Source organism: Carassius auratus, chromosome 5 (assembly GCF_003368295.1).
Source record: "Carassius auratus strain Wakin chromosome 5, ASM336829v1, whole genome shotgun sequence".
Lineage (NCBI taxonomy): Eukaryota > Metazoa > Chordata > Actinopteri > Cypriniformes > Cyprinidae > Carassius > Carassius auratus.
This window is the reverse complement of record NC_039247.1, coordinates 29,501,722-29,645,900: the sequence shown is the minus strand read 5'-3', so window position 1 is coordinate 29,645,900 and position 144,179 is coordinate 29,501,722. Positions and strand designations below refer to the sequence as shown.

General features: G+C 39.7%; 5 protein-coding genes and 1 long non-coding RNA gene across 17 annotated transcripts; 1 reads left to right on the top strand and 5 right to left on the bottom strand.

Annotated features, from left to right (window-relative positions):
• Window positions 1-25,854: 25,854 nt before the first annotated feature.
• Window positions 25,855-29,630, bottom strand: LOC113069505 (uncharacterized). 4 transcript variants are annotated; one of them, XR_003279743.1, is made up of 6 exons: window positions 29,474-29,626; window positions 29,313-29,374; window positions 28,874-28,945; window positions 28,077-28,104; window positions 27,765-27,868; window positions 25,855-26,392 (listed from the first exon to the last, which is right to left on the bottom strand). It is a non-coding gene; the product is annotated as an uncharacterized LOC113069505 (long non-coding RNA). The 4 variants fall into 4 exon arrangements; XR_003279736.1 differs by having other exon boundaries at window positions 27,765-27,861; XR_003279741.1 differs by lacking the exon at window positions 29,313-29,374 and having other exon boundaries at window positions 27,765-27,861; window positions 29,474-29,630.
• A 31,020-nt stretch (window positions 29,631-60,650) lies between these two features.
• On the bottom strand, window positions 60,651-74,660 carry LOC113084905 (YTH domain-containing protein 1). Of its 4 annotated transcripts, none has more exons than XM_026255030.1 (17): window positions 74,431-74,660; window positions 73,625-73,726; window positions 73,135-73,427; window positions 70,957-71,332; window positions 69,132-69,248; window positions 68,315-68,368; window positions 68,040-68,134; window positions 67,845-67,953; window positions 67,613-67,730; window positions 67,441-67,525; window positions 66,150-66,319; window positions 62,927-63,006; window positions 62,511-62,547; window positions 62,378-62,417; window positions 62,011-62,076; window positions 61,760-61,924; window positions 60,651-61,595 (listed from the first exon to the last, which is right to left on the bottom strand). In XM_026255030.1, the coding sequence occupies exons 1-17, from the start codon at window positions 74,456-74,458 to the stop codon at window positions 61,374-61,376; spliced, it is 2,157 nt and encodes a 718-aa protein (XP_026110815.1). In that variant the 5' UTR covers window positions 74,459-74,660; the 3' UTR covers window positions 60,651-61,373. The 4 variants fall into 4 exon arrangements, with proteins under 4 accessions (XP_026110815.1, XP_026110814.1, XP_026110816.1 ...); XM_026255029.1 differs by having other exon boundaries at window positions 70,957-71,335; window positions 74,431-74,659; XM_026255031.1 differs by having other exon boundaries at window positions 69,132-69,221; window positions 70,957-71,335; window positions 74,431-74,658.
• Window positions 74,661-76,010: 1,350 nt separating this feature from the next.
• Window positions 76,011-104,312, bottom strand: LOC113084868 (UDP-glucuronosyltransferase 2A1-like). 2 transcript variants are annotated; one of them, XM_026255015.1, is made up of 7 exons: window positions 104,091-104,312; window positions 85,755-86,465; window positions 85,273-85,421; window positions 84,858-84,989; window positions 83,979-84,066; window positions 83,672-83,891; window positions 76,011-76,784 (listed from the first exon to the last, which is right to left on the bottom strand). In XM_026255015.1, exons 2-7 carry the CDS (start codon window positions 86,455-86,457, stop codon window positions 76,487-76,489), a joined length of 1,590 nt encoding a protein of 529 aa, XP_026110800.1. In that variant the 5' UTR covers window positions 86,458-86,465; window positions 104,091-104,312; the 3' UTR covers window positions 76,011-76,486. The 2 variants fall into 2 exon arrangements, with proteins under 2 accessions (XP_026110800.1, XP_026110796.1); XM_026255011.1 differs by lacking the exon at window positions 104,091-104,312 and having other exon boundaries at window positions 85,755-86,689.
• On the bottom strand, window positions 76,011-113,996 carry LOC113084829 (UDP-glucuronosyltransferase 2A1-like). 5 transcript variants are annotated; one of them, XM_026254980.1, is made up of 7 exons: window positions 113,069-113,996; window positions 91,671-91,819; window positions 90,464-90,595; window positions 89,597-89,684; window positions 89,299-89,518; window positions 88,649-88,957; window positions 76,011-76,475 (listed from the first exon to the last, which is right to left on the bottom strand). In XM_026254980.1, the coding sequence occupies exons 1-6, from the start codon at window positions 113,799-113,801 to the stop codon at window positions 88,660-88,662; spliced, it is 1,620 nt and encodes a 539-aa protein (XP_026110765.1). In that variant the 5' UTR covers window positions 113,802-113,996; the 3' UTR covers window positions 76,011-76,475; window positions 88,649-88,659. The 5 variants fall into 5 exon arrangements, with proteins under 5 accessions (XP_026110765.1, XP_026110764.1, XP_026110776.1 ...); XM_026254999.1 differs by lacking the exons at window positions 76,011-76,475; window positions 113,069-113,996 and adding exons at window positions 106,334-106,385; window positions 106,522-106,576 and having other exon boundaries at window positions 88,026-88,957; XM_026254979.1 differs by lacking the exon at window positions 76,011-76,475 and having other exon boundaries at window positions 87,694-88,957; window positions 113,069-113,995.
• LOC113084889 (UDP-glucuronosyltransferase 2B18-like) lies at window positions 106,650-110,782 on the bottom strand. Its single transcript, XM_026255028.1, has 2 exons — window positions 109,930-110,782; window positions 106,650-106,730 (listed from the first exon to the last, which is right to left on the bottom strand). The coding sequence occupies exons 1-2, from the start codon at window positions 110,648-110,650 to the stop codon at window positions 106,705-106,707; spliced, it is 747 nt and encodes a 248-aa protein (XP_026110813.1). The 5' UTR covers window positions 110,651-110,782; the 3' UTR covers window positions 106,650-106,704.
• A 772-nt stretch (window positions 113,997-114,768) lies between the features above and the next one.
• LOC113084813 (dnaJ homolog subfamily C member 25-like) lies at window positions 114,769-125,570 on the top strand. The gene is made up of 4 exons (XM_026254978.1): window positions 114,769-115,103; window positions 117,690-117,842; window positions 121,922-122,392; window positions 124,577-125,570. The coding sequence occupies exons 1-4, from the start codon at window positions 114,816-114,818 to the stop codon at window positions 124,697-124,699; spliced, it is 1,035 nt and encodes a 344-aa protein (XP_026110763.1). The 5' UTR covers window positions 114,769-114,815; the 3' UTR covers window positions 124,700-125,570.
• Window positions 125,571-144,179: the final 18,609 nt, after the last annotated feature.

The following is a 144,179-nucleotide window of genomic DNA, read 5'->3' as shown; positions in this document are numbered from 1 at the left end:
TTAGAGGCCTCCAAAATACTCTCCAGCCTTTGTTGAAGAGGTCACAGAAATGTTATCAATGATTTCCTCAGAGTTTTGCTATTCCAGGGGATTTTAATATTCACATAGATATAGCAGAAAACAAAACTACAAAAGAAATGATGACGGTTCTATATACCTGATTCAGCATGTGCATGGACCCACACACAAAGGTGGACACATTCTGGATCTAATCATCAGTAGGGGTATAAACATTTCATCCATTGTAATAATTAAGGACGTAGCACTATCTGATCACTTCTGTATTTTCTGTGATATATTGATCTCTGCTACCACTGAATATAGATCTGTCTCTGTCAGAAGGAGATGCATAAACGAGAACACAAGTGTATTATTTATGGAGGCTATATCTTTAACACCAAGCATTTCTGCAGACTCTGTTGATATTCTCCTTGATTCCTTTAACTCAAAAGTTAAGAATTTTGATGATATTGCTCCAATAATAGTCAGTAAGAAAACAAACAGACAGAAATCAGTTTGGAGAACAAACAGACAGAAATCAGTTTGGAGAAGATCAACAGCAGTTCAGACTATGAAAAGACAATGCAGAAAAGCTGAGCGAATGTGGCAGAAGACGAAACTTGAAATTCACTATAGCATCTATAAAGACAGCCTTCATGCTTTTAATTTGAAACTAGCCACAGCTAGACAGAATTTCTTCTCAAACCTTATAAACAGTAACTTAAACATCACTCGTACTCTTTTTGCCACTGTTGAGAGACTGGCAATCCCCCCCAAGTCAGATTCCCAGTGAAATGCTCTCAGACAGCAAATACAATGAGTTTGCTTCCTTCTTTCCTGAGAAGATTATCAATTATCAGGAAGGCAATGGGCACATCCTCAAGCAATGCAGAGACCAGACAGATTTGGCCACAATATCAAAAAGATACTATGTCTAATTTTAAGCAATTGATAGCAACATTTTGGAAGAAATAGTGCATCACCTAAAATCGTCAACCTGCTATCTAGACACACTTCCCACATCTTTTTTTCAAAAGTGTGCTTAATTGTTAAGAAGCAGATCTCTTAGAAGTGGTGAAAGCCTCATTTCTTTCTGGGACATTTCCAAATTCCCTGAAAACTGCAGTTGTTAAGCCTCTCCTGAAAAAGAGCAATCATATAACATCATTTCGAGCTATTATAGACCAATATCTAATCTTTTTCCTTTATAGACAAAATTATAGAAAAGTAGTTTTTAGTCAGCTGAACACATACTTAAACTCAAATGGATACCTGGACAATTTTCAATCTGGTTTCCAACCGCATCAAAGCACAGAGACAGCACTCATTAAGATAATAAATTATATTCGCTTAAATTCTGACTCTTGCAAAATGTCACTGCGGGTATTGCTAGATCTCAGTGCTGCGTATGACACTGTCAATCATAACATACTAGTAGAGAGACTTTAAAACTGGGTCGGGCTTTCTGGGATGGTACACAAATGGTTCAGGTCATACTTAGAAGGGAGAGGCTATTATGTGAGTCTAGGAGAGCATAAGTCTAAGTGGACGTCCATGACATGTGGAGTCCCACAAGGGTCAATTCTTGCACCAATCTTGTTTAGCCTGTATCTGCTCCCACTAATTAAAATAATGAGAAAGAACCAAATTGCCTATCACAGCTATGCTGATGATACCCAGATTACCTGAACTTATCTCCAAATGACTACAGCCCCATTGACTCCCTCTGCCAATGTATTGGTGAAAATAGTTGGATGTGCCATAACTTTCTTCAGTTAAACAAGGAAAAAACTAAAGTTATTGCATTTGGAAACAAAGATGAAGTTTTCAAGGTGAATGCATACCTTGACTCTAGTGGTCAAACAACTAAAAAATCAAGTCAGGAATCTTGGTGTGATTCTGGAGACAGACCTTAGTTTCAGTAGTCATGTCAAAGCAGTAACTAAATCAGCATACTATCATCTTAAAACCTTGCAAGAATTGGAGAAACTTGTTCATGCCTTTATCACCAGCAGGTTGGACTATTGTAATGTGCTCCTCACCGGCCTTCCCAAAAAGACCATTAGACAGCTGCAGCTCATACAGAACACTGCTGCCAGGATTCTGACTAGAACCAGAAAATCTGAGCATTTCACACCAGTCCTCAGGTCCTTACACTGGCTTCCAGTTAAATTTAGGTTTGATTGGAAAGTATCTTTACTTGTTTATAAATCACTTAATGACCTAGGACCGAAATATATTGCAGATATGTTCACTGAATATAAACCTAACAGACCACTCAGATCATTAGGATCGAGTCAGAAATACCAAGGGCCCACACAAAACAAGGGGAGTCCACCTTTAGTTACTATGCCACCCGCAGTTGGAATCAGCTTTCAGAAGAGATCAGATGTGCTAAAACATTAGTCACATTTAAATCTAGACTCAAAACCTGTTTAGCTGTGTATTTATTGAATGAGCGCTTTGCGATGTCCAAACCGACTGCACTGTATTTTACGTATTCACTGTATTTTCTGTAAAATCATTTTCTATTTTTAACGGTTTTAAATTCATTCAAGTAATTTTTTTAATAATATTCAAAGTTTTGAAATTGCTTGTTTTTATTTTTGTATTATTTTTCTTCATGATTATTTTACTTTCTTTTCTAATCCAACAAATCACAGTGCAGATGGTATAAACATTCTTATCATGTGTCTTTATGAAAAGAAACGAAAAGCCACAAATTTAATAAATCAACTAGAAATATTATGTGTATATAATACCACGTTTCGTTGTACTGTTTAATTACCTCTAACACTTTCAGCAATACTTACAGTCCATGTCCTCCAAGCCATTGTTTCTGCTACATTCTCTTTTGTAGTGGTTTCTTCTTTATTTCGGATAAATAACTGAATAACTGCACAGACCTAGGTTCCAGTTGATCATCCATGCTTGATTCAGCTAGCCTTTCAATCCTGTAGTGTGAGTCAGGCTTAAGACAGCTGGGGCCTCATTCATAAAATTAAGTTTTAACCATCCTCAATTTGTTCTAAGATCATTTCTCAAAAGTGCATAAGTGCGAGAAAATGAATGTGAGCACAAAAACATGTGCATACTAGTGATGCGCAGGTCAGGTTTTTTTCCCAACCCGAGGGTCCTGCTTTTATGTCATTATTTGGTTCGCCTCAGCACGCCCCGTAAATAAATTAACATTTCTTTACCCTTCCCAGCCCGCCCCACAAATAAAATACAATTTCTTTACCCGATCCAACCCGACCCGCAGGGTCAGCAGGTTATGAGAAAACCTGCACATTGGGGACATCATGCAAGTTAAGTTGCTATATTGGCTTTCATGTAACCTTATCAAAGAACCTAATAAAATATAAAAATAGATATTCCAAATATTTAATATAGGTTATAGGCAATTGCACTCAACATACATGGATTTTTTGTTTTGTTTTGCAAAATAAAGTGACAATTTATTTACCTTCCCCAACCTGACGAGGGTTATGAGATGACCAGACATCTTCCAGATGTAATATTTATAAATTACAAATGATCTTGAAATTGTGCACAGCTGCCTGGTATCAGACCTTCGCCTTTTAAATGCCTAATTAAAATCATTGCTATATAAAAGAGCACACCCCAATATCTAAATTTCTATGCTTGAGAATGACGAGTGATGAGTGTATGTAGTTATATTTTTTTATTACTACTTCTAGAATCAACAGAAATAATAATAGTAACAGTTATTATAAAACAATTAGGTTTCCAATAGTAAAAATAAAGTACGAATTCAAGCACGATTTGTTTCCTTACCATAATGTATTCTCTTGACAATTCTTTAAATTAAAATTATGCATTTAGCAGACGCTTTTTATCCAAAACAACTTAAAGAGCATTCAGGCTAAAATGTTTTACCAAACATGTGTTCCCTGGGAATCAAACCCACAACCTTGTGCTTGTTAACGCAATGCTCTATCACTTGAGCCACAGGAACATTTATTGTCAAATGTGTGTTGAATGTAGACTCCTATTAAGAATTTAACCATTCAACGTTAATTTATCTGAGAATATTCTTAATTAAGAAAAACTCTATTCAGTTATTGGTCCATGCATATTTCGTCATCCAAAATCCTGTTTGCGGCACAGCAAAAAGTTGTGAATCAACTCCAAGACTGACACTTAATATTTAGTCCTTCACTTTGCTAAAATTATGACTGAGATGCTTGATAACTAGCTTTTAAGCGTAGTTTTGAGCCAATAAATTTTTTTAGCAGCATCTTGAGAATAATTTTCAGCCCTGGGCCTATATTCTTGAAAATTCTTAGTTATAAGAGTTGCTCCTAGTAACAAAATTTTCTTTGAAAATTAAAGAAATCAATAATTCAGAATGTATCTTAATGTTAGTCTAAAGGTTATCTATAAAGCAGTGTACTCCAAAACAGTGACAAAATTCAGATTTAGAATATATAGGCATTAAAATCTTGCAGTTTGTAACTTCCGCCAAAATGGCTCAAGAATTTTTTGGATGTCTCTCTAGAATGCAAAGCGCCTACCCCCTGAATTATAAATAGTAGCTGAAGCACTGGCTGAGATTGGTCACTTGTTCACAGTATTTCCTGTACAGTGAATGGCTCCTATTCCATGTTGTTTTACGCGAGCTGCAGTAGCACACATACCTGGGGCCTCATTTATAAAGCTTCCGTATGTACAAAACGGGGCTGAAAACATGCGTACGCCAGTTCCTGCGCAAAAGGTGGGATTTATAAAGAAAAACTTGACATGAAAATATGCGCACCTACACGCAAACTCTGACCCATGAAAGACACATTTTGAAGACAAAGCAGTTTGGCGACACTGATGTTGAGTTGAGAAACTGACTAAAGGGAATTAACCCTTTGCAAAATGTCAAAATTAACTTTGACAAATATTTATATTTACAATATTTACAAGTTGCTCATAGGTCCTGGTTACAACAAAAATACAAATAACATAAAATCACCATTATGGGTCCTAAAGATACATACATGCATGTTTAGTTTAAAGACATAAAAGGAACTATATGCTGAAAGTACGTATATTTATTTTCTTTCACTTCCATTCTTAAATGGATGTAGGCCTATCACTCATTATGTGATTAATATGATAAGGTGTAAATGATTAAATCTGATTGCTGAAAACATAAATAGCCTACAGCAGCAACACTTAAGTGCATATTGTATGATGGATGCGGCAACCGGGACATAACAGCGGGAAATAGGCGACGGGTAACTAAGTGTACTTTTTTTTTAAGCAAACCCTTATTGATTTAAACATTCCTATTAATTTGTCATACGTCTGGGATTTCACAGCCATCCCCAAGCTCATTAATGCCTGCAGTTTTGAAAGGGATTATTCAAATGACCAATCGATACATAAAGTTTCCTTATACTGTTGGAGAACAGGCCAATATCAAAAGGAATGCAGCAATGTCCGGATTCCCAAATGTAATCGGCAATCGACTGCACTTATTGCTATAAGGGCTCCATATGTAGATGAATTCATTTATGTGAATCGCAAACATGTGCATTCAATAAATGTGCAAATTATGTACAAATTACGTAACACGATGGCCTGGTTCTACACATGAATCTTTTATTCTAGCGCACAGCAGTGTAGGGAATCGACTTAGGGCAGGTGCTGTTCGCGATGGCTGGCTTCTGGGTAAAAAAATGCTATAATTGTTTTTACATAACATTTAAAGCCTATTGTACACATAATCTGTACAAAGCGCTCAGGCGCTGGCTACTCACCCCATTCTCAAACCCTCAGAGTATAGAAAGAAGTGTGCTTTAATGATAGCCATGCTCGTGTGCGCTCCGTAGTTGAGAGAGCCATTGGCCTCCTCAAGTGTAGATGGCGTTGCCTTGATGCTTCGGGTGGTAGACTTTTATATCAACCAAAAAAAGTATGCCAGATCATCATGGTATGCGCTATTTTACATATCATTGCACTGATGAAGGGTATCCCTGTTCATCTCGACCTACCACAACACCAGCATGAAGAGCCTGACCCACACCCTCCTCCCCAACAAGAAGGACATCATCAGGGAGCAAGGCTCCGTCAGGAAGTAATGCGCGCCATTTGTGAAGAACAACAGTGCAAAGGTTCATTTAACAAGATCTTTTAATGTAGATGCAATGTCACCCTTTTTTTGTTTTGTTTAATTGAGCACACAAGCAATAAAGTTATTTACCTGGTTCCCCTGTATCCAGCACATCTGTGTCTCCCTCCCTCTCAGACACAATGCCACACACACTGGTTTGGCCAAGAATCGAGGCCATTCGGGTCTCCATTGGGGACAAATCGGAGGCGCCTTTGCCCCCACCAGTCGCACACACACTCTGTCGGTGAGAGGCAAGCTGTTTCTTTGCTCCCACCTTAAGATTGGACCACTTCTTGTTTTACATCTGGAACCTTCCTGGTTGCCGAAGCAACTGCGTTTACCACAGCAGTGATGTGTTGCCACTCTAAATATTTTTTTTATTGGTAATTCCACTGCTGTGGCCACCAAACAAAATAGCCTTCCTTTCATCCACCTCACTCATAAGAACCTCTATTTCTGCCTCTTGCTCTCCATTGCTGCCATGGTTTTGTATTTAAAATACACAAATTTCCTTGCTCCTTTTAATATGCATGGCCAATGAGGTAATTTGCATTGTCTATATATGGTTGAATGTGGGCGGATAAAGGGCGGTAAATTTTTTTTTTTTTGTGCGCAAATTATCAGGTAGACTGTGATTTATAAAGTGAAAATTGCGTGCAGGTGTGCGTACGCATAGTTTTATAAATCAGAATTTTTTTTTTTTGCGTACGCTATTTTTGGCTTTTGTGCATACATAGATTTTTAGTAAGGATCCTACGCACAGTTTTATAAATGAGGCCCCTGATCCGGACGTTGACTCAGGTCCAGAGATGCCATTGCACGGAGCGGATCATACTGTATGTGCAAGTCGGCATATATTAAAAACTTTAACAACTACACAGCCTCAGCGTGATTATTGCTTTACTAAGAGTTTCATATTGAATCTGGGGGTAATCTATTAGAATGTGGTTGTCAAAGGTGGCTTTACCGAGCTCAATGGCTCTGTTCCGAGCAGATATAAACAAAACTGTGTTGGCTATTTTAAAAAGGGGGCAACTAGTCATTATGTCCCGTCCTCTCTTGAAATCATGTCACCACATAGAATAATGCTGCGTGTTTCAAGGCACTTCAAAGGACTTTAAGGACCAAAATATTAGGAGGCTTAAGAGTTTTTTTTAGCAGTGGAGAAGATGGGCAAAACATGAAGAGGGAGAAAAATGTGTTGCACACAATACACGACAGTGAGTTAATAAAATAGCTACTACACATTAGATTGTCAAGGGTTTATGTTTGTGACTGATCTTATTAGAGACACGCTAACATCTCTGACACTGCACAGAAATGCTATAGTGCCAGTGTCTTGGGTCTGTCACAGCCTAATATAGGCAAGTGATCACACAAACAATAACCTTCAATTACCAATAACAGTCTTCAAAAGACTGTGTCATAACCTATTGTAACGATATAGATCTCCATACTCATCGGGAAGAAGGAGGCGGGAACCGGCGCACAATCAAAACATTTTAATAATCAAAAATAAATACAAAACAGCGCACCAGCCCCTCACGGACGACTGGTGCGCATAAATAAAAAGCAAACATAAAATAATGGCCCAGGCCTGGTCCTCTCTCGTCCTTCACGGTCATCGCTCCAGTTTTTTATCCTTCCATCTCCTACGTGGGACTCGATACTAGCGGTGGGGCACAGGTGCAGCTCATCTTCAATCACTACACCTGGCCTCACTCCTCGTTCCCGCACCTCTCGGCCCCGCCCCACTCGCCACATACCCCCATCGCCCCTCGCAGGCCGGGGGGTAGTCCCGAGACTGCGCTCTACCCCCCCCCCTCCCTCCGTGGGGGACCGCTTACTGCGGGAACCTGGGGGTAGGACAGACGAGGCGAGATAAAAGGAGATGGAAGGAGGAGCGACAGAGACGAGAGAGGGGAGAGAGGAAAAAATAAAAAATAAAATTCCGGTTCCCAGACGCACTGCTGCTCGGCCCTCCACCAGCTGGGTGATCTCCTCCGCGGTGCCTGGCGGTGGCACTGGACGGCCCTCGGCAGACGGCACGACACTCCTCCGGCGCCCGATGGACGGCGACGGCTCCTCCGATTTTGGGCAGCGGCAGGAGTCCCCCGTTCCCTGCCCCTCCAGACTCAATCGCGGAGGCAGCAGGCTCCGGCCCCCTGGCAAACGGCGCCGACTCCTCCGCTCCCTCACGGACGGCAGCCGCCCCTCCATATCGTGGGCGGCCGGCAGCGAGCTCGCCCGTCCCCGGCAACTCGCTCCAGCCCACCGCCTCGAGCGTCCCTGGCGGCACATACTTCGCCAGCTCGAGGGCACCGCGGATTCACCACAGCGGCGAGGGATCTTCAGCAGCGCGTCCCTCCTTCTCCCGGGCTTCGGCACCACTGTAACGATATAGATCTCCATACTCATCTGGAAGAAGGAGACGGGAACCGGCGCACAATCAAAACATTTTAATAATCAAAAATAAATACAAAACAGCGCACCAGCCCCTCACGTACGACTGGTGCGCATAAAAAAAAGCAAACATAAAATAATGGCCCAGGCCTGGTCCTCTCTCGTCCTTCACGGTCGTCGCTCCAGTTTTATATCCTTCCATCTCCTACGTGGGACTCGATACTAGCGGTGGGGCGCAGGTGCAGCTCATCTTCAATCACTACACCTGGCCTCACTCCTTGTTCCCACGCCTCTCGGGCCCGCCCCACTCGCCACACCTATCAATGGGGTCAGCCCCAGCCTGAGTTGCTCTCAGATTGGTCCTGAATTGCTCTTAAGTTAAGACACCTACATAGAAATTTTTAAGCTAAATTAGGAGCTCTCTGAGAGGATTCTTAGAATCTTAAAAAAAAAATGGGCCCTCGGGTTAGGGTTAGGTTAAACATTTCTAAGAATTTCTTAGGAATCATAGCTTAAGATTCTGAGAGCAACTCTGAGCGAGGAAAAAAAACAAAAAATTTAACTCAGTGAGGAGGAGGGGCTGACCCCATTGCAAGGACTGACACATTCTTTTGAAGTCTTTTGAAAATAGAGATTAACTAAAAATACCATAGTAAAATGTCTTGGTTACGTATGTAACCCTCGTTCCCTGAAGGAGGGAACGGAGGCGTTACGAATGGGATCTTGCCCGGGAGCCCAATCACCTTCGAGTGGTACAAAACGAGCCAATGGTACACAAAGTACCTAGCTCTGCGGAATTTGCATCACAAGCTCTGCCCCTCGCAGAGCGGGTATATAAGGAGCAACGCGAGCAACTCGCATTCAAGTTTTCGCTGAGGAGCAGTCCGTGGAGTGGAATGGCACAGCAAGCGGATTGACACTGAGCAGGTCCTTTCTGGCCCGAAGGGGCAAGTACCCGGGAGGACACGGGCTCTACACGGAGATTATAAAATCTCGAGAATGTGTTAGGTGTCGCCCAGCCCGCAGCTCTACAGATGTCTGCTAGCGAGGCGCCATGCGCCAGCGCCCAGGAGGAAGCTACGCTCCTAGTTGAGTGAGCTCTCGCCCCTAGGGGGCATGGCAGGTCTCGAGCCTGATAAGCCAGGACAATAGTATCCACTATCCAGTGGGATAACCTTGGAGACAGCCTTTCCTTTCTGCTGGCCTCCGTAACAGACAGAGCCAGGCCGGGGTCTCAAGATAACTGGAGAGTTAGCCGGACCGAATTCCAGGCACACTTCGTCAACTGAAAATGCCTGCAGGTCCCCGACCCTCTTCACCGAAGCCAAAGCCGTCAGGAGCGCAGTTTTCAAAGATAAAAACTTTAGCTCTACTGAGAGCAAGGGTTCGAAGGGAGCTCTCTGCAGTGCTGATAGAACCACTGCGAGGTCCCAAGAGGGGACTTGCTGAGGGCGAGGCGGATTCAGCCTCCTTGCTCCTGTCAGGAACCTGATGATCAGATTGTGCCTTCCAAGAGACTTACCTTCAACAGGGTGAGCCGAAATGGCAGCCACATAGACCTTGAGGGTGGAAGGAGACAGCCTTTGTTCCAACCCCTCCTGAAGAAAGGAAAGCACTGACCCAATCAGGCATTTCCAGGGGTCGTCACGCCGTGAAGAACACCAAGTGATGAAGAGGTTCCACTTCAAAGCATAGTTCTACCTGAGCGTCTCCGTAGTGTTCCCAAATCAGCTGAACCGACTGGGGGTGGAGTCTCCATTCCCCGGGGCGAGACTGCTGACGTGAGAGCTCGTCGGCTGCATGATTGAGCCTGCCCGGAATGTGAATGGCACGAAGCGACCTCAGATGCTTGTGACTCCACAGGAGGAGATGGCGAGCGAGTTGCGACATGCGGTGGGAGCGTAGACCACCCTGACGGTTGATGTACGCTACGGTTGCACTGTTGTCCGAACGGACCAGAACGTGCTTGTCCTTCAGCAGGGCCCTGAAGCGGTGCAGAGCAAGACATACTGCTAGCAACTCGAGGCAATTGACATGCCACTGAAGTCGGGGTCCTGTCCAGGAGCCTGACACAGCATGCCCATTGCACATGGCACACCAGCCCGTGGCAGAGGGACACCGGTGGACACCGGTTCTAGGGGCACGCCGGCCGCAGGCCGTGAAGCCAGTGCTGAAGCGGTCTCATATGGAGTAGCCCGAGCGGTATGACTGCCGCCGCGGACGCCATATGCCCCAGGAGCCTCTGAAACAGTTTCAGTGGAACCACTCTCTTGCCCTCGAATTTTCTCAGGCAAGAGAGTGAGTCCGGGTCGCCCGTCTCAGGAACGCCGCTTGGCCTGGCGTTTGGCAGGTTTAGGGGCAGAGACGGGTTGCGCTGCCCTTCTGCGGCCATCTCCTCGCTGCGGCCGGGGTGAGGGCTGCTGCTGTGGCCGAGCGGGAGTGGAGGAGGCCGCAGGGGGGCGCCCTCAGCGACGAGCAGGCTGAGGTTGCACCGGCGGCGGGGTGGAAGCAGCAGTGGGCCGCCGGGGCAGGATGTGTCTAATGGCCTCAGACTGCTTCTGGGCGGCAGAGAACTGCTGGGCAAAGCTCTCTACCGCGTCGCCGAAGAGGCCATCCTGGGAGACCGGGAAATGTACTCAGTGCTGTAAAAAATTAGCTCAAAGTGAGATGTACATAATTAATCATAATGGTTATTATTAACTACATTCATTTTCAGGAATGACTTGTAGCATTATAGCATTAACAGTACAATAAAATGATTTGTTCATCCACAGAGCTGACAGTGTTAATAGTTAATCGTAAACATAGATGCCAACACAAGGAAGGCATGGATAGAGAGAGAGCACTGCAGAGAGAGCGAGAGAGAGAGAGAGAGAGAGAGAGAGCGAGTGAGCGCTCACACGCAAGCTAGTGGAGAGTCATGGCAGTATTTACTCATAAACTAAATCACAACCTGTTAAGAACCATCAAAGAATCTCATCACCTTAATTAAAAGGGGTCAAAGTCTAAAAGCGCATCTAAATAGTTAACAAGTGGTTACTTGCATTGGTTCTGTAGTTGCTGTGTAAAGTGTCCCGGTGCATGTGTAATGCGTAGATTCCTGTTGAATCCTTATCATTTCATCCATGGGTTGACTGCTTCAAAGTGAATCAACAAAGTTGCTGAAAACTGCCAGAAGATTGACCTAATACACATAAAGTATTATAACTAGGCTACTACAATAGTGAAACATACAAACAATACATGCATATACTAGATGCATTTGTAACTGATTAATTATAGTCTAAATAAAGAAAATGTGTGTGTGTGGCTAGTCAGCAGTGTTAATTTTGGCAGGCATTATTGATTTAGTCTTAGTCTTTAGAAAAAAATTCTTAATAGTCTTAGTTACATTTTAGTAATTTGAGTCTTTTCATAGTTTTAGTCGACCAAAAACGTCAACTTTTAGTCATTACTTTTAGTCAATAGTTTCAGGAGGGTCTGGCAGCAGACTTGCACATGCTTTCACCGTGTCTGGTCTCTGTTTCCCCGGTGTCCACTAGTGGTCTCACTTCCCTATAGGCACCTCACCTCAGGCCCTTCATTTTCCCACAAATCCTTGTCCCTTCACCATGGTAATGGCACACCTGTTAATTGCACTCAGGTGTCTTCACTTTCATTATCATTATCCTGTCTATATAAACCGATCTGTTTTCTGTCTGTTTCATGGAGTCCTTACTTTCCGTCACCTGGTTTCCTCATTTTCCTTGTATTTCGAGTTCCTGTTTCTGTTTGTTTGTTTGTTTTTTGGACTGATTTATGGTTATGACCCCCTGCTTGTTTCATTCTGATTTTGGATTACCCAATAAACTCACACTGATCTTGGATTTATCGTCTCCTGTTCCCGATCGTTACACTTGCACTCTCAGACTTGCATTCTCAGACTTGCACTCTCAGACACTTGCACTTCCACTAGTGACATCACTTGCGGTCTTAAGTTTTTATTGCTTTTTGTTTGAATTTCCCAACATTTTATAACAGTAGCCAGGTGGCGAAGACAAGAAAAAAGAAACTAAATTACAATGTCACTTGCAATCTTTACTTGCACTCTCTGCTACCTGCGACACTTGCAATCGACACAAATCGTGCATGTTGCCAATGGAGACAAGAAGCTGTGGTGGTGTTTCAATGATAAAACCTAATTTAGTACTATAACGTACAGGGTCCTGCAAGAAAAAGACAAGACCAGCAAATCCGTGGCTAGAACACCATAATATGAACGCTTGCGCAAAGTTTCTCGCTAAACGTTTCCTTCTGTAGAAAAACATAAACACTTTACATGGCTTAATGTATTAAGATGCTATTAAAATATAAAATTAAATATACAGTTCATTATTTTAATGAATATGTATATAGTATTCTCCTCACATACCACAAAATGTGGCATAATGAACTAATATGATAAAGGCCAAACGTAATATGCTTCTCTACATTATTAAAATACATAACTAATATGTATAGGCAAGCAGGTGAGCCCAGAATAAACGCAACATGCAAAGTTTTGCGTTAAGCATTTTTCCATATAGAATAAACTGTCTACAACTCGTTTATATCACTGTCTTTGTCCATTAAGCTACATTATGTGTTTTATTTATAATGATTTTCTATAGGAAGAAAACGTTCATTGTACAATTTAACACACTGCATTCTGTACTCATCTGCTTGCCTGTACGGAGTTGATCCTTTTAATATCACTTAATGCATTTCATAATGCACGTTCATATTTGCTGGTCTGTATATAGGTTCAACAACAAGACATATAAGCTAGGCTTACTGAATTGTCTTTATCATCTTAGTCTGTTATTAGGCCACACTAAGTGTTTTGCTGTATGGGAGGACAAAGTTTGCACATTGTGTACATAGCCATCTGCTTGCCTTGTAGTACATTAAATAATAGGCTAACTATATATCGAATTTGGTCTTTTAATTGAACTTAATGTATCTTAATACATTATGCCATATTAAGTTTTTGTTTTTTGTACAGGAGGAAAACGCTTAAAAAAAGACTTTGTGCATTGCGTTCATATTCTGCTTTTCTGTAGCCACGGATTTGCCGGTCTTGTCTTTTTATTGCAGGACCCTGTACATTATAGTAGTAGGCCTACTAATTTAGTTTTAATCGATTACTCACCATAACAGAATCTTGTCTCCATTGGCAACATGCATGATTTGTGTCAATTGCAAGTCACAGCCACAGTGGACCCCCCAGAGTCGAGTCAGGTCCCAGTGGACTGTCCAGAGTTGAGAAACAGGTCAGTGATGGGGTTTTAACAGGGAAACGTGAAAAGTGGGGTGTATCCGGTATTGAGCAGGTAATAGGAGGCGGTAACTAACTGGGTTTGTCGCTCCACTGGAAAAGGTCCTATATACTTAGGGCTTCGTTTTTTGCAGGGTTGTCTTAATCGGATGTCCCGAGTTGAGAGCCAAACCAGTTGTCCAGGTTGGTATGTGGGATTTTGCCTTCGGTGAGTATCGGCAAATCATTGGTGATGATTTACGGCCTGCTGGAGGTGGTGGTGTGTCTTGTTCCATACCCTCTCACTGTTCTGGAACCAGGTGTTAACTTCAAGGACCTCAGATGGCTCACCGGACCAGGGGAACAGAGGAAGTTGATAGCCTAAAACACATTGGAAAGGGGTCAGGTTGGTGGATGACTGTCAGAGTGAATTATGTCCATATTCTGCCCAGATTTAGTAATGGTTCCAGAGGTTTTGGTTTGATGGCAAAAGGTTTGAAGGAAGCAACTAACATCTTGAATTTTGTGTTCTGTCTGCCCATTGGTTTGGGGGTGATAGCCGGAAGTGAGACTTGCCATACCCTTGAGATAAACTGGGGTCCTCGATCCGACACGATATCCTCCGGAATTCCAAAGTTCCGAAACCCGCGCTCAAATAGGAGCTCTGTGGTCTCTAAGGCTGTGGGCAAAGCTCTCAAAGGAATTAATTAGCAGGCTTTAGAAAATCTGTCTATGGCTACTAGAATACAAGTTTTACCATCAGAAATGGGGAGGTCCGTGAAGAAATCTTCCCCGATGTGGGACCAAGGGCGATGTGGAACCAGCAAGGGGATTTATTTCCCAGTGGGTAGTTGTCGCAGGACTTTTGTCATGGCACAAAGGGCTCACCCCCGGATGAATTCCTGGACGTCCTCTTGCATTCTTGGCCACCAGTATTTGCACTGTAATGTAATGAAGTAATGGAGTATGCATGGAAGATGAGGGGTCTACGATGGTCTTCGTATACATACACCTTCGAAGGTGGGCATGCAGTTGGGATGGACTGGTGTTTTGCTTGTTCGCGGAGCATTTCATCTAGGTCCCACTGGATGGGATTAACAAATAACCTGGTGGGTAAGATGGGTTCTTGGTTCCTCAGGGATCTCCTCAAGGGCGTGGAGGTGGGGCAGAGTATCAGCTCTTGTATTCTTGGATCCTGGATGGTAAGGTATCTGGAAATGGATACAGTAAAGAATAAGGCCCGCCTGGCCTGGCAAGGATTGAGTCTTTTGGCCTCCTTCAGATTGTTGTCTGGCCCCATCCAATCAGTTTCTCCACTCTTCAAGTGCAAGCTTTACCACAAGGAGTTCTCTGTTGCCAATATCATAGTTTCTCTCTGCTGGAGACAATTTATTGGAAAAATAGGCACATGGCATAGGTTTGGCTGCATTCTCTGAATACTGAGACAAGATGGCGCCGACATCAGTTGTGGAGGCATCCACTTCCACGATGAACTTCTTTTCAGGGTCTGGGTGTTGAAGTAATGGAGCTGTTGTAAAAGCGGAGGGTCAAATGAGGGTCTTTTTTGTTCGTTCGGAAGTAAATTAAAAATAATAATAGTAATTAAAAAAAAAAACAGTCAGGTCCTGTCACATGTGGGGCCCCTAGGCTGCATCCTAGGCAAGCCTGTGTGTTAATCCATGCCTGGCGGTCATCACCCTTGCATGAAAGCCATGTCACAACATGATTAAAAAGATTTTTATTTATTTATTTAAAACTTCAACAAGTCTATATACAGCAGAAGCGTATGCTAATGTCAGTGGTAGGCTACTAGATGTTCTGCTTCAGTGACAGCTATTTTGAATGTATACGCTGCCATTTCAAAACATGACCCCATGTAACGTGATGCAGAAACACTGAAATATTTAAAATAAGACCATTAACCCTGTGATTTCATTACAAAAAAGAAGAAAATTGTTGTCCATACATGTTTGAAGGTGGATGTGTACTGCAGTGAAGGGCTACTCTGAACGTGTGTGCGCATAAGGTGAACTGAGCCTCGCTGGTGACATCATTGCCACTGAAGATGTTGTGTGTTATTTGAACGCATCCACTCTCCACCGAAGTAAATGGGAAGAACTTGTGTATCATATAAACGCAAGATCTGCATTACACACAATTGTAAATGTTAAAGTCTAGGGGTGTCCCCGAATAAGGAATTTCATAGTCGAATCGGAATTTTCGAATCATGCCGATATTCGACTGATAGTCGAATCATATATTTAGGGGTGGCGCAAAATACATTAACGAGAGTCAAATCAGACATTCAGTTAAACTGAAAAAATTCACAGCATTTTAGTATAATGGTCTTCTCATTATAATAGTATGTATATAACAGTCCCAGTCATAGTTATTCATATTCTGCATTGTAGTTTGATCTGCTCGCGCTGTGAGCTGAAGAGATATCACCGTAGTACTACAATGAAGCGCTTGACTTAAAACCAGATGCATCTTATAACAAGTAAATAATATATCCACGATATATATTAAAATCACAGCATATTCAGATTGGTGAGAATGTTTTAGTTTGTAATCTAGTAAGATGCTGTGCTGTTTCAATGCACTGCAGAGTTTTCATAATGCAAAAAAAGAATGTAGATTTTGGTCAAGTTACACCGCTACTTGCCGGAAAAGTAGCTAGATACTGGAAAAGCTACTGAAAACTGAAGTTAAGGTAGTAGCTTCACTGCTTGTAGCTAGCTAATGCTCAACACTGAGGGCTGTGTCCTGCAGAGTTTAGCTCTAACTTGCCTCACCAAAAAGTTATGTCAGAAACTGATGATGAAGGAGAAGTTCAGAGAAGCATTGCTCACAATGGACTGTCTGACAAAATGATATAATAACTTAGTCCTAATTTAAAAAGGCCTAAACCTTAGATTGCTTTATTTTAAGCCACTTTTATTAAAGGTAATCTAAACGTTGCCTAATTTACGTGAATGAATAAAAATAACATAAAAATAATTTATTATATACATATTTAATTTGTTACATTTTAAATTCACTGCTTAAAGCATATGACTGTGCCCAGACTGCAAAACTGACAAAATCTTGCATCTTTTATTTTATTTTGGTGATAAGTTTAAAACTGTGTGGACTGGAGTATTTTATTAAGTATTCTTTTTACTGTGTTTTTCAGTTTACTGCTCAGTTAGGGTTTGCAAAAAAAAAAAAAAAAAAATTAATGGAAAAAAACATCTTGACAGACATGTTTACTTGTGGTTTTCACCTTCTGGAACAAAAGCAACAGAAGATACAGCATGCAATAGGCGTGGTTGGATGTGGTTGCTTATGTTACAGCTTGCAGTTTCTACTTACTGAAGGCTTCTTGTTTGCCTACAGGATGAAGCAGGCTTATTACCAATTGTCAAAAAGTAAATTACAAAACTGATGAGAAAAAGGGTTAGAGGTAAAAAAAAGAAAGAAAAAGAATTAACACTCAGTAATTCTGATGAAGTTATTTCTGTTAATTCGGATTTAAAAAACAAAACAAAACAACAAACCTTGATACACATATCTTGGTTTACACACTGTGTGCCATTATATCAGTGGCTGCATTATGCATCTGAACCGAAAGTAAAGTAAAATGAGCGCATATTGAAAAGAAAGAAAAAAAACACTCACATGCGCTCTCCCGTGGACACTTCAAGAAACAAGAATTTGCAACAAAAATTGCTTAGTGACAAACTGAATTTAAATATTTAGAACAGCAAAACAGTCATATTAGGTACAGTACCCACATAGGAGAAGATATTCTCGCAATGTTTGTGACATGAACAGAACATTCCCTCATGGTCCTCTGTTGGTCATATAATAATAGGGTTGCCACATTTTTATACACAAAAATAAAGAACATCTGTCACAGCAGGAGACACAATGACAACAGGGCTGATGGAGTGCTAGTTGTTATATAAAGCATGATATAAAACAACTCAACAGACTTCTCTAGTTGTCAAAACTCAGCGGCTGTAACTTAGAGGGGAGGAGTAGGATGAGAAATTGCGAAGTAAAAGCGATGTGACATACAGCCAAGTATGGTGACCCATACTCAGAATTTGTGCTCTGCATTAAACCAATCCAAAGTGCACACACACAGCAGTGACACACACATACCATGAACACACACCCGGAGCAGTAGGCATCATTTATGCTGCGGCAACCCCCAATGCTGTCTCAGCCCCCAATGAGGGTATAATAATAATTATAATAATAAAAAGATTGACTAATAGGTTAAGGTTGTTAAACTAAATGTATTGCATTTCATTGCATTTTGTAACTTATTGTATTCCACTGTACACTCCAGAGATAAGGGCAAAAGGGCAAAGCAGCAAGTTAAGGTGAATGTCACATATAATTAATAGTGTATTTGATCAATCACAAGTTACCTATAAATAAGTAAGCAATCAAGGTATTCAGAAAGGTATTCAGCAGAGGGTTTCAACACCATAAAATTAATTAATGTGCCGCCAATTATACACAATTTAATTACACAGCAAGCACCCAAATGCACAAAAAAACATGTGGGGGAGATTCACAAAGAGTAGACTGCAGCTGGAGTCAGTGCTTCAAGAACCACTACGCATAGACGTATGCAAGACATGGGTTTCAGCTATCGCATTCTTTGTGTCAAGCCATACTTGAACAATAGACAGTGTCAGAAGCGGCTTGCTTCAAAAAGGACTGGACTGCTGCTGAGTGGTCCACAGTTATGTTACTCTGATGAAAGTAAATTTTGCATTTCCTTTGTATATCAGGGCCCCAGAGTCTGGAGGAAGAGAGGAGAGGCACACAATCCACATTGCTTAAGGTCCAGCGTAAAGTTTCCACGGTCAGTGATGGTTTGCGGTGCCATGTCTTATGCTGGTGTTGGCCCACTGTGTTTTCTGAGGTCCAAGGTCAACACAGTCATATATCAGGAAGTTTTAGAGCACTTCATGCTTCCTGCTGGTGACCAACTTTATGGAGATGCAGATTTCATTTTCCAACAGGACTTGGCCCCTGCACACAGTGCCAAAGCTACCAGTACCTGGTGTAAGGACCATGGTCTCCCTGTTCTTAATTGACCAGCAAACTTGCCTGACCTTAACCCCATAGAAAATCTATGGGGTACTGGGAGAGGAAGATGTAATATGCCAAACCCAAGAATTCAGAAGAGCTGAAGGCCATTATCAGAGCAACCTGGGCTTTCATAACACCTGAGCAGTGTTACAGACTGATCGACTCCATGCCACGAAGCATTGCTGCAGTAATTCATGCAAAAGGAGCCCCAACTAAGTATTGAGTGCTATACATGCTCATACTTTTCATTTTTATACTTTTTAGTTGACCAAGATTTCTAAAAATCCTTTCTTTGTATTGATCTTAAGTTATATTCAAATTTTCTGAGATACTGATTTTGTGATTTTCCTTAGTTGTCAGCTAGAATCATCATAATTAAAAGAAATAAACATTTGAAATATATCAGTCTGTGTGTAATGAATGAATATAATATACAAGTTTCACTTGTATGGAATTAGTGAAATAAATCAACTTTTGTATGCTCACGACCCTCCCGAGGGTTTGTTTTTGGTTAGAAACAAAAAAATGTATGAATACATTTGACTCCTTACTCATGCATGACTCATACTGTGCAATAACGAGTGATTTGCAGCTGTCGCACTTTTCGTAATGTCATTATAGCATTTTATTTAAAAAATGGAGCACTTCCTTGTGCTAAGTAGGCCTGCCCTCTACTAAAGATTTTTTTCTAGTCAAATGTTATATTAAATTGATTAATATAATAATATATTAACCACCATGCTCAAGATCTGTCACAGTCTTCAGCTGGTGTGCCCAGGACACTGTCTTTTTTTGAGTGTTGTGTTTGTTTGGTGCCATGTGCGCTCTCCTGTCTTTTTCTGACCCCGCCCATCTTGCGGCGGTGGCCACTCAGAAGGCTCTAGAGGCGGCGGTCACTCACGATTCCCCCGAGGCAGCAGTGTCTGCTCAGAAAGCTCCAGAGGTGGCAGTGTCTGTTCATGATTCCCCCCAAGGTGGCGGTGTCCGCTCAAAAGTCCCCAGAGGGGGCGGTGTCCGCTCACGATTCCCCAGAGGTGGCAGTGGCTGCTCAGAAAGCTCCAGAGACGGTGTTGTCCGGTCATCATTCTCTTGCTCGGGGGGAGCAGTGTCTGCTCACAATTCCCCTGAGGCGGCGGAATTTGCTCACAAGTCTCCTTAGGCGGTGGCGCCAGCTAACGAACCTCCCAAGGCAGTGGCGTCCGCTCACGACTCTCCCGGGGCTGCAGCATCCGCTCACAACCCTCCCGGGGTGGCTGCATCTGCTCACGACCCTCCCAGGGCAGAGGTGAGCATTAATCACAACAACATCTGGTTTGTTAGCAGATAGATGAGAGAAGATTTCAGAGTCACTGTTCAGATCCTGGAACATGGATGAGTTACACAATAATGTGTAAATATTCTTACTAAAGATGGTAAATAGTTCGCTATGTCTTTCACTATCAAGTCCACTATTCTGTCATGGCATGCTAAGTACATTCCTTTATAAGCATGAGAGCCGTTCAGAATGTGTGGCAGTGTTTCTGTGATCTGTTCTGAAGTGTGATGCAGACAGTCAGGAACATGTTATTTTTACTGTGAAAATAACAATGTCCTCGCTGAGTGCAGTATTCTGAGAAACAGAGTGATCAGCCGAGGAAAGACAAGCATATTAAAATCTGACATGATTGCAAGGTTGTAAAACACTCATATGTCACGCCGTCTTTACCACTTGCTTTGTTATTTGGAAGGTTATTTAACACAGTTTCTACCTCTTTATATGTAAAATGCGTTGTTTCAGGAAAAATAGTTGGCTTCGGTGGTGCCATGTTCAAATACCAGGGTGGGAGAGGAAGCCACAGTGCTGTGACAAAAGCCTCAAAGTACCGGGAAAGTGAATTATGAAAGTGTCAAGGGAAAAGACATTTTAATTATTTATTAATAAACTTGCCATTTTCACAGGGACGTGTCTTTAATAGAAATGCACCTTTTCTTAATTTTACACTTTTCTAGTATAAATATGTCGCTTTCAGTGTTGGGGAGTAACTAATTACATGTAACAGCATTACGGAATTTAATTACTAAATAGATGTAACTGTAATCAGTTACAGTTACTAAGAACAAAAGAGTAATTCAATTTCAGTTACTTATGAAAATTGTAAAGATTACAAAGGGGATTACATTTGAATATTTCACACATCCACATACAGATTGAATTGATATCTTTCCCAAATTGCACCAACTATTCTGAGACATCTGGCCCTATAATTTCCGCGATCCAGAACATAGTCTGGTTCGTAGAATCCAGTCATAAAAACGGGATTGCTATTGCCTAACTGAAAATGACACATTTTAAGCAAATAAATAAAAAGTAGGTCAGTACACTTGAATCAAAGCATGATATGGACTAGTGTCTGTGAATATTAAGCCGCAAAATACAATATGAGTCCTGCACGTTCTACGTGTCTGTGGAAAACAGGCGTGGACCGGACAATATTATTATTGTATAATTGGCTGCCGAATGTACTAAAGCGATTATTTCAGAATCCGCCATTCGATAATTAAATCACTAATAAATCATGGTTGCAGAGGTGTAGTATGGTGTGGTAAAAAATAGGTGTGTAAACTATAAATTCTGGGTGACCACATCGTGGTCACGGAGAAGTGGGCCACTGCCTACCAGTGTATGTGTATTGTGATGACATCTCTATAGGCTATCATTTGATATTACTACCAAGGGTATCACTGGTTGTTCCCTCATATAGGTCACACAATCACTATTCAATTACTTAATTTATCTAAATTCTTGTTAAAGAGACATAAGAAGGAATAATATGGTTGAAAAGTTTACTAAATGACAAAACAGAGAATTTTTTAAGAGAGATAGATATTAAGAGATATATATCTCAACGAGACAACTTCTAAATTATCTAATCTAACAGAGTGTGTTAAAAATATAAAAGATTGGATGACCAATAATTTCGTCCAATTAAATTTGGATAAGACGGAGATATTAATTATTGGCCAAAAAACACTACATAGAATCGTGTAGATTACAATCTGCAACTACATGGATGTACTGTTACTTCCCCTACAGTCAAAAATCTGGTTGTTATATTAAACAGCAACTTGTCTTTTGAAAATCATATTTCCCATGTTACAAAAACTGCATTCTTCCATCTTAGAAACATTGCCAAGCTACGAAACATGTTATCTGTTTCTGATGCAGAAAAGATAGTTCATGCATTAATGACCTCTAGACTGGATTATTGTAATGCACTTCTAGGTGGTTGTCCTGCTTCTTCGATAAACAAGCTACAGGTAGTCCAAAATCCAGCAGCTAGAGTCCTTACCAGGTCAAGAAAATATGATCATATTACCCCAATTTTACAGTCTCTGCACTGGCTACTTGTTAAGTTACATTTCAGTTACAAATGATCATTACTTACCTACAAGGCCCTAAATGGTTTACCTCCTGCATACCTAACTAGCCTTCTACCACGTTACAATCTATCACACTCCCCAAGGTCACTAAACACTGGACTTTTGGTCGTTTCTAGGGTTAGCAAAGTCCACTAAAGATGGCAGAGCTTTTTCACATTTGGCTCCCACACTCTGGAATAGCCCTCCTGATAATGTTCGGGGTTCAGACACACTCTCTCTGTTTAAATCTAGATTAAAAATGCATCTCTTTCACCAAGCATTCGAATAATGCACCTTAAATTGGGAGTGTAGTTGCATCTGATCAAATGTGCATTCTTATTATTTAGCTTGGGTTAAACTAATTAATTTTACTTTGTTGGATCAGCAGCTATGCTAATGATGTGTTTATTTGTTTCTCTGTTTCTGCTGGGATTTACATCCCGTAGTAACTAGGATTTACACAAGATCCAGTCTGAATCCAGAACACCTGAGAAGAGATGATGCTTACCATCAGAGGACCTCAGATGATGCTAACCCTGAATCAGTTGATTTGTAAAGATTTGGGCCCGGTTCCCCAAAATGTCCTTATCGCTAAGTAGTTCTTAACCTATTCCTTAACCTCTCTCTTAAACTTATGGCACGGTTTCCTGACACGTTCTTACGCAAAGTATATCTTCTGTAAGTCATACTTTCGTAAGGTTGGTCTGGACCATTTGTAAGCTCTCTCTTAGCGTTGTTTGAGCTCAAGACGCTACTGTATAGCAGTCTTTATAAACCAGTGCTGCAAAGTACAAGTCAAACTATGTTATGTTGACAATGTTGTGGCTCAACAATGATTTTATGTTATTTTTTAAGACTCATAATAAATTATGTTCGCAATGGATACAGGCCTATTTATAAAGTTGACTTTATGTGGTATCAGAACTAATATGGTGGTAATTAACCTAGGCTTTTTCGTAATGTAATTAAAGCGAATTGGAAATAAATTTTTTGATAATAAAAATCTGGCAAACAATTTGGCTCTAAATGGCTAAGATCTATAAATGGGTAAGCATGGTTGTGTCCAGTAAGCGACCATAGCAGCGATCCAACGTGTCCTTGTATTGAATCAAAGACGGAGCCGGACGCGGAGCCATTTAGTCCATGTCATTTTTTTTATTTGGCAAAACTTAAGCCCTTCTGACATTTTGCCTGACGTGGCTATATTGAAAAAAAATTCGCCTCCCAAGACAACTCATTATGGAGCTACTGGACCTTCTCAGACCTGCGCTTATGCCAGGCTAACGTGGCGGAATTTTGTTTTAAGCCCTGAAGCCCAACGCTACGATTTTTTTTTTTTTTTTGCTACAGAGAGATTCATCGAGGTCGTGGGAGAGGGCTACGGCCTAATCAAGACCTTGGTGTAGAGGTGCATCCATATTGTCACCAATGCCCTTCTGCGCCATGCCGGGGATTACATCCTGGTGGATGGCACACTCATCCCTATCGCCAGTCCATCAGTGATTGATCAGGCGTAGGCTACTCATCGAGAAAGGGAGACGCAGCCATAAACGTGCAGGTTATAGTGGACCACAGGGGTGTGATCTCCGACCTGGTGGCAACGTCCAGCAAAACTTCAACTTCCTCTGACGAGAGGCTTGGTGCCCTTTTTTACGTTGCTTCCCCACCATATTCTGTATCTAACTCTCAGCGCTCTTGTTACGTCGGATGTAAGAGGCAGCGTGCTAAGAAGCTTCCTAAGGGACACTTTGGGGAAAACACTTAGGAACATAAACAACTTTGGTAAGATATATCTTTCGAGGTCTTCTTAGTGCTATGAGTGAGTGTTATCGGGAAACCGGGCCCTGTATTGTAAAAAGCGCTATACAAATAAACTTGAATTGAATTGAATTGAAAGATTGAGAGGGAGGCTTATATCCAGGGGTTTCAATGCAATGCACTTGTACTTAATGATTAGGGATTTGGGATTACTTTCATAGTCAATCCCACCCAGCAAAAACTCGTTGAAAAGACGTCATTGGCAGACGTCTAAACAACGTTAAAATTTAGTTGAAAAGTGAAAGGTGAAAAGACGTCTTTTTCAGGTCGTCGAAAAGACGTCTATAAATAGACGTCCAAATTACGTTTAAATGTGGTTGAAAAGTGAAAGGTGAAAAGACGTCTTTTCCAGACCTAATTACAACCGTGAATTATTTTTCATATTCCTAATTAGTGAAAATAAGCCAATTCACAGTATATTGACACATTTATTGACACATTACATCTTTCATGTAAATTCTTGATCACATCTTAAGACTTCTTTGATTAAACAGACCGTAAAAACAGTAATATTGTGAAATATAACTACAGAAATAATTGTTTTCTATGTGGATGCATTGTCAAATGTTATTTATGCCTGTAAACTGAATTTATAACACAATTACTCCAGTCTTCAGTTACATGATCTTCAGAAATCATTATAATATACTGATTTGCTGCTCAAGAAACATTTCTGATTATTATAAATGTTTAAAACAGTTGTGCTGCCCAATATTTTGTGGAAACCATTACATTTGTCAGTATTTTTTAATAGACCTTGCAAAAGAGTAGTATTCATTTAGATTTAAAAGTCTTTACTATAAACTTATCAAATTAATCCATCTTTCTGTATTAATATAATTTTTCAAGACAATAAACTATGACCAATTATAACCACATTAGAACAATCAAAAATTTAAATTCTGTCATTATTTCCTTACCCTCATGTTGCAGCAAACTAGAGCTGAAGATCTTTGCCCGTCGGGTTCGGTCGGGTTCGGGCTTAATTTCTACACGGCTCGGGCTTGCGCTCGGGCTTGCGCTCCGGTTTGCGAGGTAAACGCGCGGTCATGTGATGTTTCTATTAGCGCGAGAAAGATGCGAAAATGAATGCTGAGCAGGTGTAACGGAGGCTTGCCTCTGGTGATTATGTTTTGGTTGCACCAGCAACTAAAGCAAAGTCTGAGGTGTGGAAAAGTTTTGACCATGCTTATAATGAGAATAATGAGTGAATAATGACGCACCATCAGTGAGTGCAGGAACACGCTGAAGACATCTACAGTGGATTCAATCATTTTCCTCCACAAAAACATGTAGACCTAGCCTAATCTCTGTGAGTAAAGGTTTTTCAAATGATAACTAAATATTCATTGAGTCGTAAATGCATAATGTTGACAGAATATTTACGCTAATGTTGGCATTATTCTTGCATTAAATAAAGCAAATCCGGCAGAGCCTTTATCTTAATTTCGTTATTGCCAAATACCCATCTTAATTAAAAATTTATCTTAATTTAATTTTTTTAAATGACTCATTTTTATTGGTGCGTTGGTCTATTTATAGGTTAAATGAGCCTATGTCTAGAATGCTGAGATGTTACGATGTGACACAGGACTTATTTTATTTCTTTATTCCAACTTCCAAGTGGTCTAGTCTATGTTAGTTATGAGTAAATTATGTTAAAACATGAATAAATTGCTCATTGTTGGCAAAAGGCAAAAGAGCTATGTGCGTGCGCACATTTGAATAATGTCGGGCTGTAAACGGGTTCGGGCTTTAAAAAAGCTGTCAATCAAAATGTACTTGTCGGGCTCGGGCCGAAACCTGTCGGGCTCGGGTCCTGTCGGGCCTAACTTTTAAGGCCCGATTACAGCTCTACAGCAAACCATGTTGCAGAACACAAATTCAGAAATTATGAATCCCCAATGGATTTTCACAAAAGCACCAAAAAGCGCCAGCTCTCATGCCAATGCAATACTGATGCATCATGGTGCTTGTGTGAATGCGTTATTTTAAATACTTTTTTTTTCAGATTTTATTAGTTTAATAAGTTCTGCATTTATGTTTCAAAGATGAACAAAAGTCTGGCTTGGAACAACATGAAGGTGAGTGAGGAAAATCTTTGGTTTAACTAACACGTTTGGTAAATGGGGTTCCCACAGGGGCACCAGTCTCCACCTGATCTCTGTTCTTCTGCTTCTTCTTCTGCTCCTTCCTCCATCCCAATTCTGGATTAATGAGCCACGGCAGATGTTTCCACTTTGAATGCTTTAGCCTCGCTGTTCTTTCTCTAGCATCTAAAGTGAGAAAGAAAACAGTAACTAAAATGTAAATGAATAATACAAAAACAATGGTTGTCCAAAATGTACAAATTAAAGTGTACTCGTTCTTCATGAGGGATTATTAACTAATCAGTATGTCAGGGGTTGTCAAATCTGGCCCTTAAGGTGAGACTTAGGTCTCTGCAGAGTAAAAGTGGGCGTTTATGACTTAGTTTGTGATTTCAAACTGCTGGGTGTTTCTAAATCATGCAATCAAAATGATCCCCCTTACCTAAACCCCACCCTAAACCTAACGTCACTATGACGTCAGCCAATCAGGTATCATGGTCTAAAAACACCCTGATCTGGTAACTCCCATTACTTTCCTGCAGAGACCTATGCTTGGATTAAGGTCCACTGTCATGCAGAGTTTACGTCTCAATCAGCTTCACAGTTTGCCCAGTTGTGAATATATTGTGTACACAAATGTAGGTACTGGTAAGCACTGTGGCTGACTATACACTGGTGACTATTTCTGTCCTCATTGTACAACATCACTACTGACATTAATGCACAACAGTAAAACTGATATCTTTCTTTGGTAACACTTTAGAATAAGGTTCCATTAGTTAATGTTAGTTTATGTATTAATTAACATGAACAAACAATGAATAATACATTTATTACTGTATTTATTCATCTTCGTTAATGTTAGTTAATGAAAATACAGTTATTCATTGTTAGTTCATGGTAATTCACAGTGCATTAACTAATGTTAACAAGCACAACTTTTGATTTAAATAATGCATTAGTAAATGTTGAAATTAACATGAACTAAGACTTATAAATGCTGTAGAAGGATTGTTCTTGCTTAGTTCATGTTTATGAAAGTAGTTAACTAACATTAACTAATGGAACCTTATTCTAAAGTGTTACCCTTTCTTTTAATGCTATTTACAGCACATTAAGATAAATAATTTATTACATGTATGTGCAAGATTTAATGCATAAATTAATTGGAAATGTTTACTAGATTAGACATTAACTGTCTAGTGATATGTTTATTCTGAAATATATTATTGGTTTGTATTTTAAAATCTATTACGTGTAATCTTATAGCGAATTATCAGTGCACCGTAAAAAGAAAATTCTGATTGAGGCAGCCATTCACCACTGACCACTGAGTAACGGACCTTAGTGATTCAGCCCCAGAGTTTACGTCCACACCTGATCACACTCACCCGTTTGTGACTTATAGTTAGTAAAACTGAAGACCTTGATTAATGTGTTCAGGTGCACTGCACTAGGTTGGTGTAAAAATCTGCATGTAAGTGGACCTTGAGAGACAATGTTGAGATCTCCTGCAATATGTTCTGAACATGAACTATAAAGAGACAGAGTGACTTACAACACTGGTGACCAGTCCTGGGCTGGAGGACCACCGTTCTGCAGAGTTTCTGCTGATCCTTGATCAGCTGCTCAGGTCTGCTTAACTGGGGTTGGAGCTAAACTCTGAAAAAAGAGAAGACAACCAATATTATAATGTTAAAAATTAAACTACGTTAAATAAATTGATCCATAAATATGCACAACATCTGAAAATGCACAAAGATGAGAAGAAAGAACTTTCAACACTGAAAAATAAGAAGCAATATTAAATCACACATGCATTTTCTTTTCTTCTTATTATTCCTCTTGCAATAAGTTTATTCACAATTACCTTGTGGTTTATCAATGATTTTCAGTCTCTGAAATAGAAAAGATCTATCAATGATGAACTATTATTTACCCCGTTTGTATCTGCGAGGTGTTCATTACACATTTTACCAGTGTGTTAAGATCAGTAATTATGACTGTCGAATGTCTGACTTGACTCAGTGTATTCTGCCCCCAAACATATGATTAGACTATCAGTCGGCAAGATTCAAAAATTCTGATTCGACAGTGAAAAACCTTAGTCAAGGACACCCCTAGTAATTTCAAATATTACTATTTTACTGTATTTTAATCAAATAAATGCAGCAGTGGTGAGCATAAAATATTTATTTTAAATACATTTTTAAATATTTTCTATTTCTCTTCCACCTTTATTTGATCCTCTAACTTTAACACTCACTATTCTAATTCTATTCTTTAAAAATAAAATCGAACTACCTTTCTAATCTTTTTGTATTCTATTTTCTTTTCATTTATTATGCAATTGTGTGTGTATGTGTGTGTGTATGTGAGTTTAAAGACCTCTAACTAGCTTGTTCTACTCTTTTTTTTTTTACTCTATCTGTTTTCTCTTTATTTATTATATTATTTAAAATCCCATGCTATGTGTACCGTGTTAAGCTAACTGAGACTTGTTATAGCACTTATATATCATTGCTCTTTTTCTTGTTTTTGATTGCTTCCACTGTCTTCATCTGTAAGTCGCAAGCGTCTGCTAAATGAATAAATGTAAATGTAAATACATTATAAACCTGACCCTTAAACGTTTGAATAATAGTGTATGTTTGAGGTATTACTTACTAGTTATATGTTTCATAATGTCTAAAAATGTTCTTCAGCTGGATACAGGCACGGCCATCAGCATGGAAGAATCTAGAACATAAACATTGTCATTCTGTCAATCTGTCTAAGCCAACAATATTTATTATACAATGCCATGTTTATTATAAATAAACTATAGCAGAGGTGAAATGCAGAAAATAATTAATTTACAGATTAACGTTATACAAAAAAAATAAAAGAATAATAACAGAATTTAAAGTTTTAGGTTTACTAACCGATTAATACTCTTACAGTGTGGACATCAAAATAACTAACAGGCAAACAAACAGACACACACACACACACACACACACACATATATTATGAAAATATTATATAAACACACACATATATAGGAAAATTACAGATTCATGCTGATGTAGGCGAAATATATTGTGAAAAATGCACATAAAGTTACCTCTTGTAGTTAGCATTACAGTTGAGATGCTAACGGACTTTTTCTGAAGACACTGACCATTTCTATAAAGCACATTTTCAACGAAAGCGTGTCATTTACATGAAAGAAAGTTTCAGGGACACTTTTATGTAACATTTGTGTAATTTAGGGATTAAACTTACCTGAAATTAGTGAAAACAACCATGAGAGACAGCGTCTGTTCAGCTGCTTGACGGTTGAGCTGAGCCCCGTTTCCATGGTGACTCCAGTACAGCGCGTGACCATCAAGTGTTTTCAAAATATATTTAAATATATTTAACAGTGCTTCAGACATGAAGACTAATATATTTCTTCACTAATTTATGTCAATGGCTTTGTGGTGCGAAATAAAAGTTTTTTTCTGCTAAATTTGGACTAAACGCCCATTTACATCTATTTTTGGGCTAAATTAAAAAAAAAGACGTTAAATGTCGCTTTTTGGGCTTAATTTGGACCAAATCCAACGGACCAAACGAAGACCAATTTTCAACGTCGCTTTTTGGGCTTAATTTGGACCAAATCCGACGGACCAAACGAAGACCAATTTTCAACGTCGCTTTTTGGGCTTAATTTGGACCAAATCCGACGGACCAAATGAAGACCAATTTTCAACTTAGCTTTTTGGTCTAAAAGATGGCCATGACGGGCCGACTTGATTTAGACCAGAAAACGACGTCCAAATGACGTCTGGTGCTGGGTGGGATTAATCTGTTGAATATTTTCTCAATGAATCGGTTAGTTGTTTGGTCTAAAATATGTCAGAAAAATGTGGATCAGTGTTTCCCCAAAAGCCCAGGAATGGTCCTCAAATGTCTCGTTTTGTAGGATATCAACTACACACTAACCACAACTAAAGTGTAGCTACAAGTGTGGTCATGCTTTATTTCAAATCTGAGGATGATATCTAAAAAATTATGCATTTTATAATCGTAAGACCATATCATGGGAGGCTTTGGAGAAGCTTTAGAAAAAGCTGATAAGATGCTTTCATATATTTTATAAATGACACAGACTGCAATGACACAGATAGCGTCATTGCAGAAGGACATCCTTTTGGTCACGTGGTTCATGTGAGATGACTGACAGCTTTATAAATGAATGATATCGCACTGATGTCATAGCTGATGCGAATCAATAAGAGGAGAGTAATTGCTAGCTCTTTTAGCTGTCTGAGCTCTTCAGATCGCATAAATCAGTGCAAAATTAATAGAAATGTTATTCTGTATGACAAAATATTTTACAAACATGTCATAAAACGCCTCTAGGTTACAAATGTAACCCTAGTTCCTCGAAGGAATGAGACGCTGTGTTGAACGCTTTGGGAAACGGCTTTGGCAAGATCAACTCTGAATATCGTGTGCAATCTTTCCAATGGAAGGGCGTGACTTCACGGGCGGGGTAATGTAGTGTCCAAGAATCTATAAAGGCACGTGCCACGCAGCTGACTTCAGCTTCGAGTAGGGAAGCAAGCGCCGGTAGGGGTGCCGGGAGGATGGTTATGCGATGCAGCGTCTCGTACCTTCGAGGAACTAGGGTTACATTAGTAACCTAAAGGCGTTCCCCTTCAGGAACTCAAGCTGCGTTGAACGCTTTGGGGAATGATGTGCCAAAGCTGCCAGACTTCCAAGCCCCTGCCTAGTGTGTATCCGAAGAGCACAACTAAGGCAAGAGGACAGAAGAGCCAGGAGCAGCTTGCATATCGAGATTGTAGAATCTGGCAAATGTAGAGGGCGTGGACCATCCCGCAGCGTTGCAGATTTCCAAGATGGACACACCTGCTAAGAAGGCCTTAGAGGCAGCCATACCCCGAGTGGAGTGAGCCTTGGCTCCCAAAGGAAGGGGAAGACCAGAGGACTCATAGGAGATGTTGATAGCCTCGACTGTCCAACATCTTAGGGTCTGCTTAGAGGCAGGAAAACCTTTTGAGGGGGACCGTAGCAAACAAGCAATTGGTCTGATTTTCTCCACAGGGCAGCTCTGTGGACGTATGCGTCCAGTGCTCGAACTGGACACATACAGTTTAGCTCCCAGAGGAGCTGGATGAACAAGAGAGAAACAGAGGAGACATTGCGATATCTCTTGAGTTGCAAAGAGGTCCAAAAACTCTCCATATCTACTTCACCACCTCGGGGTGAAGCCCCTCAGGCCTCGGCCCCTGTCTCGAAAGCATGTCTGCCCCCACAGTCAATCTCCCAGGATGTACACTGCTGCGAATGAGAGGAGTTTGTCCTGGGACCACAGAAGGATCTGGTGTGCCAGCTTGTACAAGGGACATGAATGCAGATCTCTCTGGGGACTGATATAAGAGATCGCCAATGTGCTGTCGGGGCACAACAACACATGGTGACCTCTCAGGTCTGGGAGGAAATATTTCAATGCTCGATGCACAGCTAGCATCTCTAGACAACTGGTATGCCATGTCAGATGGCGACCGCTCCACAGACCACGGGAACGTGTCTGTCTAGCGTTACACGGCGACCAAGAGCTCCCAGCACCGGGCCCTGATTCAAAAACCAAGGTTTCTTCCATATGTCTAAAGCACGAAGGCATTGCCGCGTGACTTTGATAGTTCGTAATGGATTCCCCCTCAGGGAAAATCCTTTGGTCTTGAGCCACCACTGTAGGGGTCTCATGTGCAGGAGACCAAAAGGTATCATGTTGGATGCAGCTGCCATAAGCCCTTACAGTCTCTGAAACTGCTTGACAGTGAATGACTGGCCTTCTCTGACTCTCTTGGCTGAGGTAAGGATTGACTCAATCCAAGGAGGAGACAGACGTGCCTGCATTGTAGTCGCATCCCACACTACGCCCCCACACTAGGTGGTTCTCTGAACTTCAGAAAGTACACTCTTCTTGGCGTTCTGTCTCAAACCCAGCTCCCCCATATGTGCAAGAACAACATCTCAATGTCGAACCACCATCTTCTCTGATTGAGCTAAAATCAACCAATCGTCGATATCGTTCAGAATGCAGATGCCCTGCATCTACACATTTCGTGAACGTGCGGGATGAGAGTGCAAGGCCAAGAACTAAAGCTCGGAGTTCTGAACCCAGGAATCGGGCAGATCTGATGGGTAAGGTAGGAGATAAGGACGTGCCATTCCCTCCAGCAGATCGATCTGTGAACCCAACGAATGCTGGCGCCGCTCCGCCTTGGCGGCACGCTGGCGAAGGCTCACTTCTCGAAGAGAGCCCACTGGGATCTAAGCGTACATGAAATCATACGCAGCGCGCTTTGATCCTGGGCAGATCACGCACAGACTGTGTTTATCCCCGCCTCTAATATTTAGCATTGTTGAGCAGGGAGGAACACACAATCTGAACCGCGATCTGGATTCACCCTTCAGATGCCTAGTCTTAGCTTTGCTCTTTGACATTCTATAGCTACTTAAAGGAGCTAATAGTGCCAAACGACAATAAATAAGACTGACAAGACAGAATGACATGCACACACAGAGCGCTCGCTGAAAGACAAGAAGCTGAAGTCAGCTGCGTGGCACGTGCCTTTATAGCTTCCTGGTCGCTACGTCACCCCGCCCGTGACGTCACGCCCTTCCATTGGACAGATTACACACGATAAAAAGCGTTCCTGAAGAGGAATTATTATTTCCGAACATGCGCATTATGCAACATATGGGTTCTGAACAGGGGGGCAGGGTTTCATATTTTATTGAAGCATCCCTGGGCAACGCCATTGGCTAGCGGACCCCCACCTGCTGTTAGCATTCCATTGACTCCCATTCATTTTTGTGCCACATCTGAGGCATTTAAAGACTCCATTTGTCCATTCATTATTTGTAAAGAAACACGAAAATGTATAAAAGGACCCATTACCTTGTATCTTATGTTGTGGCCCCTTAGAAGCAGTTTTTGTAAAAATAGGCTAACGATTGCATCATAACCTGCGACTCTATGTCGCACAGTAGAGAGATTATCGTATGGACTGGAGGAGAAGCTCGCAGGCAATCTTTTACTGTCTGTAAGGCTATCGGGGGAACGTGGAGGCATGAAGTCAAGGGAGAAGCCCATAGAGAGTCCATAAAAGCAACAATTTCTCTTGTCACAGCTATAAGAAGACTTACAATTGTCAGACAGGTTGCTCACTTGACATCTACATCATCAAGCTCAGTTTGAGTCTGCGCAGTACACTCGACCCCCAGGAAGTGCGTGCTTCTAATTGACTTCACTTGTCTCTGTTGAATCCAATGGGGTCGCTGTGACCATTTCTTTTACTGTCTATGATTCTGAATCGACATGTGAGGTCAGAGTTTTTTATTCTTCCTGTCAGTCCCATAGAGACGGAAAGAGAAAAGATTAGTTCATTTTGCTGAACAAGACTCAAAGATCTGAGTCAGTAAAATGATCCGATCTTCCCACTTCTAATGGCAACACCGCAAGCAATTGGTCAACACTGACAGTTGCATTGACCAATATTAGTTGGTTAGTGCTGGCGAAAAAGATGAGTCTTTAGATGTTTCTTGAAAATGAGTAAAGACTCCCTAGGCCTCCGTGTAGAACCGCCACTGGAGGTATATGGCTTGGGAACCAACAACTGTTCCATGATTTCACCCCTTTGCAGATCCATTCTATACAACGGTTTATTCTTTATCATGAAATGTGGATAAGCGAGTTCACTCACCCCATCTATTAATTGGCCTTCAACAGATATGTATAGAACTACTTCACTACTGTACTTAAGTACTAAAAGGCGGTATCTGTACTTTACTAGAGTATTATTTTTTTCTCCTACTTCCACTTTTACTTCAGTACATATTTTCGCTGAGTTTAATACTTTTACTCCGATATTTTTTTATGTGCTGCATCGTTACTCGTTACAATTATAAAAATGTTACGAATCATTCCATTGTGTTTTCCATCATTCCAAACTCACATTACCACTGCCAGAACTGTAGATGAACAGTTGTGATGTGCCAGCATGAAGCATGAAGATTAAGAAGACTGCGCGTGCTGTCTGAACTGCTTTGAAGAGACAGATGAACACCGAGCCGAGCCAGATGGTGACTCGTTCACGAGTCAAGAACCGGTTGCATCGGTTTTCGGATCACCAGTAGTTCTTTCTGACTGTTCAATTCAATAAACAAGTTGAAAAAAACAGTTGACCGGTTCTTTTGCGCTCGACGTAATGGCGTCATTGGCGTTGACTGCAAGCCTTCGGTTTACCCGCGCTCATAACATTAGCACATAATCAGTTCAGAACCAATCACCAAAAGAATCAGTTCGGTTCAGACGCTGTGTGTGTCGGTTTGATTCACGCTGAATCACACATGTGCATTATCATCAGCTCCTCGGTTCTCGAATCGGACACGTCTGACAGAAACGGTTTCTGACTCGTGAGCGAGTCATTATCTGGCTCGGCTCGGTGTTCATCTTCAGTTCTCTCTTCACAGCAGTTCAGTCAGTGTACTGTTTGAGAAAATGAATTACTCCGGGATATTGGTTAGTTTTAACTCAGAGGGAGTGTCAGCCATATTAAACAAGTTAACAGCTTAAGTCATTTGTAGATTAATGCGTATTGGAGACGCGAACCGTTTAAAACGAATCAGTTCGATTTGTTGAACTGTTTCAAAAAGATCCGGTTACATCGAATGATTTGTTCGCGAACCAGATATCACAAACTGCTTTGTTTTGAACTGTCTTACAACAGACATGGAAGAGAAGACAATATTTTTGCTATTTTTGGACCAAAATGTATATTCGATGCTTCAAAAAATTCTAACTGACCCTCTGATGTCACATGGACTACTTTGATGATGTTTTTCTCTGGGATAGTTCACCCAAAAATCAAAATGACGTCATTAATAACTTACCCACATGTCGTTCCAAACCCGTAAGACCTCCGTTTATCTTATGAACACAGTTTAAGATATTTTAGATTTAGTCCGAGAGCTCTCAGTCCCTCCATTGAAGCTGTATGTACTGTATACTGTCCATGTCCAGAAAGGTAAGAAAAACATCATCAAAGTAGTCCCTGTGACATCAGAGGGTTAGTTAGAATTTTTTGAAGCATCAAAGATACATTTTAGTCCAAAAATAGCAAAAACTACGCCTTTATTTATCATTGTCTTCTCTTCCGTGTCTGTTGTTCGTTATCTGGCTCAGCTTGGTGTTCATCTTCAGTTCTCTCTTCACATCAGTTCAGTCAGTGTACTGTTTGAGTAAATGAATTACGCACTGCTCGTCCCGATCTGGTATGGTATTGTATGGGCTGGACCTCTCTGTCACTTGAACTCCGTGCTGGTACGCCAAGCCCATAATCCAACAGTAATTTGCTGTCATGCCGTAAATCAGTGTCGCAAATATTCAGTGCTTACCTGAATATTACAGTCATTTGTGGATTAATGCTTATTGTAGACGCGAACCGTTTCAAATGATTCAGTTCGATTTTGTGAACTGGTTCAAAAAGATCCGTTTACATCGAATGATTCGTTCGCGAACCGGATATAGCAAACTGCTTTGTTTTGAACTCTCTCACAACAGAAATGGAAGAGAAGACAATGATGAATAAAGTCGTAGTTTTTGATGCATTTGTATTTTTGATGCTTCAAAAAAATCTAACTGACCCTCTGATGTCACATGGACTACTTTGATGATGTTTTTCTTACCTTTCTGGACATGGACAGTAGACCGTACACACAGCTTCAATGGAGGGACTGAGAGCTATCGGACTAAATCTAAAATATCTTTAACTGTTTTACGAAGATAAACGGAGGTCTCACGGGTTTGGAACAAAATGAGGGTAATTAATTAGATGACATAATTTAGATTTTTGGGTGAACTATCCCTTTAAGGCCTCTACACTTTGTGGTCCTTGTTGAGTCACATATTTTTTTGCATCTGTAGGGAGGCCCCTTATGCGTCGATCAGCCACTACTCTTTCTGTAGCAGGTGGTCAATCTCCTTCCTCCAGCCAGCTTCTCAACATACAGGTTAACATAGTCACTTGGGCCCAGACTTGAAGTGTTGCATGGTATTCCCACTAATGGACGTGCTGGGCCTTGGCACGAAGGTGGAGCCCATACTGGGCAAGGACTGCTCTCGTGACCACTTCATAGTTGGATGCTTAAACACTGAGGTCACGGCAGGCCTTCTGTGCTTCTCCAGTTAGCTTAGTAAATATCAGGTTTTCCCAGTCTTCCCTAGGCCATCTTGGGCAGTCTTTTCAATAGAGATCCAGGTAGGTTTCAACAATCTTCTCTAGACATTTTGGTAAAATAATCTTGGGGTCTCCTACAGTGAGCCTCAGTCCTTCGGCAGAGTTTGGTGACTGCTGCATTCAGTGCGGTTTGTGCCTGCAGAATGGCGGTTAGGATCTCCTCCATTCTCTTGTCTGAAATCTTATACATGGCTCAAATCATGCCTGCAGGCTACTCACGTCCTCCACTAGGCCTTTGTCCTCCAGAGTGTGGTTTACTTTGGGATAGTTCAATGCTTGGGCTGTGGAACCTTCTACGCTTAGTGATTGCTCACTTCCCTTCCCCGTGTCCTATTGTGACTCCTTTGTTCCCTTTTGTGTGATTGCTGATTGTGCCCCACAGCCTGCAGCTGAGGCTCACTATCAGAAGAGGAACTGTGCACACCTGTTTCGGAGAAGCTATTCCTGGTCCTGAACATCACAGGGTGGCACTGATGGTGCTCTCCCTGGTGCTTAATGTGACATGCTTCCTTGCAGTCTCCACACTTATTACTGTTATAAAGTAATACAAATCTTCCTGTCCTTTTATAAGCATATAAGCATGTTTTCAGTTCAGTACAATTAACACGGTTTAATGTTGCAGTAATAAGTTAAAGGCTATGGTGCAGGTTAAACACTACTTTCGATTAATGGGTACGTAAAGCAGTCAAGATATGTATATAAAGTTAGAAATGTCTCCAAAATGGTGTTAAAGTCCAGTTTTTGTAGTTTTTGGTTAGTAACGGTTATTTTTTACGCAATTCGGCGATGACGTCACATGAGGTAGACGTGCTGGAAGGTAGCCCCAGCCTTGCAGCTCAGCAGCTACTAGAACTAGTTCTAGCACTCAGTGACTATGGCGTCTAACTGGGATGAGGAAGAGGTGGAAAGACCCACAGTTAACATTTATGATGGCCCACAGCCATATAATTTCGAACCGTTTAGACGTGACAGGGCGAATGAGGAAATACCGAGAGCCGATGGCAATCAAAGACAAATAAATGCATGGTCAGAGGAGAATGACTGGAGAGTTGGTGAAGTGTCCTGGTGAGTTGCTACCATTTAGAAACGCAGCAATGACCGCTGGAGCTAGTAGTCTGTGAACAGCAGTGCATACAATAACAACTTTTTTTTTTACTGTCAGTGAATAGCACCGAATAAAAGTCAACGTTTTCTTTATATCTAGTGACAGTGATTAGCTATGGGCTAGCTTGACAGTCCCACCTGTGAACCCCTACTGTTAATTTCTAAGCTTTTACCACCTCCTCCGGTGAAAATGTTGTTTGCAAACGTAGCCGACGCCGACGGCTGGTCATGTCTTCAGTGTGATTATTGTTGATAGTGCCAACTAGTTTTCCTCGTGATTAATTGTCATTGACACCGTCAGGCTTACCGGTAGAGGGAGTGAGTAGTATGCGTCTGTGTCGCTGTGTTTGGCAGGTGTCTGTGTGGGCGGTGTCGTCCCATGGAAACTGTGGTGGAGAGCTTGTGTTGTTGGGAGGTGAGAGCGTTTTGGTCGCTGGTCGAGGACCTCACCCCGCGGCCAGCAGATGTAACGTGCCTAACGCAGCATCCTGGATTTGAGGCATGCTGCCTGAATCCGTTTGTGCTACACATAGCATACTCACACTTCAGGCAGGATCATGGTCCCCTTCAAGCCAGCACGCACGAGTATGTTCATGGTTTGTTTACTTTACCAATCTTTTTACACTGAGTCTTTTGAACAACAGCTATAGGTGACAGGAGATGTGTTGCATACACAATAAACATGCATAAGAGACAGGCTTAAAATTACGTTTCCAACCTACTTACAGTTTTAAACTTAAGAATCTTTCCTACTTATCCCTAGGCAATACCGGTACACTGCGTACAGGCAGGCTATACGCTGGGCTTATGGAGTTTTAGGCAGGAGTATAAGGAAGCCTCTACCCTCTTGTGTGGTTTCAACCATCAGACAAAAATTTCAAAGTGGTGACCAGACCTATCAGGGCTTTCAATGGCCTCGTTTGGATGAAAATTAATAAAAATAATTGCTTATTCTGTTGTGATCCCCCAATTGCTCTTAAAATGTTATAAAGCACACAAAACACATGAATTTTAATAAGAAAACACAGTTTATTGGCATTGCTTTTAACGGTTACTGAACATTTACTGAACAAGGACGAAGATTACTGACCTGAAACGTTTGCACAGTTTCTTTTGTTTCTCTCACACACACACACACGCAAAAGCACATCAAGCAGACACACAGTGAGCCCAGACAACACCGCACACAGAGGTTGACAAGGCACAGGTAAAATGATTGGTAAATTATTTTGAATTACATACAACAAATTTCATGCAAATAACAGGCAGAGGAGCAGACATGCGGCATGCAGGACCCCTTGAATGGGGTACAGCGACAATTATTGCCACTTACAAAGATGGAAAAAACACATCACAAACCAACAGACTAAAGCCAGCCTGGTACATACATTGTAAATTATCTGGCAAGACAGTCAGAGCTATCAGATTGTAATTAGATATTCTGATTTTCTAACCAGATGGCCTGCTGCGCAAACAAAACCGTACCTGCTTGATCTTAACAAAAGTTCCTTCCTGCTGCACGATGCTACTATCTGACCTCTCACAACAGGCCGGACAGATGGCAAAAAGGCCCATCAGCTCCTCTTGGCAAACAATGAATTTGTCAGTGCCACTACAACAACAAAAAATTAGGGAGGGAGGGAGGTGTCATTCAAACTACCAAAGCTACAGTACACAATAAAATGAGCATTCAAAATGGTCTATGTTGGTTTTAAATTATCTCACTTGTGGTGGGGGTCACACGCGTAAGGTGGCTCCTCATCAAACAAGTCCTCCTCATGCATCGGCTCTTCGGGCACCCACGATAAGTCACTAACGACAGAGGCATTATCATCATCTTCATCATCTGTCTGTTCAGGACTAGCGAGGGGAGTGGAGGTTTGTGGGCTGAAAGACGTCTGTGTACCCACGCTGACCATCTTGGGCTTCAGGTTAACCTGCACAGCTGTGGAGAGGCAGTAAACATACCCAAACATGTGACAATCATAGCAAATCTAAGCGGCTATGTTTTGGTGTAGGCTATGTATTAATTTAATCAATGTGTATGGAAATGTACTGCTTGCATAGATACTGGCAATGATTTAGACAGAATATCTACCACTTAAAATACCCAAGACTTACCGCGAGACCATCGGGGGGGGGCTTCAAATAACACTGTGTCACAGCGTCAGAAGTGGAGGAGGACAAGGGCTGATCGCCAGTATCGACACTCTCCACAGTGTCTACACTGTCCACGGTCTCCTGCTGTGAGGTATCTGTCATCATCTTGCCAAAACAAATATAATAAGTGGTTATAAATGTCTAGAGTACATGTGGTGCATAAACTCTATGAGGTAACGTTAGTGAATTTACTGAGAGGTAGCTAAACTTTGAAGTGAAAAGTGGATAAACTGTTTCTGATATTTCAGAGGTGGGTAAACTGTGTTTACTTGCGTTTAGCCTCCACTACACGGTCACGGTCAAATATATGTGAAAGAGAACCGTAGCAGTCTAACACAAAACGCAAACACACTATTGTGAAAGCCCATTGCCGATGACGATTCCCGATGTCCATATTATGGACATTTACTTCAGGGCAATTTTGTTTTGGCTCATATTCGTGAATCACGAAATATGCTCTTCTAATGTCAGAATGATCATGCTTGTAGTGGAGGCTGTGTCAAAGGGAACACGGTATGCAAAATACAAACAGAGCTAGCTAAAACGCAGCTTGTAAACATTAACGTTAGCATGATGCTTACCGTGGCAATATATCGCTTGCGGCAGACGGTGTCTCTCGACCTCGGGACAGGACAAGCAGAGAGGTTTGCATTCACAGACGGCACGGCGGTAGGAATTAACTTAGCCATCCTCATACTTTTTAAAAAAAGTGCGACCATCTTGGCATCCCCTGAGTGGTAATCCTCCTCCTTGAAATGCGCGCTGCATATTCTCGAGTAGGCGGTGACAGAGCTAGCTGAAAAATCTGCCCGCCTAATCTTGACAAATTGCACCCAGCTTCGGAAGATCCCTTTGTCCTTGGGGAAACAATGGACCCTATGTCCAGTTTTGCTGGAGTTCTTGCACCCGCCACAAACACAGTAATAAACCATGTTGTCTATTTATTCTCTACTCTTTCTCTAAGCTATCTGTTATGCTATGCTATCTCTGACTATATATTTATGCTATGCTATGCTATCTATCTATGTATCTATCTATTTATCTATCAATCTATCTCTTTCACTAGCTACTAACGTTACTCTCACTACTCGTCTCACTCTCTCAATGGTATTAAGGCGGGTGTCTCGGATCGTGTACCGACAGTACCTACTAAAACACTTGACGGCAAGGCGGCACAACTTACGGCATATTTGTGTAACGTTAGTTGTATTGTGTTTAACATTTAACAGCGGGTCTAGTTGGATGCTTTTAAATGTAGCTTAACGCTATGCATTACTATGTGTTTACGTGGTTGCCAATCCAAAATAATAAAGGATTTGCGAGTCGTTACATGAAAATACATGATCACTTTCCTCCATACTTTGCGATTCATTGCTGGTATTAGGCTTAATTTACTTAACTTGCCGTGTTTTGGTCTGAGGTCAGTAGTATTGTCAAAGGCCGTTTGTGTAGTTTTTTATTTATTTATTAAAAGCTGCTAATCGAACTGGCGTCATTCTACCAACTCACCTGTCAGTTAAATAAAATAACTGCTCTGGAGCCCTTTGTCAATTTAATCAGACCGAGTAAGCTTCTTTTTGCTCTAAAAACCTTTTATCTGCACTGTTTGTTCACTTCACTGATTTACACTCGATCTGCCCTGTGCCGCTTTATTTAACTTGATTTTTAATTTTATTATGTCTTTTTTACATTCCCTTATTGTATAGTTGTGTCTACATTTTATATCTGACCTAGATTTTTAGGAATTTAGAATTATCATTTGCGCATGTTCGTTTTCTAAAGAGTCTACTACGCATGCGTAGAACGGATCGTGCAGGTGGACGGATCGTGTACCGACAGGTACCGATAGTGTAGGAAAACAGTGACGTTTTCTTCTACGTAATTACGCGCATGCGTAGAACGGATCGTGCAGGTGGATCGGATCGTGTACCGACAGCGGGCTTTCGTTTGTCGTCCAAAAGCGAGTACCTCATGTGACGTCATGCAATGCATTGTGGGAGAAACAAGATTCATTGCTAACCTGTAGCTAACCGCTAAGATATCACCTACTTTTCCTTCCTTATTATATTTCCTTATTATTCCTTTTTTGTAATACCCTACAACATCAAATACAATGGATAACTGTTTAAATGTTTATTACGAACTAGAAAATTGCCAGAAAAGAAAAAAAAAAAAAAAACCTGCAACATAGCCTTTAATGCATTATATACATTATACGGTCACAGTGCAAAAGCTTTAATGATCATCACAAGGTTTTATTGATTGATTGGTTGGTTGGATGTTTTTATTAAAGGTGAAATCAACAGCCAGACATTTGCTGACATTTTCACCTTTATTTATTTATTTATTTTTTAAATCTTTCAGGTTGAGGACAGTTTTGGAGCCCTCCTTTCAGGGAATTTTCTTTTTTATGATAAAGGTGACATTGTCTGGAATGGAGACACACAGGCAAAGAATGGCAGACAGACAATTCAAGTGAGTATTATACACTTTCTATTATCAATTAAACATTAGCTTTCAATCAGAGAAGCAAACTCCAGGGGTGAAAAGGGTTGAGAAAATGACGCAACATTACTGCTATAACCAGTAGATGGCTGCAGAGGATCACTTGTGTGCTCAGTTTCCCATCTCTAATATAGTTATTTTCATGTCTTGCTTTTAGATTGGAAAATTAATATTCTAACAGTTTTAAACACTTTTATTTTATTGAGGTATAGCAAGTGTTGGACAAGTCTCATGTAACAAAGAAAACATTACAAACAAGAAGCCTAGACCCCAGCAGCCTGTAATTATTTAACTCCAAGTAGTTTAAAAATAAGAAACAAATTAAATCATTTCATTATTATTGCTAATGCTAAAGTAAATAATGCATTAAAGACACATTTCAGACACATTAGGACAATGTGTGTGAATGTGCTGTAAAAGAAGCTGCCACAGAGTACAGATGAATGGTTTGCGTAGATTGCGTTAGATCTTGTTATTATTTGCTGCAAGGGTTTGCAGATGGAATATTTTTTCATTGTTGTTGTTGTTTAAAATTTCATTAATCTACTCCATTTCCTTTTTGGTCATTCTGAATTTTAAAACAACTATAAATAAATTTTAAACCTTCTCCAAAGCCATTTGTCCAATTCTGCATTCATGAAACTTTGCATGGAATCATCTCTGAAGCCTCATAAAAATGTCAAAAGAATTTTAAATTGTTGAATTGTTCTGAAGATTTAAAGCCAATTCAACTGACAATATCTGGATTCTGCATTGATTACTCATAAAATGTGGCCTGATCTCAACAATTAGAACCAAACACAATATAAAAGTTGAACTTTTCAAAATTGCATAGAAGACATGATCATTAACAGGGCAGGCTGAACACAGTACAGTAAGTGAACTTGGTGTTATCATTTTTCCAAAATTTAGCTATTTTCTGTTGATGAGATTGGATGTGTGGGTTGCACAGGTGCCTACAACCTGTTCAACCCTAACCTCATGACAACCTTTCTAAAAAAGTTATCAAAATATATTTTAAATTGAGCTGTTTTGGTCATGTTTAGTCACACATGACATGGAATCCCAGTGCCTGTCGCAGAACATGATTGTGAGAACACAATAGGTGGCATTATTTAATACCCAAGGAAATTCGGTTTTTTAAAAAATATATGATGTTTATTTTTATTGTTTCCTGATAGATATGTGTTCCCATGATTCAGTCTGTGTTGGACCGAGCCGATGGAGCTAAAGGTACGAGTTCCCTGTGAGACTGAGGACTATGTAATGGCCAACAACGAACCCAACTGGAATGTTCCTGTGAAAACCTGGGACTGTAAGACCTCTGATGTCATTCAAGTTTACTGAAGCATTGTGGGAGTAACATTTAGTTACACTTCAGCTGATATGGGTTCTTGAGGTTACAAACCACTCTACACTCTACAAACCACTGTAGATTCTATACAAACGCTACTACAAATTAGAAAGTAAGTTTTCTGGAGCATTGCATTCTGGTAGGGGATTCCTTGGCAAATTGGTCCCAGGCTAGAGTCCAGACAGAGAGTGATCCAACACCATCTCCTGTGACCAGGGAAGAAGGAGAAACTTCACTGTAGTAGGAATACCAGGGCCCTCTCCTGGTAGAAAGCTGAGCTCAGACCCATGGGGCCCAGTCGAGCTCAACCCAAGCAAACAACATGGGGCCACACCTCCTTGTGAACTTCATACCTGCAAACTGGTCACTTTTCTGCGAAAATCGCCATTTTGAATGGGAAAATGTCATCCACGTGAATCGTGTAGATCCGAAGAGTTTTTTTTTGACGGGGGAGGGGGGTCTTCTGCGGTCTTCCCTACTGCGGACTTCTTCACAAACATCTTTGGTTATACAGCACGTGAGTCATTTGGCCAATCACAGTCAAGATAACAGCAGCGTCTTCTTTGAAAAGCCCCTGGCTGCAGCTTTTCCCACAGATGAATTCGCGCCTATTCATGCCTACTTCTAGAACCTACTGCATGCGAGTCATTTGGCCAATCACAGTCAAGATAGCGGCAGCTTTCCTGCAGATGAATTCATGCTTTGGACACTGACATTAGTTTTGAGGTAAGTGCTGTTATCTGCTAACAATATAATTGTTTTCTCTAACGTTGTTGTTAGTTAACATGTTTAACATTAACGTTATAATGGAAGTGTCTCCTAGTCAGCTAGTAAGATCAGCAAATTGTGTTGTTAGCTTACAATGTTAGTTCAATGTCAACTGTGAAGGATTTTGGCAAGGCTAAGTTATCTCCTCCACTGCATTACTGTTACTTTTCATCATTATTTTCATCAACAACATTTTACACCTTTATAATGACAGCATTTTTATAACCGTTTTGGTCACATTTGGTCGGGGAAAATTCTTTTTTTATTAATATGCACGAGGGAGAGAGAGCAAGACGGTGAAGGTGAGTGCACGGCCAGGGCTCTCTCTCTCTTTTGTAACTGGTCTTTTAAATTTTTTCTGTATGAAAAAATAACATCATATCATAAATGATAAGAAACCCAGCAACAATGATTATCAGTTTCTCCTCCATTTTATATATCAATCTTATTTTGCATGTTAAATAATGGTGCTGGCAGATAATGACTGAATAGGATATATAAAATGTATTTTCTTCTGTCACATTTTTCAGTCCTTCTGAGTTTGCAGGTATGGAAATTGCTATTTGTTTCATAATGAGTGGCAGCTGGAGAGGAGGACCCATGGATGTGGATAATTTAAGGCAGGGTTCCCACGGGTCCTTGAAATCCTTGAAAGTTTGTGAATCTGAAAAAAAAAAAAATTCAAGGCCCTGTAAGTTTTTGAAAATAAAAATACATACATACAGGTTCTTGAAAATTCTTGAATTGATTTTTTGCAATAAGTCTTCTGGGAAGTAAAAAAATCAATATTATTCCCACTGGTCCGCTAATGTGTTATTTCACCAACAATTCGTGATCTATGCCTATACTTTTATGCATTGTGTTAAGTGTTTCCCACGTAAGGGACTTTGTGTTATACATTGCCATGACACGCACAAAAAACTACTATGATGGTACCACAAAGTTTCACAGACACACCGTGAAATTAATGTTGAATTTCTTTGCTTATTCAGATAATGTAGACCCATGAGGCAAGAAAAACTTAAAAGCAAATTCATATATTTTAAAACTTATGGTTACATGAGCCTATCTCTTTTCAATAAAATCTATGCAAAAAAGGGTTGCCAACCGTTCCGTATAACCTAATATGGAATTGTTCCATATACAAGGCATCAGAGAAGCGTTCTGTATGAAAGCTATATGGAATTCAGTTTGTCCTGTATTCACAGGCATATGCCGTATGGCCATCTAGACCAGTCAAATAACAAATTAATAATTCTTTTTGCACAAATCATTGATTTGAATTGCGAATGTAAACTCTCAAGGAAGGCTTTAACACCTTGCACAATCCTCTGCTCTCTGGTCGCTCCCTCTTCACAGCAAGTGGGGTGAATGCAGAGAACATGGTTATTGATCATAAGCACAAGATCCAGCTAGGAAAGACAAATGCAATCTGCAGGGAAGACGTCTTTGAGTATTGTAAGTTAATGTTGTTAAATAGAGATTTTTTTTTTTTAATTGTAACTTCTAGCACGTCATTCTTTTCTTCGTCTTCACTGACTGAGTCTGTTTGAAGTGTGCATCTGAAAGAATTGATAAGAGCGATCTTCCTCAGTCTATCATGGCGACTACTAGCAAGCGTTTAGACAATGTGTGCATCTGTGTCTGCGTTATTTAACACCTGATGACACACATGATCTTTGCGTCATTTGTTTGGGTGAAGAGCACACACGCGATGTCTTTGAGGATGCAATCTGCGTGCATTGTGAGTGTTTTTTCAATGAAAAAAGCTCAGCTCTCGTTCATCTCTCTTTCCAAAAAAAGGCAGCCATCTGCTTCCCGCGGTTCAGAACCCGCCGCTGCTGAGGCACGGAGGAGAATGAGCTCTTGAGAAGTTCAAGTGGATATGTCTGAATGGTTTAGAGAAGGACTTTCCCTTTTGTGCTCGTAATGGTGGCGGACGAGAGAGAGCCTCGGGAGGATGATGTTATATATTTAAGTCTAGTCAAGTCACCTTCATTTATTTAGCGCTTTAAACAAAATACATTGCGTCTTAGGAGCTGAACAACATTAATTAGGAAAACAGAGTGTCAATAATGCAAAATGACAGTTAAAGGCAGTTCATCATTGAATTCAGTGATGTTGTTTCAGTTCAGTTGAAATAGTGCCTGTGCAATCATTTGCAATCAAAGTCAACGATATCGCTGTAAATGAAGTGACCCCAACTAAGCAAGCCAGAGCTCACAGCAGCAAGGAACCGAAACTCCATTGATGACAGAATGGGGGATCTGTATCTGGGGCTCTAGTTGTCCTGGTCTCCGCTGTCTTTCAGGGCTGTAGAGGTCCTTTCTGGGTGCTGATCCACCATCTGGTCTGGATATATACTGGATCCGGGTGACTGTAGTGACCCTCTGATCTGGATACAGACTGGATCTGGTGGCTACGGTGACCTCGGAATAAGAGAGAAACGGACAAATATTAACATAGATGCCATTCTTCTAATGTTGTAGCAAGTACATTGTGTGTTATGGGAAGTGTTCCCGGTTCCGGTTTACCCAATTAATGCAGCCTAAAATGGATTTTGATATATTAGAAGCATATTAGTGTGTTATGTGTAAACCAGGTTAAAGAGATGGGTCTTTAATCTAGATTTAAACTGCAGGATTGTGTCTGCCTCCCGAACAATTTTAGGTAGAGTTTAGGCGCCAAAAAGGAAAAGGATCTGCTTCCCGCAGTTAATTTTGATATTTTAAGTATTATAAAATTGCCTGAGTTTTGAGAATGCAGCAGACGTGGAGGATTATAATGTAATAAGCGCTCATTCAAATCCTGAGGTGCTAAACCATTCAGGGCTTTATAAGTAATAAGCAATATTTTAAAATCTATACATTGTTTGATAGGGAGCCAGTGCAGTGTTGACAGGACCGGGCTAATATGTTCATACTTCCTGGTTCTAGTAAGAAGTCTTGCTGCTGCATTTTGGACTAACTGTAGTTTGTTTACGAAGCGTGCAGAGCAACCACCCAATAAAGCATTACAATAATCTAACCTTGAGGTCATAAATGCATGGATTAACATTTCTGCAGTTGGCATTGAGAGCATATGTCATAATTTAAATATATTTTTGAAATGGAAAAATGCAGTTTTACAAATGCTAGAAACGTGGCTTTCTAAGGAAAGATTGAATAAGAATGAGAATGAGCTTTATTGCCAGGTATGTTTACACATACTGTACGAGGAATTTGTTTTCGTGACAGAAGCTCCGCAGTACAACAGAATGACAGCGACAGAACATAAAACACATAATAAAAGAATAAAAAATACAAATAAGTAGATAGTGAATGACAATATACAAATGACAATTGTAGGCAGGTATATTACAAAATGCAGTTATGTATGTACATATATATATTATGTGCAAAATTTAAGTGTATACTAAGTATGCGTGTTAGATAAATAAAGTGTATGTGTATATAAATATAAAGTGTAGTGTGTTCGCCGTTATTATCAGCTGTTCATAAGATGGATTGCCTGAGGGAAGAAACTGGTCCTGTGTCTGGTCGTTCTAGTGCTCAGTGCTCTGTAGCGTCGACCAGATGGCAACAGTTCAAAGAGGGAGTGTGCTGGATGTGAGGGGTCCAAAGTGATTTTGACAGCCCTTTTTCTCACTCTGGATAAGTACAGTTCTTGAATAGATGGGAGAGTTGAACCGATGATTCGCTCAGCAGTCCGGACTACCCTCTGTAGTCTTCTGAGGTCAGATTTAGAAGCTGAGCTGAACCAGACAGTTACTAAAGTGCAGAGGATGGATTCAATGATTGTGGAGTAGAACTGTTTCAGCAGCTCCTGTGGCAGGTTAAACTTCCTCAGCTGGCGGAGGAAGTACAACCTTTGCTGGGCCTTTTTCCACAATGGAGTCAATGTGAATGTCCCACTTCAGGTCCTGAGAGATGGTGGTTCCCAGGAACCTGAATGACTCCACTGCAGTCACAGTGCTGTTCATGATGGTGAGTGGGGGGAGTGCAGGGGGGTTTCTCCTGAAGTCCACGATCATCTCCACTGTTTTGAGGGTGTTAAGCTCCAGGTTGTTGAGAGTGCACCAGGCAGCCAGCTCTTTTACCTCCTGTCTGTAAGCAGACTCGTCACCGTCCTGAATGAGGCCGATGAGTGTGGTGTCGTCTGCAAACTTCAGGAGTTTGACAGAGGGGTCCTTAGATGTGCAATCGTTGGTGTACAGGGAGAAGAGCAGTGGGGAGAGAACACAGCCCTGGGGAGCTCCGGTGCTGATTGTACGGGTGCTGGATGTGTATTTTCCCAGCCTCACTAGCTGCTGCCTGTCTGTCAGGAAGCTGTTGATCCACTGACAGACGGAGGTGGGCACGGAGAGCTGATTTAGTTTGGGCAGGTGTGTTTTGGCAGGCCGCGAAGAAATATAGACCTGAGTATCATCAGCATAACAGTGAAAGCTAACACCATGTTTCCTGATCATATCTCCCAAGGGTAACATTTAAAGCGTGAAGAGTAACAGCGAACTACGAACTGATGGCGGTCATATATGTACGATTTAAACCATGCTAATGCACTTCCATTAATGCCAACAAAGTGTTCAAGTCTATGCAAAAGAATGTTGTGGTCCATAGTGTTGAACACAACACTAAGATCCAACAGCACTAATAGAGAGATACAACCACAATCAGATGATAAGAGTAGGTAATTTGTAAGTCTAAGGAGAGCAACCTAACTATGATACGGTCTAAATCCTGACTGGAAATCCTCACAGATACCATTTTTCTCTAAGAAGGAATATAATTGTGAGGATACTATCTTTTCTAGTATCTTGGACAGAAAAGGGAGATTTGAGATCGTTCTACAACGAGTTCTTTGGGGTCAAGTTGTGGTTTTTTGATGAGAGGCTTAATATCAGCCAGTTTGAAGGTTTTGGGGACATTTCCTAATGACAATGACGAATTAATAATAGTCAGAAGAGGATCTATGACTTCTGGAAGCATCTCTTTTAGGAGCTTAGATGGAATAGGGTCTAACATACATGTTGTTGGTTTAGATGATTTAACAAGATTATACAATTCTTCCTCTCCTATAGTAGAGAAAGATTGGAACTGTTCCTCAGGGGATCTATAGTGCACTGTCTGATATGATACTGTAGCGGATGACTGAATGGTTAAAATTTTATCCTTAATAGTATCGATTTTAGAAGTAAAATTTAACACTTTCTGATACTGATGTTAGTGCTCTGCTGGGTCTTTACCCAGGAAAAGCAGGAGATACAGTATTTGAGGATGGTGAAGAAGCTGAGGCTGAGCCTTCTCAATCCTCCTGCCCTGCGTATAGAGCTGTTGGAGGTTATGGATCGCGCCAAGCAAAGTTAAACTTTGCGCTAACAAGGTGACGACATGAGGCCGCCATGATGAGCGTCATCTTTCTGACCACAGCTCTCCAGCTCAGGTGAGCCTTCCATTTCTGCCTGATCTCCATACAGAGATCGAAAAGAAATGAAAGAGGCCATTTTCTTCTTGCATCCATCAGATTCTTGGCATTAGAGTTGTGCAGACATTGAGGCAATGCGCGAAGGCGGCTATGAAAGGAAGAGCTTTCTTTCTGCAGGGGAGACATCCTCTATTAATCTCCCTCCCTGCCATCTAAGCCCCTTCAAGAAATACATCTCACTTAAATGGCAAAGCATACGCAGCAGCAGTTCATGCTGTGGCTTTATTACACACGATGTTGGTGCTTCAAGCATATCAGACTGATCTGCTAAGAAACCTGGATAGAGGCGAGGGCCTTTCTCCAGATCAGGTAGCCGAGCTGCGCCATACCACAGATCTCTCTCCATGTTACCAAGCAGGCCACCCCCGCCATGGGTATGACAAGAAAAGATGGTGGCGCGTCCACACATAGCGGCTTCTCTCTGTCCCGACAGAACGGTGTTTTCGTGTTTTATGTCTTGTGCGTCAAGTGGGGCTTAACACTTCGCTGTGAAACTGGCTGTTGGACTTTCTGACTGGAAGACCTCAGGCAGTACGGGCCGGCAGCAACACATCCAGCCAGGATGTGTGCTGAGCACCCTACTGTTCACTCTGCTTACCCATGACTGCACACCGTCACACAGCTCCAACCTCTTCATTAAGTTTGCGGATGACACGACTGTGGTGGGTCTCATTAGCAACAAGGATGAGACAAACTACAGGAGCGAGGTGAGCCGCCTGTCCGGGTGGTGCAGTGACAACAATCTCTCTCTGAACGTGGAGAAGACGAAGGAGATTGTTGTAGACTTCAGGAGAGCACACACTCAGCACGTTCCTCTGACCATCAATGGTGCGACTGTGGAGAGAGTGAGCAGCACCAAGTTCCTGTGTGTGCACATCACAGAGGACCTCTCCTGGACTGAAAACACAGCAGCACTGGCCAAGAAATCAAATCAGCGTCTCTACTTCCTCCGCAAACTGAGGAGAGCCAGAGCCCCACCCCCCATCATGTACACCTTCTACAGAGGGACCATCGAGAGCATCCTGACGAGCTGCATCACTGTGTGGTATGGCACCTGCAACGCGTCCTGCCGAAAGACTCTGCTGCGCATAAAGAGAGCAGCTGAGAAGATCATTGGTGTCTCTCTCCCCTCCCTCCAGGACATCTATGGAACCCGTCTCACCCGCAAAGCCTTCTACATCGCAGGTGATCCCACCCACCCATCACACAGCTTCTTCAGTCTGCTGCCATCAGGGAGGAGACTGCAGAGTCTCCAGGCCAGGACCAGCAGACTGAAGGACAGCTTCATCCACCAGGCTGTCAGGAAGCTGAACTCGCTCCCAAACTTGCCCCCCCCTCCCCTCTTCTGCCCCAAGCACCATTGAACTATGACCCCCCCACTAATATACGATGACATGCACCAGTCACTTTGTGCAGCTTTGTTCTGCTCACTACCTCATTCTCCATGGAACTGACGTCATTCCACTACCTCATCAGTCAGTTTAATAATATAACCGCTCTTGAGCCCTTTGCCACTTTAATCAGACTTAATAAGCTTTTGTTTTTGCACTAAATAATCTTTTATCTGCACTGTTGTTCACTTCATTGATTTGCACTCTATCTGCCTTTTGCCTTGCGCTGCTTTATTTAACTTTATTTTTAACTTTATTATGTCTTTTTTTAACATTCCCTTATTGTATAGTTGTATCTACATTTTATATTTTGATCTAGTTTTTTAGGCTTTAATGTTAAAGTTATCTGTGTGAACCGGGGGTCTGAGATTAACGCAATTTCGATTCTCTGTATGTATGTACTGTACATGTGGAAGAATTTACAATAAAGCAGACTTGAACTTGAACTTGACTATGGTGGCCTTGGTGATAGCAGAGAGACATCTGTGGATGAACCTGGCAGACATTGGGAAGAAAAAACTGCTTTTTTCTCGATGCTCGGGTTTCGCCTTCTGAACTTTTAGGTTTGTATTGAGACGGTGATTGAGAATTTCAGGGAGACGAAGGCACGCTCCACTGCTTTCAGATCCTTCATTCCACTAAGGTCCAGGTCTGAGCCCAAACAACATAGGGGTTCTGGCCTGTCTCGATCTGAGGATCAAAGATGGGCAAAGAAGGCTAGTGTCGTGACTTGCCTTCTCCCCCAACTGTGGGAAGGGGTAAGAGTAATCGTGGGTTACAAGGAAGTAAGCAGAACCTAAGGGATGTGATCCAGATGAGGCAGCGTTCTTGTCTGAATCAGGGCGATACATAGGTATCTACTCGTTCCCATTGGGGATTTTTTAACTTCTGCTTTTATCCTCCTCTTCCTAATTCCCCTGTAACCACCAGTTCTCCACCTGATCGAGGTTAGGTGGAAACCTCTCCTATGCTGGACCTATAATGTTTTTGGCAGGTTCTATATTCATAGCAACCACCCTACTGTTGGTCCGGACTAAAAGTATGTAATCCTTTCTGTATATACTTATGTGTATTAAATTGCGGGTGGTTATGTGTCTACTCATAAACTCTGTGAGTTTCCTTTGCAGTGCTCAGTTACAGTGTTTACTAAACACTTGTCAACACCATCCATCCAGCTTCAGAAGTCTTATGTATGCTGCCTCAGGTGATGCTCCCCTCGCCACAGGTTTGTAAAATTTGAGCTTGCCTGTCCCGTGCGGTTCAGCACCTCTGCGATGCTTTGGAACCTTTAGGTACACACGCGAAGCTCTGTGTACTTTCTGAAAACCACATGGTGGTTAGTGTGCACGTGAACACTATGTGCACCTTCTAAAATCCACATAATCCAAGTGGTAAGTGTGCACACAAGACTTTGCGCACTTTCTGAAATCCTGTATGGTAAGGGTTACACGCTCTGCCTCGTTCCCTTTCTTGAGATGATTAGACATTGGTTCCTTGGGCTCCATTCAGCCAGTGTGTATTTGTTTATACACTTCAAGCATCAATTCCCTCAACATGAGGAGCTATTTGGGCGATTCTCATGGTAGTTTAGCAGCGCTCCCCTTTTCCAAGAAGGGTCGCCTATGAGTGCGCTACTCTGAATTCGGAGTTCTCCTCTCATTGGAGATGCACCATTCCATCTATAAGCTGCTCTATCAGAGTGCCATGAGAGCCTCTCCTTAGAACAGTATTGAAAATCCATGCTATGGTAAGTGTGCATGTGAAGTCTTTGCGCACTTTCCCAAATCCACACTGTGGTAATTTTGCACACTAGTATTCTGCGTTCTTTCTAAAATCCTATATGGTGAAGGTGTTATGCAGTTGCTTCGTGGCCTTTCTTGAGTTGGTAAAAGCCCCATTCATCTTGGGTGCCACTCGACCTATGTATCCTGGGATACCTATCTAAACAGGGTGTTGCTACTAGGGATCTGTTGAGACAGCTCCTTCAGCAAGCTTATGTGAAAGCAAGCAGTAGCCCCTGTGTGACAGGCAAGACTTAGTATACAATACTAGGTTCTTAGCCGTATTCCTTTAAAGGAATCTTTCCTGATTCCAAGCCTTCAGCTCTACCCCGGACAGAGGCCCTAACAATTAAGTTGGGTATGTAGCTTAGGCCTTTGGCCGTAAGGGGTTGTAGCAAAGTTCGTGGGATGGAAGGACAAAGGGGACGGAGGAACTGCTGACAGGTTTATTACAAACAAAAAGTACTAAAAGGTTACAAACACCCAAATGGTGACTCTTATTTTGACACGTCAACACTACAGAGGGTGAACTCCCATCCCAGGAGATACTAGCGGAGGTTGAGGACGGCCCATCTGATGGCAAGGCACTCTTTCTCGATGGTGCAATAGCGGCTGTCTTATCAATTTGGGGATGCACCTGCCCATGCCCCAAGAGCAAGCCCAGATACCTTACTTCCACACGGCCAATCGCACACTTCTTTGGGTTGGCCGTGAGCCCCGCTCCCCTTAGCGTCCCCGCAACACCAACCGGCCAGCCCAGACCTACCCGCCGCCCCAGTGGCAGGGAGTGGATTGGGGAATTGGCACAGAGAGAGCAGAGACACGGAAGCACTGTCCCCTCAGGCAGCCCCAAACCCCGCCCCCCTGGGCGGGGCCCTGGGACTCGCGAAATGGCCTTGGTCCGACCCGCCCCGAGAGGGACAGGGCGAGAGAGAGAAGGGGGAGAGAGAGAAGGAGAGAGAGAGTTAGTAGGTGGGGGTTTGCCGACCCCTGGGCACGCCACCATGTGGTCCTCCTCCAGGTGGATGGCCGAGTCCAGTGACCCACTTGGCTGAGTCCAGCGGTGGCACCGGACCCACTCGGCCGTCTTTTTGGGAAGCCGAGCGATGAACTGCTCCAGCACCACCAGGTCGACGACATGCTCCATGTCGCTTCCTCTCGGCTAGTAGCCAATTGCGGCAGGAGTCCCAGAGCTGTTGGGTCATCGCGAAGGGTCGACTGGGTTCGCCCAAGTCCAGGGACCGGAACCGCTGGCGGTGTTGTTCTCAAATAGCTCCAGGAAGGCCTCCGGATCGTCCTGGGGCCCCATCTTGTGCAGTGGTAGATGCATGGGCGCGACGGGTGGCCCGGCACAAACCTCCCGATCGATCCAGCTCTGGAACCTCTCATGGTAAAAACGCCTCTCCTGATCAGTCCTCAGGTCCAACAGGGCCTGGTGTTGTTCGCGGTGAAGGACCACGAGGGAGGCGATGATATCCGCAAGCAGCGTGGCGGCCGGACTTTGCATGGCAGCGGCAACGGTCCTACTTCCTCCCGGGTTTCGGAACCAGTGTAGCAAAGTTCGGGTCAGCAGTCCGTCTTTCTCTTGCTTGCTTCCGACTCTCCTGGCGTTTTATACTCTCTCCACGCCAATTACTAGAACAAGAAACAGGTGATGATAATTTTTGCCCAAACCACTCACTTACCGCTCGTCTCCTGATTCTCTCTCCCGCTGCAGACTTCGCTAAACCACGCCCCCCCTGCCACAGGGGTACTGTCACAGACAGCCGTCTAAACGTCCCAGGGGCAACTCCCATGGAAATGGGAGAGTGGGCGTGGGTATACTGTTCCCCATAACGGCCCCTAGAGGATGCAGTTCAAAGTTCCCTTGAAAGGGGACGTCTCAGGTTACGAATTTAACCATTGTTTCCTGAGTAGGAAATGAGACACTGTGTCCTCCAGCTCCCTGCCATGCTTGGGACGCAAGCTTCAGATGAAGAAGTGAATGACGTGTTCACAGTGTTTGGAATAACGCCATTTAAAGTGAACAGCGTTAGATAACGACGTTATTTTTCAATAATGGGGTAATCTAACTAATTACTTTTCCCGTCGTTACAATGCAGTTAACATTACTGGACATTAAATGTGGTGCGTTACTATGCACTGATTTTATAAACTATTTAATCTGAACGCACCCCTGGCTCACACAGCTAGTGAGGAGGTGGGTTAATTGATAACGAGATTAAAAGCAGAGTCATGTGTTTCATGGTAGCCAATCAGAGCCATTTTTACACAGATGCTGGCACAGGTGCCAGTGGCGCCAAACACACATACACACACACGCGCGCGCAACAGCTAAACAGACATTCGCAGCAGCAGCAGAGATGGAGAGTGAGGAGCAATCTGATGAAAAGTTGGCATTTTCAAGGTGGAGATATAAGCACTACTTCAAATTCATTGTGGTCAAAGGCAAGAACGTGCATGTAATGTGTAGCCTACATGTAATGTGTGACACACGCATCGACAAAGCTAGTTGCCAAAAACACTTTTCTTACAAAGATAATACTTGAAGTGTAGGATAAAAGTCTTGCTGTCTGTTGACGTGCAATAAATATCGAAAGTTATCTACGAACACCTGTCTGTTCTACTCATTTCAACTGACTTGTTAAAACTGCTAAAAAATTCTTTGACATATAGCAACTATATATTTTTTTTTACAATAACGCAGATAGTTACTTTCCCTGGTAACGAGTTACTTTTATTATAGAGTAATTCAGTTACTAACTCAGTTACTTTTTGGAACAAGTAGTGAGTAACTATAATTAATTACTTTTTTAAAGTAACATTCCCAACAGTGTTCATTTCTGAGAATCTTTTATAAACTTTTATACATACTTAACTGTAGACATGGAAATGACACATTATGTGGTACTGAACAAATATTTTGAGCATCCCTTTTTCTGTCCCTTATTTTCAGTGCTTTAAGTGGCCCAAAAGAGGTGCCGGTCCTCTATTATAGCCTATTGGGAGGTGGATATGTGTTGGGGGTGTCTGTGGTCTTGGGTGACGGGATGGGGGGGGGGTTATGTGTTGGGGGTGTGACGGGATGGGGGGCTTATGATATTAGACTTCGTAGTCTATAATAAAAGATAATGAATTTCAAACCTTAACTAAACACATTTTTATTCAAAGATCAACTGTCTGTCATTACTCTTCAGTCTTTTTTTACAATGACTGTTGTAACAGTGGGTAAATCAGACCTTTCTGTAACGCTAACGTTAATAAGCTTAAACAAAAATAACGAAATAATTGTTTAGCGGAGTATTTTTTGTACACAGTGCCGCGAACTGTCAATCACAGTATTTTTCACACAATTCACCTATCTGTATACCGCTGTTTTCATTGTCATAAAAACGGGCTGATGACTTCCTTTTTTTGCTTAGCCCTAACATCTAGTTAACAAAGCTAAACAGCGTTGCCCTTTGTGTAATAAGTTACAGAAAGTGTTAAATGCACCAACTTAAATAATAAAATAAACTTACTGGTTGTGGTCCATAAACAACGCCTTCTCCAGACAATGAGGGAACTGCTCCACCTTCAAGAATAATCTTTGTCCGAATCCGGCATTAAACTGATTAAGATTGAGGAAGCTGTCCTCAGCAAAGTGTGCTTCACATAGTTTTACATGTGGATTATCATTTTCGGGAACCGAGTTAAACATAAATTGTAACTATTGATCTCTAAGTACAGCGTGCCTAGGAAGCCCAAACAAAGATGATTGGACTCCGAGATGAAAATAACAGCATTTCGACGACATGGCAACAAACACAAACGCAACTCTTCCTCTTCTCCGTCGGAGCGCAACAAGGCCACGCCCCCTTTTTTGTGAATTCATGTGGGCGGAGGTTAGTCAAAAAACTGTTTTAGTGACATCATTACTGCAGGAACTAGAGGGATGTAGTCCAAACGGGTCGTTCGTTGTAGGCGAATTCTGTTAAATAAAATATCTCGCTTGGCATTGAACTTTGAGCTTTAGAATTTTACAGATATTATTTATACTCTAACAACAACATTACACACTAACTAAAGTTTAAAACATGGGATCACGAAAAATGGGACCTTTAAAGAATTTGCCACTGATGATTCAAATGTGAGTTTTAAGCAGGGTAGAGTAGCACTTGTTGTTTGTAGTTTCTCGATCACAAATGCAGAGATGGTTTTATGTTTACACAGTGCGATACACAATGCAACACATAAAAAGACATTATAAGTCATTATAATCAGTAATTATGTCCCCACTCAATGCTACAAATGTAATGGGTTTTAATGGGTTTTATTGGTTTAGTCTCGTCACGCCGGGACATGGCATCACATTATGTTAAGTGACTTAACATGTCCGCCACACGCTTGAGGTATTTGGCCAATCACAAAGCACTGGATAGGTGGCCATTCAGAGGACACCTTGCTTTTCAGAATGATCAGCTTTGTAAAAATCAATGCGTTTCAGAAAGGCGGGGCATAGTTTTTTTTTTTACCTTAAACATCATAAACACATTACACCAAATACACAACATAATGTTCCTTTTAGCAATGTCATGAGACCCCGTCAAGGTAACATAATGTAAACCATGCTCTCACTTGAAATGTGTCCCCACATCAAGTCTTTGAATTTAAAGGTATTGGACGGGAAAGTCATCAAAAGATCCTTGAATTTGAAGTTAACAAAAGTGTGTGAACCCTGTTGAGGGTGACTGGACGGTGTGTTCCAATCAGGGCTGCTGCTGGCCAAATGGGTGCCCTAAGCAGGATTGTATTGTTGTGCCCCCATTCCTCAAATATGATGATGGAAAAAAAACACCTACTATATAGGGGTGAAAATAGAACTTTAATCAAATAAAAAAGTAAATGAATAAATTATATTATTTACAAATTACAATTGTAGCTCTCGACATTTACATCATTATTGACTCATTGTTTTTTTATATAATGCATTCTAAGTCATTTTAAAGGCCATTGATGGCTTAAGTCTGTTTTTATAGCAACAACAACAACTACAAATATTACAGGATATAAAAGTGAAAAAAAGTGAAAGTGATGTGACATTCAGCCAAGTATGGTGACCCATACTCAGAATTCGTGCTCTGCATTTAACCCATACGAAGTGCGCGCACACACAGAGCAGTGAACACACACATTCACACACACACACACACACACGCCCGGAGCATTGGGCAGCCATTTTTGCTGCGGCACCCAGGGAGCAGTTGGGGGTTCGGGGCCTTGCTCAAGGGCACCTAAGTCGTGGTATTGAAGGTGGAGAGAGAACTGTACATGCACTCCCCCCACCTACAATTCCTGACGCCCCGAGACTCGAAATCACAACCTTTCGATTGCCAGTCTGACTCTCTAACCATTAGGTCACGACTTATTTGAAGTAACAAAACCATGGTTAATTTGCAGTTACCATGGCTACAAGAACGATGATTTGCGGTGTTATTGTTAAAACCATGGGTAATCTTCATAAGGGAACCTTAAAAAAAAAAAAAAAAAAACTTTCACAGGAATGTGCCTGAAAGTGATAAACAGGCCTTGTTTTTACCTAAATTATTTATAATTCATTTTAATATTTATTAAAAAAGTATAAGGTGTGCGTTGTAGCTGACACCTGAATGAACACATTACAATTGTTTTATGACTGCAAGTCTTTCTCCTCAAATGCTATTGAGCTTCAAATTTGCATTTGAGCCCATGCGAAAAAGTTGTATAACTTACATATGATTTAGTTTATTTGAATAAATATCAAACATTCAATTCAATTGTGCATTATAGCTGACATCTATTTGAACAATTACAGTAGTTTATGACTGTAAGTCATTCTCCTCAAATGCTACTGACGTTAGAAAAGTGTATACCAATATCGCATGTAGCTTTAGAGACGGTCCCTAAATTTGAGACTCTTGAAAGTCCAATGTCAAGCCAACTTTATTGGGATTTATTGTTTTTTTGGCAGAGTGTCTGAAGGCATGTATATCAGTTTGAAATAGGTGTATTGTCCTCTTTGGGCATTGCTTTTTCAAGTGGAGGATCTCAACTACCTTCACAAGTGAGGGTAGGTCGAAGCATGAGGTTCATAGGCAAATTGATGCAGTGAAAGCAGTAATGTAGTAATTGAATCAGACTGTCATCGTTCAGAATTGTTGTAGTAAAGATGATTAATATACTGAAGGTACAGAATCGGGTCATGTGCCATTCAGTCTTTGACAGAGAAGATCTGTTGGAGAAGTAGAGAAGTCTTCCTGACCAAACCTTTTCATGTGAGGGTAGTAACTGGCACAGAAGCTTAATTTACCTGTCATTCTCATTCTCAGGATTTCCTTTGATAACTAATTGACCCTGTGGTCAACTGTCAGCACATCCTTCCTGTGTCCCTGCAACTGGTCCTGAGAATACACATGGAATTAATTTCTTAGAGAGAATAACTTTTTATTATATTGCACTCAAGACATCCTGTTTTATCATTCTTTTTCATTTGAATCATATAGACCTTATGTGTCAGAGAAACAAGTGTACAGTCATCTTTAGAATTCTGTCTTTGAAGTTCAGTTTCTGTGGTAGGTCTATAGCTTTGTTGTTGAAGAGTAATTAGCTTGTAAGTGGATTTACTTACTGTAAATTTAACAAAAGTTATCATGAGGAATATTATGTTCCAAGAAGTTGTCAAAAAATGTCGGTAGAAATTTTTATAATGACCAGTTCATTCATAAATTTGTAAGTGCCAAACTGTTTCAAATGATAATGTTGTGAAAAAGTCATCAGGCATTGCTTGTTCACGGACTTAATTTGTGTATTGAGGTAAGGGTACAATTCCAGTAGCCATCCTGAAAACCAAAGCCAAAGCCTTGAATTTGATTCAGGAGGCTAGTTTGGTTCAGACCAAGAGGGCTATGACGTGGACCCCTTTTTTCTAATTAAATTCCCAACATACAATGTTCTGGATCATCTGTGAATGTTTAGATGTGCAGGAGAGCATTGCAGTAATCCAGCTGGGCAGCACAGAGGTTGTGAACATCGAAAAGAGTAGGGGACCAAGTACTGAGCCTTGATGCACACCGTTGATAAACTGATGTATTTCAAACAGTGTCAGTGTGTGGTGCAGAGAGCTGATAGCTAAAAGTCACCACTTTTTCAGTGGAATAGATTGCAAAGTCATCTGGGGCCTCATTTATAAAACATGCATATGCACAGATTTGATCAGACATAGTAAAGTGCTTAGTGCTACATCAGGGTCTAAGCAGTCTTCACTTTTTACATGCTTTTCCTTGTGGCACACAAGTCAGAGTGCTGCAGATATATGGAATCAGTTAAATTTGTTTATAAAAATAACCCATAATTTGCTGTACAGGTATTATATTAGGCTTAAACTTTTCCCATTTCATTGTAAATTTGCTTCTTCGTATAAACAAAAATTGAAAATATTATAGATTCAGCAGTGCCACTTCTAAATACAAATAAAATGGGTTCTGAAAGGAAACCTTGAGGGCGATTCCCTTTGCTGAATGCTTTATGTATTATTGGGAGATAGTAAAAAAAAAAAGAAAAAAGACAAAAATAAAAAAAACAGGCAATTCATTTACATTTATTTTTTGTTTTGTACAAAATGTATCCACATAGTATCCAACAGATACTCCAACAGCAAGTGGTCAATTTACAAACCTTCATGACATTTATCCTTTCACTGGACAAGAAGCAAGTGTGAGGATATTTACCCACTTCCCAATCAAAACACTAGAAAACAATCCAGTCTTCAGACAAAGCTAAAGAAACATACTTGATACAACGGTCATAATTTAGCAGTGCATTGGAATACTGGCACCTATGACCTTATTTAAATGTACAACAGAAATCACAAAGACAAGTGCAGTTAGCATACACCTAAAAACTGCAAAAGCCAAGTAAAGAACTGGCTCACAATCCAAAAGTGAGGGGATAAAAAAAAAAAAAAAACGTATTCAGGGAAAGGCAGCTCTTTCTAAACAATGCTGGACCAGCTACAGAACCAATGATTAAAAATGAAAAAAAAAAAAAGGGTAAAAAAGCTTTTTGGTTTTCACAGTTAAATTTTTATGCACTGCATGCATGATGCTAACAATAGCAGGAAATTGGAAAAACATTTCTAATTTATTTTTTAAAATGCCCAGAAAGATGTAGTTCAACTTTGTGATGAATTTAATCTGTATATATATAAAATAAAAAAGAACTGTATAAATGAAATCTAACAATATTTACAAAATGAAAATGGGAAAAATAAACAAGGGAAAAAAACAGTTTTAAAACAACTTTTCCCTATCTCCGGTATCTACCCCTCTCCTTCTCCCTCTCACGGTCTCGAATCCGCTCTCTTTCACGGTCCCGTTCTCTCCCACGCTCTCGTTCTCTGTCACGACGCCCATCCCGTGGCCGCTCGCGCTCTCTCTGTCGGTCACGCTCACGTGGTCGGCTCCTACGTCCACTCACCACCGCCTGCGTTCGTCTCAGGAAATCATCCACGCGCATGTCATAGTCATGCTACCAAACAAAAGGTTTAAAGTCCAAATGAGTAATCCAAAAAAAACAAAAAACAAATCCACATCTCAGTTTATGAATGGTATCTGCAGCAGTTTCTGGAACAGATCTTTCAGCTGATTAACGCTACGGTAGTATTTAAACCATTTTAAATAACTAAACATTACCAAACTGGAGGCGAAGGAGCGAACGACCCTCTTTTCTCTGAAGCGGGCATCATGGGGCATGGGATGGTGTCCGGAGTAAGGAGGGTGGGCCTGGGGTGGAGGAGGATGGTGATGATGCTGGTAGTATGGGTGCTGGGGAGGATGCTCCATTCCAGGGTAAGGCGCCTCAGATCAAAACATAGTCAGGATTGAAACACATGGACAATGAGAACAAAAGGTACAGAAAACTGTCAGAATACGTTCAATCTTACCATTCCTTGCCATGGAGGTGGAGGCCCAATGTTGTGGTGAAATTCTCTCATATAGTCATTGTAGGACTAGAAATAAGAAAATAAGTGTTAATAATGTTTATAAAGTGCATTTAGGATTTGATTTCCTATATAACTGAACGTTAATTAGCAACTACAATAAAACAAACTGGAAAATCGAGTCAAAATATAATTAAAGTATGTCTGGTTTGCTTTTAAATGCATTTTCCTACATTACTGTGCACAATCCCACATGGTGTTGCTAAGTATTTTCAATGAAAAGTAGATAGAGCCTGCTTGGAAAGTCGCTAAAGGATGCCATTCTCCAATTAGCATATCCATCAAATCATTACATCCTATTTGTACTTACTCCGTTGAGAAATACATCTCTCCTCACTCCAGTGAAGCGCCTGTGAAAAGAAAACTGATTATAATACGTTAAGTTCTAATGCAACTCCCATTTACAAATGGAGGATAAAAGCGGGAAAGACAACAATACCAACCTGTCCACAGGTGGATTGCGGGGGTCTTGCATAAAACCTAAACCGACGGCAAAAACGAGACAGATTTCACCAATTACAGAAAAGCACAGCACAAACAATAAAACCAAAACTCCCAAATAAACAATCTCATTAAAAAACACATACACATGCTACAACCTTCTTGGCCAGAAAGCGAACATTTAGAAACTCAAAATCAGGGAGCAGTTCAGCTTTCGTACTTACTATGCAGAAATACAACTGCCACCTAAGGTACCATCCTTAAAACACAAATCACTTGTCTCGATTAAGAGCCATAACAAGGGGAGAAAAAAGCTTTTTGTGGCACATAACTGTGGCTTTATTTAAAAAAAAAAAAAAAAGACCACTGAAGAGCGAGACAAAAGAAATGGAAAGATCTACGTGCAGCAGATATTGACCTGGTCTCTGGGGGAATTCTGGCGTGTAATCAATCCTGGGCCGCTTCCGGTTGTGCATGTCATATTCCTCTGGACGACGCCTACGTAAACCAGGTAAATTAATGTGAAAGATGGCACTGATTTAAAAAACAAAACAAAAAAACAGACAGACATGCACCATACAGACAACAACATGACCTTCAGTTGTCAGTGTGTGGGTACAGGATTACAATCAGATTCTTACTCACTGTACAATCTCATATTTTTGTTAATAGTAAAGTACTTTATACCATTAATTGGTGAGCAACTAAATGAATGATTAAACTGCATGACACCAAGTAAAACATTCACACAAACCTAATGTACAATCTTTCTTTGCATATTAAGATCTTATTGTTCTGTATAAAATAATGGTTTGGGTTCCATACAAGCAATATGTAATCTACTGACAGCGTGTGACGTTATGCTTATTTGGGCCTGGACAAAATTGATGATCATCTAACAACTGACTAGTTGGTTAAGTTGGCTAGTTAAATTAAATATGATTTATAAAGCCATAAGAGTGTCCAATTTTTCCAAATCATAAGCATATAAAGCAGATAACTTTTGCATGGAAGGTCATCAAAAAAAAAGACAGTAAAAATTATTATTTGTGGTAATTAACACAAAATCACAAATGCTGTACTGAACCAGAACATTCCTTTCAGTACTTAAGCCACATTAATATGGTTCTTTTAATGATCAATCCTCAGCAGAGCTCTACAGTTTGAGCATTTCACTGTGTTCAAATGTGGAAACCTATCTGGACACCCATGAAATTGAAATCTTCTTGTGAATTCTGATACCATGTGAATGCATCTACCCTAATTAGGAAATTGTTTCACACTGCTGTTCGTTGTCTTCCATTCAAGTCGACAGAGAGATGACAAAATATTGTGAAAGTTTAAGGGCACATTCTGGTTTGCATGATGTTATTTGTTCAGGGTCTGGTAACCTCGGTTCTGCATTTTTAAGATGACCCGTCAAGTTCATTAAAATGTGTTTCCAGACTCTGAGGTTGACCAACATATTCCTGAATTTCAAGAAAGTCTGACTAATAATATGTTTGTATGCTTCATTATTATATGCGTTATTTTAAGCGTTATTATAACGATTTAAAATTTATAAAAATGTTACCAATATATGTGACCCTGGACCACAAAACCAGTCATAAGGGTTAAAGATGTATACATCATCTCAAAGCTGAATAAATAATCTTTCCATTGATGTATGGTTTGTTAGGAGGACAATATTTGACCGAGATGCAAAAAAAATCTAAATAATGAGAAAATCACCTTTAAAGTTGTCCAAATGAAGTTCTTAGCAATGCATATTACTGATCAAAAATTAAGATTTTTATATATTTACAGTAGGAAATGTACAAAATATATTGAGGGAACATGATCTTTACTTAATATCCTAATGATTTTTGGCTTAAAAGAAAAATAAATGTTGACCCATACAATGTATTGCTGAGTATTGCGACAAATATAGCAGAGATTTTAGACTGCTTTTGTGCTCCAGGGTCACACATTTTTGGATAAGTTGTTAAAACAGCAGTCATTGCTTCTAATATTTTGAACTGCCTATTGCGTGACGAAGACATGAGATGAGTTTGATGATAAAACCTTTTCAAATGCCAGATGTGTTAGCATTAATGTAAAAAAAAACCTGAGCTGCACCCAAATGTTACCGTAGAGCCCTGCTCAGAATTGTATGAAGTTTTTTTGCCTAGCGTTTGCTGTGTCCTGAAGCCAAAAAACCCACATGCCTTCAACTGTGCCATGAGTCTTTTTCTAGAAAGATATTCCTAAACTCAAACATATGCTCAATAGGTGGGTGCCCTTAATGAAAATGTCAATATAACATATGGTAAGAAACCCAATGTGTCAACAAAAAAAAATCTGGTTGAGAGTGTGACATACCGCATTCTTGTAGTTTTGGGACTGCTAACGTTGGCAAATACTTTAAAGAGTAAAAGTTCATTTAAAAGTCCGTCTTATGCTTTAACACATTTTAAATGGGAGGGCTTGGTAAAGCAGAAGAAGGGGGAGTGATAAGGAGTGGTGCAGTCCATTGCAAAGCAAACCAAAAAGACCAAGAGAAGATCCAGACATTTGGAAATAACCCTTCTCTTGGGGTACTCAGTCCATGGAGGGCTCAGAGAAACACAGAAGAAGGGAAGGGTGGAGGCATCATTTTACACCATCTTTAGTCCAGAGGAGGGAAACCAAACCGCCTACCTACCACCAGCTGGAACATCCCATCGTTTGAGAGGAGGGGGCTTTTTGTAACAAAGAGGGTGGGGGGAAGGGGAGGGACGTGTAACGCATCCAAACTGGAGTCCATCAGTTGGGGCTGGGGCCAGACAATGCAAACCAACCGACTTCCTCATAATGTTTGTCTGGAGAAAGTAAGGATGCGTTTAAGTCCTTTATTTTCTCATTTTGGGCCTTTTTTGAGCACTTTGGTATGGAACAGAGTTCATGTAAAGCAGTGCTCTATAGGGACAGTCCCTGGTGTGATGCGAGTCCATAAGCACTGAAGAACATGCTCTTTTTTTCCCTTCCTCCCTGTCTCTCCCTCTCTGTTTTCATTCTTTCCTTCACCGTTTGACGCTACACCCCGCACACTTCAACTATCTATATTCGTAAGCACACACTGGAGCTGGAAAGGAACCCAGCAAAAAAAGTTCCAAAATACGCTCCTCTTGAACGCTTTCTGTTTTAACCAACGACTGCTTTCTGCCCCTCAAATCGATGTGCCATCTTCCGTTTAATTATTAAGGCTCCTTTTAAAAGAGTCCCAAATTTGACTGGCTCTATCCCCCATGGACACTCCTGCAAGAAAAGGCTTTGGGAACAAATTTAAACAGTCGTATCTACAGAAAAAAACAAACCTCAGTGCTAAAACTACAAAGTTAACTAGAGGCTTAAGTTGTTATCAGGTCAATCATTACTCCATTTCAACTCCCATTAACCATAAAATTAACAATGGCACGGATAATTTATGCTGTGATTTCCCAACAAAAGCCGTGCCCGGTCCGGTCTGCTCTGGTCGGCTTCGTTCGTGGCTCTCCTCTGACCTTCGCTCAAGTGACGATGAAGACGAAGTTGGAAAAATAACAAAAAACACACACTTGCTCCCTTCGCATCAGGTGACAGGGACACAAGTGCGCACTATCAGTCCAAAGAACATTTCTAACCTTCCCATGTCCCGAGGGACGGGCTCTCTGTGGGGCAGTCGGCCCCGAGATCGAGGCTCTGAGTGCATCCTCCTCTTGTGGCGCATTTTGTGAATGACTTGATACAAATCGATGCTCTCATCAGGTGGAAAGAGCATGCACAGCTGTGTCCCGCAGTCTAGTTCGATCTCCTGTAGCCGGCCGTTTGCAGAGGTCCAAGAGATCATGTGAGACAGTGAAAAGAAAGAAAATTCATTAAGAATTTGTTAACCAAATCATCTGACTGCTTGTCTATGAGGCTAAAGTGGGCAAGTCTACAGGAACCCAAAATTAACTATGTGCATTATTTTATTTTTCAAAAAAAAAAAAAAAAAATGAATTACATAATTTTTTTTGGCTGATATTAGGAGTCCATCCTACTTTTTCAATATCTCCCCTGCAACCAAAGGGCTGGTGAAAGCTGGAGAATGTTCGTAGATTATAATCAGTATAAGGGTGTACTCACACTAGGCACAGTGGCCTTGAATCGAACCCCGCCCCGCGATTATTATTTTCACAAACCACATTTCCTGTTCTTCAATAAGGTAAGTACCATAGCCATTATAAACCTAAATATACTTGATTTAATTAAATTTATTGAAAAGTGTAGAGTAGTAGTAGTAATAGAATATTGTTTGAGATCATAATGATGACAGTAGTGCACACAAAATCTGTTCCGTGCTCCGGTTCGGTTAGCACTCACACTGCATGGGTACCGCCCCTGAGCCCAACCGAAACGTGCTCTGGCCAACTTCTTCCAACCGGACCAGGGCTTGCTAAAAGAGGCGCTCCAGAGCGCGGCACTGAGCGCTGACACTAGTCAAATGCACCTGGCTTTGGGGTCAAACACACTCAGTCATGGTTCAAAACGCCTAGTGTGAGTACACCCTATGAGAGCACTTTGGGCCAGTTAACAGACCTGTAACTTGCCTTGTTGTTGTGGTGCACCAGCAGCAAATTTGAAGCAGATACTCAATTTTTAACAGTGATTGGCCAATACCATTTATTTATAAAGATCCGCTTACCACATTTTTACAGAATTGACCCATTTTCTACATTGAGTATTCCAGCAAACCAGTGTATGAATGTATTAACTGACAGCTGTCAGAGTTATGTCACATTTGTTTATCAAAATGGAATGCATTTTCATTATTTTTGAGCCCTGAACAAACCTGGATTCATTGTATGCAACATCCACATTTTACAATATAATCCCTGATGAAAAACAAAGTAAAATCAGTTACGGAAGCAGTTTCACATTAAAATGACTGACCTGTCCATCCCGTCCAATCTTCACAGGCTTGTGCTCATTCCATGGGTTGGAGAGGTGAGCTGTTTTTGTGAAAGGTAATTCCCGCCTTCAAGCAGAAAGAAGAACCTCAATAGCTAATAATTGTAAACTACAAAAAAAGAAGAGACAACACTGCTTTCGCTCAGGTTTTCACCTGCAAATCCAGTCAATTTTGAAGACTCCTCCAAGCATCTTGGCGTTCATGCCTGCGGGTAGAACCCAGTGGATGGGAGAACCTCCATGATGAGATTCAGACGAGAGCCGCGCAAAACCTGAAACACACCAACACACATCCTTATGTGCACCGACATGAAGCCACACTAAACCAGTTTGCATTTGCAAATCATAGATCATAGCAAATATAAACCAGCGTTTGTAAGCCATACCTTGAAACTTTCCACTCTCCCTAACTGAAAAGATCAGCATAACACTTCTAGCAGAGCGAAAAGCCGCGTTGAGTTTTTTCTCGTTGACGGGCAAAGTGGACCAAACACCCTGTGAAGAGATCACACACAGCACGTTAACTGAGTAAAGCTTCAATTTAACTAAAAAAAGCCTCTTTAAACTGTAAAGTGGCACACCTTTGCTTTAGCCAGGGAAACATTTTCATGATTGTTGCTCTTAATTAGAAAAAACCTGGCTTCTCTCAGGATATACTTCAGCTTGCTGGTTTGATCTTTAAAAAGACAAAAATGAAAATAGTCACAATTGCAGCACCAGAAGTCAGTATGGCTGCAAAGGCAGAATTGATAGCATTGATAATGAAAACAATTCTTAACCAATTTCAATAAGTTACTGAGATTGCAATGCAATTAAATGCGCAAACATCCTCTGAACATTAGTGTGATTCTCTTACCTTTCCTCACAGCTCTGACAGAAGAGGACAGTTTTTCATGTTTCTTTTCAGACCCTAAAAGTCAGAGATACACTACACTTTAACATTAAAAAAATACAGATTGAAAAATGTGCCGCTGCGGCATGATTTTGACTGGTCCTACAGAACATGAAACAGCCCAACACTGTACAACTGGCTTTAACAAAGATTACGCCGCAAGATTAACATAATGGTATAAGATTAGAGAAACAAAATGTAGTTGTTGGAAATTTACACTATTTCAGGTTGCCATCAGGTGTGTATAAATGCATTTATGATTGAGCTATCTGTAATCTGACCTGCTCTGCCAAGGATCAGCCAATCAACACGTACGGTCCATTTTATCATAATTTTGTCCTTGTATCACCATTACAACAATACTTATGTATCTTTTTTCTTCTTTTTCACTGCTCTAAAAAACAGATCATTGATCAAACTATCACACAGCTCTCTGCAAATCTCAATCTTTTAACCGCAGTCTCAACTGATCAACTCTCTCTCCTATGGAATAATTTCCCTCAATTCATGGCCATTTAATTCATTCTAAGTAGCCGTGTAATAAGCAGGAAAACATACAGTCAAGTTGGTAATTTTCTTTAACCAGCTGACTATACATTAGCCCTTGCATAATTTTCATTTTATAATGAACCATTTAGTTTTTTTAACTGAAAGCCACCAAGGCAGAGGCAAGTCAGCTTACACTGCCAAATCAACTCAAATGACTTAAACCTAATCTGAATTGGTTTTGGTGACATTTACTTAAAAGTTTTATTAGTATTGTTAAGGGGTCATTTAATACCTGTATAGGATTCTGAAGCTGAACTTCCACTTCTACCAAAAACGATTGGTGATATCCCTCTAGCGTGCTTCTTGGCTTTGCTTTCCTCATCTGAACAGTAAATTGGAGAACACGTCCCTTATGTCAGAATATCAAGGATTATTTGAGATTTCTTGGGATCCAATTTCTAGCCAAACAATTTTTTCTGTCCTTTGATGAACACAGCCAGGTAGCGACCCGTAGTGAAAACTTCTAACAACATGAGATCAACTAGTCACAGATAATTCAGCGGTAAGGCGAGTTGCATAGTTCTTATGGAAATGTAATAAAACATTTTTTATGGTCTTTAATCTGCAGGTCTGCTCCAAATCCCAGCGAACTGCCAACCTACTCAAATACATGAAGGCTTGTAGGCTTCACAGAGGCTCTACTGATGTGAAGGTGTCTGCACAAAAGTTGATAAATGAAATCCCAAAATGCTTTCCAACAAACTCTCTAATCTTATAGACTGTAATAGTTGGGTTCCAGAAGATAAATCTAATATGTATTTTCTCCATAAGGAAATTGACTTTAACAAACTATTTTTAGTTCAGAGGCTGCTCATTGATGGTACATGCTTTTGTTGAAGCCATCCATTCACACAATTTCAACTGATTTAAGTGTTCAACAGCTGAATTCATGTTAGAAAACTACATTACCCATGATGCTGTTCAGAAAATGTGCAGCAAAGGAGCTTGTAGGGAAAGCCTAGCTACTCCCCAACACTCTAAAGCTGTTAAATACACAGTTTTTGCTTCAAACAGAAGTTTGTAATGTTGTGATCCTCCTCATATCTGGATGGACAATCTTTCAACAAGAGGTCACCGTACTATAAAACCTTCTGTACGGGTCAGAACTCAAGACCTCCTGATTACTCTAAAATCATCTTTTATTGAAACTATATACAAGTTTTTAAACCAGTATTGCCCAGTGTTTTCAGAGTACATCACATCAGTATAAATCTATTATTTTACTGTTACCCAGTCATAGCAGTGCATCCACTTCAAAATGAACCTTTTCAAAGGGAGAGTCAAAAACAGGATAGAAAGTAGCCCATCACTTCTAAATGATGTTCAACGTAAAAACCTTGCTTACATAATATGTAGACTTCAGAAAACATAATTTAAAAAAAAATGCAGTTCACATTCCTTTTGGCAATTTGTATTTTTTAGATCCACATGGAAAAAACAAAAAATCCTCCCGGAATCAGGGCCACTGATGCACTCTTTAGGAAGATCGTGTTTGCATGTTTTAGGCTGCAGCCGTAACACTCATTTCCAAGTAGTTTCCATTTTCTGAGGTTGCTATGACACCCTCTAACCACACAAATGCTCCTAGAACAATCGACTCACATATTTAAAGGTGCAATCAGTAGGATTTAGGAAGTTAGTTCAGATCTACATGCACCAGACATGAATTGAATTTAAAGTATTTTGTTAATCTTTAAAAAAGTTATTCACCATCAAAGTTTTACAGTTTTGGGGAAAATGGTCTCTTTACATAAATTTAATGTATTATACAATTGCTCAGCCACCCGTGAGAATATCCTGTTTTTGGCTATGATGTCAAGCCAACACAGATTTAAATAAATCACTTTTATGATTCTTTTGTTTTGCTTTCATCATTTTAAATCTTGAAAGCAGGCAGAAAAACAGCTATATATATCTGTGTAGACAGCAGACAGTGAGGCAGCTCACTAGGGTTTGGAACAGAGTATTTGGCAGCTTACTAGATAACATCAACAACATGAGCATGAAGATTATGATTGTGAAAATGTTTGCAAACGGTGATCTTCAGCAGCTCATACCTGACGCCTCTGAGCCGGAGGCTGAATGCACAGACTCTCCCTCTGAGAAGGACACAGACTCAGACTGGGAATCACTGGCCTCGCTGCGAGTATCGTAATCGTTCTGTTCATTTCCTTCCCGTGGGTCCTCCTCCTCCAGTTCATACTCCTCCTCTTCTTCGTCCCCTTCCTCCTCCTCTTCCTCTTCTTCCTCCTCCTCCTCTTCTGCTTCCTTCTCCTCCCCTTCCTCCTGCATGGCTCCTTCCTCCTCCACATCCGAGCAGTTGCCCTCAGAGGAAGCCACAGAGCTGCCCGTCGCGTATTCTTCTGAATGAGCCTCTTCCTCTCTGGAGGAGCGACTTACTCTGCCTGTACTGTCCTCACTTGTCCTCCGCATCTTCTGAAAACAAGCGTTTGTATTACACCATGCTTTCTATGCAACACAGATGCTGAATTGTTTTTACTATTTCAAATATATATGTTTGAACTGAAATTGCTGTAAGAATTAAACGATGCAAATACAAATCTGAGTGTGTAAAGTGAGTGTCATGGTGAACAGATGGTGTGTAGCGATAGAGCGAGTGTTTAAGCACGTGTCAGTCTACAACAGAACAGGTATAATCTCAACCCATCAGTCACTCAACAACACTAGACTCAGTCACACTCCATTTAAAAGCTCACCAGAGACGGGTGTCATAATACTAGTTAAAACAGTGATAACAGTTTATACGCAATTCATAAGCAAATGCTTAAAAAGATCTGCTTTACTAAACAGTCAAATGTTAAAGAGGAAAAAAAAACACACAGATACTGAGGATGAGCCAACTGTTTACAGCTGATGAGCAAAGCGTCTCACATCAAAAGGAGGTGAAAAAAAATTATTCAGACAGTAAAATCAGCAATATCTAATTATAACAGATTAAAATGAAAGCAATTTAATACATTACATTTTAATAATTGTAGGTACCCATGAAATCTATTTGTTTTATTCATACAGTGCAGACTATTACATTTGATCACTTCATTCAATTTCTGACACTACAGTTAGACCTTTCTGAGAAAAATGAAAAACAAAACAAAAAAACCCTACGGTATTTATGACTGAGCCTGGGTTTTCCCAAGGTTTTTCTTCATAGCCCCTTTCACACTGCATGGTGATCTCGGGAGATTGCCGGAAAATTGCCGGACTGTCTTCTATATGAACGCAAACACATCCTGGGATTGATTCCAGGATCGATCTGGTAACATTGCCCGGTTCAGCCCCAGAAATGCCGTAAAACGTTATCGTGTGACTCTTTTACCGGGTGTTTTGAAGGCAGATCAATGTTTGTGAAGAAAAAATGTGCAAACTAATGTAGCAGAGATAGTTATCCGCACTGAAGCTCTGAGAACGTTCGCCAGCTGAAGTGATAGTTAACATGCCAAGCGTTTTCGACTCGTACATTACACGTCACATCCTGATGACACATGTCATTACAGGATCTTTACGGGTTGTGTGTGAAAACACGCACATATTCCAGGAAATCACTGACAGTGTGAATGAACCAAAATCTAACTATCCAGGAACAACTGCCGGGACACATTACCTGTGTACTATCCAGAATCTCAGTGTGAAACGGGGCTCATTTCTGTCTGGAATTTTGGCTCCTTGCCACTGACGCCTTTGGCTAACGTAGTTAGAGACACATGACTGAATGCACAGAAACTATTGGACGAGAGCTGAACCAGATGATGACATCACTGAATCATCAATTAACTGGATTCCATTATTATTGTCTTCTTGCACCATTGACAAACGATTTTCCTGTTTGACACGATCAGTATTGTATAAAGTGCTATACAAATAAAGAGGGGGAAAAAATAGAGTAAAAATCACATCATTTCTTAAAAAAAAAAGACATAATTTAATGCTTTGCATAATATGCCATCACTTTGTTTGTGTTCAGCAACGAAAAAGACATATTTTGAACAAGCAATGGCAGAAACTGAATCTGTGGCGTAACGTTAATCCACACAAGAAGAATGCTGATAAACGGCAATAACACTTTCTTTCTCATGCTTTTTTGCTTGTATACTTGATGGCTACCACCTTATTACTTTTCTGAGTCAATTAATGTATACTTTTATTTTCCTGTTTTAAAAATAAATTCATTTAAGACCAACAGAAACTCCATCTACGCTACGGCTGTCGTCTCTTACCTCTGTCAGCTCGGGCAGCAGGGGTTTAATCCGTCTCTGGGAGTCTCTGCTGCGGGACAGCCCCTTTTCACCATATCCTTTAGGTAAATCAGCCCGGGGCGCACCTCCTCTTCCAGCATGGTTCTTTCGGTCTTCATAGAGCTCTTCTGGTGCATGTCTTCCTCTGAGATTGCTAGTCTTTTTCGACCCAGAAGAAGGGGCAGCTCTCTTTAATGGCTGTCTGGTAGTGTGTCCCGATGCTCTGAGCCGCTTTGCCTCCTGGCTGTCTCTTCGTTCGTGCTTCCTTTTAGACCCTGGGGCATGAGGTAAATGATCGTTTAGTGTGGAAATAAGTCTCACAGAGACACACACATTTTACTATCAGACGGCCGGTTTTCAGTTTACTCTGTAAATGTCCTGCAGGAACCTATACACCATTTTCTTTATAAAAATCTGATCTAGCAATGCTTTTTTTGTGTGTGGGGTTTTTTCCACATCAACACACAGGTACCTTTTTTCTCATTAACATCATGTTCGCTCTCGGGGTTGTAGAGCTCATCGTCCTGGTCAGGAGCATCGGTCAAAATGTCTTCCAGCACATTCAGTTCCCCATCTGAAAAAAATCAACGTATGGTGTTAAATTATTATAAAAACACTGCATGTCAGTTTAAGTATATTGTCATGTAGAAGTCACCCACTCAACATCAAAACACAACGCCATGTAACAGTATACAATATACAGTAATAGGTTCATCAATACATGCATTGAACATCAAAAATTCATATATAAAAAAATACAGCAAGAGATAAAGTATTTACAAAAGTGATGTTTATTATTAAGCTGTTCCCGTGAGCACAATCACGTAAATAGTCTAAACGCTGTAATTCTTCATTAGTAGAAATTCGTCCATTTTTTTACATTTTGAGCTATTTAATTACATAATGTGCTGCACATAACATATAAACATAACATGCCTATGTTTGATGGCTAACATCCTCAAATTAAATCGAAAAGATCACGTACAAATCTAATAAACACACAACGACGTTTCTTTCCAAAAAACATTCGATATAAACAAAGTCCTCCGTGATAACACGAGTTAGCATCGTGCTAAGCTAATGATCGCTGTTGTGTTTCCTCAACAGACTCTTTTCTAGCCATAATGGCTGAAGTTATGAATATAAAAAACGGGATTTACCTTAAAACATAACCAATGAACAAAAGCAAATACTGTATTAAATTAATGGCAATAAAAAGCCTATTTTTTAAACGAATCTTTGTCTAGTAACGTTACAGACACAAATACCATCGCATACCTTTCTCATCTCTCCTGTCGGCAGACATCTTCAGTCCCCGTGGATTAAACACACTTTAAAGGCCCTCCTCTCTCTCTAGACTCGTTCTTGATAATTCAATAAATTCCCAGTTGTTTAAGACACTATCCCACAGCACTAAATGTTTTGTTGCTGGAGTGTGTGTGCCTCTGGTCTAAAATGGCGGATGTCTTTCTCCCGCATCGCAGTGAACGAGGGTTGCCAAATCTGCAGAGCTGAACTACGCCTTTGTTACGCGCGCGGACAACGCTGCTGGGTCATAGTCTATGGTCATTCCTCGCATTCGGTCCATTTCAGTCCCCATGTGGTATTTAGTGTGGTATATTTTCTGTAAAAATGGGCTAACACTTGTTTCTAAATGCTCATCTTACAAAGTCACTGCCCCACTACCATAGAACACAATAAATATGTACTAAAATATATCAAATAAAATAAATAAATGTAATAATAAATATAATGTATTAATATATTTAATAATATATTAAAGCATATGCTTCCACAAAAACACTGAAATTAAACAAAAAAGCACGTAGGTGCAAAATTTCACACACTGGATGAGAAGCAGTTTTATAAATGTAAGCCTACCAAATCCTTGTTGTTATACTACATAAAGTCTGTAAGATTGCAGCCTACATTTTACGCCGGATCATTGATTTTCAGAATAGATATCATGGTTCTCCCACGATTCTGAAAACAAAACATAAGACAAAAAATAAAGGATATATAGGTTAATTCACTTAGGTCTCCAACAATTTTGTTTTGTTTAATTTGTTGTTATAAATTAGTCTAAATTTTTATGAGCCTATTGAAAATATATAAATAAATCAAATCAAAACCTTTTATTGTTTTTTAAGCCTTGTTTAACCAGACCATTCAGTCTTAGACTTTAGCAGCCAAAGATATATATATATATATATATATATATATATATATATATATATATATATATATATATATATATATATATATATATATATATATATATATATATATGTATGTTATGTTTTTTATGTATATATGTATATATGGTTTTTTTCATATTTTTTTGGAACCTGGGATAATTATTTTCAGGATTCTTTAATGAATAAAAAGTTTAAAAGTATTTATTTAAAACCATTTATTTCAAATTGAAACCTAACAATATAGGTTTTTACTGTGACTTTTCATTTTTTTTACACATTTACATTTTTACACATCCATTCTGAATAAAGGATTCTCATTAAAAAAATCACTGCCCCCAAACTTTCGAACAGTAGTGTATATTGTTGAAAAAGGTTTCTATTTTGAATAAATGCTGTTCTTTGGGGGACTGATCTTTGTTCCCTGGTGGGTTGTCAACCACTGCATGCTTTAACAATGTGCTTTATTTTGTCTCTACTCAAATGCTTAAGAAAGCTGCACACATTATACAGCCCTACATCTTGAAAGAATAATGTCTGCTTATTTGCCAAAAAAAAAAATTTATCATAATATTGCCTAATGTGATAATCTACGGAAATATCTATAAACACTTTACTATCAGATACATTTTATTTTGACCAAATAAGAATCTTTTCAAATTATACAGGCACATATGTGTCAGCTTTAATGCACTTCTCAATATAAAAAAAAGTTTTAATGACAAAAATGATTAAAAATCATTCAGTGTTCACTGCTACTCCCTGAGCACAGGATATCTGTTGATGCACTTATTTGCAGCACCCTTCAATGTCATCAAACTCAGATGACAAGTTGTGCACATTAGAGGAGTTTAAAGTTTGATTTACGTCTGTAAGCAAATATAACTTGCCATACTTCCTTTAATATGTATAATACATTCACTTATTTATATTATATTAATTATTAAATTTACTTACTCTAACCTGTCAAATTCAAAAGCCCCAAACTAAATGATAAATTCCTGTAGCAATGTTTAATATGAAAATAAACACAGTTTGGTTACACTGATTGTGTCCTTTTTTCTTATTTAATCCATGATAGTTGTACTGTCGAGACTGGACTGGAATTGGGATCTGCTCTGTGATAACCTACATTGCATTCACTCTTTTTTACGCTTTTGTGCTTTGGCATCAGGACGAGTCTTTCTGAAACATTTACGGAAAAGGCAACGGCATGTTTTAATGAAGAGGAATGTGATCAGTGCAACGATTGAGAGTAAGAAGGCCACTACATCCAGGCAGTGGTACTGATACCAGCTCAGATCATGAGCCTGAACTCGTAGATGTTTAGCTCCTTTATGCCGCATCACAAATTCGATCCAGTAAACTGCCCGGTCCAGAGGCTTCATCGGCTGATCATGGTGGATTCTGGACAGTCTCATGATGCTCTCCTTGTACCTTATTAGAGAAGAAAAAGAAGCCCTGCTTAACACAAGATTTGTGATGCTTTTGAAATGCACAAACGTTTCTAAATATAGAGTGTGACAATCCATGCTTTAAACTAGAGATTTGTACCATAGCATCAGGAATTATGTGAATACTGTGGCCATTGTAATCAAATAGCCAAAAAGAAAACATTTATATACTCTAATGTACAGTGCTCAAATAAATTAAGGGAACACTTAATTGGATCTCGAAATAAATTTTTCAGTTGAAAATCTTGACTTTTATACATGTACAGTGTGTATAGAAAAGAATCAGCCCCTTTAATATGATCACATTTTTGCTTTGCAGCCTGAAAAAAATTTTTTTTTGTTTTGTTTTATCCAACTGTATTTACTCAATGCTACTTATAACATCCAAGTGAAAGACATGACACTTACATGTCAGAAAAAAATAGGATTAGCATCTCCTAAAAATGACTTACAAACTCAATCAGGTTTAGCTGATCACCTTCTCAATGGCACACAAAGCCATTTAGCCTTTCAGCTGTGCTCATTTTGATCAGCTCAGCATGAAAAGAGCTTTCCTGGAGAATTTCAGCTCTTGGTAGAGCAACTGAATCAAACAATCAACTATTGGTGACAAAGCACTGTCAAAAGATGTCTGGTATAAAGTTGTGGAAAGGAGATGGCTACCAAAACAATTCCAGCAGGGACTGGAGCTCTTCTCAGGATAGAAGGAGAAATGGATGAGGTAAAATACCAACAAATTCTTGAGGAAAATCTGCTGCCCTCTGCCAGAGCGCTGTCAACATGACAATGACCCAAAGCCCACAGAAAAACTGATACACAGTGTTTGAAGGAGATGTCCTTTCATGGCCTCGTCAGAGTCCAGACTTGAACCTCCCTGAAAATCTCTGGAATGACTAGAAGTCTGCAGTCCACAAACACTCACCATCAGACTGAACTGAACTTGATGGCAGAAGGTTTGGAAACCATAGCCACTTTGAATGGCCAAGGACTGCGCAAGAGGCCATATGACTGACAGATGAAGCAACCAATCACGTTTCATTTTGTGACACGTCATGTTTAGGGGCATGGAGATGTCCTCACAATAACAGACCGTGTTTAAAACTCTTGGACATATTTTAAAGCTGCAGTAGGGAACTTTTGGCGCTCTAGCGGTAAATAAACAGAACTGCTTGCGTCTTGCAGAAGAACATCGTAGCCGGAACTACTTCTCTCTGTTTATGTCTATGAAGAATCACAAAGGTACTCAGTATTAGTGCTGTTACTCTTCACGGTTTACATTTTACCCTTGCTAAATATCAGGAAACCGAGTGTAAGCTTTCACTGTTATGCTGATAATATCAGCTCTTTATTACTTTGCAGCCTGGTGAAACCTACCAATTTGAAACAGAATGCAGTCTATATAAAAAAACTGGATGATGAGTAATTTCTTACTGCTAAATTTGGAAAAAATAGTTGTTATTTATAGGACCTAAAAACTCATGTACTCATGCATGTAATAACCTATAACACTGTCTAAGACTCGATGGCTGCTCTATCAGTTATTTGTCATCAGTTAGGAACCTAGGTGTGCTATTTGATAGCAATCTTTCCTTAGAAAGCCACAATCCTTGCATTTGTAAAAATGCACTTTTCCATCTAAAAAATTGATCTAAATTATGACCTATGCTCTCAATGTCAAATGCAGAAATGTTAATCGATGCATTTATGACCTCAAGGTTAGATTATTGTAATGCTTTATTGAGTGGTTGTTCTGCACACTTAGTAAACAAACTACAGCTAGTCCAAAATGCAGCAGCAAGAGTTCTTACTAGAACCAGGAAGTATGACCATATTAGCCCGGTCCTGTCAACTATGCACTGGCTCCCTATCAAACATCGTATAGATTGTACAATCTTGCTTAATATTTATAAAGCCCTAAATGGTTTAGCACCTCAGTATCTGAACAAGCTATTACATTATAGTTCTCCATGTTCACTGCTTTCTTAAAACTCAGGCAATTTGATAATAACAAAAATATCAAAATCAACTGCGGGCGGCAGATTATTTTCCTGTTTAGCGCTTAAACTCTGGAATAACCTACCTAACATTGTTCGGGAGGCAGACACACTCTTGCAGTTTAAATCTAGATTAAACCCACATCTCTTTGACCTGGCTTACAAATAGCACACTAATATGCTTTTAATATCCAAATCCGTTAAATGATTTTTAGGCTGCATTAATTAGGTAAACAGGAACCGGGAACTCCCTGTACTGAGCTGGATGATGACATGACTGAATTCAGTGTTGAACTGCCTTTAACCGAAAAATGAGTGTTTACTACTGTAATTTTTTATTATTGACACTATTACTAAACAATGCTGTACAGTTGCTTTGACACAATCTGTATTGTTAAAAGTGCTATATAAATAAAGGTGACGACTCGTCATGTTGGTGTTATTTTTTTCACTTGGATGCTGTAAGTTGCACTGAGTAAATACAGCTGGATAAAACAAAAACTATATCCACCTTAATTTCAGGCTGTAAAGCAACACAATGTGATTCTATTAAAGGGGGTGACTATTTTCTATACCCACTTTGTGTAAGTCATTGTGAACAAAATAATGTGACAACATTTGTTCACTGGAAACCAAAATCATGGATTCAAAATCAAACCAAAAATTACAGAAATTGTTAAAATAACTAGTCAAATGCAAATGCAAAAGTTTACAGAGCTATATTTTTATTCTCAATACTTTGCATTTTAAAATCAACTTCTAAATGTCAGTTTAGTAGGAACATGAGTTCGTCAACAGCATCATTGACTTTGACATCCAGAAACTGCCTACTGGAGGAATTCATTGCCCACTGCACTAATGTTATCTGACAGTGGCTCTGTGGGTATCATCCCAGTACCTAACAGCAGGGAAGTTAATGTAAGCTAGCACGTGGAGGTCTTGTGACCCTCCAGGGACATTCCTCTCATATGTGCTCAGTATGAACCTCCTCTCATCCGTGAAGTGAATGTGGCTCCAACGGTGGACCTGCCAATTCTGGTGTTCTCTGGCAAATGCCAATCGAGATGCACAGTGCTGTGTTGTGAGCATGTCTCAATACATGGAGTCTCTTTCTAAGAGTTTATTCAGAAACATACAATCCCTGCCGGACCGAGACTGGAAGTCACAACCTTTGGAGTCCCTCTCCCTGTCACGGGGTGCGTACTGGACAGAGGACTCAGATGCAGAGTTAGAAAAGGAGAATCTTTATTCTCACCACAAAACACAAAATAACATAAACAATAACGAAAAGCTCTGGCGCACACAGATCTCCGAGCTGGCCAGCACACTGCGGACCACTCGCACTGCCGGATCTCCGAGTTACAGATCCTTTGACACAAGAACAGAAGGTGAGACTGATACTGAGAAACAGTGCAAAACATGGGCAAAGACAAAACAATCTACTCACAACCACAGACAGAAAAGCAGAGACATATAAAGGGAGTGGGGGAATGAGCGACAGGTGAGGAGAATAAGCTCGTGATCTGCACAACCCCGCCATGATTAGCGCCGATTGCCCAGACCACGAGCTACTGAACAGACAGGACAACACAGACCACAGGGGAAGCTGAGACGGCACCCTGCACCGTGACAGTACCCCCCACCTCAGGGATGCCTCCTGGCGTCCCCGGAAGGACTCACCATGACGCTGATGAAATTGATCAATGAGAGCGCGATCCAGAATATCGCGAGCCGGAACCCAGCATCTCTCCTCCGGACCATAACCCTCCCAGTCTACCAGATATTGATGACCTCTACCCCTACGCCGAACATCAATGAGCCGCCGTACAGTATAGGCAGGCGACCCCTCGATGAGCCTAGGAGGCGGAGGGGCAGAGGTCAGGGGCTGAAGGGGGGAGTGAAAGGCAGGTTTAATCTTAGAAACGTGGAAAACCGGGTGGATCCTTCTAAACTGAGGGGGTAATTTGAGCCGAACTGACACCGGACTAAGCACCTTGGCTATGATAAACGGTCCAACAAATTTGGGTCCCAGTTTACGTGAGGGCAGTCTGAAGTTAATGTCCTTAGTAGACAACCAGACTCTCTGACCACACACGTAAAGTGGGGGCTTAGTACGGCGACGGTCCGCCGATACCTTGTTCCTCTCGCCAGTCCGAGTGAGGGCTTCTCTGGCGATCCTCCAAGTACGGAGGCATCTCTGAATAAACGCATGCACGGAGGGAACAATGGCATCGGATTCTTGAGAGGGGAATAGAGGTGGCTGGTAGCCTAAACAGCACTGGAAGGGAGACAAACCCCTAGATGAGACCGGGAGGGAGTTATGCGCATACTCTACCATGGTCAACCTGGAACTCCAAGATGACGGTTCAGCCGACGCCACACAGCGCAGGACTCTCTCCAAATCTTGGTTTGAACGCTCGGCCTGACCATTAGTCTGTGGGTGATAACCGGAAGATAGGCTTGCAGTCGCCCCCAGCTGTCGACAGAACTCTGTCCAAAACTTAGACACAAACTGGGGACCTCTGTCAGAAACCACGTTCACCGGGAGGCCATGATTACGGAAAACATGATCTAAGACCGTAGTCGCTGTCTCCCTCGCTGACAGCAATTTGGGGAGGGGAATAAAATGGACCGCCTTTGAGAACCTGTCCACCACAGTGAGAACCACCGTCTTGCCCCTAGATGGAGGCAAGCCAGTCACAAAGTCCATCGCTATGTGTGACCAGGGCCGCGAAGGGACCGACAACGGCTGAAGTAGCCCTGCAGGGGGTCGATTGGATCCCTTACCCGAAGCGCAAATTGGACAGGCCGACACAAACCGTCGAGCATCCTGAGCCACGGACGGCCACCAAAACCGCTGCTTGATTAACCTACAAGTACGAGTCGCTCCAGTTTGGCAAGCTAGACTAGAAGAGTGGCCCCACTGAAGTACGCTAGTTCGGACTGACTCAGGTACAAAGAGCAGACCCTCTGGGCATCCAGTGGGAACAGAAGCATGGCGTTGTGCCGCGCGGACCTTGGACTCCACCCCCCAGGTGACCGCAGCCACAACCCGTTTGGGATGCAAAATGGCCACCGGGAGGGTGGGACTAGCCTCAGCCTCAAAAACCCGCGACAGCGCATCAGGTTTACCATTCTTAGAGCCACTGGAGCGGTGGGCGAGTGAATGAGGTGAAATCTAATCTCCTCAGCATGATTACCCGACAAAGTTAATGTGACAAACTGAGTGGTGTGAGTGATATTAGTGAGATGGGTGCCACAAAGTGTCCTGGCAGAAATAGGTTCGGCCAGTGCAACAGCCGAAATCCCCAGACGAGCTGCCAGTCTGGAATCCATGAAGTCGCCCTCCGCTCCAGAGTCAATCAATGCTGAAACCTGGAAAACAGCTCCCCCAAACTGTACTGAAGCTTGGAACTCTGAACGGCCACAAGGTGGCAGTTGAGTTGTAGTGACGCTCACCATGCTCCTCTCCCTTGCGTGAAAAGCGTCGCCCTGCCACAGGGCACGCCGCTACCACGTGACCCACCTCACCGCAGTACAGACAGAGCTGATTATCCAGGCGACTGCGTCGCTCTCCTATAGTCAGCCGTGCTCTCACAATCTGCATGGGCTCCTCCTCCGGGAGGATGCGGCGTTGAGACATCGTGTCACAAGCTGCAGCATAAGGAACCCCAGTGACGTGTTCATGGGGACTCCCCTCTCTACGGTGCCGAGAACGGAGTGTAATCCGGTCATCGACCCGAATGGCGAGATCGATAAGCCCATCCAAGCCAGGGGGCAGCTCTAGTGAATAGATCTCGTCCTTCACCTGCTCAGCCAGGCCGTGGAGGAAGAGATCCCAGAGAGCCTTCTCATTCCAGCCGCAGGATGTGGCGAGCGTACGGAACTGAATAGAGTAACCGGACAACGACTGCTCTCTCCTGAAGCAGCGACAATGCTCGTGCTGCCTCAATACCCTGTGCCGAGCGGTCAAACACCTTGCGCAGCTCCCTCGAGAATGCCTCAAGTGACGCAAAACAGTCATGTTTGCTGTCCCACATAGCCGTTACCCACTCTCTCGCTTGACCAACCAGGAGAGTGATGACGAACGCCACCCGGGATTGCTCCGTGGGGAAACAGGAAGGCTGGAGAGTAAAAGTCAGCGAACACTGGGACAGAAATGATTGACATGAGTCGGGCTCACCCGAGTATGGAGCAGGTGGATTGAGTCGCGGTTCCGCGTGGCGAGGAGCAGGTGGGACAGACGGGGCATCCGGAACAGACGGGGCCGCTGAGGGGTTGGCCTGCAGCTGGTCAAGCCGTTCGGCTAGCCGGTTGAGCTGGAGAGTGGTGTCCGAGTAGGCGCGACGAGAAGCTGCAATTTCCTCCTGCTGTCGACCCAGAAGAGAGCCCTGCTGCTGAAGAGCTCGGCACAGCTCCGTTGGTGAACAGACAGGACAACACAGACCACAGGGGAAGCTGAGACGGCACCCTGCACCGTGACACGCCCTCAGTCCCTCTCTCTAACCATTAGGCCACGACTTCCCAAAGACCTCCTCTGAGCCGGAAATCCAACTCCACCCACCTTCCACATCCCTAAACCTACCCGCCTCCACCACTTAACCTTCCCATCTCCACCCCCTGGATGGATCTTGTGTACTGCAGTGAGGGACTATTGTATTTTTTTTGAGCAGTGCGTAAATTTATTTTAATAATTTATAAAAAAAATTCTCTACCAAAATCCAAAAGTAATACCCAACTATTTTCCTTCCTATAGACCCCTCACTGAAAAACACCACTTTAGGAGAACTGAGTTTATTTCTGCAGTTTACCTTTTATTAATTGGAGAACTAAACTATACATTTTTCAGAATTATGAAATGTATGATTTAACTCACGATGGATTATTTATGACAGTCTTGAGAGCATCTACCAGGTCTTTGGACTGCATTGAGTCGATATCAAGAACAACAGCAGCTCCTTTGGTTTTCATGTGCATTAGGTTATCGGGCTGGTCACCCCACAGTGGCAAGCCCACCATTGGGACACCATGATAAATAGCCTCATACAGTCCATTTGTCCCACCGTGGGTTATGAAGGCCTTTGTTTTTGGATGACCTATGAGATAAAATGAAGTCTGAATCTATCCGACATCAATTAATGTTCTTTATGTATAATAAGCAAACATGACAACACTTTCCTTACCAAGCAAATCATTCTGTGGGATCCAGTCATAGAGTTTTGTGTTGGGGGCGAGAGTTTCTGGTGTTTTCCCATTATAACGCCAAACAACCTGTGCAAATACACATATGCAGAATTTATTAACAGCTACTTTAGAGCACTGAGCATATGAACACTGCAACAGGTTTATAGAAAAGTTTGGTTTTGTAAAACCTGTATTTATTTTTCCTATTGAGAAATATATTTTCAATGAAAATATGTAACACCAAACCTTTCAATACATACTTACATACCTGGGTCTTACTGATCAACAAATACATAGAGCACATCAAATATGGTAAACAGACAAGCTCAAACATAATTGCATGATGTGTGAAAAACAGTGTGGTTTCTTCTCGTGTGTCACGTAAGTACGCTTGAGCTGCCATTGACCATATTTGATGTGCTCTATGTATTTACATTGGTCAATGTTTATACATGTCTCTTTAAAACACTTAGATTAAGCTGCTTGATTTGTATGGATTACTTTTGTGATGTCTTTATGAACTTTTGGAAGAAAATGCAGGAGAAGAAATCAGATGTTTTGTAGAAAATATCATCATGTGTTTTAAAGATGAAAAACATAAATTGAATGGGTTTGGAAGGACATTAGGGGGAGTAATTGATGAGATTTTTTTGACTATTTTCAATAGTTTTGGGTCAACTATTTGTAATTCATGATGATTGATTAGTAGTGCATTATTACCTCATAAAATAGATCATCAAATATATTAAGTACATGTTTTTTTTTAATTTCGGATTGAAATTTCTAAAGTAAAAATGGATGGAAAAATATTTCCAAAATTAAGGCAGCTAAAAAGTCAGTGATTACTGTTCTTTTACTATAAAAGGGCAGTTAAACACCTTTTGTGGGATTTTACCAAGAGCAGAAGCAATAGTGTTTGCTCTTTCCAATGTCAGGTTGCCCAACATGGAACCCAGTGAGAAGACAACGATGCCATGATCTCCTGAGCTCTGAACAAACTCCTCCAGGTCCTAAAAGACAAACCAACTGAAATTATTTTCCATTAGAAACGTAATGTAAAAGTTTACAAAATGGAAGTGACACTATACAAATCCAGTTATATCTTTTGAGGTCAATGGAGCCAAATCAGATCCCTCTCCATTCATATACATGTGGGATTAAATTACGATGTAACTTGTTCCATTCGAGTAAGTATTCCTTTCATGAAGGATGCATGCTTTGATGCAAAAACATGTAAAATGCATCAAGAATATTCAAGAAAAGCATACATTTCAAAATAATATATGGCATTACTTTTGACAGAGGCTTGGCTGGTTTGCAGTGTAGTCCTCCAACAAATTTAAAATTCGGCAGTAGTGGACGTGGATACTCGAAATCCCAGTAAGTTCTAATCAACCAGATGTCGGCTTTTCCAGCGGTCTCACACATTGTTGTGGGTTTGCCTGTGACAAACGCAAATATAGTGCAACTATACTTTAATGTACAGTGGGTCAAGCGCTCAAACATTTAGCTTTCTTCTGCTTTATCTACAGTGTTCTGATCCTGATCTCTTTACCTACAGAATATATAACAATATAAAGATATTCCAGGTAGACAAACACTAAAGGGGTGTCATGACACAAAAAGTGTAAAAACCCAGAGCTCTTGGTGCACATACTGGAAATATTATTTATTTAAAAAAAAAAAAAAACTTTGCTCAAGTTTTCACTGTAGTAATTACTAAGATATTCTGAATTATGACAACAGCTCATGCATTAAAGCCTAGTAATAATTACCCAATATTTCAGTGTAGAGTTTATCTATAGTAAACTTCATGCTCAATGGAAATATAATCGTATGTATGACATAGAGGAGCATGTTTTCAACTCTCTCTGTGAAGCTCATATGATCGGTGAGGTGATCTTGCAAAGCGACCGCAGGAACGTAGGATGGCGGCGCAGGCATCTGACCACAAAGCCGCTCTGCGATGTACGCGAACGTTCCGCGCGTCGACAGGACGTGTGGGATATTCAGCTTCTGTGCCATCAAGTCAGGGAATAGCATCATCGGATCAGATAAAAGCACATCATAATGAGATTCCCGAAGCGTGTGTAAAAGATCCTCATGAAACATGCCCTTGGATATATCCGTAAGGAACGCCATAAAGTTGGAAAAAACTCTCCAGACCAGGAAGTCTCCCTTGTATTTGGTGGCTGTGTCATTTGTCCCGAGATGAATCATATCTCTCAACACAGAATCAGCCTGTTCTTTCTCCATGTTGACTTTATACACGATAAAATCGAACCGCTCCTTCCGTGTGTGCGGTACAGTAGGTGATGAAGAACTGACCAGAACAGTCACACTGTGGTTACGATCGACCAGCGCGTCAATGATCGCACGCATGTTGTGCCAGTGACTGTACTCGCCTGGCAACACCAAAACCTTGCCAGCTTCTACTCCACACAGCAGTACAAGCACAAATAAAGTCCCAGAAATCATGGTCAAATGTTTCTGCTTCTGAAAGGGCATCTGGGAAACGAGGATCAGAGTGTATAGTCTATGTGCACAACAGGATTTGGGCAAAGGTCACGTTGCATTATTGCTTTGTCCCCAATCCACCTTTCTAACTACACCTCACGACGCTTCGCACCAGAGTAATAACTTGTCAAACTGACTGTAAATCACTTGCATTTCATCTCCTTGTTCATAGCGGGTTGCAGATCATAGTTAAAGGTGCATATACTGCCACCTACTATACCGGAGTGAGTGTGTAAAATCATTCGCATTCATTCATCTCGGCTGTGGCTAGAAGGGACACAGCGGCCGCACGAGACGTAATATCTCCCTGGATTCACAGGAAGAAAGCGAAAAAATAAAATAGAATAAAAAAAAATTCAAAGGGATGTTGTCTCTAGACCACATATTCTACCTTTATGGAATATCTGTATTGATAGTTTTATGGCATATAATTTGGAAATCACCTCATAAATAATTAAAAACAAATAAAGTAAAAAAAAAAAAGTAAAATACATTTATTTCACACTCATTTATAAATATGACCACAGTAACTATTTCCTTGTAAACAGATTTCATTGTCATATTTTTGAGGTCTACGTACAGAAAGTTTTTTGTTTTGGAGTTGTTCTTATTCACTCAGTTTTTAGTTAGACTACTGCTGGTTTGTTAGAGATCATGTCCAGCTTTCAACTTTATTTGGAATATACATATATACATACATACATAATAAATATACTTACGACAGTCAATCCATAAGGAATATTATTTGATTTTTTTGTTTTTTTGTTGGCAAAGTTTGGTTAAATGCAAGTAAGTTGATTATAAAGCATTATTTTAACCTTTGAAGTCAGAAGCTAAACAATACTTATATTAAATAACAGAAGCTAAACCTATTTATAATCTGATAAACAAGAAAGCTGTTAAGTGCAAGCATTTCCATGTTTTTATTTAGTAGGCCTATATACATGTGGAACAAGTATGAAGGTAAAATAGTAGCAAAACCAGAGAGCTTGGTGATTTGAATGTGAGAACTCGTCATATTAATATTGGTATTTGTAAGTTGAAATTTAAACTCAGCTCTGATGTGTAAAGCTGAATCTTCTGATTTACACACACAGACACTTATCGAAACACCCGTGTTTTGAATTCAAATTCGAAGTTGCAGATTAATAGTTACAAATGTGTAAAATGATAGGCAAAATGACAGACACAAATGTGTACAACATATTTACTTTTGCACTTTACTTCAGTTTCACTCTACAACCACAAGTCAGCTTGTATAGCCTCTCAGAACTGGCAGGACAGCTTCAAAATCTAAGGCTTTGACATATTCCTGTAGCAAAACACACTTGTGCACTTGTACATGCAGGTGTGAGAGTACAGATCTGGGGGGCAAATTAAGCCATCTTATTGGTCGATGACCAAAATTCAGTTTCACGGTATGACTAATTTTATTTCACAGTAACTATATATTTCATGATATAGTTATGTATATATGTAGCCTAGTTATTCGACAAAATCGACAAAGCAAACTCAAAATACATTAGAAATGAAAACCTTGTTTGATTTTTATTTACTTTGGCAAATTATTTTAATAAAAACACACTCAACTTTTAGATCAACTGCCCCCAACTGACTGATATTAAATGCAACTTGTTAAACTTTAAATAAGGTGTGTCTGAATATGAATTTTTAAATCTCATGTTATTCCTTATAAACAGCTATCTGAAGCAAAACTGCTCTGAAATGCAGCATATTTTGTGAGAAAAACTGACATGCATTAGAACAAAAGTACTACTTTCAGGATCAGAATCAATCAATTAGTATTGAACAGTTATTGGATTTCATTCAGCAAATAATGCAGAATGTTTTATGTCACTCTTAACTATGGGCTTTTACTACACACATGTATTGCACTCACCTGTCACCCTTTTTACACAGAACACAGAGAATAGATGGACCATTCATTTTTGTCATAGTTCAATAGTAGTAAAAACATGACGGCAGAAAGAAAAGGGTTTCCTGCACTATATTTAACCTGAGGCACTTTTAATTTATTTTACATGAACATTCACATGTATTTCAAGTTTGGAATGTAGACTAAATGCACACTGGCCATCATACACACGTGACAACACACATACCACAGTCAACTGATGGCAATGCTGGAAACCTACTTTGCATTCACTCTTTTTTACGCTTTTGTGCTTTGGCATCAGGACGAGTCTTTCTGAAACATTTACGGAAAAGGCAACGGCATGTTTTAATGAAGAGGAATGTGATCAGTGCAACGATTGAGAGTAAGAAGGCCACTACATCCAGGCAGTGGTACTGATACCAGCTCAGATCATGAGCCTGAACTCGTAGATGTTTAGCTCCTTTATGCCGCATCACAAATTCGATCCAGTAAACTGCCCGGTCCAGAGGCTTCATCGGCTGATCATGGTGGATTCTGGACAGTCTCATGATGCTCTCCTTGTACCTTATTAGAGAAGAAAAAGAAGCGCTGCTTAACACAAGACAAGCTCTAGAAAAGCATAAACGTTTCTAAATATAGAATGAGACAAGCCATGCTTGTGCATTTGTATGTACTGTTCTGTATGTATTATTTTCTTTGAGCTGAAATTATAATTGTAGTGTAAATTTTTGTTCAAAATCCAATGTAAATGTAGAAATTACAAACATTTTACAAGCTGTCCCTATCCTTTTAAGTAAAACAAACAAACAAAAGCGTTATTTCTTAACTAAGGAAACTAACTGGAAATGGCCTTTAGTAATACATTATTTCAAAGGTAATTTCAAATTTATAAAGGACTAACTCACGATGGATTATTTATGACAGTCTTGAGAGCATCCACCAGGTCTTTGGACTGCATTGAGTTGATATCAAGAAAAACAGCAGCTCCTTTGGTTTTCATGTGCATTAGGTTATCAGGCTGGTCAGCAAACAGTGGCAAGCCCACCATTGGGACACCATGATAAATAGCCTCATACAGTCCATTTGTCCCACCGTGGGTTATGAAGGCCTTTGTTTTTGGATGACCTATCAGATAAAATGAAGTCTGAATCTATCTGACATCAATTAATGTATAATAAGCGCACATGACAACACTTTCCTTACCAAGCAAATCATTCTGTGGGATCCAGTCATAGAGTTTTGTGTTGGGGGCGAGAGTTTCTGGTGTTTTCCCATTATAACGCCAAACAACCTGTGCAAATACACATATACATATAGATTTAGGGCACTGAGCATAATAACACTTAAGCAGCAAGTTTATTGAAAACTCTGGTTATGTAAAAAAAAAAAGTGTATTTATTTTTCCTACATATCACCTAAAGAACTCTGGGATTATTGAGAGAGTACATCATTGCTTTGGATGATAGCAGATTAATTGAGGCTTCAATTCACATATAAACACATACATAGAGCGAATCAATAATGATAAACAGAGAAGCTCAAATGTGCTTGCTTAATGCGCAAGAACCAGCAAGGTTTGCTCTCACTGCCGTTGCCCATATTTAAAGAGTACTGTATGTGCATTGATCGATTTTTATATGTGAATAAATACCTAAATTAAATCTATTCATTATGTAAAGCAATTGTGTCTCTTCAGAAGACTTGGATTAAATTGCTTGATTCATATGGATTACTGTTATGATGTCTTCTTTGAGGAAGACTTCTTTGATTGGATTTTGAATGGAGGGACAGAAATCTCACATTTCATTAAACATCTTCATTTGTGTTTCGAAGATGAACGAAAGTGTTATGGACTTGAAACAACATGATGATGAGTAATTTATGAGAGCATTTTCATTTTTGGTTGAACTATCCATAATTGACAGTGAGAACTTTATTGCCTCATTAAAGACATGAAATATACAGTCTTGTACCTTTTGGTTTTTAGCACAGAAATCCCTACAGACAAAATTACAGGAAAAAATATTTTCCTGCCAGCTGTTTTATTACTATAAAAAGGAAATTACACACCTTTTGTGGGATTTGACCTAGAGCAGAAGCAATAACGTTTGCTCTTTCCAATGTCAAGTTGCCGATCATGGAACCCAGTGAGAAGACAACGATGCCATGATCTCCTGAGCTCTGCACAAACTCCTCCAGGTCCTAAGAGACAAACAAATGAGCACATCCAGTCACACAAAAACTGAAAGCATTACAATTACAAAATTTAGCAATGAAAATTTCACTTCAATTATTGCCCTGACATATTTATTCCCTATATCCATCTTTTCTAATGGTTTAAAACTGAACCAATTGTTCCATCAGAAATGCCATTTCAAAGTTTGCCACATGCAGTTTACATAATGAGACTGACACTGTAAATCCACAGCATCTTTTAAAGTCAACAGATTGTGGAATTGCAAATTTAAGAATCTTCTTAAGATCTGCTGATTCTACATTTTGACATAACATCACATGAAAAACTAAGGGGATACTGGTGGAAACTGTGGCTCAGTGGTAGAGCATTGTGTTAGCAGCGAAAAAGGATGTGGGTTTGATTCCCAGGGAACACATATACTGTTTAAAAAAATATATAGTTTGAATGCACTGTAAGTCACTTTGGATAAAAGTGTCTGGTAAATGCATAAAGGTGAACTACATTGTATTGGGCAATCAAGATGAACATGATCAACATCAGTTTAAAGATTGAACATAGTTTCTAGTGAGTGGGGTTTACCAGTCTCTTTTCTTTCTGTCAAACTATGTGTGAATATTTACAAGAGTTGCTTAAACTTGTTTTTTAGTCTAGGCATGCTAAGTGCTAACAAGACTTTAGACCAATTGATGTAAATTGGGTCTGTTTGAGCTCTCAGTTTGGGGTACATTCTCACCTCTATTTAACCCCTGGGTGTAAGACCAATATGGACAAGGAATGCCCTCTGAATAGCTAAAATACAGTGCATTTCTGCTATAGTCAGACTCGATGACAGCAGTGCCACACAGCATGTTCTCAATAAAGAATCATGCTGAAGATTTAGCAGAATTTCCTTGTCTTTGCTTCTGATTTTCCAATAGGAGCTAAATGAGATCCCGCTCCCTACATCCACGGGCATGAAGTTGTTACTTGATCTATTCAAGCAAGGATTGATGCAATGTTTAAAGCAAAAAAAGGAAAAGGCATCAAGAATATTTCAGAAGAGCAGATATTTCAAAATAGATGGCAAAGCAAAGTCATTACCTTTGACAGAGGCTTGGCTGGTTTGCAGTGTAGTCCTCCAACAAATTTAAAATTCGGCAGTAGTGGACGTGGATACTCGAAATCCCAGTAAGTTCTAATCAACCAGATGTCTGCTTTTCCCATGGTCTCACACATTGTTGTGGGTTTGCCTGTATAACATAAGGAAAAGTTATGCTACTTGTTGATTTACCGCCAGTCAACTAATCAGATATTTTGCTTTCTTTAGCTTAATTTCCAGCATCCTTCTTAAACCCTCAAGAAAACTGAAAATAAAAGTTTTTTTTTTTTCAAATCCAATTGATAAAATAGGCTTAGGCTTACATGGCTTAAATCTAAGCAAACACTGCATTTTCATTTTATAGAAAAGAGCAAGTCTGACATTTTAAAAGCCATCATTGCAAATACTCATAATTTTAATAGTATGCCAAGTACTAATGTCCTGAATAAATTATTTTTTAACTAATCAGTTGGAGGGATAATTCAATGACTCACTCATAAAGACAGCCACTGTCATTACCTACTTGTGTATCTGTGTAACCTACAGAAAGAGTCGCTAAAAGCTCCCTTCACAAATGCTTGTAATGCACAATAACAAATAAATGAAATGATACAAATGATGCAAAAACCATAAAAGCCATTTCCCTTTCAGTCGGTCACTCTCGATGTCATGTTGGTGACTGACGAAATTGGGATATCGATATAATTTTCTTTGAGTGTAAACTAAACGAGCCAATGGACATTGGCATGCAATTATTGCATCCAGCTGCCACTGATCACAACGTGAGTATAATAAGACAGCAGGAGTAATGCAGAACAGCTTTTCGCTTCAAAGCAAAACGTTAGTATCGTTCTGCTCAACTGTGTCTGCTGTGAACTATGGGTTCAGCACGCTCTCGGAAGCTCCATGTGTTGGAGGGAAGCGAGATGGCGCTTCAGCGGTGGTCATTCCTGAGTCGAGTGGCGCACTCCAGGCTGCACTACCCCCCTGTCGTGTTGCAAGCAGCCAATTTCCCTGTGCGCCTCAGCACTAAAAGAGCATTTCCTAAAGAGCAAATTTCTCTAAAAGGACGGCGGTGCAGCTAAGGGGTATTTGGTGATTCCCCCAGTGGAGCGGGCAGTAGCAACGCAATTGTATCCCAAGTCTGCCTCCTGCTGGCTGGGAGACCCGGTGCTTCATTCGTCTGGTCTAACCGGCAGTACCAATATCGCTTGTAAGAAAGCTGGTTCCACCTTAAAGGATGGGGAAGGATGGGGCTTCCAGGCGGAATGGGTACGTTTTCCCATTGTTATCCAATCTCACCTAATGAGGCAGTGTTTTGAAAATGGTGAGTGGAACTTCTTGTTCTGAGCCCCTGCCAACACCTAATAGGGGTGCAGGCGCCTCGCACAGGGCACTAGAAGGGGCAGCAACCATGGCGCTTTGGTAGGGATTCCAATTTTGTCGGTCACCGATGGGGCGTCAAGAGTGACTGACTGAAACTGAATGTCCCGGTTACATATGGTAACCCTTGATCCCTGAATGAGGGAACGGAGATGGTTGCCATGGTTGCAGTACCTCCGCTGAGCTGCCGGGTCCCCGGCTCGGCTCCTCAGCGAAAAGCTTGTATGCAATGCACCTCCTGCCTTATTAGACTCACGCTGTGATCAGCGGCAGCTGGATGCAATAATTGTATGCCAAAGTGCATTGGCTTGTTTAGTTTACTCTCAAAGTAGATTAGTCTATCGAAACGATATCCCAATTCCGTCAGTCACCGACGGGACGTCTCCGTTCCCTCCTTCAGGGAAGGAGGGTTATCATGTGTAACCAAGACGTTTCCACCACTGAAAAAAAACAACAAAAAACAAGGTACTTCCAACTTTTTATCTCACATCTCTTAAGGCATTTTTCTTTTCTTGCAATTTTATGTCGCAATTCTGAGAAAAGTCAGAACAGCAAGAAGTAAACTTGCAAGTGCGTATTTTTTTTTTAAAAGTCCGAATTGTGAGATATAAAGTCTCAATCACCTTTTTTATTTTTAATTAAGTGGCAGAATGGGCTTTGAAAAAAAAAAAAGAGCCACTGGACAGTAACAGCACTCTTAGAACACCGGTAATGCAATCAAATAGATGGACTATTGTAAAATAATAAATATTATTTGTTAAAAATGTTTCTTATGTTTTCACTGTAATACTTACTAAGATATTTTACAGACCGGAATACTTTTAAATTATGAATGTAGCAAGATCATGCTATTAACGCCTATATGTTTGCAAAATACTTTCACACATTCTGTAACTTATATTTATTGAAAATTATTTAAACCATCAACTTCATATGCCGCAAGTGCAAACAGCATCTGGAAAGATACAAAGATTACTGAACAATTAAAACATAAAAGTGTTACCCCATATTTCAGTGTAAATCTGATCAAAGGTGAACTTCATGTTCAGTCGAAATATAGATGTATGTATGATGTAGTGGAGCATGTTTTCAACTCTCTCTGTGAAGCTCATATGATCGGTGAGGTGATCTTGCAAAGCGGCTGCAGGAACGTAGGATGGCGGCGCAGGCATCTGACCACAAAGCCGCTCAAAAGTATACGAAAATGTTGCACGCAGCGACAGGACGTGTGGGATATTCAGCTTCTGTGCCATCAAGTCAGTGCATGGCATCATTGGATCAGAAAACAGCACATCATAATGAGATTCCTGAAGCGTGTGTAAAAGATCCTCATTGTGAAACATGCCGCTGCATATGTCAGTAGCCAGCAACATGAAGTTTGACATCACTCGCCAGATGTTGACCACGGTCTCGTATTTACTGGCTGTGTCATTCATCCAGAGGTGAATGAAGTCAATCCACACAGCATTGGCCTCTTCTTTCTTCGTGTTGACTCTAAACACATTGAAATCGAACCGCTCCTTCCGTGTGTGCGGTACAGTAGGTGATGAAGAACTGACCAGAACAGTCACACTGTGGTTACGATCGACCAGCGCGTCAATGATCGCACGCATGTTGTGCCAGTGACTGTACTCGCCTGGCAACACCAAAACCTTGCCAGCTTCTACTCCACACAGCAGTACAAGCACAAATAAAGTCCCAGAAATCATGGTCAAATATATCTGCTTCTGGATAAGTGCAGTGCCATCTGGGGAATGAGGATCCAAGTGTATAGGTTATGTGCACAACAGGATTTGGGCAAAGGTCACATTGCATTATAGAGGGTAGGTGCACTTTGTCCTGAATGCATAAAGCCATTTTCCCAAAAGATAAATACTGTTGACTTAAACTTTCACTTAATTGAAGCTTTCACCTTTCAATTGCTTTATTTTGTATAACTGTATGCTGTAACTCAAAGGATGTAAAAGAATGTGAAAATGTTTAGAACAACACTGTTATAACGGCTATATTTAATAAACCTCCCATTTGCCTTAGAAAATTTTAGTCCAATTCTGAACATTAACTATGGTACTATTAATAGGTCAGATAACAAGTCCAATCAATGAAATACGTTTATATTTATGGTACAGTATTGTTCAAAATAATAGCAGTACAATGTGACTAACCAGAATAATCAAGGTTTTTAGTATATTTTTTATTGCTACGTGGCAAACAAGTAACCAGTAGGTTCAGTAGATTCTCAGAAAACAAACAAGACCCAGCATTCATGATATGCACGCTCTTAAGGCTGTGCAATTGGGCAATTAGTTGAAAGGGGTGTGTTCAAAAAAATAGCAGTGTCTACCTTTGACTGTACAAACTCAAAACTATTTTGTACAAACATTTTTTTTTTCTGGGATTTAGCAATCCTGTGAATCACTAAACTAATATTTAGTTGTATGACCACAGTTTTTTAAAACTGCTTGACATCTGTGTGGCATGGAGTCAACCAACTTGTGGCACCTCTCAGCTGTTATTCCACTCCATGATTCTTTAACAACATTCCACAATTCATTCACATTTCTTGGTTTTGCTTCAGAAACAGCATTTTTGATATCACCCCACAAGTTCTCAATTGGATTAAGGTCTGGAGATTGGGCTGGCCACTCCATAACATTAATTTTGTTGGTTTGGAACCAAGACTTTGCCCGTTTACTAGTGTGTTTTGGGTCATTGTCTTGTTGAAACAACCATTTCAAGGGCATGTCCTCTTCAGCATAGGGCAACATGACCTCTTCAAGTATTTTAACATATGCAAACTGATCCATGATCCCTGGTATGCGATAAATAGGCCCAACACCATAGTAGGAGAAACATGCCCATATCATGATGCTTGCACCTCCATGCTTCACTGTCTTCACTGTGTACTGTGGCTTGAATTCAGAGTTTGGGGGTCGTCTCACAAACTGCCTGTGGCCCTTGGACCCAAAAAGAACAATTTTACTCTCATCAGTCCACAAAATGTTCCTCCATTTCTCTTTAGGCCAGTTGATGTGTTCTTTGGCAAATTGTAACCTCTTCTGCACATGCCTTTTTTTTAACAGAGGGACTTTGCGGGGGATTCTTGAAAATAGATTAGCTTCACACAGACGTCTTCTAACTGTCACAGTACTTACAGGTAACTCCAGACTGTCTTTGATCATCCTGGAGGTGATCATTGGCTGAGCCTTTGCCATTCTGGTTATTCTTCTATCCATTTTGATGGTTGTCTTCCGTTTTCTTCCACGTCTCTCTGGTTTTGCTCTCCATTTTAAGGCATTGGAGATCATTTTAGCTGAACAGCCTATCATTTTTTGCACCTCTTTATAGGTTTTCCCCTCTCTAATCAACTTTTTAATCAAAGTACGCTGTTCTTCTGAACAATGTCTTGAACGACCCATTTTCCTCAGCTTTCAAATGCATGTTCAACAAGTGTTGGCTTCATCCTTAAATAGGGGCCACCTGATTCACACCTGTTTCTTCACAAAATTGATGACCTCAGTGATTGAATGCCACACTGCTATTTTTTTGAACACATCCCTTTCAACTAATTCAACTAATTGCCCAATTGCACAGCCTTAAGAGCGTGCATATCATGAATGCTGGGTCTCATTTGTTTTCTGAGAATCTACTGAACCTACTGGTAACTTGTTTGCCACGTAGCAATAAAAAAATATACGAAAAACCTTGATTATTCTGGTTAGTCACATTGTACTGCTATTATTTTGAACAATACTGTATATATTATGGTCAACAACTTCAAAATTTTTATTGTCGTCCAGATACTCGCTTAAGTCAGCCTTCTAGTTCATCACAAACTCTCCCACAGGAAACATGCTTTCAAACAGATTAAAGGATCTGTTCGCCACCGAATTTCAGATTCACACAGATTCGGTTTCATGATCCTGAGCTCACAATTCACCATATCGACCACTATAAGCAGCTGGATTAGAGGTGACTTTTCAATTTCAATTCAATCAAGGTCAGTCTTCCCTATATGAAGGACTGTGACATCAGAAAGATCAATCATCTTTATCACATCTGGATATACTTCACTCCATTCATCTGACTGTGTTTACATAAGCCATTATTATGTTATTATCACTGGAGCATTCTTGTTGTTTGGCTAAACTGTTTTAGTGCTGTTGATCAAAGATTTGTGTATTATTAACATACTTGTTGCTCAGGCTTTTGGTTATTGCCAATAGCCTGCAGTTAAGGAGACACGAATCGCCTATCTTCAAGTAAGCTAACATTTTGGAGGGATAATAAATTGAGCATCATTGTGCCATACCATCTCATGGACTTTTTGTCAAAAATTTTGTCTTGTGTACATGAGTTTTCTGTTAATACCCTCACCAGTCACCTTACAGTATTTAATTGAAATGTGCTACCTTTGCTAGGAAAGAGACAGAATATGAAGCTACTCCAAATGAATATCAGTATCAAGGCATGTCACCTCTTTTAACCATTTAAGGAGCTGAATTCCCTGATCGATCATCACACTACGTCATTGTGTTGTGGGTTTAAAACCTCACTAAGGTTTGCTTCTGGACAGCTCAGAATCTGAACCCTTCAAAGAAAAGCATACCGCCAAAAGAATGTACAGGACCTCTACAATAATCTTGATCAAAGAGGGATCCTGACTGAAATGTAGTTTAATTGATGAATGGAGCTCAAGCATAGTTCAGGCAGACACAGCGTGACAGCCAGCATCAGATGATTGTAATCCCTCTGTAACTGTCAAAGGCATGTTTCTAAGAGAAGGCATGTTTAAAAATTCTCATAAATTTGAGTTCATTTATTGTTTAAAAGTAGATAATGTGCTCCCTTAAAATGTTTAATATCATGGGTTCTTTAAGAAAGAGTTGGTAGGTGCGTTCGATCGCAGTCTGACTTGAAGCAGTGCATGCCGGTAAGAAATGTTGTCTGACTTGAGACCAGGGGGCCAGGGTTTCATATTTTATTGAAGCACCCCTGGGCGCCGCCATCGGCTAGCGGACCCCCACCTGCTGTTAGCATTCCATTGACTCCCATTCATTTTTGTGTCACTTTGACAGCAAATAACTTTACATCTGAGGCGTTTAAGGACTCCATTTGTCCATTCATTATTTCTAAAGAACCACAAAATTTTATAAAAGGCTCCATTACCTTGTATCTTACATTATGGCCCCGTAGAAGCAGTTTTTGTATAAAATCGGCTAACGATTGCATCATAACCTGCGAATCTCTGTCGCACAGTAGAGAAATTACCGTATGGACAGGAGGAGAAGCTCGCAGGCAATCTTTTACTGTCTATGAGGCTATTGGGGGGACGTGGAGGAGGACCTTCTCTGCAAGATTCTGTGGTTGATTCAGATTTCTCTTGGCACAGCAATTAGAAGACTTACAATTGTCAGACAGGTTGCTCACGTGACATCTACATCATCAAGCTCAGTTGGAGTTTGCATTTAATTCACTTCATATGTGAGACAGTATGCAAACACCATGTGAGTGTCACTAACGGGAGCCGAAAGTTACCGGCTTGACGTGTTTTCAACTTCTCCCCCGACTGCAAGCGGCTACTCTCGTTGATCACCACCTACAGTCGTGCTTCAAGTCGAACGCAAGCCGGACACTTTCTGCTCTTGTTAGTGACACTCACTTGGTGTTTGCATAATTTGTCACAAATGAAGTACATTAAATGCAGCATTTGTAAAATACACAGACGTTTTAGAAACTTTTTAATGAGCAACAGAAACTGTTTTTACATACTTCTTATATTTTGGTTATAAGCAGCGCCATATTTTCAAGAACAAAGTTAAACATAGACATATACTATTTAAATACTAATACATTAGGGCATATATGCTTTTATCAGTGTTGATAAATGGGACTCAATACAACAGTGTGACTACATTTAAAAGCGTTTACCATTCTAAAAACTCAGATTTGTTGCCATTATTGGAACTGAAAAGGTTAGTCTAACCCAAAACACACGTGATCATTTTCATGTGCTGAATCTGGCCAATCGTGAAACAGCTGTGTCGTCATCAGCACTCCTGCAGCCACTCTGGAGAATCTGCGGCGGCTGAGTCAGACGGCTGCTCTCGAATTGCTCTCGCGGTACTTTGATGCCACACGTGACAGACATGTCTCAAGTCTGACAAAATTTCTACCCGGCATGCACTGCTTCAAGTCAGATAGCTATCGGTTTGCGCAATGCTGCATCAAATCGAACGCACCTACTGATCGCCATCTGTAGCAGAGCTTCAAGTCGAATGCACCCAATATTGAAGCGTAACAGGTCATATGACAAGGCTGAGTTGAACGCGGGACCTCTGTATTATGGGTTGAAGAAACATGGATTCAGAGAATCAAGAGGTATGTCAGAAGATGGGGGCTATTTCAGAGCCATTCAAGTTAAAGCTTACCACAATGACGGGAAAAGATTTCATTGTTCAGAGTGAAAGAGTTAAAGAACTCCCAATACTGACACCGACCTCTGTCATCAGAGCCCTTGAATCAGACTTTAGAGATATAAATACAAAGGGAAAAGAGCATATCACAAGATGATATACAGTTCATGCAACTTATGAATGAGAACATTCACAAGAACTCAGAGGGACACCTTGAGATGCCCCTCCCCTTTAAGACATGCCCACAGTTACCTGAAAATAAGCAGTAGGTTCTGGTGCGATTGAAGCTTCTGAAAGGAAAATTTGAGAAAGACCCAAAATTCAAGGATGACTATGTAAAGTTTATGGAAGGTGTCTTCAAGGATGGTGATGCGGAGAGAGCTGAACACTAACCTAAAGAAGGAAATGTTTGGTATATTCCTCACCAGGGAGTATATATTAGAGTTGTGTTTGATTGCTCTGCCAAATATGATGGCACCGCATTAAATGATTACTTGTTAACTGGGCCTGATCTCACTAACGGGCTAACAGGGGTACTCTGCAGATTTCACAAATATCTAATAACAATTATCTGTGATGTAGAAAGGATGTTTCACAGGTTCCATGTAAGCCAGGAAGACAGAGATTACTAAAGGTTCCTGTGGTGGAAAAATGGCGATACAAACACAGAGCCAAAGGAGTATTGCATGAAAGTCCATCTTTTTCGGAGCAGCATCCTCTCCTGGCTGCGCAAATTATGGACTGAAGTATCTTGGATGTCAAAACAAAAGAGAACATCCAGCTGCATCCAGTTTCATTAAAAGTTATTTTTATGTTGATGATGGGCTCAATAGTGTGGAAAATGTGGACTCAGCTATCAAACTAGTACAAGAGGCCCGAAATGTGTGTTCAAAAGGGAAATTGCGTTTACACAAGTTCATCTCAAATTACAAAAAGGTCATTTGGAGTCTATACCTGTCAGTGAGTGAGCCTGCGATGTTCAAGATGTGGAGCTTGTTTCTGATGAACTCCCAATCCAGATGGTGTTGGGAGTTAAATGAAGTGTAAATAGTGACACCTTTTCCTTTAAAGTAGCCCTGGATGAGAAACCAGCAACGCGGCGAGGAATCCTCTCAACCATCGCATCTGTGTTTGATCCATTAGGCTTCCTGGTTCCCTTCCTCTTATTAAGAAAGAAAGTACTACATGAGATGTGCCAAAGGGGCATTGAATGGGATGACCCACTCCCCACAGAGTTGATGCCACAATGGACTAGCTGGATAAATTAATTGAAGAATCTGCACAATCTCCAGATTGCAAGATGTTTTGTTCCTGACTATCTAGGGACTGTTCAGAGGATCGAACTCCATCACTTTTCAGATGTGAGTGGCTATGGCTATGGTCAATGCTCATATACCCGAGTGTACTGATCTAAAACTAAAAAGTGCACTGCTCCTTAGTTATTGGCAAGGCAAGGGTTGCACCCACAAAGGTCGTGACCTTACCCAGACTTGAGTTAACTGCTGCTGTGATCTCTTCACCAGTCAATAGCATGTTAAAGGAGGAGATGGAGCTCAAAATTGTTCAAGAATATTTTTGGACCAGTTCAAAGGTAGTCTGATGCTACATTAATAACAAAGCCCGTAGGTTTCACATTTTCGTAGCAAAAAGAGTCCAAAGAATCAGAGAAACGACTGACCCTGAACAGTGGCATTATATAGACCCTTCCAGCGGCCTTAAGGTGTCAGAATTGATGAGTTTTAAGTTTTTCTGGGAAAGAGAAAATATCACATCAGATCCCCGCTCCAGAGCTACTGATTGGTGATCCTGAAATCAGGGCAGTGCAAGTGCTACTAACAAAGGTAGCAAATTATGATTTTGTTTTGGTGGTTTAATCGGTTTTTGAAATGGCACACTGCATTGAATGTTGTTGCTCAAATTCAGCAGTTAGTGATACACAAGGCAGTTAAACCCAAAAATGTAGAAGACATGAGAAATGCCAGCATCAGGCTTGTAAAATTGGCACAAAGGGATGTCTTCAAAGATGAGATGCAAAAATTTAAACAAGGCAAATTTCCAAATAGTCATCCTTTGTTCCAATATGACCCAGTACTGCAGATGGTGTTTGCAGGGTGGGAGGGCGATTAAAGAAAGCTTTCTTACCTCTATACACGAAGCACCCAGCAGTCCTTCAAGAGATACTCACCATGAATCTTCTGTCCTTCTTCCTCCACCTGGGAAATTTGTGCCGGAGGATCTGTATGCAAGGAAAGGGTGGCGCAGAGTACAATATCTGACACACCAATTTTGGAGTAGATGGAGGAAGGAATATCCGGCAAACATCACTCTTAGACAATGGTGGCACTCTCCAAGATGAAATGTAGATTGGAGATATTGTCATTGTCAAGGAGGAAGAGCTTCCCCGCAATGACTGGAGACTTGGACTAGTGCTTGATGTTTGTGAAGATGAAGAGGCATTATTTGCATTATTTATGTGCATCAGTTATGTTTAAATATTCTCATCAATTTGAGTTAATTTATTGTTTAAAAGTAGAGAATGTTCTCCCTTAAAATGTTTAATGCCATGGGTTCTTTAAAGAGATAAGTTAATATTGAAGCGTAACCGGTCATATGACCAGGTTGAGTTGAACAAGCATTGCATACCCTCATCGGTCTCATACCCTCTCGCTCACAAGAGCTTATCAATGCAGGCATCTGTTGTTGAAGTCTCACTATTTTGCTGTTGTTGTTCTGTTTCTGCTGTAAAAAAACGACCAGGGATAGTGTTGTCACCTGTGGAACATCTGATTACTGCAAAAATAATTCAGTGCGCATATGCGACCTTTCGCATACAAAGTACCTATGGTTACAAAAAACGGGTGGTGCATGCATAATACACGTATACTATTTTTATGATGCAATTCGCGTCATGTGCACTGTACACTGTCCCTCACATATGCATTAAAAGTGAAGTATACTTTGGGCTTTTAGTCTGCAAAGACATGCACTTACCCTTCTCCATCCCCAGCTCCTCCTTATACAGGCATGATCACTTAGCGTAGGGGCGGCGAACAAGGGTCCCTGAAAGTCGCAGCCTTGCAGAGTTTTGCTTCAACCCTAATCAAACACACCTGAACAAACTAATCAATGACTGAAGAGTTATTAGAAAGCAACAGGCAGGTGAGTTTTAAGTAGGGTTGGAGCTGAACTCTACAGGGCTGCGGCTCTCAAGGACCGGAGTTCGGCACCCCTGACTTAGCGTCTTGCCAACGGTAATCATCTATCAGGAATCGTTGCTTAATCTTTTAAGCTTCAGGGGTTTCAAACCTCAGTTGTGGATAGCTCAGAATTTGAACCTTTCTGACCAAAGCCTGCCACTAAAATAATGTTCAGGACCTCTACTATAATCTTAATCAAACTGAGTAGTCTTGATTGAATTGACTCTTCATGTACCATGCTGGTTGCGTCCAGTGTAGACATGTTAGACAGCTGCTCAGGCAATCAAATCAAGGGCAAGTACTAACTGTTGTAGAATAACGAATATTATTTCTTTAAAAAAAAATTTAGCTTATATTTTAACTTATTATTTAGAGACTCTCTATGTGTAAATGTGCATATTTTTGTGTCAGTAGATGGCGGGAAGTGATGCAAATTGTTTCTTCTTTTTTTTATGTACTGTCCTTTTTTTAAATAAACTAAAAGAGAAACTTTTTTGAATTATGAAAGCAGCAAGAACATGTTATGTTATTAAAGCATATTGTCACTATTGCACAACATTTAAGTAATTAACTGCTGTCTTCCACATACTGTATATCTTATATTCATTGACGAATGGATTTAACCATCAGTTTTGTATGCCAAATAGACAACTCCTTCCGACAATTAAAGCACATGCATAAAAGTTGGCCAAAACAAACAAACAAAAATTACCTCTTATTTCAGTGTAAAGCCAGTCATAAGTGTACTTCATGTTCAGTCGAAATATAGATGTATGTATGATGTAGAGGAGCATGTTTTCAACTCTCTCTGTGAAGCTCATATGATCGGTGAGGTGATCTTGCAAAGCGGCTGCAGGAACGTAGGATGGCGGCGTAGGCATCTGACCACAAAGCCGCTCAAAAGTATACGCAAATGTTGCACGCAGCGACAGGACGTGTGGGATATTCAGCTTCTGTGCCATCAAGTCAGTGCATGGCATCATTGGATCAGAAAACAGCACATCATAATGAGATTCCTGAAGCATGTGTAAAAGATCCTCATTGTGAAACATGCCCTTGCATATGTCAGTAGCCAGCAGCATGAAGTTTGACATCACTCGCCAGATGTTGACCACGGTCTCGTATTTACTGGCTGTGTCATTCATCCAGAGGTGAATGAAGTCAATCCACACAGCATTGGCCTCTTCTTTCTTCGTGTTGACTCTAAACACATTGAAATCGAACCGCTCCTTCCGTGTGTGCGGTACAGTAGGTGATGAAGAACTGACCAGAACAGTCACACTGTGGTTACGATCGACCAGCGCGTCAATGATCGCACGCATGTTGTGCCAGTGACTGTACTCGCCTGGCAACACCAAAACCTTGCCAGCTTCTACTCCACACAGCAGTACAAGCACAAATAAAGTCCCAGAAATCATGGTCAAATGTTTCTGCTTCTGAAAGTGCAGCCTGGTCTGGGAAACGAGGATCTAAAGGAATAAGTTATGTGCACAACAGGATTTGGGCAAAGTTCGTGTTGCATTATAGAGGGTAGGTGCACTTTGTCCTGAATCATTAAAGCTATTTTGTCAAAAGATAATGAATACTGTTGACTTAAACTTTCATTCAACTCAAGCTTGCAGTTGACAGTCTAATCTCTTTTATTCGTTTTGCCTTTGTTGTTCTGACTATGTAGAGGGACATGCAAATGTTACCATTAACAAAACTTTTTCTTTAGAAAACATAAATAGAAAACCTTATTTAGATTGTTATTGTTTCTCGTGTGGATGTCTGTAAAAAGATAAAATAAATAATTACATTGCACCCCACTGATAAAACTATGGATTCGAATGACGATCTATTCACAGTGAAGAAGTGAGTTCTGTGATCATACGAACACCTGCTCACAATTTAGTCGCATGAGTGTCTTCTGTCATTTAAATGGCACATGCTTGGAATAATCCTACAAATAAATTCAGATTTAATAATATCCTATTTATTATTTGATATTTAAATCTCCTGTTTAAAAATAGGATAACAGACACGCTATATATGAAATGGACTTCTTCTCTGTAGCATTTTATCTTTCAAAATGATGGATGCCATTAAAATTATGGAAATCTGTAGAAATAAGTTACTGCAACCTCTTATTTACATAAGATAAAACAAAGCTGCTTAGTTTATATATTTTATGTATATAATTTTATATAAAACATATTTTAAAAATCATTGCCATAGAGACCCATTTTTAATGTGAGAGAAACACTCTCTTCAGCAAGTGGTTAAAGATCACCATTATCCAAAACAAGCTGTCACATAGCATGTCTAAGTAATAATTCATTACATAATGAATAATGAAAATGAAAAATATAACTGCAAGCATCAGTTATAACAGTCCAACTATAATGTTTCGATAGAGCATTATAAGGATTGGAGTGCAGTAGGCTGTCTATTTAAGTTTGAAAAAGAAAATACTGATCTAAAACTACCCAAAAGTAACAAATATGCTGACAGGACAGGGCAGGGCAGGGAAGGGAAGGGAAGGGCAGGACAAATCTGGGAGCACCGAGGTGAGACACAACAGGAACCAACAGGACACCAGGGCTGGGTTCCAATTCATCATGTGTGCCCTTCCCTCGCTAACCCTGTATCCTGTTTAATCGGTTGTATGTCATTGATTACATTGCATGAGAGCCCAGTACTAGCTGAAACTTTGCAATGGGCTGAACTGGACCATCCTAAGTCCTTGATCACGCGGAATCTGCAATGATGAATTTATGTATTATTTCCATCATTTCAATTATTCAATTTGTTGGATGCAGCATTCTAATCACAATTAAACGCAATTTGCAATGATATCATTATCGTGTTGCACTGTAGTCTACTGAGCAGCCCGCAGTGTATACTCACTACATCAGTCAAAATTGAGGGGTCGAGGGTCCCTTGTCTACGTCACAAAGTGAAAATGGCAGTGGGGATTTCCCTGAGGGAATGTGCTTAGGGAAGTTTGCTAGTGTGTGTCTAAAAGTGAAGTGGATCACAGCCCAGTATATTCGACAACAAATCTACAATATAGAACATTTTCTCTCTCTTCATTTGGCTTGCACACGTTTTATCAAGGGTTGCCACAGTGGAGTGATCCGCACAACTGATTTTGCACATGCTTTATGCCCAATTGCCCTTCCTGGATAACAAAGAAAATTTAAATCCATCGCACTCCAAAATTGTTTAGACTAACAAAGATGACTTCGATTCACGATTCACTATTTTGGGGGCATCAAGATCATTTTGGGGAGACTCAAACAATGCAGAGGTCAGAAGATAAATCTTAAAGCTGAGCGGCAAGTTTTGTCGAAGAAAATGTTTCTGAACAGTTTGACTATTATACATTTTTTATTGGTTTACAGTGCTAAATATATGCATGCACACACACACACACACACACACACACACACACACACACGTATTTTTGTGTGAGCAAAGGACATTAGTTTGTGTAAATCTAAGTTGCTTTTGACTCAAATGTTGAAATGTGCATCGAGGTCTGAAACTGAATATATAATGAATATTAAACAAAAAAAATTACTACAATTTATACAAAAATACAGTGCTGCAAATTGATCCTGATGCTGCAGCACAAAAAGGGCCTATTTTTTTCTTGGCATTGGTGCATGTACATTCAACACTCACCATACATGCGCACTCAGAACGACCAAGAAGCGACGCAACCAGCCAGCCTTTACTGAAAATGAGATTGACATCAAGCTATGTAACATCAACATTCAACAGCAATTATCAGAAAAGGCACTTAATGCAGAAAAGGCTAAACAAGATCAACTTAACCTAGGCATACTGTCACTCTTACTAGTTCTACTTACTTATATTGCTGTTTTTTGAGCCTCATCCAGGGCGAATTCTTAGATCGTGTCAGTGAAGTCAAGGCTGCGCAGCATGCTTTCAACTTAATGCTTTATTTTGTATCGTTGTCATACAATCCTCAACAATGGTGACAATCAAAAAAAAGAAAAAATACAGCATGCTGGGAGCCATGAACATGTTTTCTATGCTGGCATGAAAATGGTGATGTCTGTGAGTGTATAAAGAACACAAAACATGTTTTAAACAAAAAGTTAAAAAGGACAATATTTATACACTCTTAAACATCAGTATATTTATTTACAATATACATATTATAGCCCAATGACTGCATTAAAGTAGTTTAAGTTATTCAACTGATATATATATATATATATATATATATATATATATATATATATATATATATCAGTTGAATAACTTAAACTACTTTAATGCAGTCACTGGGCTTTTATTAAAACATACATGTTGATCATGTTGAACTTCTGTAGACATGTGACAGAAATAAAGTCAATCTGGTTAGTAATATTGTAATTAGGGATATGCCGGTATCAAATTTTCCTGTTGCTGTTAATTGATAATGCTTTTTTCACGGTATACGGGATTATCACAGTATTGGATTTTTTTTTTTTTTAAGTGGTCATAATACAGTATAACAGGTTAAATAACTTTTTTCTTATAACAAAAATAACTAAACATTTAAAACAATAAAGCAATACAGACTAATATATTAAAGTCAAATGTTTTACATATTAAAGTGCAAAAGAACTATAAAAAACAAAAGTTATCACTTTACAATAAGACCTCATTAAGTAAAGCTGGCAATGCTGTTTAATCAGATCTTTAGAGATTTAAAGTCTTGTAACTGTGGCTGAAGAAAGTTGTAGTCTGTGTTCTTATTTCTTTTTCTTTCAGTGCTTGTTCACAGCAGGTGTTTGAATGACTGAGAGAATATTACAGGAACATCATACTAACCTTTAAATAACATTCTACTAACATTAAAGATCCTGGATCTTTTATGTTCTTGGAATGTTACAAATCAATGTTTCTAGAACGTTATATTTTAAATCAAAATTCACTGCATGGTTAAAATATGCTACGTGTATATATTAAAAGAGTGTTTTTAGGGAAAGAAAAGAAGAAAAGTTGCTTTTATTATTTAATTTAGGTAACAGAACTAATGCAGTCGCTAATGCAGTGTTTACAAACATTAGGCTATAATAAACACTGTAAACATAGCTAGGCTATTAGTTCCCTGCACTCCACAACACATCCTTTCAATTAACAGTATTTAGAAAAGAACAAGGATTAAAAATATAAGAAGCTATAGCAATATAAACGACAAGCCAAAACAAATTCATTTATGCTAAAACAAAACTAAAACCAATGTTGGGTCTCACGTTTGACACAAAATCAAATTTTCCATATCCGCAATGTATTTGAATGCCAAATTATTATTTATTATGTAATTTACTCATATTCCAACATCCACGTAAAACTAACATCACGGCAGTACGGTGATAACACCTAACAGATTTTACTACATATTTAAACTGAGCAGTGTGTGTCTCTCTCTCTGTGTGTGTGTGTTTCTTCATGTTTGACTGACTGTAGTTTATTATGATATTAAACAGGCTGCGTTGTCAAGCAATGCTTAACTGTGAGTGCGTATGCACCGCTGGTGCAATCACTTGATTTTTTAATGACTCCTTTTAGTTAAGATAATCCAAATTGTAAAAGTTTTGCCTTTATTTGTGTATATTCAAAATAAAAACGAATCTTTGTTTTTTGTAATTTCATTCTAAGAATTATTTTGAGGTTAATATATTGAAGGAAAACTGTTCAGCTTCCACAAAATTCTTGTCTGTTTTCATCTGGGCCGATTTCAGCAATGGGCCTAATGCTGCAGCATCAATATCACCCACTTTAATACATACATTGACAGGCAGGAAGGACAGCCTATCGTAGCTCTCGGACCGAGGGATATGATTGGACATTTTATCCTCCTACACCTTCGTAGATGATATAAATATGCCACACATCATGTTCTCATGCAGTGACAAATATATCGCAGAGCAAAGAGGACACTGACTACATGTCGACAGACAAGACAGAGCAGCTTACTTCTGGTATAAAACAAAGTCTCAGCTTCCAAATTTTGACTTTTTTTAAGAGATTCAAATAAATCCCATTTTGTGGCTCTTTAATGTGTGGAGACATCGTTGTACTAGCACCTCAGTTCAAGCGTGATGTGACCCGATCATCTCTTCCTCTTTACTAGTTATAGCATGAAATAAACATGAATGAACATCAGAAGGAATCTTTTTTTAAACTGCGAAAAGACGTCAAAATACACTGTTTTTCAGGATCAAGTTCACCGGCATTAATCTACTCTTGTTTGTGTTGTTTGTCGGACAAAATAGCAGATTGGGCGTTAGCACTGTCACACTGTTCCTTGTGTTGAGGCTCAAAGCTCAGGATGATTGCATTATGATTGTGCAGCACAGAAGTAAAAATAGTTTATCGTTTGACATGCGTTGGATGTTTGGTTTCATACCCATTAAACTCTGCACATTTTTTTAAGTCTAAATCAACTTAGGTATACAAATAACTTAAAAAGTTGACCTAAAGGTCTCTGACCAAGTGCAAATAACTCTGAACATCATTCCTTATATAGCACTAGTTTTGGAGATAATATAGAACATTTAAATCCATTAAATCCAAAACTGTTTATACTACAAAGTTGCTGATTCACTATTTTTTGGACATCAAGATCTTTTTGAGGAGACTCAACCCTTACGAAAATTAACCATGGTTTTACTACAAATAAAACCAAAAAACCATGGTTACTGTAGTTAAACCATGGTAACCACAAATTAACCATGGTTTTGCTATATTAACCATAGTTTAACCATGGTATTTGTAGTAAATCTGTGGTTTTACAAATGGCAGTCAATACGCCAAAAAACCATGGGTTACTACAGTTTTACTATAATAAAACCATGGTTATTTTTCGTAAGGGAAATCAATGCAGAGGTCAGAAGTTTAATCCTAAAGCTCAACAGAAAGTCAAGAACATTTTGACAATTATAAGTTACAATGGTTATTTGAATTACAGCTAAGTTGACAAACGTTGAAATGTGCATTGAGATCTGAAACTGAATATAGAACGAATATTAAATGTTAAAATTGATCACAATTTGTACAAGAATACAGTGCTGTTGCAACTTTCGAGTTGATTGCTGATCATTCCCTACCACAGTTAACAGCAATGGATAAAAGCATGCACCAGACTTCACCGACTTGATAAAATATAGCTAAACTAGAACTCAATCAATTTGTCCGCAGTTTACAGATGTACAGGAGAGAAAAGCAACATTTGAACCCATTGCATCCGGCGAGGATCTTACCTAATACTTCACTGTAGTAATTATCCAAAGTCATCGAGGCCATCCGAAACGCAAATGAATAAACGACATACACAATCATATTTTTCACTCTTTCCATGAAGCTCATGTGATCGGTCATCTCCGTCGGAGGAACCGGTACATAAGAGGGCGGTGAGGGCATCTGTCCACACATCCTCTCCATTGAAAACCCCAAAGAAATGCGAAGGGAAAGCACGACAGGCAGGTCCAGAATCTCTGCCAGCAAGTCACTGCACATGTTCATGGGATCGTATAAAAGCACATCAAACTTTAAAGCCGTCAAGCGACTGATAAGCGTTTCGTTACGCAGCATGCAGTCGCACATAGTCCGGTGCATTTCGCGTACTTTCCCCAGCAGATCGATGATCTGGAGACCGATTTGGACCTTACTTGGTGCGGGATACTGCAACCAGATATCAAGAAGCTGTTCGCTCAGACCGTGCACCTCGTGCGCCTTCAGAGGCACGTCAAACACCAGATACTGAAACCTCTCCTGCTGTGTGAAGTTTATTGTTGGCGAGGCTGAGTTGACCAGAACCGTCACTCTGTGATTGCGGTTCAACAGTTCGTCCACAATGTTGCGCATGTTGGACCAGTGGCTGTATTCTCCCGGCAGCACGAGCACATGTCCACCGTGCGTAAAGCTCAAGTCACCGAGTAGGAAGATTACAAAAAGTGTAAAGGACTTTCCCAAACATTGCATTTTAGAAGCACTCGTGAAGACGCAGCAGACAATATATGATATAAGCGGTTTCGACAAGATACCAAGGATCTGGGCGTACCCGTTCAGGAAAGTTTCTGTGTGAAAGGTGGAGACAGAGCCAAGTATAGGTCTCTGCAGGAAAGTAATGGGAGTTACAAGATCAAGGTGTTTTTACACCTTGATACCTGATTGGTTGATGTAATAGTGACGTTAGGTTTAGGGGTGGGGTTGGGTAAGGGGGATCATTTAGAGTGCATGATTGAGAAACACCCAGCAGTTTGAAAACACCCACATGGTGATAAACGCCCACTTTTGCTCTGCAGAGACCTGACAGAGCAGGACTTTGGAGTTACGTCACATCAACGAGTAAAGAATCCGGAAACATACGCTCGTTATTAATATAAGAGTGATTCTGTAATTGCGTTTACATTTGGTGTTCGAGGTCATTATTTTTTTTCTGCTTTTTTCAAATGCTTATATTTGTAAATATTTTTAAACTGTTACTCATTCTTATGAATTACAAGATGCTACAGTCCATAATAGTATATATATACTTTTACAACTCTGTTAATAAGGTAGAGTAACAATGCTGACAATGCGGTAACAAAAATGACGGTCCATCGGACAATTCTGTCAGTTCTGTCACTTTATAATTCTGTTACTTGGTTAAAGGGTCAACTCTGTTTATGAACTATTTTAACACTCACACAAAAAAAGTTGTTTAAAAAAAAACATTATTGATTTATTTTTGCATATTTCAACATAATTTTTTTTTTAAACTGGATATTGTATATATAATTTTTTTTTTTTTTCAGGTATGAATAGGTGAAATTATCTCAGTTTCAGGTGATGGAATGTAAAGAATGTTTGTCTTATAAAACAAGAAGTATTTTTCCCGTTATGACTTCTACATATTGACTAATTTGTCCATAACAGAGTTGACAAAAAATATCATAAAGTCATCTGTTTTTTTTTTTTTTTTTTTTTTAAATTTTTTATTAAAAGTAAAACAAGAAGTAGTAACTTGTGTTTGGCAAGCACTTAATTATTAAAATGTAAATATGTTTTCAACAGAGTACTCATGCATAATGTAAGTTTACTATGCTACATTTCACAAGTTGTGTACACTTAAGTAGTGTGATTAATGGTGAAATGTAGTTTAAATGCCCGTAATAACTTGCATAACAAATCTTAAAAACTGAGAATGTTATCTAATTTTTAGGATCTACTGCTCCAGTGCACTTGAATGTGAAAGTACTGCATGGTAAAGTTCACGTTATCAGTGGTTTTATGTTTCTTGTATTATTTGAAGCTATTCTGAATGATGTGTTATAACATCCAGTGACCTATCCAGGACCTTCTAGCTCGTGTTTTTCAGCTTGTTTAATGGTCAGAACTGTAGAAATAAAAATAACGTTGGAAGTTCTTGCCAGAGTTTTACTGGTGACCCTGAATTAGCTTGTTCGTGTTTAAGACCAGTTGTAAAGCCATTGTATTATATTGCTTGTGTTTTTATGTGCAAACACATCATCTAATAAACGTTTAAACATTGTTTTCTTCATGGCAGGTTCATATTCTTTATAACTATGTGAGTATTTCCTGAAAATCAATAAAAGTGTCCAAGAAATGGCCTGAGCTATTTTAACCAATCAGAAAACACTTGAAGATGCATGGGTTTGCTGACATAACAAGTGCAAGGATCAGAGGTGTGTTTTTCTTTATTAGTGCACTTTAATAAGGGCATGTGATCACTAAATGTCAACGTGTAATTCATTGAATGTATTTGATCTAAGGTGAAAGGTGAAAATGTTCAACAGCCTTTCATGTGTCAATGAGATATGTGTAAATATGTTAATTCACTTTGAACTGCTTATCAATTTTCCATCTATTTGGATTGCAGTTACAACATAAAGTACAATTATACAAACAATTACATTTATTTAGTTATTTGAACACGGTTACAATATGGCTAGCCCTGGAAAAGTTATATATTTTGTTACTTCAAATGTATGAGATTAAAAAAAGGGTTTATTGATGATAAATATTTAAACAGTTTTGTGTGTGTGTGCGTGTATTTAAAATGCATTTAGTTTATTAGTACTACTACAGAAATCTTACCCGTTACATTCCTGTGACAAATATGCGTATATTAAGTTTATTAGTTTATGTAAAACCGTTTGCTTCAAACTGATGGAAAGTGTATATGCAATTCAAATACACCAATGTTAATTTAGGCCTAAATGTGCTCACCATAGACGAAATAAAACAGTGTTCATTTGAGTTAAAAGATGTGCAACTACTAATTCATCTGTTTATGTATAACAGATATATATTTAAAAAAAGACATTCATGATCTACTGCCTCTAATACAGAACAAGGTCTTTTTCACTGCAATGAATGAATTGTGAATGCACTTACCCATGACTTGTGTATAAAAGTGATCCCACTTTGATTTAGCCACTAGATAAAACAGGATATCCTGTGTGCCATAAAAGAGGAAGTTTTTCAGTCTCTGCAAGAAATTCATTTCATCTGTATTCTCAGAGACGACGGCAGGGACGTAGGATGGCGGTGCCGGCAGCTGGCCGCAGAGCCTCTCTACAGTGTTACCGAATGAAAACCTGAGACTGAAGATTAACGGGACGTTCAGCTTCCGTGCCAGCAGCTCCCCGCACATGAAAAGGGGGTCTGCAAGTAAGACGTCAAACTTCTCTTTTCTCCACTTCTCCAGCAGGTCTTTTCTGGCAAAGAGTTCATTGCACACGACCTGGTTCTGTTCTGTGCCTATGTCAAGCATCTCCTTGATCTTCATTGAAGCCCTGATGATGTTGTCATTGGGTAGATCGTGAGTCCAGTATTTCAGCATCCTCTCCATATTCTCCAGGATGTCCTGCTTTGTGTGAGGCACCTGTAAAATCTCCACATTGTAACCCGCAGATGGGGTGGTGTTGACAGACGGTGTAGCTGAGTGGGTCACCACTGTGATATTGTGTCCTCTTGCGATCAGTGCGTTCAGGATGACTTTCAAATTGAGCCAGTGGCTGAATTCAGAAGGCCAGACGATGACCTTACCTCCCGACACACACTGTGGGTTCAGGTTCAGGTTCAGCAGAACTAACAGGAAAAAACCAACGCTTCCTCTGGGACCCATGACTGAAGTGAATAACAAGCTGAACAAGCATGTGAAGGAGGAGGAGCTACTGCTGCCCGGACACGCACAAGTTACGCAATCAAATAACAGGGCAAGGTCTTTGTCAGTCTCGATGTATTAGTTTCAGTGGAATAGAAAGTATAGACTGTTTGCATGCAAAACCACCACTAGCTTCACCCCTTTACCTAAATAAATTACTTCAGACTTATGTGCCTCTAGAAGCTTGTGTTCTGCAAGTGAACGTCGCTTGATTGTGCCTCCCAAAGAAGCACAAAGTCACTTTTACAGACTTTTCAGTTAAATGTTCCCTTCTGGTGGAATGACCTCCCCAACTCAATCCGAGCAGCTGAGTTCTTACATATCTTCAAACACATCTCTTCCATCTTTATTTGACCCTCTAACTTTAGCACTTACAATTCTAATTCTATTCTTAAAAAAAAAAAAAGAATTTTCATTTATTATACAATTACAAAAAAAAGACCTCTAACACTAACTTGCTCTATTATTTTTCTATTCTATCTGTTTTCTTTTTATTTATTTAAAAGCCCTTGCTACGTGTACTGTGTTAACCTAACTGAGACTTGTTATAGCACTTATATTGCTCTTTTTGTTGTTTTTGATTGCTTCCACTGTCCTCATTTGTAAGTCACTTTGGAAGCATCTGCTAAATGAATAAATGTATATGTATTGACTGACAGACTGATGAGTAACTGACTAATTGTAAGGGATAATGTATAATGTTGTAATTCAACAATAAACTTAAACTATGAATATAAACTTTTTTGTGTATATAAAATTTTGCCAGCAATGTAAACACATTAACAATAAGACCTTTGTTAGTTTTATTTTCGTAATATACAACAATATGCTAAAACGTAAAAACGTAGTTAAATGTTGCCAATTCCATCCAAAAGTTTTGGACCGTTTCAAAACCACGTGATTTTGAAGCTTGTTCAACACGTGTACGTCTCACGTTGCGTCATCAGAGCGCGAGCGTAGCGTCAGAACGCTGACATGGCCGCGTCCATTGAGACGAGACTGACTTTATGCATCGGTCTTGTCTTTATTTCGGGCTTTTCTTCGGTCTCCGCGCTCATTGAGGGACTGTATTGCGGGACTCAGAGTTGTTATGACGTGCTGGGGGTTTCGCGGGACGCCAGTAAAGCGGAGATCGGCCGCGCGTACCGCCAGCTGGCCCGCAGATATCACCCGGACAGATACCAGCCCGGAGAGAGCCACGACACCCGAGAAACCGCGCAGCAGAAGTTCCTGCTCGTCGCGACCGCTTACGAGACACTCAAGGTAACCCTGAAAACAAGCGCCCGCTTCCATGCCGCCCTTGTCAGGAGATTTTAGAATTTGCACTATGAAGGAAAACGGTTTCATACAGGTAACTTAGTGTATAAACTTAAACTTCAAATAAAAGCTTGCGTGAGGTGGATTTAATATAGTTTCAGTTCAGTCAGAAATGCATTAATGGTATGCTGATGTTATTATGGCAACCTACTGATTGTTATAATAATGTGTGCTTAGAAATATAATAATCTGTTATTACAACAAACCTCACCAATCTAGTGAGCAGTTACAATGCTTTTGTCCATTGTTATATCATGTTCAAGTTCTCATCAGTTCTCTAATGAAGTGTTGCTTCACTTTATTTAAGTATTAAAATATAGCAAAAAAAAAAAAAAAAAAGATGCTTTCAAATATTTTATCCACATTTACATTTATTCATTAAGCAGACGCTTTTATCCAAAGTGACTTTCAAGTGAGGACAGGGGAAGCAATCAAAACCAACAAAAAGAGCAATATAAGTGCTATAACAAGTCTCAGTTAGCTTAACACAGTACACGTAGCAAGGGCTTTTAAATAATATAATAAATAAAAAGTATGCAATGTTGTGGTTAAGCGAACAGTTTGCTTTGTACTTTCAGTTTAACAGCATTAATTAAAGAGGCTAACCTCTATCATCCAACTGCATCATGTCCATGCATTTTCGACACTTATGTTATATTATTGCTCTGTTTATGCATTAAATAAACATCCTGAATGTGTTTTTCTGTAGTATTTACTTCAGCTGCTTAGGTGCCAATGGTATAACCCATTTAGGATTGGCCAAAATGACAATTTTAAATCATAAAAAGCATATCTCACTTACATTTACTGAAAATATAGAAACGTTAGCGATTCTGATTTGAGTAAACACTATCATTAATCACTGAAGTGTGGTTCAACCATTTTTCACTTGGCACTGTCCCAATAGTTTGAAAAGTAAAAGGTCAAAAGTCAACTTGAACCCATTTCTCTGTTCAAGTTAAACTTATTTTTCTCATTCTTGTAAGGTTCTGCATGTCTGTACATAACTCTTCCCAGGACTTGCTGACTAAATACATGATGCTGCACAGACCCTGCTGCTGTTTTGCTATGACTTTTATCTTTATCTGTTTACACCTGGTATTAAGGAACGGAGTCTAAAACACATTAGACCACTTCCAAAGGTGGTTGAAACCGCATTCACTAAAGACTGCCTACTCTCCGCTGACTGATTAATCGAATGCGATTGTCACGCACATTTTGTCAGTAAAGCTAGTTCTGTAATCAGCAGTAAATCATCACGTGCTTTCAAATGGATCAGCATTTACTACACAGAGGCGTATTTCAGTAACAAGTTATACAAAAAAATGACAGACAATTTAATTGCGTGAATATGAAATAGTTTGTGATAATGACAGCTGTTTTTTCGTAGCTTCTCAGTGAACTACGGCTCTGTGTAGTAAATGCTGCTCCATCTGAAAGCATGTGAAAACGCCACATTTAATAACATTTTTACTCCAAACTCACTTCATAACATGCACAGAATAAGGTATGCAACATTTTTCATAGTATTCTGAGCAGTGATAAAGGCATTGCATTATAAATATACTTTATTTTAATGATAATTATAATAATATTAACTCACATAAACAATACATTGTCATAGTTGTGTGTTTATTAGTCTTATTGAATCAATGAAAGCAGTTAAAGGGTTAGTTCATCCAGCTACAGCTATAGGCATTTCCTGGGTTTCTTCTGTGAGGCATATTTGGAGTTTCAGCGCAAGAGCGCCCTCTGGCTTTTAGATGGAGATTTACTACTGATCACAGAACTGTGCTTCACTGAAAGATACGCATGACAAACACAGCTTCTGTGGAAACACGATCTTTCGATTTATGGTGCAGCCCTAATTACCATGTTAATTTCCTATACATTAACTGAGAATTTGTTTAAATGTTAAATAAATTTTAAAGTGACCCATTAAAAATAAATGTTTTTCTTTTTAGTGGTTTAGTTTTGCATGTAGACAGTTTTGTTAATGAAAACTATGACGAAAAATGTTAGTCAACAAGGTTTTTTCCACTGACGAAAACAAGACGATACTAAGGTCATTAAACAATAACCGAACGACTAAATGAACATGCAGTATCATTGACGAAAAAAGACAAGACTAAAAATAGTTTTTTTCCACAATATTAAATGGTAAGATCATAAAATTCCCACATACACTGGCTCATACACCCTCCCGTCAAAACAAATCACGATAAGTGGACAGAAGAGACGAAATTAAAACACCAGGTGTGAACGGTAAATGTGTCTCCCACATCTACTTGTGATCTACTTGAACAAAAAGCATCATAATACCAGGTGTAAACATGGCCTAAATGTCTTTCATAGAGTTGTCTGACTGACCAAATGTAAAGTCTTCAAGCTTTTACAGTAAAATTACTGTCAAGCGTTTGTCATCAAACTAGCATCAACTAGCATCAAAGATGAATTGTGCTTTCCATTGCAATTTTGAGACATGGTAAATGGTTATAACAGCTTAATAGACTCCCATATTGCAACTTTCAGGATGAAGAATTACGTAAGGACTACGACTACATGCTGGACCACCCAGAGAAATACTACAGCCACTACTACACCTACTACAGAAGAAGACTTGCTCCCAAAGTAGACGTTAGGATAGTGATTCTCGTAACTATTTGTGCAGTCTCACTGTTTCAGGTGAGTACACCCCTCATCACAAAATGTTCTGGTCATTTACTGCCATCTGTTGCCATTGCCTTGAAAAAGCTGACATACTGATGATAGTTTTTCTTAATCCTTATATTCATTTCTAAATCTGTTTTGGAATCAGAGACTGTAAATCTCAGAGAACCCAATTTGGTGTGTTTCATCTATGGACCCTCGTGACAAAAAGGCGTTATTATGCCGTTACATATATTCAGTGGCATAAAATGGTCTTTAAAATGACAGTAATATAGCTTATCACAATTATTTTTGGGGCACTATATAGCACAACAAAAAGTTGTTATTGTGACGGGTCTACATGTGTATAGTGTTTTAGTCGAAGACATTTTCTTATGGAATTAAACCAGTGCAGAAAGATTCTATTTAGTCTCATGATCACAAATGACCAAAAATACTTAAACATTTAAAAATAAGTCCAGAAATGTTATGTTAGCCTTTTCAAATTTTAACAAAAGTGCAAAAAATGCTCACCTTAAAGGAATAGATAATCCAAAAACAAAAATTCTGTCATTTACTTTACTCTTGTTGTGCTTGTGTCAGAGGCGTTGAGAGAGAGAGAGAGAGAGAGAGAGAGAGCTGTGCCATCAGAAGTTCGAAATGGTTTATCGTCACGTGATTCATGTAGACTTCAGATCCAGTTCCAGGAAGTTCATAGCGGGCAATTTTAATAAATTGATTTAGAGAGACAGCACTGATATAATTGGTAATTAGTAGCATTTGGTTACAATATTTATAAAATAAATCAACATGTATATGAAGGTTTATTCAGTGTTAATGTTGATGTGGTCCTACTATCGTTTCCTGACTTGTTAACATATTTTAGCCTAAAGTTACCTTTGCTTTGTTGTCTTGAAATATGTATTTTTTTAATATTCTTAAAACATGTATGTTAGTCAGGTGCAGTCACATGTTAATGTTCATTGTGTTTTCACTGATCTGATGCTAAGTGAGGGCCTAGTTAATTTTAGACACAATGTTCAGTGTGTTATCTTAGAAAATTTATTCCAAATAAGTGAAGATTAAGATTCAATTAAGTGAAAATTAATCTTGTTTAATGATTAAAATTATTTTGCACCCCTCAATTATTAAGAAATTCAAGACTTATCTCCTGATCTCTTCATAACGCAAGTTGTTTTCTCGTGATCACGACTTAATTTTTTTTGATGTAACACAAGTTGTTCTCTTAGTTATATATGGTGCCAACAGGTTTCAGTAAAGAACTGAATATAGCTGATGGGTTTTATATCCACCTCACTGTTTGGGACAGAATAAGGTCCTTCTTTATAATTGCCATGATTTGTGCGGTATTGTTCATTACTGGCATTTATTTAACTCATGCATGTTAAATATATAAATCAATATGATTATTTTGTGTATCTGTTATCGTTAAGTTCTTGCTAGATGCACGACTCATCATAGTTTAACTACAGCAATGGTGTTCTGTGTGATAAACTAACTGCTTATTAAAGGTTGGCATCACTGTATAGTGTCTTTGAACTAGGTCTTTGTTAGTTAATAAGATGGAATTATGTTGTGTTTATTCTGGATGCGTTTCAGTGACGCATTTTTAATGTGCATATTTGTCCTTAATTTTAATCTTTATTGTTAATCATTACATCTATATCGATTAGAAATGTGACTTATATATGTAAAAATGTGTATAATTCAGGGATGTTATACGGTGTTGTAATCTTTAGTATTTTCTACATTTCTATGTAGGAAAAACACGCACACACTCTCTTCTTAAACAGCATCCCAAGCTTGTAATGCACCGAACATCCTACATGACTAAAAATTATTTATAAAAAAGATTGAGAAAAATAAAGCGAGTTGAATCCAAGCAGCTGTAAAAGATTTTAGTTCTCTGAAACCTTCTGAAGGCGCTCATAGTATATTCAAATTTAAAACAAGTTAAAACATTTTTTTTTAGACATATCATAATTTAAGGGTGACTTTTGATTTATAATAAACTGAAAAGCATGCTGTCCTTGTTTCGTCTCCACCAAGGTTTGCTAAGTTGCATGCAGAGGAGAAAGAAAAAAGAGCCATCAAGTTTTATTCAGTTCACATTTATTTGTATTGCAAATTGTGAATGTAATCTTTTTATTATGCAAATTGTTTCAAAGCAGCTTTACAGAAAATGAATGTTTCTACATTACAAAGAAGAGTTCTGCTATGTTAAATGTTCTAAGATTAGGCTACACAAATCATGCAGTTAACGTCATATTCAGCAGAAAAAACACATTAAAACAGTGATTACATGATGTGATCATGATGTTTACAATTTGGCAGTTTTGTATGTTTATGCAGAGTTCTCTCGGGGGTTGGCGTCATCTGAAGACTTCATAAGTGGCTGGATCTAGTCAGCGGGAGCAATCTAAATATGCTTGGGAATTTGCTCTTTTTCACAAAGACACTAAGAACAGGCAAAGATTAGCAAAACCCAGTGAGCTGAGACTCATTGTGAGGGTGATGTCTCATTACAGGGAGGCTTCAGTTGGTTCTACATCTGAAAGAAAGATAGATAGAGAAGGAAACCAGGAGAAATGGTAAAGTGATGATCCATAAAATGTGTTTTGTTTATTCCACGTTTTTATTTTCAAGGTAATAGTTAGATTATTGTGAATATTTTGAATGACAGTTTGCGCATATTTACCAAAGGTGCCATTATTAGTAGAGGATGTGTTAAATCTTTCAAACTCAATTTGTGGCTGCACTCCCCCACCCCCTATATACATATGAGCCTGTCCTCCAACAAAAAACGACCATATAGGTCATTTGTGCAAGCATTTGTTACGACCTATATTACGTTTTAAAGCTAAGATAATGACAGTATCGCGTTGCGTCTGTCGTCATGAATTGACGTATAACGTCATTTCCAATCAAAACGCACGTTTATTTAAATGCAATGTATGGGCGTTTTACACCGATCTCACAGTATTTCGTACATATTTTACTACTGTAGGTGGCTTATTCGTTCGAATGACCACACCTAACCCCACCCCTAAACCTAACCCTTACATAAATTATGATTTATTGAGCATATACATTTTCGTGAACGTCGGTCCCCATGGGATCGAACCCATGATAGCATGATTACATATCAAGGTATAATGCAATAATCTACTAACTGAGCTACACGAAACACAAACCAGAGGGTAAATAAAAGAGTACAAAACACTAATATGAAAACGACCTTTTGCTGATAGGGGCGCAATTGTAGTATATGCTCTGAGTCGTATTTCAGGGATTTGGACAAACAACCTATACAAGCTTATTGGTTGCAGGACAGGTTGATACATATATATGCAAATTAATTTCCTGCCAGCAGGAGGCGCTTTAAGAGCGGGAGAGAGTTTTCTCCAGTAATGTCTGTAAAGCAGTGATATGCTTACAAACGCTGCCTTATCAAGCATTACATGCAAGATCAAATTAAAATGAAATCGAGAATTTTCTAAATACAGTCGGTTTCCTTCTGAAATAGTTATTTAAAAACACCCGATTTTTTTAATTTTGAAACGTGCAGTGCTCATGTTTATTCAAAGAAGTCAAAGCCTTCTTGGAAAATCTATTTGAGGTGGTCAGTTTTGATATTGTGGCGACCCGCCACAAATAAATCAATGTGTGGGGAACCTGGTATTATTCGTTTGCAGTTTGGAAGTAGTAAAACGAAATCATAAATGATAATGGAGAGAGACACAGAAAGAAAGATTGTTCTGTAGAAATGTATACATTCACCTCTTAAAACATGTCACTGTCCTATAGAATTTAAAAAAAAATGTGTATTATGTTTTAAGTCAATTAAGACAAAAACAAATAAATTGAAACATTTTCAGATTATAGAAAATGACAGCAAAATCCCCAAAACTGTAACAAGCTCATCTTCAGCTTGATCAGTGCAACAAGAGGTCTGGTGTCCGTCATAGGCTGCTGACAGCTGCAACAAGCAATGTCTTTTGTATGGCATGTCCTTTTTTAGAATATGGCACATAGAATAATTTATTAGAGTCAGAACTATGCATTTAAGAAACAGATGTATTTATTTGTTGCAGTATTACAGCTGGTGGAGTAGCTACACAGAAGCCATCAACTACCTGATGACCGTTCCCAAATACCGCATCCAGGCTACTGAACTGGCCAAGCAGCAAGGTCTGCTGAATAAAACCAAAGAGAAGGGCAAGAACCGGCGCTCCAAAGAGGAGATCCGTGAGGAGGAGGAGCAGATCATCAGAGACATCATCAAGAACAAGATCGACATCAAGGGTGGCTATCAGAAGCCCAATGTATCTGATATTCTGCTTTGTAAAATCATTCTGTTCCCTTACCATCTGTGCACCTATGTGGCGTGGAACTGCTCGTGGTTTTACCGTTTCACCATTCGCCGGGAGGAGTATGGGGATGAGGAGAGACTTTACATTATCCGCAGGTACATGAAGATGTCCCAGGCTCAGTTTGATAGTCTGGACAGCAGCCTGATAGAGACTTTCCTGAAGCAGCAGCTCTGGATCAAAGAGAACTATGAGGTTTGAAAAGATTTCTTTCCAATTTATTATTATTTTTTTTGCAAAGTTGATCTACTTCCACATAAGAGAACAGTGATGTTTTTTGTAGGCCAACCCAGAAGTTATCATCCCCCTGGTTCCTTTGACAAAAGCTTAATGGGGTTTTCCATTTCCTTTTGGATTATCGCTGAAAATAAGCCCAGTGACCAACAAAGATTTATGATTCCTACACATTTAGTTCATCATGATAAACTTCACAAATGAAAACAACCTTTGTTGATGTTGAAGCATATGTACAATCTGCAGAAGTAAAAAGCTTAATGTAGGCTATAAACAAACTACACCATGGTTGCATTACTTTTCAGCATTTAAGCTTATAAACAGTGAGATCGTGAACATGGACTAGTGAATAGATTCATTTTTTTTCATGCTTGATCTGATGATGTTTAATGTCCACCACAACCTCAAAAGGTTTTTAGTGCAACTGCAAAATAGCAATCACAATTTTGTGAAAGTGAAAATATATTTTGGCTTATAGAAGGCCAAATATAGAAGGCACTTAACCACAGCCTATTCAAAAAACCCTTTGACTTCAGGGCGATGGAACCGGAAGTGCTAAAATACAAACTTTTTGCTGGGTTTTGGACTACAAAACTACATCACCCCTGCAGCAATCTATTACAGTAATTGCTATACAGTCAAAATATTTGTTTTAAGTTATTTTCTTGAGTTCTGAAAGAAGTCTAAATAAGTTCAAAAACCTTTGAACTGTTAAAGGGATACTCCACCCTTCCTCGCAAGGGGATTCTAAACCCGTAAAAGCTTTGTTCGTCTTCAGAAAACAATTTAAGATATTTTAAGATACTGCCAAGTAAATATACTGTCAAGGTCCAGAAAAGTATGAAAATGTTTTTGTTTTTTTTCAAAATTCACCATAGAATTTTCAAAATCCTTGTCACCAATGTCAATTGTCAAGCTCACTGGAGATACAGCAGTCAGTGAAGAAATAAGAACAAGAAACTAATTACAATCAATAGTACAAAAACTACAATGAGAAATACATTGTGTAAATGAACTGTGTAAGTTATCTATCTATCTATCTAGACGCATAATCATTAGCTTTATTTATATTCTTATTCTAGTTACAAAAGTGATTTAGTCGGTGAGAGATTTTTATGAACGGCAGACAGTACAAATATTGGACAGCTTCCCCTTTTAGACCAAAGTCCGGATCCAATACACTGTTACATCTGCGCTTTCCCTCACAACTGTTTACATTCCATTAAGACCTAAATGACTGTTTATGAGGATCCTTGCATTTGGACGCATATTAGTGTGTATGCAATGGTTCAAAGCCAATAAAGCAGCAAAAATACTCACGAGCTCTATTAGCAGCTGATGCGTGGCTTCTGCACTCCTCTCACACCGAAACTGGGACAATGCGCGCATATAGCTCTGTTGTTTGATTCAACGGCCTAAAATCAGTTGTTTTAAACTGCAGTGCTTAAAAACGCATGCAAACATTGTTTTCATGAGCGCGGGCATGCTGTTATTCACACGTTTGTCTGCGTCCCCATGTAATGTACGTAAGACTGCCGTCATTCAGATAATGAAAACTTATTGCCGTAAATAATGTATTTTACTGCACCATGGAATAAACAATAGAGCAAAATATAAATCAATAGACTTAATTTCGTCCATCTGATTTATATCATCATATCGCCCAGCCCTACTTGACAGTGTAGCTTATTTGGCAGTATCTTAAAATAACTTAAATTGTGTTGTGAAGACGAACAAAGCTTTTATGCGTTTGGAACGACATGGGGATAATGTGATTTAATGACAACATTGTAATTTTGGGGTGGAGTATCCCTTTAATGCATTTCGTTTAGTTTTATGTCTGTTTTTTTCATGAGTTGATTTCATGTCTGTTTTTCCCATAATGGTGCAAAAACAACAACAACAAATATATATATATATATATATATACACACACACACACACACACACATTTGACTTAAGATCGTGTAATTTCCAAATTATGGAGAATCAGATTCACCCAGAACTTTTTCATATTAAGAAAAAACTTTCCTTAAGTCAATCTGTGATTTCCTTATTTTTATTATATTATTTTATATTTCTTATATTTTTAATAAGCATGTGGTGTCAGTATGTTTGTGTGATCATACTGTGTGTTTATGAAAGGCCTACAGAGAGGAGCAGGAGGAGGAGATGAAGATGAAGATGGCCACAGACCCACGCTGGAAACGCTACAGGCGCTGGATGAAGAGCGAGGGGCCTGGACGCATCACCTTTGCTGATGATTGACCTCACATGCACAGAGCGCCGTCTCAGATGCACGTCCAGCCTGAACAACCTGAGCTCAAGCTCTGTGCTCCCTTGTTTACAAAAGACTGAAACATGTGCACGTCATCCACAAGGACACCTTTTCTTATAGACTATAAAGGCTTTTTGATTGTACCTGTGGAGGATCATTCGATTTTTCTGCCATTGTACAGGATGAAGAGACTGTTGGAATCATTACAAAAAATACTAAATATAATACATTGTGTTGTACCAGGAGGAATATGATCACAGCCTATAGAAAACCCTGCGTTACCAAAAAGAAATGCCTCATTTCAAACATTGAAAGGATTTTGTGTCTCTCTTTCTTTCTACATATCTGCCATCAATGTAACGTCATCTGACGCTGTGCTCGTGCCCCGAAGGTGTTTTTTCTTTTTCTCTCTTTCCATTATTTTCCCCAAATATTAAGTCACATCTATTTTTTTCAGTTGCATACATTTGTGGTACCTTTTGTGGTACTTCAATAAAGCTTTATAGTTTAAGGTTGACTAGCAAACTTTGTTACCTTGTAGGGATTCCTGCTCATGAGCATCCTGGGGATGTCCATCATCTCACTTTAAAACAGACATAACAGCTTGTCCCGCTGTAGATTCATATTTCATCAGTAATTTATTATATTGTTATGTGTGCGTAACCAAAGGTGCACATAAAAGGTCTATCCCCAAAGACTTTTCATTAGAATGTGTTTTGTGTTTGACTATGTGCCTTGTATGAATGCTTGTAACTTCTTCATTTTCAGTGGAATTTCAAAATCGGTTTTCCCTCGCCTGTAAGGATTCATTGCCTGAAGTCTGTATTGAAGAGACCATGTTATTAAAAGTATATTCTATATAAAAAGTAGTAGATTTTTTTTTTTTTAAGTATGTCCTGGTCATTCTTTTCCCATGCAATAATTTTATTCATGCAATCTAACAAAAACCAGGCTGAAGTGAGAACAGAGACATCAGTGATTGTTTGCATAGCATCTTATTTTATCATCCCCAAATGAGTGACTCGAATCGTCTTGGTTATGTAACCCTGGACCCCTGAGTAGGAAACAAAATGCTGCCTCAGTAGTTAACACTATCCATTTGATAAGTACGATGTGTCACCATTTCTGGGTCCCTAAAGCACACAACAAATGGTGTTTATAATAACTGAGGTGTACTATGTGATCCTTACTTTTCTCTCTATAGAAAAATCTTCGTTGGCAGTGCAAAAGTTTTTTATAGCATTAAAACATTCTTTAGATTATTAAAATGTTCTTCACACTAAGAAGTAATTGCTCTGTTAAGAACTGTTAAAAGATTCTTTGAGGACCTCCCAAAAAATAGTTCTGTGGCATCACTCTGAAAACTGCCTTTTGGAGCCTTTATTTTTAATGGTGTAGATGCGTTCATTAAACTAGAAGCTTCACACTCCTGCTTTTAATTACTCCATTGGCCCCAGTTCATTCCAGTGCAATGCCACAATTTTGTCGTAAGTTAAATTCAGTGTCGCCTTGATTTTTTTCAGTAGCTGATCTTGTACTGAACCTGAAATGTTCCCATACGCTGAATTGCTAATGTACAGTTAAGATTTAAAAAACTGACATTGAACTGCTGCATTAAGATTTAAAAAAAATGTAATTATATAAACAATTTGTGTGTCACTGTGAGTGAAAACGGTTCAGAATTAAAGCTAGAAAACCCTGCTTAGTCTGCTGTGGCTTGTGTTTTCTGTGGTGACAGCAGGCTGTGGATGCTATTATTAGAACTTTTGAATCTGAAACATTACATTTTGATCTAAATTTCTGTAAAGGTTGTATCCAGAACACAAGCAATTCTGAGGGGTGGGCAGTGTTGGTTTTTGATTTTCTGTGCACCCGGATCACCGCTTGAGGCCACTATTATAACTGAATTAAGAGTCAAAATCTCAATGGGCCACTGAGCATATGAGCTGAACACATTTTGGATAATACATAGATATTTTATAACAGATTTTAGGGAATTTTCAGATCACATTAGTCTCAGCCTTGGGCGGCGTGGACAATCTACAGTCTGTTCAATGGCCATCTGATGGACGTCGCACTTAATTCTGTGCATGTTCTTGTTAATCTATAAACCAGTTTCATGTACTTAATGTTTTAAGAATCCAGAAGTTAATTTCCTAAAATTAATCTGCGGTTTCTGGTTTTCCCAATATGAGAATGCACCGTGTTCAGTGGATACAGAATATGAATTATGATTGGATTTGAACTCTACAAGTGCATTTTGAATTCCTAAAAAATAATGTGCATGTGCAGCTGGTGTAATCATGGAGCAGGAAAGATCCAAACATATACTGTGCTATGTTTAAATGTATATTTGTTGTGCCAATCATGTTTCCTTCTCAAAATAATTAATTTAAGCTCTAGGAAAATGAAGCTCAGCCATATGCTTTGTGTGTGCTGTTACTAAAGTATGTTTGTGTCTGTCAGATGTAAGATGTGAGATTATGGTTGATGGTTGAGTGTTTTGCAGTTTGTTGGGAGGATTGAAGGATGGAGCATGTGTGTAATCAGGATTAAAGCCCCTCTCGCTTCTTCTGTAATTCAGGTCAGTATACCAGCACAAACACATCAGTAAAATCTTTGAATGTTTGCTTTTTTAAGTGTGGAACAAGGTTAAACATGACAGATATATTTTAGCACATAGACAAAAATAACAGGCAGGATATTGAAGTTTGCCCACAATAAAAGAGCAATGCTAGAAAAATGGTGTACTGCGTCAGAAGCCACGGCGTTTGAGGGATTCCAAGAATGGAGTCCCCACAGTTATTTGGGAAGAATTTAGGAACCGCTGTCTTTAAATACAATCAATTATTAATGGTGGCAATAGTTAGAGTTTGCAGGCTTCAAAGGACTTTCTCATTAATAATGTAATATTGGAGTGCCTGATTATTATGGAATTATGGAGATAAAACTCTGAATTATAAGTTCCAACAATTCCAGCTGCCTCACAAAAGCAAAATTTAAGGACAATAGGGAAACAGGAAAGTCTCTGAGGAAAAACGTGCATGCGCTCTGTATATCAGGGGTTTTCAACTGGTCCTTGAGGTTCACTGTCCTGCTGAATGTAGCTCCAACCCAACCCTGTGTTTGACTGGGGCTGGAGCTAAACTCTACAGAAAAGTAGACCTCGAGGGCCAGAGTTGAAAAGCCCTGCCTCTTGATTGTCATGTGGAAAAAATTGATTCGGAATCAGAAAGCAAGATGACAGAAGACAGAATTATTATTCACCTCTGGTTTGCACTGTAACGTGTAAAGTTCATCAAACATTTTTCTTTTTCCCCTGCAGATTTTCTGTAAGAAGCATTACAAACACTATTATCACCAGTTCTTCTTGCCTGTTGTCCACTATTTCTTTACTCTATAGTCACGTTTGACCATGAGAGATTCTGTTTATGTCTTGGTCACATCGCGGCACTCCACACACTATAGGAAACGAAACCGTTAAATCTATGATTTTTTATTGTTATGTTTGTGATCTCTCACATTTTGAAAATCTTATAGTGTGGTTCAGCCTTAAGTGCCACGAAAAACTTGCAATTAGTGCCCATATAGCCACATGGTACTTGTGACAAGTGGGGCGGGGCCGAGAGCCATGGGAACGGAGTGAGGCCGGTGGAGTGATTGGAAATGAGCGACACCTGATTGACCCACCGGTCTCGAGTCCCACGGAGTAGATGGAGGGGTATAAAACAGGAGCTACGACAGTGAAGAACGAGAGAGAACCAGGCCTGTTCCTTCACGACTCTCGGCCCCGCCCCACTCGTCACAGTACTCTATTGTCCACAGAGCCGGATTATCCTTAAGGGCACTTTGGCCAGTGCCACCAACCATTCACAACAACTAGGGGGGCACCACATGACACAAGCTTTAAAAATATTTTTCGTAAATTGTTTTATTATTAACTTGAAATTCTTGAAAAACCATACATAACTCGTTCATGAACATTAACTTAACAACAATAATAATAATAATAAATTATAAATAAATAAAGATTACATGACCACTATCACACCCCCCTTCCGTCCCCAATCTGTTAGAGTTGAGTTGATCCACAACAAGTATGCGCAAATGTGTCATTTTTTTAACGGCTACAGAAAATGAATCAAAATGGACAGTTGCATTTGAGTGGTTTTGCAAAAAGAAAGTTAAAGAAAGACAAGGACGCTAGACGTTTAGCTACAATTCAAAATTTTCCAGGGATCGAAAGTTTTTTTTAAAACGATGACGACAATCGACTGCACTCTCCCTGTTTACCATTGAATTGGACATGGTTAAAGAAATGAACTTTGTGGATGTAGTTTGCTTGCGCAAAATCAAGGAAGAATATAAGTCGCACTTTTTTTCATAGTTTGGCTGGTCCTGCGACTTATAGTCTGGTGCGACTTATTTATCAAAATTAATTTGACATGAACCAAGAGAAATGAACAAAGTTAAAATATTACTGTGCAGCAGCGAGAGGGCGCTCTATGCTGATCAGTGCTCCTGTAGTCTACCACTGAAAACATAGAGCGCCCTCTCGCGGTAATGTTTTAACTTGGTTCTAAATAAATGCGACTTATAGTCCAGTGCGACTTATATATGCGACTTATACTTAGGTGCGACTTATAGTCCGAAAAATATGGACAGGCCCTGATTGTCCAAGATGGATAAAGCACACAATTATTACTTCCATTTAATTTAAACACAAAATACAATACCCCTCAACAAACAAGGAAGTTGGGTGCCAGATATTTTGTGGAACTACTCACAAACTGCACCTAAAGGCTGGAATACACTACAATTTTCTGCCGATTTTCTGTCTGGCGAATTTCACACTAGTTGCCGAAAGTCAGAGCCAGTCTGCAGACTTAAGTCGACAGATTTCTTAGAAAATCGCATAGTGTATGATGGTCATAGACTCAGATTTTCAACTTTAGGCACACATTTCTGTGAGAGTTGGGGATCGGAAACAACTTTAAAGTCTGGTAGTGTGTGATCCACAATTGTTTGGTGTATGATTGCAAGTTTATTTTTTTATTATATAAAAGTTGTGTATTTTATTCCAGCCTTATTTCACGGCTCTGTGGAATACTTGATTCTAAATTGATGTTATCCCTTGATAACAACCAGTAAAAGCTAAGAACACAGGCTCATCTGGGTAACTGAAATTGACTCTGTACTCTTGCTAGGAACAGTTTTTCTTGGTGGAAGCTTTGCATTTGTTTAGCTAATAAAATATTAAAACTTGATTCAAAATGGTGTACAATTATTAAATTATGTCATCTTTGTATTGCGGACTCGCTCTCGTTGTACAAACGCAGCTGCTGCCATTTACTATGATTGTTTTGTACGCTGTGATGGATTATAAGATAACTTACAAACTGGTAAGATTTTAAAACATAAATAAACCTTTAATTGCATTTATTTATGTGGTCAAATGTTGGGTAATAAGCGGTTTGATTGCACCATTTCCCTTAAATGTCCGTCTACTTTAAACTTTCCCATGTCATGATTTTTCTTTTATATTGTTTTAAAATAAGGATCCTGAGCTAGATGTCATAGTAGGACTCCTAATTTTTCATCATTCAAGACCTTTTGCATCAAACCAGTTCTCTGTCAGCAGTATAACTTCAATAATGATCATCTGGATCCACAACAAATTGCTCTCCCAATACCAAACTGTAATTGTGTGTCTGTAAGAATTGTTATTGTTTAGTGTAGTTGAACTTTTTTAACTTTTTGCTACAGTAAAGTTTCTATTTGGAATATCAATTCAGATTTTTATAATTAGCCAAAAATTACTGACTTCCAATATGACAAGTGCCTAAGAAAGAAAAGAATTAAAATGTGTGAAAAAAATGTATGATGTGATCACTGAAATGTGGACAGGGCATTGTGAAGACTAATCTTATAACCCAGTAAGAATACAAACTCAAAGGGGAATGTTGAAATAATGTGTTGATATCCTTTAAGCGGATCAAATTTACTTTACAAACTAAGCACAACCCACAAAGTCACAGGATTTACTTTCCTAAAATCCAGGCTTCTTTAAAACAGGGCAGTGGACCTCAAAGTTCAGGGTTGAGAATCCCTGCACTAGACACTTCAGTGAGGCTCTTTGCCCCATTTTCAAACGATCCAGTAAGAAGAACATATAATTTAGAAACAAAGTAATATGCCACATTCAGGGTTGTGTCATTCAGGTGCATCAGACCATGGTCTTCCTCATCCTCTCTGTGCACTCAGGCTACGACAGCCTCGATGTTCCCATACATGATCAGATTCAGTTTGACTGCAGCAATGAGGGCAGAGGTGAAGGTGGACACAGTGGTCAGCTGCTTCTTCAGAATAAAGCTGCAGAACTGTCTCAACAGTGTTGAGATGCAGTAGAATGTGGATTCACCGCCTGTAAATACATATTTATTAGAACAATATATATTACAAATATTATAAAATATTTAGATGTGTGCACTGCATTTTGCGGAGGATGAGGACTGTTTCCTGTGAGAGTAGCTTACAATGTCGTTATCTGTTTCTGTAAAGTGGAGCAGTTACAACTTTGCAAGGACAGTCTGGCGCTTCTGACTCACAGCCTGTAAGTATGTTTTCATATTTAAATAATTTGCCACTGATGATTCAAATGCGAGTTTTGAGCAGTGCAGAGTAGCGCTTGTTGTTTGTCATTTCTCAGATTACAAATGCAGACATGGTCTTATACTTACGCAGCACGATACGCAGCATGTAAAAAGACAGTATAAATCATTATAATCAGTAATAATCCCTCCACTGGATGCAACAAATGCCTCGTTTGTAATGGGTTTTATTGTCTTGTCGAGCCGGGCATCACAGTATGGTAATGGGCGTAACATTTCCGTCACATGCTTAAGGTTTTGAGCCAATCACAATGCACTGGATAGCTGGCCAATTAGAGCACACCTTGTTTTTCAGAATGATGATCTTTGTAAAAATCCAAGTGTTTCAGAAAGGCGGGGCATAGAGGAGCAACAATATATGTTTTTTCAACCTTAAACCCCATAAAACATTGCATTACACCAAATACACCAATTTTTTTTTTGAGCAACGTCATTTGGCACCTTTAAAAGAGTCTAAAATACTTGAATAAAAAAAAAAAAGCAATTAAATGGGAGTGCTTGTGAGTGCAAGTACACACAGTACCATCCTTAAACTGCTGACAACTAACATCAAATGTGTAAAGAAAAGTTATATCTTACTAATATGTTATTATAACATTTTGGCTAAACTTGCATGGACAGCGGTTATACATGATGTAAACATATTACCGTAATTCCTCAAATAAAAGCCGGGGCCTTTATTTACCTGAACTGCAGAAGGTAACAGGCTTTTTTCTGAAGCAGGCTTTTATTAGAGGCAGCCTTTATTTCTAATTCCATGTGTTTGATAAGTAATTGTTTTAAATAACCTGTTTTAAATTAAAAGCGATAGCGTTCCAGTGGACAGAGATCATAACACTAGCACAGAATCAGTTCAGAATCAATCACCAAAAGAATCAGTTCGGTTCAGACGCTCTGTTTGTCGGTCTGCTTCACGCTGAATCACACATGCACAGTATCATCAGCTCCTCGGTTCTCGAATTGGACGCGATTCGAGTGTACTGGTGAACCGAAAACCGATGCAACTGGTTCTTGTCTCGAGAACGAGAAACGCTCCGGCAGTGGGCATGTACGTTCGTTATCTGGCTCTGCTGCACAAAATTTCCCCTGGCCTTTATTTAAGACCGGCTTTTATTTGTCCATGTTGACCACGGCCTTGACCACTATAAGAGGCCCGGTGTTTATTTGACTACCGGTTTTTATTTGTGGAATTACGGTATCGCTACTCAGATATTTCATGTAGGATGAACTAAAAAAAAACGAGTAAACTCAACTAAAATTAGACATGTCATAAGAACTTGATTTAATCATGTCCAAATAACATGATACAAACACGTGTGACCACCACTGTCCATGATTGAATCATGTTCAGCCACAGAGTCTTTCTTGTTCATTTTATGTTCTATTAAGGAGATATCAGACAAGTTAACATGTCTGATTGCAAATGTTGATATGTCTTGATTAGGGCTGGTAATTTAATGCGTTAATTAATTAATTACTTATGGATAAAAATAACACATTTAAATTATTAACACATATAACGCACTTGCCCCGCCCCAGACCTATGTGGATCATCTGCCATTTCATACAGTCAATTGATGACTAATATGAGGCAGGGCAACAACTTACTGCGTGATGGAGCCTAGAGAATATCCCAAAAATTCAAGATATGGGGCAAAAAAAATAGGGGAAGTCGTGGCCTAATGGTTAGGGTCGGACTCCCAATCGAAGGGTTGTGGGTTCTAGTCTCGGGCCGGACGGAATTGTGGGTGGGGGGAGTGCATGAACAGTTCTCTCTCCTCCTTCAATACCACGACTTAGGTGCCCTTGAGCAAGGCATCGCACCCCCAACTGCTCCCCGGGCGCCGCAGCATAAATGGCTGCCCACTGCTCCGGGTGTGTGTTCACAGTGTGTGTGTGTGTGTGTGTGTGTGTTCACTGCTCTGTGTGTGTGCCCATTTCGGATGGGTTAAATGCAGAGCACAAATTCTGAGTATGGGTCACCATACTTGGCTGAATGTCACTTCACTCACTCAAAATACCCCTTTTTGAAATTTTGTCTCATATTTACATCACAGAGATATGAAATATCACACAAGCTGTAGGCTGAGTGCAATTTCACACGAGTTCAAATGTGATACTCCTCTTATACAACAGTTTATTAAGAAGTTAATATTGTGTTATTTTAGAATGTTGTCTGTTTTGTTAAATTTTGCAAACCAAAATCAGAACTGTTCATCCCCCATATTTAATATTTTCATAGTAATAATAATAAAATTAAGAAAATAAATTATTAAAATTATAGTTCACCCAACCAAAATGACAATTTACTCACATGGTCCAAAAGATACTTTCTCCAAATTTGATGTGTGATTAATTAGATGAATTATTCACCACATCATGTAATTAATTAGATTTTAAATTTTAATCACTTATCAACCCCAGTCTAGATTGAGTTCATAGCTTTTGTATGCCATGGAAAGCTGGGAATGCCATTAGTTCCCCCTCATCCAGGGCACATGCAGGATCTGGCATCACAAAGCCTTAGACAGCAGCAACCACCTCTTTTGACCTCTGTGTATTATTAATATCAGATTCCTTTGGTGTGTCTTAGTCTGTGTGTGTGTGTGCGTGTGTGACAGAGAGAGAAAGAGGGGGGCATTACACATGAAAAGACCGCAGGGTCTCCCCCTTCACCTCCCTAAATGTACCACAATTACTGCACTCTAATTCCTAGCACAGAAAGCACACTGGAGGGATTGTGTGAACTCGTGAAGCTGAAGCTGTAAGCATTTCATGTATTTTAATAAAAAAAATAATTGTTACGAAAGATTAGATAAGATTTATAATAGCATTTTAGGAATATATAATATACAATTAAGACGGAATGGACTATGGTGATGAGTGATGACCCTTAATGGTAGCTGCCAAAAGTGAAAGAGAGAGGAAAATGAAGAAATAACTTGAAATAACAGAAAGACAAACTGAAGTATTAAACATTCTTCAAATATAAAAATTACCAAATTAAAAAAATTAAAAAAAACCTGACACACAAATAATTAACAGTGTATATAACAAAGTTTTTCAACTCTGTTCTTCCTTTACCGTATTGCCTATATGAGTCCGCTAAATAGTCTACTTAAATGAGTGGATAAAATGAATCAGTGCATTGGAAGTGCTGCTGCTTTTGCATAGTTTGTCCTTGTTATTAAAAAATCTAATCAAAATAACTGTATATGTGGTTGAGACTGCTTTGTGTCACACTTATGGACTTTTGTGTTTCTTTCTTTTCCTGTTTTCCTGTTTAGTCCCCACCGACCCCCCCCCCCGACCTACCCAGTGTTCCATTTGGAAGGGCTCAACCCTATGCCCTAATCCCTTCAAAGGGTTTACCCTCCGGAGTGAGAGCTTGAAGGATTGAAGGGTGTAGAGAACCAAACAACTTTCTTGAAAAGCCCTTCTGCATCATCATCCTGTGCCCACATGGAGGTGCCGTCATCATGCAAAGAATCTGCACAAAGGATCACGAGAGCCTGAAGTGTCCATCAATTGTACCCTTCGAAATCACTGCACCGAACTTTAATAGATTGCCTAGTGTGAGCACACCCTAATTATTCTCCCGCATCCCGCACACACGAGTCTCATCAGTCCCACGATCGTGCAGGTCTCTACTCAGAAGGTGCCTGTGTTATAATGTTATGATCGAGGCTCGAGGCTCTGGACTCTGAGCATAACTTGTTTTTCTATAACAAACTTTAAAATATTTCCTATAAAAACTTTAATGTCCTGGCAGTGAAAATAGCTTGTAAATATTTATTTTATTAAATATTTAATTTAATTACATTAATGTTATAAATTAAGATTTACGAGAAATATTGTATCTGCTACTATGTAAAACTACATACACTTTATTTGTTTAAAGTGTTAGCAACCCAATGTTATTGCACTTTTGTTCATGTAACAGTACTTTTAAATGAACAAAAGTGCACAATACACTACTTTTGAATGCATTATTAGTTTTGTGCATTAATTGTGATTAAAAAATTTAATTGTTGTTGCCCTAATATAAACACATTTCAGTTGCAGCAGAACATTTGTTAGCACTTTGTTTTTCGACTTTACAAGAATGGATAGCAAGCAGCTGCAACTGTAGAAAAGAGTAGATTGGAGCATGTACGTATATGTGTGATTGTACAAGATTGAAAATTATATATTTGCCTTCGGCCACAGAGCGAAACATTAAAAATAACAAATTCCAGTGACTGATCATCACTAATTATAACACATGAAAACTCTGCTCTGTCCCCATAGTACTTCTGAAAAGACAGCTACAAGAATGCACAGTAAATGTCCATACTGTATGCATTAAAAATATGTTTATTAAACATTTAAATAGTCTCAGTAGTACATAACTAAGTAGTACTGGGTAACTGCAGGGTTAAGGTTAGGTTTACCAGTTGTTACCCAGCTATTGTAATTACTATAATAACCTTAGAGGATACAGATACTGATCTTATGTGCTTAAAACCCACTGGAAGAGGATGCAGACTAAACACAGACTCAAAGAGTCTGCTGGGTGAGTGGAGGATTAAAATAGGTTATATGGTGAGTGAGAGTGGATGGATGGATGGATGGATGGATGGAGGGTGGGATGGGGCTGGACAACCCACACACATCACTGAGAATCATACACACCCTGTGGCATTTGCCCAGAGTACAGAGTCAGCGGCCCCTTGCTCCCGAATCCGACAACATTTTGGTTCACAGTTATGTTATGAACCAAATGAGATAACTTTCACTCTGACAACATCTGTCTGTACATCAGTGTGCATGTGTCAGCAGTTAGGTGGGTGGTCTCTCCTTCTGTCTTCTATGTGTCTAATGAGTTTATTACACTAATCATTGATTGAGCACAGCCTTTCTATTCCTTATGTGTCTCATAGATGTTTTGGTGAAGTGGGAGATTGCTGTCTTTGTTTGTAATCTTTGGATGAATCAGTTTCACATGGACTGACATTTGCAAGTTGTTACTGTATATACGCACACACATGTATTTAATTCAGCATCTGTTTTTACATTTTCTGTGTGGCTAGGATTGAGATAACAGGAGTCATCAACTCTTGATGTCAATGACTTGATAGATTAACATGAAGAACTGAATCATTATGCATTAATAATCATCTGTCCCTCTATGGGTCACTAACTTTCTCTTTTGCTCTGTTTTGTTACTCTCATATTTTCAAGTTACCTAATGTAAGTATTTTTAAATCGTTGATACTCTTCATTACAAAAGTGGGACATACTGCTCTTTAATGCATTTTTTTAGTGTGGGTAGATTGCATAATGTTTGAGCACAGACAGTGTATGTGAATATTGCCTACATAGCCTTCAGCATACTATAAAACTGAAGTTTTACATTGTGAGAACCAACCAACATATCCCACCATACAAAAACACAATTAAATATCTGAAATATTTTAAGTAAAAAAAATGTTTTTGTGAGGGCTCAGACTTGTGAGTGCGATAAACATTTCAATTTTAATTGATGTCTGTTGTTGTGTCTGTTCAGACCAACATGAACATTCACATGCTGTCAATGTGATGGGTAGTGTTTCTATCGGACTGCTAAGAAAGCTGAAAAACCAATAATATTTGCACTTTTTGACATGTACCAAGAGATAATGCAGTTACATAACAATTATGGCTTGGTGGTGCTCACAAACATATTTTGAAAAACAACAATGAATAGCTTAAGGAGAATCTGTAAATGAAAGTGGAGATGGATATTGAGCAGCTCTTATCTTCAGTGGTGTTTGATCACCAAGCAATACAAAAGTTTGGATAGGTTCAGAGGTGCAGTGGTAAAAAAAAGAGGTGGGTAAACTATAAATTCTATATATTAGGATATCAACTACACACTAACCACAACTAAAGTGTGGCTACAATGTCATGCTTCATTTAAAATCTGATGATGATATCTCTAAAATTATGAATTTTATATTTGTAAGACCATATCATGGGAGGCTTTGGAGAAGTTTTAGAACAGGCTGAGAAGATGCTTTCATATATTTATCAATGACACAGATAGCGTCATTGCAGAAGGACATCCTTTTGGTCATGTGGTTCACGTGAGCTGATGACAAATTTACAAACTAATGATATCGCACTGATGTCATAGCTGACACGAATCAATAAGAGGAGAGTAATTGCTAGCTCTGTTAGTTGTTTGAGCTCTTCAGATCGCATTATCAGTGCAAAATGAATAGAAATGTTATTCTGTATAACAAAATATTTTACAAACATGTCATAAAATTATTATTTCTCCAAATGTTAGCAACATTGGACTATATAGCCCTGGCGGATCGTGGATATTGTATGTAACGAATGTTATTTTTATTAGTATTATTATTAACGGACGTTTACATACTGAAACCGTGAACGGCTAGTGATAACATTAACTAGCTGGGTAGATGTGACTTGAGTCAGTGGCATGAATCTACCGTGAACCAAATTAACCTCAAAAACATGAAGTTTAGTACTGTCTTCCGGGCTCACTCACTTTGGGCTTGTAGCCGAGGCCGTTTGCTGGCATCAGGAGGAGGGCTGCTGTCTTGACAGCGCTTAAAACATTGCCAGTGTTACGGTTTAACTGGTTACTGTGTTATCTGGTGACCAACTTCCTGGTTCAGGTCTACGCTGCAGATGTGCTGGAATGACGACAGCAGATTCGGCGATTCTGAAAGCACAAACTGACATGATATTAAGTGTTTAATAAACACAGACTTGCTTATTGCATGATTCGGATATTCTTGTAAAGATTAAAATGTATTGCTAAGTTTGCTAGTTTAAACGCAATATAATAAAAGTAAAATTAATTAATTTATGTAATCACAGTCTGATTGTCCATGATGTTGTCCATCTCAAATGAGTGTTTTCTGTGATTTAGTTCGGAAGGTGGCGCTGTCAGAAAAAACTAGGGTCCTATAACCGGGGTCTTATAGATGGGGTCCTAAAACCGCTGCCTCCAATTGTGCAGGAATACCCTTCTCGTTGTCTGAGACGTCATGAAATGTTCTCTAACATCATGAACCATAAAATGTGGTCATCGTTCTGCTATGGTTTATTTTCATAATAGGTAAACACAGGTCACAAGTTAACACGGTCACATTTCCTTGATTCAGCAGCTGCACGATGTGACGCTGAGTGTCATGTCTTGAATCCCAGAAATCTGGGGCTGATTCGGTGTAGCTTGGTGGTTTGTGACAGTCATCTCATGCCGTGCCTTCTTTTAACTCGTGTTCGAAACCCGCGCCAACACAGACGTACTTTATTTTTATTTTTTTGTTTATCCTACTTACTTCAGCCACGAAACTGGCGATCATAGCAATAACTTGTAATCTTTACAAGAATATCAGAATCATGCAATAAGCAAGTCTGCATTCATTAGACACTTAATATCACGTCAGTTTGTGCTTTCAGAATCGCCGAATATGCTGCGGTCATTCCAGCACATCTGCAGCGGAGACCTGAACCAGGAAGTTGGTCACCACATAACATGGTAACCAGTTAAACCGTAACACCAAATATCCATTTTTGAATCTTGATGCAGTCTGTTGTGTGCCGTTCATGAACGTTTCGTTTATTTTGAACAAATCTTTAATATGACTCCGGACTACCGAATTGTCTCAGAGAGTGATTCGTTCATTTTGTGTTGACCGCACATGCGCATCACGCAACATATGGGTTCTGAATCGACAGGTGAGGTCCGAGTCTTTTATTCTTCCTGTCAGTCCCATAGAGACGGAAAGAGAAAAGTGTGACGAGTCCCTCGTTACTTCCACTAAGACCGGTCAGTGGGTGTGGATGGAAGGCTCGTCAACGGAATTGTGTTCACCTGTTCCTTCCCTATATAGTTTCAGCTCTGTTTAGTGTGGAGTGTGAACTCCCGGTTGTTTGGTTTTGCTTTGTCTAATTAAGGTTATGATTAGTTTAACTCGGTTCTGATGGACGCTTGGACCATTTGTTTGTTTGACGGAATCGTGTTTTGGTTTGTTGATTTCTTATTTTATGTTCTTTATATATATTAATAAATATCTTTGTTGCAACATACCAACCTGACTATGTCCTCCTTCCCATTTGTCACGGCTTTGAGCCAGTCGTGACAAATGTGGGGGCTCGTCTTTAAATTTAAGTGATTTGTTTGGTAAAAATATTACTCAGTTTTATTGATTTGATGATTGATTTGTTAAATTAATATTTCTGTTTGCTCTTTTGGTAATGTTTAATATTTGGTTCTATAAATTCTGGAGGAAATAGTGGTTGGTTGGTTTGTTTGTTTTGTTAATTTGCGGGAGTTCAGGTTTGGTAAGTATTGGCTACTCTTTGTATATATTTAGAGGGGAAGTTTATTTTTGGATTTGCTTTTCCCTGGTTAGGCTTAGCGGGGTATCCTTAACGGGATACTCTGATCTTTTTTATTTTAGTTTATTTTTTTTGTACGGTGAAAGCAGTTGTCTCAGGAACACATCCGTGTTTTGTGGTAGTGACTCGTTAATTGGTTGCTATTGCAAACACTGGTTTATGGTGTATAAGAACCCACTCCAAGTAACTGTATGAAGATTAGGGATGAGTTTATGTAGTTTTGAAGTTTAGTTAGAGGGAATTGCTTATCCAAGTTCTACCCCTCAAATATGTTTGAAAAAATTAAGTAGCCAATTTGTTGTTTGACCATGGCCTCAAAAATTGGGGAGTTTATTAGTGCTCCATCTGAAAGTTTGTTGAATAATTTAACTAAGGATCAATTGGTAGAACTTGCAGGTCACTATGAAATTAACTTGGTAAGCCAAGATAAACGTTTAAAACATAACATTAAATTATTGATAAAAACGGAACTAATTGAACGTGGAATTTTAGACCCTCAGTCTCCAGAAGGTGCTTCAGATTTTGTTGATGCATCTACAATGTCTCATTTAACGTTTGAGCAACAAAAACAACTCTTGTTAATTCAGAATGAGATGAAAGGGAAGATGTTATAAGCGCAAAATCACGTGGAGATGTCTAAAATTCAATTACAACAACAGCAAGTTGATCTTGAACGTTTTTGTTTAGATCTGATAAGAGAAGGAAAATTTGTGGTAATGGGAGGTGTAGACCGTGACTCGACTTTGTGTAAATTTGATGTAGTGACTAATATGAAATTGATCCCTAGGTTTGACGAGAAAGATGTCGAACGCTTCTTTTTGTTGTTTGAGCGTGTGGCAGATGCAAGAAAGTGACCTGATGAGGAACGTACATTTATGTTGCAGTCTGTTTTTACAGTCAAAGCTCAAGAAGCGTATGCATCTCTTAGTGTAGAAGATGCTAATGATTATTTGACCGTTAAGAATGCAGTTTTGAGGGCATATGAATTGGTTCCAGAGGCCTATAAGCAAAAATTTAGGTCCTGGAAAAAAGAAGATAGCCAAACGCATGTTGAGTTTGTACATGATATTTCAGTTTACTTCAGTCGTTGGTGTACTGCTTCTGACGTGAAGACGTTAGATAATTTGAAGGACTTGATGTTGCTTGAACAGTTTAAAAACTCAGTTTCACAAAGAGTAGCAACATATATCAGTGAGAAAAAACCCGCCACCGCATATGAGGCAGCCATTATGGCTGATGATTTTTTTTCTGATTCATAAAACCTCTTTTGGTTACAAAAATGTAGGAGAAAGTGTTCAGAAAGAATCTTATGATCCTAGCAGGTCTTCTAAAATTGTGCGTACTTCATATGATCGACTACGTAGTTTTTCTGTTGGAGAGAAAGACAGAGAAAACCAGTGTAATTATTGCCGTGCGTTTGGTCACTGGAAGAATGAGTGTCCGTCTTTAAAAGCAAAAGATGTTGCTAAAGCTTTCTGAAGATGGCATTGATCACCCAGTTGGATTCTTTTTTTAGAAAGTTTAGTGCTTACCAACTTAATTATTCTGTGATTTGAGAAGGAAGCACTGGCTTTCATTTGGGCTTTGCAACACTTTGAAGTTATGTGGGTTCATCTGTGGGACCTCTGGTGGTTTTTACTTATCATAACCCATTAGTTTTTCTTCATTCATTACAGAACCCTAACCAAAGGTTAATGAAGTGGTGTTTGTTTTACAGGGATACCTGTTGGATATTCGCCATATTAAAGGCACAGAGAACACAACTGCTGATGCTTTATCGCGTATTCATATAGTCTAATATTATAGGATTTGTCCTATTTTCCTTGTCTTTATCTCTATTCTTTTCTTAAATTGCTTCCTAGGCGCCAGGTTGCTGGAATAAATGGCTGCCCACCGGGTGTGTGCTCACTGTGTGTGTGTGTGTGTGTGTGTTCACTGCTCTCTGTGTGTGCATTTCGGATGGGTTAAATGCAGAGCACAAATTCTGAGTATGGGTCACCATACTTGGCTGAATGTCACTTCACTTCGTTAATTTTGAACGAGACTCAAAGATCTGAGTCAGTAAAATGATCCGAACTTCCCACCACTACTGGCAACACTGACAGTTGCAGCGCAATATGAAAGACTTCGTCTTAGGTTTAACAACAAACAACATATGAAACTAATAATGAACAATATGAAACTAAAACGACATAAGCTTAGGAACTGTAGGCTATTTAGAGGTGGGTAAACTCAATTTAGAGGTGGATAAACCAACTTTGGAGATGGGTAAATGCTATTTCTGAATTTTGGGAGGTACGTAAGTTTATGGCGTTTACGTGCGTTTAGCCTCCACTACATCCCTGGATAGGCTTGAATAAAAAGTTTTGAACAGCTTTTTGAAAGCACATAAAGAATGCTTGGCTTCTTTTATTCCTCTTTGTGACAAGTATCAGAAACTGGATTTTGCACAGTGCTGCTTTTTATACCAGAGTGTTTCTTCTTTTCTATATGCATCATCTACCATCAAAAAAAAGTCATTATTCATTTTCATTCAGCCTGACATGCAGAATTCAGACTCAGTTGTTCGTCTTTGTGTGCACAAGTTGTTTTAAGTCAGTGGTATGGGATAGGTGTTGCATGGCAGTATCTTGTGCAAAATATTACAATAATGCATTGTAAATGATGTGATCTCTCGCAGCTCAGACTCTATATCTAAACTGGCTCTGCATGTCCCAGATTTTGTATCTTCAAATAAAATGCTAATATGGTACTTTAACTCCACTACCAAATATGTGAATTACAAATGCCTCAAGCACGATGAGCTGCATGATCAGTCTGTGGAAAGTTCTGCAATAGTGTAAACCAGGCTTAAATTAACATTAGAAGTGAACTGGACACTGAGCACCTAGTATGATTGCTCAGATAGTTTAGTTATAAAACTACTCTTCATCCCAATATGTGTACTATCCATCCTAAATATTATGTGAGATTAGAAGAAATGTGTCCCAAAGCATAGTTTGCTAAAAAGATCCAAATCTCAAAAGTCCCCAGATGGTCTACTATTTCTGGTACATTTTCAGAGTGACCCGTGACTGACAGATAAATGTGCTATTTGTTCTTCTCCAATATGGTAGGAAGAATTGTTTGAGTATTGTAAATTTAGTAGAATAAAATTAGAAAAGACAGGATGGTTAAGAATGCATTGTACATCATATGACACTGTAGTCCCATAACTACTATTACAAAAGGATATTGTTTCAGGCTGTTTTGTAGAACACAAAAGACACAGTAATATTTATTGGCATGTGAGAGCAGCCTAGAATTAGTGTGCAATAATTCCTGAGGTGGTTGATTTGGAAGGGATTAAAATGACAGCAAAGCTCTGTTAACTATTATATTATCCACCTCCCTGTGTAATTCTAATGCCGTCTGGAAAGGGCTTTGGACTCATCTCTTGAGGGGATTTCAGATCAGTTGTTCCCAGCTCATCATGCCTTTGGGGAATCAGGTATGGCACTGTCCAGACTTTGCAAAACTTTTTCCCGTTTAAAACATTGTGGAAGTTTTTATAAATATGCTAACCTGCTCACCGTCAATGTATGATGAGATATTTTCAGAAATAAAATGATCCTTCCTGAAGAATTGCATGAAAACCTATTACGTCTGTTCCGTCTGTATCATCAGTGAACTTTTATGAGGTTTTACACATGCACAGTAAGACTAATTTAATGTACTCTTATGTTTGAGTGTGGATGAAAAACTGTTGGAAAATGCTTGAAAATGCTTGTGTGGACGGACAGTTTTAAAATGAAAAACACTGTTTTCAAATGTATCTGGATTAATGTAAATGTAGCCTTAGGTGATTAAGCTATGCTTCAAAGTCAGAAATATGAGCAGAATAGTTGTTAATTTCCTCAAAGAAAATCTCTATACAGTTAGAGTACACATTAATGCATATGGGCTTCATTGAATATTCCTTGCATATGTTGATTTAATCACACGTGTGTAACGTTCGGGAACACAGGGACACAGGAGACGAGAGATCCAAAAGCAGTGTGAGTTTTAATGGGTAGTCCAAATCAGAATCCAACAAGCAGGGGGTCAAAACCAAAAATCAATCCAAACACAAACAGGAACAGGAACTCGGAAGTAGGAATGCGAGGAAACTGGGTGACAGAAAGTAAGGACTCCATGAAAACAAACAGAAACAGACCGGTTAATATAGGCAGGGTAAAGACTATGAAGTGAAGACACCTTAGTGCAATTAACAGGAGTGCAATTACTGTGATGAAGGGACAAGGCCTTGTGGGAATTGTAGTGCCTGCGGTGAGGTGCCTATGGGGAAGTGAGACCACTAGTGGACACCTGGGGGAAACACAGAACAGACAGAGTGACAATGTGTGGATTATATGATTTC

Coding starts and splice junctions, on each gene's coding strand:
- LOC113084905 (XM_026255029.1), bottom strand. CDS start 74,458: ATGTCTGCCGACAGGAGAGATGAGAAAG. Junction 68,369..69,131: donor AGCTTCAGAATCCTATACAG/GTATTAAATGAC, acceptor TCTGACTTTTAG/GGTCTGAAAAGAAACATGAA. Junction 61,925..62,010: donor CACCTCCATGGCAAGGAATG/GTAAGATTGAAC, acceptor TTTTGATCTGAG/GCGCCTTACCCTGGAATGGA.
- LOC113084868 (XM_026255011.1), bottom strand. CDS start 86,487: ATGCCCTTTCAGAAGCAGAAACATTTGACCATGATTTCTGGGACTTTA. Junction 85,422..85,754: donor ACTCTACACTGAAATATTGG/GTAATTATTACT, acceptor CGTTTGTCACAG/GCAAACCCACAACAATGTGT. Junction 83,892..83,978: donor CCCACAGAATGATTTGCTTG/GTAAGGAAAGTG, acceptor TTTATCTCATAG/GTCATCCAAAAACAAAGGCC.
- LOC113084829 (XM_026254980.1), bottom strand. CDS start 113,801: ATGGGTCCCAGAGGAAGCGTTGGTTTTTTCCTGTTAGTTCTGCTGAAC. Junction 89,685..90,463: donor TAGGTCAAATCCCACAAAAG/GTGTGTAATTTC, acceptor GTATTTGCACAG/GTTGTTTGGCGTTATAATGG. Junction 89,519..89,596: donor CCCACAGAATGATTTGCTTG/GTAAGGAAAGTG, acceptor TTTATCTGATAG/GTCATCCAAAAACAAAGGCC.
- LOC113084889 (XM_026255028.1), bottom strand. CDS start 110,650: ATGCAATGTTTGGGAAAGTCCTTTACACTTTTTGTAATCTTCCTACTC. Junction 106,731..109,929: donor TTACTACAGTGAAGTATTAG/GTAAGATCCTCG, acceptor ATACACTCACAG/ACATCACCATTTTCATGCCA.
- LOC113084813 (XM_026254978.1), top strand. CDS start 114,816: ATGGCCGCGTCCATTGAGACGAGACTGACTTTATGCATCGGTCTTGTC. Junction 115,104..117,689: donor CCGCTTACGAGACACTCAAG/GTAACCCTGAAA, acceptor TGCAACTTTCAG/GATGAAGAATTACGTAAGGA. Junction 117,843..121,921: donor GTGCAGTCTCACTGTTTCAG/GTGAGTACACCC, acceptor TATTTGTTGCAG/TATTACAGCTGGTGGAGTAG.